This window comes from Paramisgurnus dabryanus, chromosome 8, assembly GCF_030506205.2.
Source record: "Paramisgurnus dabryanus chromosome 8, PD_genome_1.1, whole genome shotgun sequence".
NCBI lineage: Eukaryota > Metazoa > Chordata > Actinopteri > Cypriniformes > Cobitidae > Paramisgurnus > Paramisgurnus dabryanus.
Window position 1 is genome coordinate 16966662 of NC_133344.1, and position 144179 is coordinate 17110840.

Genomic DNA, 144179 nt, shown 5'->3' on the forward strand with positions numbered 1-144179 from the left:
GGATTTGTTTTGGCCTTGTTTTATATTTCACTCTGGTTCGTTTCCCAAACCTGTTTCATATCCAGATAAAAGCTTTCATCAAAATTAAAAGTTAGGCTTTATCTGATTTCACACAAAATAGCCTGTTTTACAGTGGTCATTTTCATGCACAGAATGCAAAATAATCAATGATACAAATAGTAAAAAAAGAGTCACCAAAATAATTACAGATTAATACATGTAATAAAATATATGATTGTTTTTCTTGGAAAACATCTTGTGACGCTATACTCTTTTCCCAGATTAAGAGTCTGATCCTTAACCAGTACCGTAGAAATGAAGCTGACAGCAGCTTGATGATCCTACATGCTGTTTCTAATTGGCTTGTCTGGCCTGAACCTGCCAGTGACGTCGGTCTGCATGTTCCATATACAGTAGAACCGCCATTTTAGTGTTTGGTTTACGGTGGGCCGTAAATCCTGTCGAGGGTTTGTGACTTCACAGAGTTCGTTTTGTCAACGCGCTATTGGCCATAACAGAATCCTATCTGACAGCCATATAAGTCATTTCCTCTAATATTGCAGCTCTGTCTTGAGCGGAGCCTGACGAAATTGGCAGCGTTGGGTAATTACAGTATAGGGCAGGATGGAGCCCCATGGGTTCACAGGCTGCGGTGAAGCATGGAAACGCTCGCCCCAAAAACTGCGCGCCGCGGGCTGCCCTGTGGTAATGTCTGAGAGGTTAATTCTTCCGCACGAGAAAAACAGTACTTTTTTGAGGGGTCATCCAGATCTCATGCTTTGATAACGTATTAAGGATGACCAACCCTTTTCTGTATTCCTCAGTCATTAAGACCTGCTGGAAAAAAGAAAAGATGCAGTAGTATAAAATTTGAAAATAATAGAAAAATATAGTAAAAGAGAGGTCATGTCAGGAGTGATTTATGTCCTGCTTTTAAGAAACAAAAATAAATCTAAACTCACGGACTGTAAAACATAACGCAGGCTCCGCCTCTTTTCCTGCCTCAACCTCAGAAGCTTGCATTCCCTCTCCGCAATGTCAAAGCCAATAATTTTGGTTTTCATCTTTTAGGGTTTTATCTAAACTGGAGAGGATGTTGTTTTCTTAAGCTTAAAGTTATTCTAGAGGGACTTGCGCATTGTGTTTTGGAGATGTTATTTTAAGTGGGCAGTAGTTAGGAGAACTAGTGCACATATGGGAGAAGCAGGTTCGAATTTGGTCTAGATCTTAATCCCATTCCTAAAGTCTTTGCCCCAGTATGCTCTTTAAATAAAGGTGCTTCACGGTGCCATAGAGCATGTTTTGCTCCAACCCTAATCAAAAACACCTAATCCAGCTAATCAAGGCAGACAAGAAACTTTCAGGCAGGTGCGTTGTGGAAAGTTTCAGCTAAACTCTGCAGGACACCGGCCCTCCAGGACCGAGTTTGGACATCGCTGCTATAGAGGAAAGAAATTTGTCTGAATGGTTCCATAAAAATGTTAATATCTGAAAATTAGCGTTGTGTATTGGCAACGATTTCCTAATACGATACATATCCCAGTACAAGGCCATGATACGATGCACATCAGGATAAGGGACCATTTTGAATATTTTGATGTTCCTCTGTTCTGTTGTGACAGTAAAAGAAACAAGTTTCTTTTAAAAATGCATTATCATATTATTTTAGTTAAAACTCATAAATACCTACAAATAACACATTTTAGGGAAATCTGTTAATGTTTTGTTGCGCGTTCCTGAAAAAAAAAATCGGCCGATATATGGGAATATCGGATTTTAAAAGCAACAAACATTTGTATCGGTATCGGCCTTCAAAATCCTTTATCGGTCGGGCTCTAATTTTGAAATAAATTTATGTACAGTGAATAATCATCCATTTATTAGCTTTTGGGGAAAATCGTAGAAAGACTTAAAATCTCTAATAAAGCCATGTGCGATTCATTGATTTTAAATCAGACTGATCTCACGGAAAGTCGTGTTATAGTCACGCAAATTTTATTCATTTATTCGTGTCCATGGCACTAAATTTACCTTTTTTTGTGCCTTAACCATAAAAGTCTTTTTCGTGAAACTCACACAAATTTCTATAAATAGTTTCTTGTTTCCGTGGCACTTTCTTTTTCGTGTCATGTTATGTATTGTTTTCTCATTGTTTTTTCCTATTTTCTTAGCATTGTCGCTTGGGGTTGGGGTTAGAATCACTTTCTGTTACATTTTTAGACATCCTAACCCAAACCCCAACTCCAGGTGAGAATAGTTTTAAAAGTGGAAGAAAAACATGTAGAAACCAATACATAAAAGTACAACAAAACCCCAACCCCAAATCTAACCCCAACCCTAAGCGACAATGATTTAAAATTAGGGAAAAAACAATGAGAAAACAATACATAAAATGACACAGAAATGAAAGTCGTGCCACGGACACGAAAAACTATTTATAGAAATTTGTGCGAGTGTCATGAAAAAGACATTCGTGCTCAGAAAAAATTAACAAAATTTTGTGCGAATATAACACGACTTTTCGTGAGATCATGTTAGTTTAAATGTGTGCAAAAGTTTTATTATTCTATAGCTTTATTTATTATCAGTCTTTTTTTGTGCTACTTAAATTTCCTGACTCGCCCTTTGCAGCAGTTAAGGGTCAAGATATCTGCGCTTTCATACTCAACTCGTCGTATTGATATTTTAAACACAGCATTAGTGAGAACTTTTCTGTTTCAAAGCAGATTTTATTAGTGAGAAATTGTCCTTTTAGATTATAAAAAGGAAAAAAGAAATGGTTCTTATAAGAACCTTTGACTGAATGGTACTTTGCTAAACCAAAAATGGTTCCAATATGGCATTGAAGAACCCCTTTGTGAAGAACCTTTGTAGCACCTTTAACCTCCTAAGCTTTGGTTTTGTCTTCTTTTTTTCAGATATTGGGGTTAGGAAGAACCAATAAATATAATAACCAAATATTTTTCTTTGAACATGAAGCTGTGAAATTGTCCACATTTGTGTACAACAACAGGTTCCTGTTACACAGAATTAAGTATTGGTGCAAACAACAAAAAATGTGCACCAGGTTTTAGGAGGTTAAAGTCAAAATAAAAAAGGAAATTTAATACATAATATCTAAAAAGTCTTATTTTTCCCATCATGACGTATGTCTGAGTGAAAGGGCTTCTCAAATAAGACAAAAGCTAGAGCGCAATTCGTCGATCGAATTGATTTGATCGTTACAAGTTGGATCATTTTGCTAATTGCTAATCGCTAATCGCTGCCCTCCCACCATTTCTCGTGTCCGGAAGTAAAGAGAAATCGTTTCGAGGAGGGGATGAGGTTTGCGTTTTTGATTAAAGAGCACCTATTTTATTGCTAAAAAACAACATTATTTTGTGTATTTGGTATAATACAATGTGTTTGCGTGGTTTATGGTTTATTATTTTGCAAAACTCATTGATTTGAAAAGCGCTGTGTCCTTGATTGGCCAGCTAATCTGTACGTTGTGATTGGTCTGAATACCTCTGACATCAGCCAGAAATGTGACGCTCCTTACCATGTTTGAAAGATTCGCTCACAATGCAATGCTACTGTAACAGAAGTTAACTTACAGGCTGTGAGTCTGAAGCGGGAGGAATTATGATAATGTCGGTATTGTCTACATCAACAATTCCAGGAATAAACTGTTGCCTACAATCCGTGTGTTTGTTGTAGTCCTAGAAAAGAGATTTACGTTGGAGATGATAAATCGCATCATCGTTTACTTTGGGTTTACCTTTTGCATATTGTTAACATGTACTAACACACCAAAGGAAATGTAAAATCGTGAATCGGACAATAGGTGCTCTTTAAAGATTATGAGGATATGAGGGAAAATGTACGTTTTTAATTTCAGTTTCATTGTGACTTTACAGTTTATTTATAATATTGTTTTGTAGTTTCCTGAATCTCCTACAGTATGTTTTAGCTGGAAAGCATTCTTGTGGGTTGATCAGTGCTAAACCATAGCTTACTCTGTGATAAGCGCATTTCATCTCGAGTAATCAAAAAGAAGTTCTGTCTGCGAAAAGATAAACACACAGGAAAAATCTGATACACCCCATTTGGTGAGAAATAGCTCACAGTGGGGCGTTTGATCAACGTTATTTACACAATTGGCCACAAGTGTGTGAGGAGCATCGTGTGCTTCAGAGGTTTCATGTCTTGGCAGTCTTTAATACACACACGCTCAGAGACACATCCATTACCTGCTTCTGCGTGTCTTTATAGAGAGTGTTTATTTATGGAGATGGAAGGATAATGATGTCTTGATTATATAGCAACAGGATTTGACGTCGTCTTTGTGTGTTCTGATGGATGTGAAAGTGTGAGAGTAAATGTTACAGTAAATCATTCAACCGCTTCATTCGTGACACTCGCAGTTGTGTTTGTTTTCTCTCAGGAACAGAACATCAGATTTGGGTGACAGAATCTAAAAAAAAAATAATCATGGGTGGTATACTTAGAGGAAAGAGACTTAAAGCAGGCTAGACTTGAACCTACAACGGTAGCGTGGCTTTAACTTTACACTTGACGGCCTCCCAGCCGTATCTTTATAGATTTTACTCACTTCTGGGTGAGCGTTTTAATTCACCCCTCATGATCTGCAGCATTTCCACCCCATGCATGCATTGTTAAGTCCATTTCCTACAATATGTCGTGGATTGCAGATTTTTATAGCTTGGAGGAAAAAGGACTAACACATGCTTTGCAAATGTCTGTACAAATGTCCAAACTCCAGTCAAAGAGGGAAATGTTGTTTCATTGTTTCATAATGCCGTTGTAGCAAAGCACTTTGACGTCCCTTTGAGATCACCCTACGCTTTAGTTTCCGACTCTGCATGTCTGTCTGACAAAACTTTCTGTTGTTCCTTAAACTAAAATAAGGCTTATAAATGTATTGTTAAAATGTCTTTGTCCTCTCAAATATTCCACAATATCTCAGTTTCTCTCTCATCGGCCAGACAGATGTTGGTTTATACTGGTTTCTTTCTCTTGCTATGTCCGTAACAAATCTCTTGAGAAGGTCTGGATGAGGGCTGGACCTGGATCTGTCTCATCCGTTTAAACCTTACGCTCTATTCTTTAGCACTGCTTACGTAAGTCTCATATGCTCAGAATGAAACTCATCTGAGAGTCTTCATGTGCAAATACTTAAAGCAAGCAATGATGTGATTAAAGTTTGTTATATTGTAACAGTTATCTTCATTGGTTCTGGTGCTAACTAATCCCTATGTCTTTAAAATCTAAATTGAGTTCATTATTAAAATACTGTAAAATCGTTTACTGAATCATTTAGTGTGGGAGGTAAACTGAAGAATCAATTTAATGTTTTAGTAACTGGACCTACTGTTTTGTTGTAAAGATTCAAATCAAACAGTTTGATCGTTTACAAATCAGACATGAACAACTTTTTTTATATATTGAAATAAAGCCTGAATGTTTATAAAAAAAATTCACTGAAGAAAGTCTTTTTTCTAAATATGTGTGAGAATTGCAATAATGCACAGATGCAGGTTAGCACATTCAGATGCACATCATAGTTAAGACTCCAGTCGAGTGTACGCTATTCTACTCTTTACTGCTCTAGTCTAGTCCGGTCCAGAGCGGTACAGTCCAGTCTAGTGTTCTATTCTATTCTATACTATTCTAGTCTAGTCTAGTATGCATGCTACTCTACTCTACTCTACTCTACTCTACTCTACTCTACTCTACTCTACTCTACTCTACTCTACTCTACTCTACTCTAGTCTTGTGCAGTGTACGCTATTCTACTCTTCACAAGTCTAGTCTAGTCTAGTATAGTTTAGTATACTGTACGCTATTCTACTCTTCACAAGTCTAGTCTAGTCTAGTATACTGTACGCTATTCTACTCTTCACAAGTCTAGTCTAGTCTAGTATAGTCTAGTATACTGTACGCTATTCTACTCTTCACTAGTCTAGTCTAGTCTAGTCCAGCTAGTGTACTATTTTATTTTATTCTATACTAGTCTAGTCTACACTACTGTACTATTAACTGCTCTTTTCTAGTCTACTCTAGTCTTTTGTAGTCTATTCTAGTCTGGTCTAGACCAGTCCAGTCTAGTGTTCTATTCTATACTATTCTATGCTACTCTACTCTACACTATTCTAGTCTAGTCTAGTCTAGTCTACTTTACGCTATTCTACTCTTCACTAGTCTAGTGTACTATTCTATTTTATTCTGTTCCAGTCTAGTCTACACTACTGTACTATTAAATGCTCTTTTCTAGTCTTTTGTGATCTCTTCTAGGCTGGTCTAGACCAGTCCAGTCTAGTGTTCTCTTCTATTCTATACTATTCTATGCTACTCTACTCTACTCTACTCTACTCTACTCTACTCTACTCTACTCTACTCTACTCTACTCTTCACTATTCTAGTCTAGTCTAGTCTAGTCTAGTCTAGTATACTGTACGCTATTCTACTCTTCACTAGTCTAGTCTTGTCTAGTGTACTATTCTATTTTATTCTGTTCCAGTCTAGTCTACACTACTGTACTATTAAATGCTCTTTTCTAGTCTTTTGTGATCTCTTCTAGGCTGGTCTAGACCAGTCCAGTCTAGTGTTCTCTTCTATTCTATACTATTCTATGCTACTCTACTCTACTCTACTCTACTCTACTCTACTCTACTCTACTCTACTCTACTCTACTCTACTCTACTCTACTCTTCACTATTCTAGTCTAGTCTAGTCTAGTCTAGTCTAGTATACTGTACGCTATTCTACTCTTTACTAGTCTAGTCTAGTCTACTCTAGTCTAGAGTACTGTTCTATATTATTCTATACAGTACTAGTCTAGTTTACACTGCTGTACTATTAACTGCTCTATTCTAGTCTACTCTAGTCTTTTGTAGTCTATTCTAGTCTAGTCTAGACCAGTCCAGGACAGTCTAGTGTTCTATTCTATTCTATACTAGTCTAGTCTAGTCTTCACTATTCTTTTCTATTCTAGTCTACTCTAGTCTAGTGCACTGTACGCTATTCTGCTCTTCACTGCTCTTGTCTAGTCTAGTCCAGTCCAGTCCAGTCTAGTGTACTATTCTATTCTACACTAGTATAGTCGAGCCTGTAGTATACTGTACGCTACTCTACTCTACTTTCTTGTACTCTACTCTTCACTATTGTAGTCTAGTCTAGTCTAGTATACTGTACGCTATTCTGCTGTTCATTGCTCTAGTCCAGTCTAATCTAGTCTAGTCTAGCCTAGTATACTGTACACTATTCTACTCTCTTCTACTCTACTCTTCACTATTCTAGTCTACTCTAGTCTAGTATACTGTACGCTATTCTGCTCTTCACTGCTCTTGTCTAGTCCAGTCCAGTCCAGTCTAGTGTACTATTCTATTCTACCCTAGTAGAGTCGAGCCTAGGGTAGTATACTGTACACTACTCTGCTCTACTTCCTTGTACTCTACTCTTCACTATTGTAGTCTAGTCTAGTCTAGTCTAGTATACTGTACGCTATTCTGCTGTTCTTTGCTCTGGTCTAGTCCAGTCCAGTCTAATCTAGTCTAGTCTAGCCTAGTATACTGTACACTATTCTACTCTCTTCTACTCTACTCTTCACTATTCTAGTCCAGTCCAGTCTAGTTTACTATTCTATTTTATTTTATTCTATACTAGTTTAGTCTAGTCTACTTTACTATACTATTCTAGTCTAGTCTAGTCTAGTCCATTCTAGTGTCCTATTCCATTTTATTCCATACTAGTCTAGTCTAGTCTAATCTAGTCTTCTCTCCTCTCGCTTCTCTCCTACTCTAAGAGGCGGTTTTTCAGATATGGGCGGTTTCCCGGACAGGGTTTATCCTAGTCCCAGACTAAAATGCATGTCTGAGCTGTCTTAATTAAAAAAAACATCTTGTCCTGACTAATTTTAATATATATCGGCGCCATTGTTTTATCTCAAGATACACACCAGTATTGTTTTTTGTGAGGTTTGTTTCCAAAAACTTCTTTAATTACCTAATATAAATAAGGCCTAGTCCTGGATTGACCTAAACAGACAGGGATTATCTTAAACAAGGACTAGGCCTCAGTTTAATTAGGAAATATGACAAACATGCCTTACTAAAAACATTACTTGTGTGCATTTTGAGGCAAAACAAAGGGCACTGGTGTATTTAAGATATGTCAGTGCAGGTTGTTTTTTTCTTTGAACAGCTCTTACATTTATTTTAGTCTAGGACTAGTCCAATCCCTGTTTCGGGAAACCGCCCCATAGGGTTTAGATTAAACCAGGACTAGGTCTCAGGTATATAAGGACATTTAAGTAGTTTATATAAACATCCACAAAAACACTCCTGGTGTATATCTTGAGAGACAAAATATCCCACTGGCATATGTTAAGATATGTCAGAACAAGGTGTTTTTAAATTAAGGCAGCTCAAACATGCATTTTAGTCTGGGACTAGGATAAGCCCTAGGAAACCGCCCCAAAGGGTTAGGAATGTTATGCAGGTCAACACACACCAATGCACTTTCTTACAAAACGTACCTCAAGGTGACCCAACTCAGCTCTTTAAATGATCTGGCAGATAGGGTCGGGACTTCAAGTGAATGCCGAAGCATTTCAATATCCTTCTATTGTCCTGGGTCTGCGTCATGACTCCTGCATGAGGATGAAGATGCGTTAGAGATGGAGCTCGCTACCACACCAGAGTCTTGATTAGGGACTGGTGGGATTGTCCCACAGTAAAACGGGGAAATGCTCCACTTCCCACTCTCAGGCAAGTAAGGCCAAAATAATGCAGTAACAGCTCCCTTGAGATCGCAATCGTGTATGCGTGTGGGTTTGTGTGCGTGTGTGTGTTTGACCCCAGTGAGTAAAAAATATGCTGGGGTCACTGAGTTCTGTTGGGCTGGATTAAAATATGACTGACAGCATAAAAAGGTAAAACCAGCCATTTTAGCTTGGCTCTCGTCTCACGGGTGATTGCATGTCTGTTTAATGGAAATTATATTTGCCAGTCCAAAGAGGCATTTCGTGCAACTATAGTCACTGCTTTAGACAAGCATAATTATGTTGTCAATATAGATCATAGGATATTTCATATTGCTTTCTTTTTCTCTTTTTACGGCTTAAAGCCCCAAACCATTGCTGATAAAAATAGAAATTTGCAAATGAAGTCATATGATATGTATAAAATTAAACAATTTACATTTTTAAATTCCATACGTTGGGGATCAAATATAGCCGTATAGTAAAATTTTATCATTTGCCTACTGCTTTTTATTATTTTCATTCAAATGTTTCTTTTTGACATAACAATTTAAATTATTAATATTAATTAGTGCTGGGCAAAGATTAATCACGATTAATTTTATTACCATACAAAATGAAAGTGATTTTTTGCACTGTAAAACCTAAAAGTTAACTCAACTCAAACCATTAGTAAAACGGTTGCATTAGTTTTAAAACACATACATTTGAGTACTGTGAACTTAAATATATTAATAAATATAAGTGCATAATGCACATGACTCAAGTTCACAGTACTTAAATGTATGTGTTTTAAAACTTAAATGGTCTAATGCAAACGGTTTACTTAAATTATTTGAGTTAAGTTAACTGTTAGGTTTTACAGTGTAATTATAATATCTATATAAATACACACACATTCATGTTTGTATTTAAGAAACATTTACATGTGTGTGTATATATATATATTTTATTTATTTATATTTTTATATATTCTATATTATATATTAACAATAAAAATGGATATATAAATAAAAATGTTCTGAAATGTATATATGTATGTGTGTGTATAATAATTACACACAGTACAGACACATATATTAAATGTATGAAATGCACTTTTATTTTGTATGCGATTAATCACGATTAATCTTTGCCCAGCACTAAATTAATATAAATTTCAGAATGTCTTATTCTATATTTTGTGTTTCTCCAACATCATGGACTAAAGGGCGATTTATAGTCGTGCGTAGGTCCTACGGCGTAGCAGCGACGGCGTAGGTTCCGCGTCGGTTTTCATTTATACTTGTGCGTCGCCGTCCGCGTCGAGGTGCAAACACACGCGAAACCGCTGGTTGGCAGTAATCACGCGTGTAACCACAGTAGCAGCAGAAGTCTTCAGAGAAGAAGAAGCTAAGCAAGTTAACCCACAAACGAAGAAGAAATAGCAACTTGTTGTGTATAATTTGAGAAGACCAGCAATGATGGAAGTAAATAAACAGCGACTTATGTTGCGGTTTGAGTTAAATCACTCCTCAACTTGGCTCATCTTTGTTTTCACCGTCTCAACCGGAAATACCTATGACGCAGTTTTTTTACCTGACGGGAGGGGTTCTGGTGGACCAATCACAGAGCTTGCGGTCCGCGTAGATCCGACGCGCTGTTAGGAATTTTGTGAGGTGCGCGTCAGGCTACGCAGAGCTACGCACAGGCTACGGATAGCCTACGCCGTAGCTACGGCGTAGCACCTACGCACGACTATAAATCGCACTTTAAGGTGGTACCGTCAAAACCCGTTCATCCCTTTAATCCCAGCATGATCTATGAATCATCTAAAAAGTGAAGCTTGGAAGGAAGAAAATCTGACCTATTTTTAGTGCCGCCTCACGATTAGTCGCGACTAATTGTTTGCAGAATAAAAGTTTTTCTTTACTTAGTATATGTGTTTGTACTGTGTATAATAATTATGTTTATATAAATACACATACATGTATAATTTTATGAGAAAAATATTTATATAATAAATATATATATTTATATATATAAATTATATATAAATATTAACATGTATATACACATGCAAATGTTTTTTTAATTATATACATGCATGTGTGTGTGTTTTTATTAGAGCTGGGCATAGATTAATCTAGATTAATCTCATACAAAATAAAAGTAATTTTGCATAGCAGTTTGAGTTTGTGCTGTGTGTAATTATAATGTATATATAAATACACACACAATCATGTATGTATAAACGAAACATTTACATGTGTATATATATTTATTTATTTATATTTTTATATATTTTAAATTATATATAAATAAAAAACGATATTTAAATAAAACATTTCTTAAATGTATATATAGGTATGTGTGTGTGTTTAAATATACATAATATTTACACCTATTACAAACTCATTTATTATGCAAAAAATTACTTTTATTTTGTATGAGATTAATCTAGATTAATCTATGCCCAGCCCTAGTTTTTATACATAATTATTATACGCAGTACACCCACATTTATTATATAAACAAAAATTTTTATTCTGCAAACGATTAGTCGCGACTAATCGTGAGGCAGCACTACCTATTTTACACAAATAAAGCGTCAACATCCTGAATGTACTTGCATTCATTAATATTTTGTTTGAATTGTACAACATATATTTTCTCTGATATCTATTTTTTACCCCTAAACCTGTTTATTTTGCAGGTTTATGTCCTTCTGAAACAATTGCCATATTAGCATTCATCTGTGTAAACTGGCATTCACACCAGTATCATGCACCAGTAGAGGTCAGTAAATCATTTACACATTCAACACTCCTGATTTATTGATACTGTTACAAAAAACATATGACAACATTTAAGTTATTGTCCATCGCATTTAGACTTTAATGGCACGTAAACTCTTTCTGAAACATCGTATTTAGATTCCAGCATCACACATGGGTTTTTCTTAAGAAGTTTACCTCCACACATTGAGAATCCATTAGGTCGCTTTAGGACGAAATCTCCTAAGTATTAAACAGAGGGAGCCTACAGCATGCTGGGAATAGGCCTTCAGCACCAAGAGCGAGAAGGAAACCATTAGATCATAAAATGTTGACTTCAACTTTTGAAATGAAAGGATTTATTAAAACAATATGGTGTACAAAAGTGAGACTTTTAGTGAGACAGTTGGCTGCTACAGTACTTGTGGCCAGAATAGCATGCAGGCACAATGACACTAATTGGCCTACGTGACAAATGGCAGAAGGAGACGACCTCTACAGTCAAAAACATTTATGAGTTATTAGACATAAATTGTGCCAACAATGTAAAGATTAGTATGACTACATTAACCGCATTCATTCAGTGGAGGGAAACAGGATGGAGGAGTGTACTGTAAACCACACCTTCAAAAAAAGAGCGCTTGTATAATGCTACAGCAAAGGCGTGTGATCTGTCACGGCTGCTGGGCTTTGTTTTCGACCGTGCTTTTTTGCATCCTGTGTGCTGTTTAAATCTGTCATTAAATTAATTAATGATTTACTTCTCATAATGCTATATATATATATATATATATATATATATATATATATATATATATATATATATATATGACTAGTGTCATATTTTGTGATTCGTTTTCTAAAATCTGTCTACATAATGTAAAGAACATTCTGTGAAAATATATTGCTATCTTTTTTATTGATAGTGATGCACTGTGATGCCCCTAATCTCACTATTTTAATTGATGAGACTTTAGCCAGGATTTCACAATTTTGATCAATTTATATTGAATTCAGATTTGTTTGAATTAAATTTAAATAATATCCAATCCAAATGTATATGGTTGTTCAAGATGAGCTTATTTAAATGATAGTAAAATGTTCAAAAAATAAGGGTGCTTTTAAAAGCCTGAAAAAACATTTTTAGCATTGCATTGTCAGGTACTGTAGGCAATAGCATACAACATATAATAAACAACAGACAAAGATGCCAAACACTTGAGAAAGTACAGCCTTGTAGATTAAACTATATTGGACTGAATAATTCCCAATATGTTGCCCTGAGGAGGAAATGTTCAAAGTTAAGAGCTCAGTAGTACTTTCTTTGTAAGTCACTTCGGATAAAAGCATCTGCTAAATTAATCAATGTAAATGTGACACAAAACCAGTCATAAGTAGCATTAGTATATTTTTATGCCAAAATCATGTTCCATAAAGATATTTTTGTACATTTGTCCAAATATATAAAAAAAACTTTTATCATCATTTATATGTGTTGCAAGGGAATTAATTTGGACATCAATAAAAGCGATTTTCTCAACATTTAGATTTTTTTGCACCCTCAGATTCCAGATTTTCAAATAGTTTATTCAGAGTCGACGCCAGACCTTAACGCGGCTTCCAACGGGGGGCACGCAATCAGAAACAATAACGTGCAAAAATAAGGCATAAAAACATCAAATAACTGGTCAGAAACTGGTCTATTTTAAAACTATAAAAAAGCATATCAACTATATTTTCCTCATTGATTACATTAAAAGTCATGAAACGTAATTATGGGTGGTTTCCTGAGATAAGCTTAGACCAGGACTAGATCTTAGTTTAATTAGGAAATATAACTAGTTTTAACAAACATGCATTACTAAAAACATTAATTGTGTGCATTTTGAGGCAAAATTTCAGTGCAAGTTGTTTTCAGTTTGGACAGCTCGAACATTTATTTTAGTCTAGTCTAATAACCGTCCCATAATGTTTAATTTATTTTAATTAGTCTTGATATATATTAAATTAATAAAAAACTGTTTGGGGGCACAACAACCTCTTTGGGGTGGGGCACGGCCCACGAATGCCCCCCTTGACGCCGGCCCTGAGTTTATCTCAACCAAATATTGTTCTATCTTGACATCAATGGAAAGCGTATTTATTTATATGATGTATAAATCTCAATTTAAAAAAGTGGCTGTTTTTGTGGTCCAGGATCACACGCTGTAGTACCATTACTCTATTTAGGGAACTTAATCAGTCATGTGTGTATTTTCCTACAGTGTCTAAAGTGTTTACCTTGTGTTCTTGTTAGATATTATACACTGTAATTAAATCACCAAAAATCTTGTTCTGTGGTTTATACAGTTTGCCAGTGTTTATTAAATATTGATAAGTGAATTTTATTGAAATTATATGCTGTTTTCCATACACAGATTAATGTTGATATCAGCAATAAATGCACAAAGTCAAAACAACACTTATATAATAGCCAGATGTCATTCTTCTAACCGTTAGTTTCAAACAAACTTAAAATAAACATCAATAATTATGCAATGAATAGTTAATATTACAGTTGTGCTAATAAGTGAATTATTACTGTAAGGTGCCGATGGATGAGTGTGTGTAAAGTCCATAGCTCAGCTAAAGCATCAGAGCTTTCAAATGTTTTATGTGTTACAAGTAACAACATCTGATAATCAATAAATAAGTTTATTTAACTGCACAAAGCTTAGTACCGTTATATAAAACAACAATTTTTCTTTTATTATCAAACAGCTAATTACATCTACTTTAAATATTTACAGAGCAATCCTTATTCAACATAGATATGAATCCGATTAGTTTCAGGTCTTACAAACTGAATGGTTGATGCGCATTTATAAGAAACATCTCTTTCAAATCTGTTTTTAATTCCATTTATCTATTAGTCTGTGTTTGCAAAGGCATGGCAGATATAACAGTGTGACACTTGACAGATACACACCAATAAACAGCAAATATCATAATCCTATAAAAAAAGAAAATTCATATTTTAATTAAAAAAAAAAAAATCTCCAGTAGTTTGGCAAGCATTAGATAGTGTGCAACGCTTACTATGTACTGTGGAGTGCCATCAAAAGCATATACTGATGTGACTTACTGATAATATTTCAAATATGTTTTTTAATAATTTTAATTACCTGTAAATAAGACATAAATAATTTGAATTATTGTGTTGTTGTTGTTTTAGTTAGAGAACTATAATGTATTTATATCTGTTTATTAGGATATACAATATTATATTTTAAATAAAGTAATTTTATCATATCTTAGTCCACATAGATTATGTACAGTATCAATCACTGGACATTTTTTCATCCATCCATCCATCAAATTCAAAAACTTGGAAAATTCTTCAGTGTTTTCTTTGTCCCGTCTGTCTCTTTTAATTTTCCATTTCTACCTCAAGAATCAACAAACCCCCAAATCAGTCTTTCATCAAAATTCACTTTCAGAGATCCAGTCAGGTACCAGTGCCACAAACGTGCCACAAGGCACCTATGTGCCCGAGAGGGCGTGACTGATAGAGAAAGAGAGAAACCACAAAAATAACAGCATCCTTGCACCCCGACAATGCTATTAATAAGCAAGACAAACCGGGAATTTGGAGTACTCACCCGAGATGTCGTTCGTGTGACACTAATTTCTGATAGATGAGAATGATCGTCTCTCGTCGTCTCTCTCTCTCTAAATAAAGCCGGGACTCCAGACTCTTTCCCCCCATCTGTTTAAGCGATTTCCCCCTACAAGGCATCTGATTTCTTCTTTTATCCATGAGCAGAGAAAGGCCCTGCTCTCTCTGTTGCCATCATCATATTTGTCTGTTTGGGTGATACAGAATGATGAAGTTATTTAAGCGTAGGTCGCAATGAGTCTTTGTTACTCCTGTTAGATCAATAATACAATGTTTCTTTCATATCGAATCTTTTGTTCATTTTTATTTCAGTGGGAAGTCGTTGGATACTTATAATTCATTGCAAATATATTCTAAATGAATTTTAGTTAGTATTTAGCTATACTTTAAAACAGCTTTCAAACTATTCTGTACATGAAAAAAACCCTACTACATAAATAGAAAAATAACACGTTAATTTATAATTATTAAAAAATCTTCTAACATGTAGAATATTTTATGTGACTATATGGCGGTTTCCCGGACAGGGTTTACCCTAGTCCCAGACTAAAATGCATATTTGAGCTGCTTTAATTTAAAAACACCTTGCACTGACATAATTTATCATAATATATCAGTGCCATTGTTTTGTCTCAAGAATCACACCAGTATTGTTTTTTGTAAGATTTGTTTGTAAAAACTACATAATGTCCCAAAATAACTAAGTCCTAGTCCTGGATTAATTTAAACCCTGTCCAGGAAACCGCCCCATGTAATCTTCTATTAAAATGTTTGATGTTAATTGATACTGACAAAAAAATTACATGCAAGACCAGGAAAGAAATAAATAAAAAAGAAAGACAGAATAAAAAATGTTCCTTAGTTTATTAAATAATTTATAGCATCCTAATTAGCCTATTATACAGTACTATGCCCTAATAGTATGCACTGTTTTTATTAGGGAAAATACAGGTATACATTATAGTGCATATCAAAAGAGTGTGCAAGTTCTGAGACATATAGCATGTAAAGGAAGCAAACATTTTTGTTGTTAATAGTAACACACATCAAAATACAACTCTTTCTTGCATTTCAGCATTTCTTACAGTGATGTTTTCTTCATTGCTTAATTCAATAATTCAGTGATGCATCACTTATTTGATTTAAAAAATGGGACATTTCACAAAACTTAACATAAATCTTTAGTGTTCCCAGAGTACGTATGTGAAGTTCTAGCTCAAGAAATCTTATAGATAATTTATTATAGCATATTAAAATGTTAAGGTGTGAGCAAAAATTTGCCATTTTTGGGTGTGTCCTTTTGAGCTGATCTCTACTCCTAATGGCAGTACAGATAGTACAGATTAAGGGGTGGTATTATCCCTTTCTGACATCACAAGGGGAGCCAAATTTCAATGACCTATTTTTTTCACATGTTTGCAGAGAATGGTTTATCAAAACTAAGTTATTGGGTTGTTCTTTTTCACATTTTATAGGTTCATAGAAGCACTGGGTACCCAATTATAGCACTTAAGCCTGAAAAAAGTCACATTTAGGGCCCCTTTAATAATTCACTCCTCCCTCTCGTGGTGAGGTAGGCCCCGCCCCAAAACTTCCACTTGGTTTTGAGTGCCCTCAACAGTTAAGTCCCCTCAGCAAGGGAAGTGGGGGTTCAAATCTTTCCCTATGAAATGGGACACCACTACAGTATATGGAAAGAAGTGTAGCGAATGTGCTCACCTACGATTATTATTGAAATTATTGAACTCTCGATAAGCCCGGGTTATACGTGTTTATGTGAACGCCGGAACACACATCCTGAATATTGACAAAATTTCCCAGATCAGATGTATATGTGATGGACAGACTCTCTCGAAGCAGTCGGGAGACATCGTCAGATAGCTTCGTGAAATATTTTCTAACATTAGTGTTCAAAACTTCACAAACACAAAAGTCGTGTTCAAACTAAAATATTTCAACAATTTCCAGAATTTGAACATATTTATTTGCGAAAATGTAGTTGTTCTTTTCCAGCGTTGTCCGCCATCTTGGTTCAAAAAGTTTGTCCAGCAGGGCTCGCAAGGTATCCTGGGTAATTTCATCTCCAACTCCGTTTTAAGCCTGCATCGGTCCTGACTACATTTTGAGGGTTGATTCTAAGGGGAAAATAGCACTTCGTCTTGCACCCTAAAGTAATCGGACGCCCTACTGTACCCCTTCACGTGCATGCGCAAAAGTGAGTGTTAGGGTAAAAATGTAGAGGAAAGGGAGGTATTGGGATGGGCCCTTAATATCGACCAATAGAGGATCTGCACTTTGAATTTTCACCAGAAGCATGTCGACTATCCGGTTACTTTAAGAATACTCATTAAAGGATTTTACAATTTGGGACATACTAATTCTTATTTTGAATACTATTTAGAACAGATAGTAAGCCATTTGGGACGCAGGAATTGTATGGCACAGTAGCAGTCAGGTCAGTATACCCAACAACTAAACCCAATAATATATAAATATGAATAAAAAGTAAAGACTAAATAAAGATGATGATCTTTATAAAGTATAGTGAAATACACACAGGGTGCACAATGGACAAAACACACAACAGTCACAGTATGTACAGTTGTATATTGTACACTAGAGGTACCATGTGTATGTAATATAATTGTGTATTAATGTTTACATTTTACAGCTATTTTTATTACATAGATTAAAAGATAAAGTTGTGATGTGCCGTTTTGTAGAAGTGCCTCCGGATCGACTGTATATCAAGGTGGCTTCTTGTAATGGGCCCTAAATCATCTTTAAACAGTAGGGTGAAAATCGGTAATCCATTAACACTTGAAACACTTTAACCCCATAACCTTGTATAAACCTTTTTAACCCTTATGAGCCCAAACACAAAAACTAAAATTAAAACATAATGACAAATGACAAAAGAAGCAAAGTTAGTAAGATGTTCTGAAGGGTCAAAATAAATTGGCTATTATTTTTTTTAACATGGTTATTTAATGATTTACATTTATTAAACTGTACAGCTGGACTCACTAGATTCTGCATGCGCACAGTTGTGGCGGGGATCTGTAATCCAGCCTCCCCTCTCATATTACGCCCCTATTTATAACATCTCCCACCCCTCATTGCTCCACAGACTCCCCTCTACAGTCCCAGCCCATCGCCCCAAAATCCCTGCCGCTGTTAGGAAGCACCTTCCCTCTCAGCTGGGCCACAGTCTACGCCAGACTGTCAACTGAGACTCAGCGGCTGAGCTGTAAGGTTTCCTCTCTCTATCTGTGCGCTTGTGGGATTATCACACACAAACCATTTTCCTTTTACACGGCTGTTTTTAAGAGAAGACGTGAAGTGAGAAGACATTTTATGGAACTTGTTTTCAATTATAGATTGTTTCGTTTGGAAATTTCATTGCCGTTGTGGTTTTCGTTTCACCTCGCACTGGTTTCTCGCATGTGATGGATCACACTTTGTTCGGCTGCCTGCGCAGCCCTCACGCCCCTCCGCAGGCCCTGCACCCCGCGTTCGCTCTTCACGGACGCTCCGAGCACCATTCCACCTATCCTGACATCTCCAGCAACTCTTCCTGCATTGTGAGTGGTTACCCAGGTGAGGAAGGGGGACTTTTCGGGTCACACGGGCACCAGCGGGGGCCACCCATCTCTCAACAACACCATCATCTCACTCAGCCACAACAGACAGGCTGGCACATACATCAGACGCCCAATGCCTCACCAGCAGGCAGCCGCCTGGGACTGGGCATGTCGGCCCCCGATTCAGGCTCTTCGGACATGGGGCCCGGGGGACCGAGCCTCTGTGCCAGCACGCCGAGCCTTGGTGGAGGGGTGCCCTCAGGGGCCTCCTGCGGTCCGGGTGGGGATTTTGGACGTCATACGATGTCCCCGGCCGAGGCGGAGAAAAGAAGTAGTAAGCGAAGAAGCGACAGCTCTGGTAAGTGTTTACATTTGATGTCAACTGGTGTTGAAATTAATTTTTTATTAACCCTGCGATTTATTGTTTGTAAAAATTTTGTTTTTGGAAAATTATTCTCCCACCATTAGGAAACGTGGAGCTGTGTGTTGTGCGTGCAAGTTTTGTAGGTGTTGGCCAACACGCACCGAAACAATTATTTTAGTTATAAGGTCGGATTGTAACTGTTGTCTTTTATGTGGGTATTTAACTGCACTTCTTATTTAGCCAAACCGTATGCTTCATCTTCTCACTTTTTTGTCTAATAAAGGCTTGTGGTTTAAAAAAGGCCTGAAAATTGTGTTTGAATCTGTCATTAGTGCATTAGTTATCATGAAAATAGGTTAACTGAGATAAATTTACTAAATCTAGCATTTACTCAACACAGATGTTTAATGGCAATGAAAATCACCCAAATATTTTAGTTTTTCTGCGAATACTGTCAAGAATGAATTTAACACTGCATTAAATGGATCATAAAATACATTTTTATGATGTTATTACTTCTAAGGAAATTTTAACTACATTTTGCCCTTTAAAATAAAAGTCTGAGTCCACACAAGAGCCACAGCTTTGGTTAAACGCATATGATTTATCCTCATTTGTGCCAATACTTAAAACAAAATACTGAAATCCTACTAAACTAATAAATACAAACATCTATTTAAAATGTCTTATCTGTCTGTCTTTGGGTCATCAAAAATGCTTGTCTTTAAAACAATCTCTTAAATATTTCTATTAAAAATAAAATTAACAGAAGCATTTATCAATAAAAACAATTGTCAATAATAATGTTGTTCATGAATTCGTCTTAGTACATTTACAGAACAGCAACTGTGTATTTCTTTGTTATAATGCTGTCAGTAAAAATGCAAAATGTAAAACTCTGTCTAATTTTTTGGCATATGCGATCAAACATTTAAATGTGCACAAAAGTAAATTCATATGTGAACCTACACACAAATCTGTCAGATGCAGTACTTAAATATGATGCATTACAATGCATGATGACAGTGCAATTTATATAATACTCTTGCACTGTGTGTGTGTGTGTGTGTGTGTGTGTGTGTGTGTGTGTGTGTGTGTGTGTGTGTGTGTGTGTGTGTGTGTGTGTGTGCGTGCATGCATATTTTTTTTCAATATTTATTTTATCAGCTTTGTGTGCAAGCTTAAAATGTTATGATAAAGAATTAAAGAAATGACATTTTCTGCCTGTATTTGGTGCATTTAAACTGTTTTTAAGTATTTTAAGCATTAAATCATATTTTTATAATAACATATAAATAAGCTTTCTGTAGAATTTTGGGTATGTACGATAAAGCATGTAGATGTTTTTATAATTCAAATGGACATCAATCATTGCAATAAGGAATGATTAAGATGTCAACAGATTTTTGACCTATTTGATTTATTTAAAACATGTGCACACTTGAATACATTAGTGATTTCCACTTGTGGGAATAAAACAACACATGCCTTGTTATGATGCAAGACAACAGCCTAGCTTATTTTTTCTTACTGTGGGCGTAAATAATATTCATGTTGGGTTTTCTTTTTTGTTTCACCAATAAATCACAACCGCATTGTGTGTGTTATATGCTTAAATAGATGTGTGAATTTTCATTGTAACTGTAAGCCGAGGCCTTTCCACTGCTTTTTCCAGTACTTCGCTTTTTTAAAGAGAGATAAAAAAGTTAAGGCGCAGGCCTAATTTCTGCGGTGTAACCACCATGCCGAGAAGTCGGGAAAAAGTTGACTTAACTCATAACAGCTCTGTTCTCAAAAAGCCGCTCGTGTTGGTTTTTCTCACTCCGCAATGGCTGTGTTCAGCCCACAATAAACGTGCCTTTCTGAATTTGTTTTAATCAGACGCACGTTCAGCCAGACATTTTACAGCTATGCTACATCTGGGAACTTACTGAAATGGCAAAAGGGGACACCGTTTGACGGCCTGCTTGTATCAATGCGATATAAAATGGTTCAAAACATGCTTTTTAATTTAGCATAACCTTTAAAGTCAAACGTTGAATAGAAAATAAAAAAAATTAAAAATATTTGCTTATGACATCATACACTGGAGCTGGCCAAGACTTCAAACGTTTCAAGATCCATGTTGTCCCAGCATGATATGATTTAATGGATATGCTCAGTTTCATAGATTTACATGTTTCCTCCTTTAAAGTTGTAAATATTCCTTGTTCATTTTTATGTCATAAATTTTTATTTTGTTTAATATCGCACCATCACCAGCCATGTGCAACCAGGCATATTGAAACCTGTAAATGATACTATTTAATACAGTCCGGCATGTGATTATAGCCATCAGCGATTTGACACTTCATTTGAACACCCACTAATAAGACTTGCACATGGTTTAAACTTTTTTCAATATTTTATTTAAGTTTTCACATTATACAAAAGAACCCCCCCAAGCCAGCATAAAAAAGGATTTAAATAAAATAATAAATACATGTATACACCAGAAAATATACCGTTTGAGACCCACATTATATATATACATATATACATTGTTGTTAGACATACATATATATATATATATATATATATATATATATATATATATATATATATATATATATATATATATATATATATATATGTATATATATGTATGTATATATGTATATATATATATATATATATATATATATATATATATATATATATATATATATATATATATATATATATATATGTATATATATGTATATATATGTATATATATGTATATATAATATATATACATATATATACATATATATACATATATATATATACATATACATATATGTATATATATGTATATATATGTATATATATATATGTATATATATGTATATATATGTATATATGTATATATATATATATATATATATATATATATATATATATATATATATATATATATATATATATGTATATGTATATGTATATATATATATATATGTATATGTATATATATGTATATATATATATATATATGTATATATATATATATATATGTATATGTATATATATATATATATATATATATATATATATATATATATATATATATATATATATATATATATATATGTCTAACAACAAGTATGCATACATGGTTTAAACTTTTTAAAAACTTTTATTAATTTTTCAGTTATTGCTCTGTTCTTAAATGGCAGAGTCTGTATGTTTAATATTGGAAATGACGAAATCGAAGAGCTTACTACACCTACATGTACATGTAAATTATCCCAAAAGTTTGTAGGTCCCATGTGTCCAAGTCAGGGACAGTCTTGAATAATGTGAATTTTTTTTCCTTTTTTAAAAACAAAACAACTTCTTTCCAGACGTGTCAAAACAACAGAAGCAAATGTGTCGCCCATCTAATCTTACATTTCCTCATTGACCTTTAATGCTTCCTATTCAAGATTTGACTAGTAACCAGCTGTTACAGCAAGTTAACCAAATGTAATTGTGTATATTCTTATATGTATTCACGTTCTGTCATACAAAAATTAAAAACGTGTAAGGAAAGTAATTTAGTGTAATTGATGGAGATACACTCCTCTGAAAATTACTGTGAGCTTGCAGACGCTTGTAAAATTTTAAGGTTAAAAAACTAATGAAATATATTTTTACACATTCTCCAGCACTATTTTGTTCCATATTAAAACTATTATAGCAAATTTAAGTGAAAATTAACTCTTTGGAGAGTGCTGTTTAAGAGCCAGCTCACTGTGGCAACATGGACGACAAAAATGAGTGCTGTATCGTAAAATACTGTATTGTTGGAAGTGTTCCTATTCTCCACAATAATTTTTTATTGAAGACATTGATTTGAGTACACTTTCAAAGTGTAAATTTGCTGTGAAATGTTACGTGCTTTAAAAAGCTTTACCATGTTTGTTTGGAAATGTTTCTTTCATTCTGTGTCTTTTCAGAGTCCCAAGATGGGAATTACAAATCGGACGTGAGCAACAAGCCAAGGAAGGAGCGGACGGCGTTCACCAAAGAACAGATTCGAGAACTGGAGGCCGAGTTCGCCCATCACAACTATTTGACGAGACTGAGGCGATATGAAATCGCTGTGAACCTGGATCTCACGGAAAGGCAGGTGAGGCGATGACCACAACCTCGTCCTATACCTGTTCATCAATCATTCGCTCCGAAGGTTTTTATTCGGCCTCAGTGCATTTCTATCCAGCTGCGGCCCTGGAGTATGACTATTGTATTCCAGATGTTTCTATGAGCTCTCTCTTTTTGGCTGGGGAGAGGCAGGGGAAGTTTGGTCCGCTAAGGCGCTTCCCACTCCGTCTTACAAATTGGTCTGTGCGTGGGAAGGCACTTCCTACAGACATATGTGAATAGCACAGGCCGCAGAAGAAATATGGGACGGTGTACGCTCACTGTTTGGTGTTTTAATGAGCGACTATGTAATCTTATTCAATGTTTGAAGTATATTGACTGCTAAAAACATAAATGGTTTGCTCTGTTTGAAATGATGTCATCGTCAGGTGATTCAAGACTTCCCCAAAGCATCATTTATATAAGCTCTCGGCACTATTCAGTGAGTTCTTGAATTGGTAGGACGTCTAACGAAGCATAGAAATTTTTCTCAACAAATTTCCTCAGGCTTAGTTTGCCCAGTATCACTCAATACAGTGCCATCTGTGGTCTTAAATTATATTCTGTTCTCGTGGGATGCATTCCCAAGGCTTAGAATTAAAAACCATGCCACACGACAAGTAAGCCAATCCTTCTCTAGCAATGCGATCCGTGTGTGAACCTGCTGGGGAGATCTGGACTTGCGTGAAGGCTGTTACTCGTGATAATTTGACTTGGCCACCTACATTGTGCACACTAGTACGAGTCATTGTAAAGGCACACAATCTTATCGGATGAGTTTGTTTGAATTTATGATTTGGTATTTGGTAACCCTAATTTTGATAGTCCACTTTAGACGGTTTACAATTAGTAATTTTGCATCTTCTTGTCAATGGCCCAAGTATTAGATTGTCTGCTTACCAGGCCCGGATTGGCTAATCGGGAACACCGGGAGAATTTCTGACTGTTTTTTTTACCTCGAGGGTCGCTGTTGTCATACTTCTGGGTTGAAGGTTGCATCCCTAGGCAAAACGTCCTTACGTTATCTGGCAATATACACGATTTAAGTAATTAAATTAAGATAATCATTTTTTCCATCTGTTTCCTCCTCGATTTAAAACTTTTTTAAACTCAACAGGTAATCTTAAAAACCCACCATTTAGGCTACTATTTGAACTGAATGGGAAATTATATCCTTAAAAAATTAGGGCTGTCAAATGATTAATTGCGATTAATCGCATACAAAATAAAAGTTTTTTGCATATTTTATGTGTGTGCACTGTGTGTAATAATTTTATATATAAAAATACACACACATTAATGTTTGTACAGTGCTATGAGCACTGTACAAACATTAATGTGTGTGTATTTTTATATATAAAATTATTATATATAATATATATAATTTTTTAACATTTATTTTATACTATAAATATAAATACAAATATACCTAAATAAAAATTTTTTAATTCATATATGTGTGTATTTATATATACATAATATATACACACAGGACAAACACACACACACATATTATGTAAACACAAACTTTTATTTTGTATGTGATTAATCGGGATTAATCTTTTGACAGCCCTATCAAAAATACAACAAATTTGCAAGGAACAGTGCACTATTGCAGAATTATATACTGAGGATTTAATTATATTATTAAAATATAGTCAGTCAGTCAGTCGTGAACTAAAGTGGGCCGGTCTAAGTCATGAAACTCCAGGGCTAAATATGAGTCCCACACGGCTCTAATATCTACTAACACTTTATTGTGATGATCCCTGAACCGACATTTATCTGACTTTAAATAACTACATGTCAACTAATTCTGCCCTAACCCTACACCATCAGAAAAATAAAATAAAAATATATGGCCCTAGCTGTCACTGGAACAGTACCCTTTAAAAATGTCCAAACATGTACCATTTAGGTACAGATATGTATACATTTGGTACCAATACAGTTTATGTACTAATACGGTGTGCTTTTTAAAAGGTCTAAGGAAAGCACTGGTATTTTTCAGCAAATTATTTTTTAAATATGTTTTATGTATTTTGACTTTCCAATCCATTGATAGGATTCCCTTTAACTTGTGAGCTAACACGTAGGTTGCATGCTCATCTGCATGCTGAGATGAGAACTGCAGACATTGCAGATATATTTTGGGGATGGCAGTCTAACAGTGCTGACAGTTATGAATAAGTGGCAAATTGAGTAACAGTGCTTAACCATGAAACAGATCTTACCATTAAACACCAACGTCCTAATATTATTTTTTAAGAGTGCCTGAAATGTAAACAGAACAAATTGTTGTACACTGTCAGAAATAAACATACAAGCTGTCACTGGGACCGTATCTTTAAACCCTTAAAGGGATAGTTCACCCAAAAATGAAAATCTGTCATCATTTTCTCATCCTCGTGTTGTTCTAAACCTGTATGAATTTCTTTTTTCTAAGGAACACAAAAGAAGATATTTTGATAAGTGATGGTAAGCACACAGCTGATTGTAAACATTGACTTCCACAGTAGGAAAAACAAATGCAATGGAATTCAGTGGGTACAGTCAACTGTGTGCTTACCATCATTTATCAAAATATCTTATTTTGTGTTCATCAAAAAAAAAGAAACTCATACAGGTTTAGAACAACATTAGGATGAGAAAATGACAGAATTTTCATTTTTGGGTAAACTATCCCTTTAAGATCCTAATATGTACCATTTAGGTACAGATGTGTGCCTTTGAGGTACCGATACGTACCTTCGAAGTACCAAGTAATATGCACTCTTTAGGTACAAAGGTGGGACAGTTTTTGTACCTTTTATTTCTGAGAGTGTAGCCTATATGCAGTGTCCATCATTTAAACAAAAACGTACCTTTGATCAAACACCGCAAGAAACAAGTATTACCATTTAAGATGATACCATATAAAGGAACACACCAACTTTTTGGGATTTTAGCTTATTCACACCGTATCCCCCAGAGTAAGATAAGTGCATACATACCCTTTTCATCTCCATGCGTCCCGTGACTCTGTCTGACTAGCCTAGCTTAGCACAAAGACTGGAAGTAAATGGCTCCAGCTAGCAAACTGCTGTGTCTCATATGACCTTGTTATTTGTACACGCTGTGACTATACAAATCACAACATATAAATAGGAAAATGTTAGCGTTATTTTGTCACTTATTGGGAGCAGTATGCTAGCTGGAGCTATTAACTTCCAGTCTTTGTGCTAAGCTAGGCTAGGGGTGGGTGCGTCAGACAGAGTTACAGCATGCACGAAGATGAAAAAGGTATGGACTTATGTAACTCTGAGGGATATGGTGAATAAGCTAAAATAGTTGGTGTGTTCCTTTAAATTACATTATTTTTACTAATTCAAGTAAAATTGCTTCAATTAAACCTGGTGTTTTACAAGTCTGACTGTGTTCAAATTATTTCGGTTTGTGCTGTAAGCTTTCTTTATGTGACCCTCATCTACAACATTATACCCAGCCAGAAATAAATTGTATGATGGCCTGGTACCCCAACCTTACTTGCACTGCAGCGACCATTTAAGAAAAAGCCATGTCATCATTCTGGGAAGTGTAAAAACAGGCTCCGACTGAACTCGTAAGGAAATATTTGATGCCACAGAACAGTTGGGGCCGGTTTGTCAGCCCGTTATCGCTGATTTGGAAACAGATGCTAAATATGAACTATTGGAAGCCCTTCATTTCCCAAAGTTCTTACAGAGAAACATAACTCCAAACCGTGGATCATGCCTTAGAATAGCAGAACGGATATGTGATCATATGGGCCATTTGCACCTGATAGAGGCATATTGGCTTACTGGAGTTTGGTGAGTCATGGCTCGCTCGCCGACCCTGCCAACAACCACAGTAAACAGATCATGTGATCCAGCTCACATACAAACCCGTTTGCTCTTTTACTGCATTCATAACTCATGTCTTTCTTTTCCGCTAGGTGAAAGTGTGGTTCCAGAACAGACGAATGAAGTGGAAGCGTGTGAAAGGAGGCAAACAGGGGGCGGTAGCGAGAGAAAAAGAGCTCGTGAACGTTAAAAAGGGAACGTTGCTGCCTTCGGAGTTTTCGAGCATTACTGGACTACACCATACACCGGACTCACTTATCAATGATGATAGCCACGACAGCGACCAGAGCTCTGAAAACGCTCACTTATGATACATAGAGATTTGATTTGACGTATGATGCAGTTCTGGAGTCAGACTTAGTTAGGGATTATGTTTATTGTCCTTTATTGAACCAGGAGAAAAACTTTGGAGTGCACAGTACAACATGGTGATTTGGTGGCGTCGGACCACATTCCCTTCAGGACGGGTCCTATGAGTGACATTGAGTGACAGTGCTCAAAAAAATAAAAAAAAAACTGTACAAATGTACACAGGACTCATGCATGTGTGTTTGGATGATACGGAAAATTTGTGATACTTCACCTTGAACATTCACCATAAGAGATGGTTGCTAGTATTTTAATTGATTGCAAAAATGTTTACACGAATTCTCAAAAATGTTCAAATATAGCTGCAATGAAGGCGCTGTAAGTATTTTTTCAAATCAGACTTGGATTTCTCAGAATAAAACAGCTTTTTCAAAGAGGTGTATGGATATGTTTTGCATTATTTTAATTTTTTCCATTAAATTTAGAGCAAGAAGAGCTTACACCTTTAAAAACCCCTCCCACTGCTCTTTTACTTCAAAGGTGGACTATACTGAATATAGCATTGGTCAGATCTAAACACATTCCATTTTGATCTTGAATTGGATAAAACAAAGCTGTTTGCTTTAGTTTGCACTGTGCCTTTATTGATTTCTACTGTATGTATCATTTTTGTATATTTTTTTGTATATATTTATCAAATATGCAGAAGAGTCAAAGACATTGCAGCTATATGCAGAAAATATCAGTATGTATTTGTTCAAAAGACGACTGTTACATACACACAATACCACATGCTTTAACAATAAACCTTTCTTATTTTGCTTGGTATAATTTACAATAGATGATTTTATGGGCTGAATGGAGGATTATTTCAAAATCTGTACTTCCCCTAGCTGATAGATGCAAGATTTCACATTTTAAGATTTTAGTTCTTTATAAAAAATCTTTGATGATTGTATTAATCCTGTTGGATAATTGCTCCTGAATATAGTTCAGCGGTAAAGCAAAAGTCATTGGTTCAAACCCAGGGAACACACATACTGATAAAAAATGTATACTTGTGCACTGTACAGTATGTTGCTTTGGATAGTGTCTGCCAAATGCATAAATGTAATCAAAAGTTTGAATTATCTGGAAAGACCTGTTGAGCTGGCTACTGTCTACGCAAGGCAGCTACATCCTCGTCATTATCCTAACCTGCTCTACAAGCATGTGACTTTGGGGACATATCATGAAAATCTGACTTTTTCGATGTTTAGGTGCAATAATTGGGTCCACGCGGTGCTTAAATGTGAAAAAGAACAATCCAATTACTTAGTTTTGGTAAACCATTCTCTGCAATCATGTGAAAAAATAAGTAATTGAAATTTGGCTCCCCTTGTGATGTCAGAAGGGGATTTTATTATAATAATTCCGCCCCTTAATCTGCACTATCCAACCACACCACTGCCATTTTGTGCAGAGAAAGAGAGAAAGAGAGAGAAAAATAATTGACAGCACAATTGAGTTACAATTTCAACAAACCACCATCATTATGATCAGTGTTTGCATTTCATCAGCTCATTTGCATTTTAAAGGACACCAAAAAAAGGGCACATTTTTGCTCACACCTACAAAGTGGCAATTTTAACATGCTATAATAAGTGATCTACATGATATTTTGAGCTAAATCTTCACATGTGTACTCTTGGGACACCTTCGATTTAATTGACATCTTTATAAAGTCTTGTGAAATGTCCCCTTTAAATGAAGCGCCCAAGCTGATGGTCATACTCAAAGGAGAAAAATCTAAAGTACACAGGTTAGATAAAGGTCTTTACACAAGCTTTACATTATGGGCCTATACATAAATTTGACCTTTTTCACTCATGCACAAATGCTATTGTGCTGTCCGTCTAATTTGTCAAGCACATCTCAACCTTAAAATGAATGTTCCTAAAAGGAAATTCAGCTAAGGTCTGCGTCTCATCACCTTGATGATGAGGCTAAAATATGCCAAAGCTCGAAGAGGAGTTTACATGAATAAGTCATTAAGTGAGGAGAAGGGTGTTGAATATGCTAAATTCGGCTTCTCCCTTAGGCGGGGTCAGGACTTCTGCCTTATGTCTGAGAGGTAAAGGAATGAACAGATCATATTGGATTACAGAATCACGTCTGTAATATTGTTATGGCCCGTTCTTGCTGTGGCTCCGGAGTGAGCGTGCATTCTAATTCACAATGAAAGCTAAGAGGATCAAAACACATGTGCCCACTACCAATGACTTTGAGGGTTATGCCAAAACAATCACTTGTAGCTTAACTCGTTTTGATTGAACAAACCACAAAAATATGTTGTTGAAATGTTTTTGTGTCACCAAGGAGAATAATGGAAAAGAGAGGTGATATTTTGAGTTGTTTAGGGTCACTTCACTAAAATAAAAAAACTTCTCAAAAAACGTTTGCTCTTAAGGTGCACATTTGAATTAATTGTGCCAACATATTTATTAAAAATAAAATATTTTATTTAAGAATTGTTTTGATGAAGAAAAACAGCCAGTAAATATGAATACCTCATAATGCAGTTGAGTGATAAAATAAATCCCAGGAAGAATAGGGACTAAACAATTACAATTTAAGTATCTGTGTTCATCAAAATATATCAAAAATATTAAAAAACACGAAACAATATTACTGCTTTTTATCATATTGTGGCAGATTTATAAAAGTAGTAAAGAAAATCTATCTCTAAATAACTAAACAAACTAATCAATAACAGATTAAAGCCGCGCGCGCTTATCATGGATGTCATGTGTCACGTGACCGCCATCCATCTTCACCGCGGCGTTGTGATCAGAAGTTCAAGGTCCAAGCGGCTTTAGTTGTAAAAGTCCAGCAGAAAAAAAACAGCATCAGTTTTGTCAGACAGTGAGAGTGATCTGTCAGTGATCTATAGCTTCCGTCTTGCCAGCTTCACAAACACAATGGCGCAAGTGGAAGTAAACAATGTTACTGTTTCTCAGGGGTTTCGTATGATGTTCAGTCTGATTACGCCAAATGAATCGTCATTCGCGACTCTAGAAGAAGTGCCCAAATACGTCGACCAGGTGAGTGTGACGTCACATGCATCGCCGCGGCCACAGTTTTGTTGTGGAATATGAAATAACCCTGACGAGAGAGAGACAAAAAGTAAAAGAGAAAGAAAGAGTTTCTGCATTTGTCCACAAATGTCATTGTTTCTCTCTGTTTTCTTCGTTCTTATCCACTTTCTGTCGAGTGTAGCAAACTATTTAAAATATCATTAAACGCAGTAGTGCCAGTATTCATTAGGAACTTACTCTTTTTAAATTCAGTAGCTTACGTGCTGTATTACATATAAAGTATGGAAGTAGATATACCATCTTAAAAAGAAATGGGCTAGGTGGGTTGCAGACTATGAAAACATAAGAAATGCTTCTTATTAGGAACCTTTGACTATATAGGGTTCCTAGAGGAACCAACAATTGTTCTATATCTTTTTTAAATCACGTTTGTGACAAAAAAAAAATCATTGATATAGTCAGTACATTACACTGTCCAAGACATTTGTAATTCTGGCATTGTGAGGGTTAATATTGCTCTACCAAACACTTTAAACATTTTTTATTGGAAACCCCACCTATGTTTTTTAAAACGTAGGGATTTTTTGGATTTAAGTGATGCTGTAATTGCAATTTTAGTCATTGTGCACAAACTGTAAACATCATTTGTGCACCAAAAGAGAAAAAAACTCCACCACCTGTTCAGGTTTTAAGCCTTATAGAGGGTTGCTATAGCTCCTCCTTGGGTTTTATCAGACCCATATGTGTGTTTTTGGTTTGTCTGCGTGCGCTCAAATCAACACATGTTTGTTATTTGAGGTAAAATTCTCAGATTTTAACAGGCCTCCATAAACACATGAATAGAGAAATTGCAATTAACCACACAGCAGGAATCCTAATTGTTGTAAGTCTGTCACAAACACACACTTGTTAAACTGCCTCCCTCACTATTCCTACAAAACTTCATTTGAAGTTTCATTCTCTTCGTGTGTGTGGGTGAGACAATAGACATTTGATGCATGAGTCTATCCTTTAACATTTTATAATTTTTTTCCCATCAGTATAAAGTAATATAATTTAATATCATTTTGTTACCATATTCTCATGTCATGTTAAAAGATCTGAGTCACCAAGTGTTTGCCAAATCATTTTTTGTATTGCTATTTTCTATGAGAAAAAGGCCGAGCTTGGAACGTTGTCATTCACTTAAAATAAAATGAATGGATAAGTAGTGTGTAACCATTTACACAAAATAAGTTTACTATATTTGTATTGTTAACAGTATAACAGTGAAGTATCTAGAGACTGACCAATAAGGCAAGAATAAAAACTAACATCTGTTTCACAAATGTCTCTTTTTCCCCTCAGTGAGATCTAAGTGCACAATACAGCTTTATATACAACTATTAAGAGTCCCTTGTCAATTTTTACACGCCCAAAATATTTTACTGTCTGCCTAGTGGCTATGGTTGTTTTTTGGTTTTGTTTAGAATATTAAAAAAACTTACCAGTTTACAAACCTAAAAATATATTTCCACCTAGTTGCTATCTTATTCTTTGCAGTAAAACAATAGTAAGATTAAAATCTGAATATGTTTCATTTACTGTACTGTAGATAAAAAGTCTTGGAAGTGGTTAGGTTAAACAAGCACTAACGGCTCGCAGTTAGCTACAGTCGGCAGCCAGATGTGACCAGGTTAGGGGTTCCCAAGTGGTCTGTTCGCATATACACACACACTTCTTGCTTCACCTGTAGATCTTTTAATGTTATGCTTTGCCCTCCACACAGTTCAGTGTGTCTGTGTGTGTGTGTTCGGATGTGAGAAAACGAGTCTCAAGTTTCAGCCTGTAAATAATGACCTATAAGTCTATTGTTGAGCAGCACGTTTTTGCTCGGTCTTTTGTTATTTTAAATCCTGAAACCTCCTTACAATCCAGAATCTCATAGCATGCCTTACAAAATAAGTGCCATAATGCATAACAGAATTACTCAAATGTCTTTGGCAGAAAGACTATTTCTGGTGCTTTGCAAAATATTTTGAGAGGTTATGAATATTTTATAGGCTACTACTACACCAATGCATTTGTTGCTTTCAGCGTTGAACTAAAAAATAAAATGATTCTAAGAAACAGTTTAATCTGTTGACAGTGGCCCAGTATGTTGAAATGTTTACACGTAGTTTCACATTCATTTCTGGGTTCTTTCAGGAACTCAGGAATAGGAACTCTTGCAGACATATTATTGCCATTACAATTATTTCGTCACATGAAAAGTACACATCAGTGTTTCTGCTGGTAGTATTCACTGCTAGTTTTATACTGTCTGTCTGTGCTAGGCCACACCGTATTTCGTTGGTTTGATGCTGGTGGAGCTGGTGTTGGGATGGTTGAAGGCGGATCACCCTAACATCAAGATCAATGACTTCATTACGTCTCTGCTTGCTGGGATGATGTCACGTCTCCCTCAGTGAGTCAATAAAATGTTCATTATCTAAACACTGATTTACCTTTCATACAGATAGTAAAATGGTTATTGTACTGTTTGTTGCGCAACCTTCTCTAGGAGAGTAATTTTTTTATTTATTGTATTTTATTGTATCTTTTAATTTTATTTAATTATTAATTCAATTCAATTTAATTCAATTCAATTCAATTCAATTCAAAAAAAATATTTTTATTTTATTGTATTGTATTTTTTATTTCATTTAATTTAAATAGGTAAAAATACTTCATTTCATCTATAAGTTAATTGGTCATGTTAGATGGCCAGAATTACAACACCCAACTGATTTTGGTTCATTGGAAATCAAATGTGACCCTGCCTGAAGTGATTTTTTTTACATAAAATAATTTTCCATAATAAAAATATAATCTTGATATTGTTAACATTGACTGAGTAAGGGCATGTCAAAGATTAAATTAAATTAAAATCAATTATTGACTTAATACTTTAATGTTTCTAATCTCATAATTACTGTAGATTATGAAACTTTAGCCTGGATATGACGACAGGGTCACAAATAATCTGAATGTTATCTGAATTATACAGAGCAAAATCAATGTTATTTGGTATGGCACTTATAAATTATCCAGGCAATAGGTTTTATTTATCTGCTGGTTACTTCACTGTTTATTAGAAAATTAATCCAACTTTGAATGATTTTTCCAGGCTTATAGTAAGAAGTCTGGAGCTGTCCGCTTATATCTATGTCTGGAGTAACTTCTGTTTATTGGAGCTTCCCTGGGATTCAGCTTGGACGTGGTGGCTTGCGTTTTTTGGTGTGGACATGGGATACTACTGGTTTCATCGGTTCGCCCATGGTATGTGTAAATTCTGCCAAACGCTCTGTTATAGTATCCGTTCGATTGTTTTAAAGTAGCCCACTCAATTTTAAAACACAGCGTTGTAACATTTCCAACTAAATGGGTTGTGCAGCTTTCGATTTTAAAATGTGCAGGAATCACGTATCCGGCTGCTTATTTCCATTAAATGGACTTCTATGATTCTGTCAATGATCCAGATGTGGAAAAAACGCTCTCTTATCATGCAGCATGCAACTAAAATATCAATCTGTCATGATGTAGGAAATTGCAAAAGACGCATATGTTTGTGTAGCATGTGGGTTCAGGCAGAGAGTTGTAAGACATGCGTCCAAACAGATGATAACACTGTCCCAGCTGTAATTTTGAGTGCTGTTTTTTTTTCTTTAATCACGTCGCAGAGCACCATGGCCAGTAAACATACTTTCTTACCATAGATTGTAAATCTACTTCACAACTCCATTCATATGATGTATTTTATGCTTGTTGGAAGCAGATCTCCAGGAAGCTGGAGAATAAACTTTTTTCAAACTTTATTCTTGCTGTCTTGATTTACCAAAACGTCCTTGGTTAAATCGGACACATCTACTGTAGAACATTTAAGATAACATGTTGTCTGAATTGCTCATTGCACAATACCGTGCCCCCTGTACCTTTCTGTTACACAAGTAAATAAGCACACTGTGTCATAGGCCAGGGTGTGGACTTTCAGTTCGATGGAGTAAAACCGTACAGGGTAAAAACCGGGTACTGGCCATTGCTGCTGAAATATGCTTACCATATGCTACTCCAATTCCCTCCATTTGAGATTTAATGTTGATACGATGACGGGCCGTTTTTTAAATTACGTCTCTACGGGCTTCACTTGGACCCCTAAAAAAGTGATGAGGTGCTTGTGGCTGTCATGTTATGTTTTCCATTGTCCAGAGATCTTGCTCTGAACATCTGAAATGTCATTTAAGTCCGAAGTATCCTGTGTCCAATTTGTTCTTTTTGAACTCAGAGGAAATTATTTGTCTAGTTTTCTGTTCCATCGTCATGCAGGATTATTTTTTGGGGTAACACAGGCTATATGTAATTCATCTCTAAAGGCAAAAAAGACAGACAAAGATCCTTATGAAGGTCCTAAAGAGTGAAAAAGAATAGACTAGCTGCTATACTTTGAAGCGAAAAAAAAAAAATCAGAAATGCCAACAAAGTATATATCTACAGTATATAGGCCAGGGATGGAGAACGTCTGACCTGGAGAGCAGCAGTCCTGCAGAGTTTAGCTCCTGCCCTATTCAAACACACCTGAACAGGTTAATCAAGTCAAGAGTTACTAGAAAGCTACAGACAGGTAAGGTTTAATCAGGGTTCAAGCTAAACTATATTATACGCGTCACTAAATATACGCCACGTCATTTTTGCTGATGTGTACCTAATGGCGCTTTTCTATTGCATAGTACCCCACAGTTTTGTTTAGTTTGGGTCGGGTCAACTCACCTCACTTTGGCGTGGTTAGCTTTTCCATCGAGTTTAGTATCACTTCGGAGTGGGAGGGATTATAGGTGTGTCGTTATATTTAAGCTGCCTACTGCTGTGACATCATACAAGTGAGAGCGTTGTTGTACATTCCCATACATTCATTTGTTTCTCAGTCTGCCACAAAATTGAAATTGGCCACCACAAATAGATGTTTGCACATCGCGTTTATAACTACCTCTGTCTCACATGACAGTTTCTGTACAAACACCCGACCCATGGCGTCAGTCGACGGCGCTCCGCTGAGCCTCATTCAAGTTGCATTTAAGCATATATAACGCGGACGTGTACGATGCAAATGTGCCGCCACAAACTGCAAGTCTGGAAAAAACTGTTATGGTGTCCCGGATTCTCAACCTGTGGATGTTTTTCATCGCTTAAAGGGTGTTTGGAAACTTATAGCAGAACACAGATAACAACATGTTTGCTTGAGACAGCGCAAGCTAGCAGTAAGCTAAAGCTAATATTTACATTATAGCGATGACGCTTCTCTCAGACCAATCAGTGATCTACAGTGTTTTCGCGTCATGTTTGGTATCAGCTCGGGTCGCTTGGAACCCCAACCAAGGTGGTACGAAAAAAGTATCGGGTACTACGTACTGCACCCAATGGAAAAGCTCCCAAAAGTAAGCTGACCCGACCCAAACTAAACCAAACCGTGGGGTACTATGCAATGGAAAAGCGCCATAAGGGGACTATTTTCGGCTGCTGCGTAATATCATTGCGCCTCCTGCAGCCATGTTACAACGTCCTTGATTATTGCGCCGGAATGAGAGTATAGTTCCTAGCCATATCTGCAAAAAAAAAATCGCAACTTAAAATTTTCTGCCGGTCTTAGTGCACGATGTAACTACAGAAGAGTCAAGTTTTAAATAGGAAAAATATTAAAACTCTTTGGTTATTTTTTAAGCGTGATGCTAATGGTCTAATCAGATTCAATGGATTATGCTAAGCTACGCTAAAAGTGGTACCACCAGACCCAGAGATCAGCTGAATGGATTCCAAAAAGGTGATAATCAAATGTTTAACTCTGGGGGAGCTGGAAAATGAGCCTATGTTCAAAAAAAGTGGAGTGTCCATTTAAATAGGGAAAACATGGAAGTTTTTGGTGGCTTCTACATTAATCCCTTTTTGGATCCTAAGGAATGAATGGGGCTAGGCTAAATGCTAATAGATTCACAATGCGCTGTAAAAAGATTAAGTGCACGCATTGAATAAAGATGGGTATATATTCATTCATCTAAGTTGAGGTAAGAACATAGTAAAATATTGAAAAACGGTAGTGTTCTCCTTTAACCTGCAAATGACAAGTGTGACAGTTTTGAACTGCGATTTAACCCTTGTTAACCTAAATACTATCTAAATGTGTGACGTGACAACACAGGTTAGTAACTTCAATGGCAGGGGACTATTTTCGGGCACTGCATAATACACTACTCATGTTGCAGTTTTTAAATAGGGAAAACATGGAAGTGTTTGGTGGCTTCTAAATTCATTCCTGTTTGGATCCTAAGGAATGAATGGGGCTAGGCTAAATGCTAACAAACTCATGACGCGCTGTGCAAAGATTAAGTGCACGCATTGAAAAAAGATAAGTATGTATTCATAAGTCTAAGTTGAGGTAAAAACAGCATATTGGCTGCGTCCTGGCTGGAATTCGGCTTGAAATATAAACAGAGACACCTTTATGATAACTAATCCCATATTTGAAAACTATAATACCAATTTCTTGCTAAATATGTAATTCAAAGGTGTAAAAAGTACAAATAAAACTTTATTTACACTTAATTTGTGCTCAAGCCGCTTCCTTGGTCGCCATTTTATTTTTTCAGACTCGACCAGGCTCAACCAATCACTTTCTCTGTGCAAGCCAACACAGAATTGCGGGACAGGACATGAAGGTATCTCAGGAGACAGGAAGTAAACCAAACATTGAATTCGGACATGACTTGATGCCTTCCTGACTTGGAATGTTGCCTCAGAAGGTAGCATTTTTGAGCTTTTGGACGCAGCTATTATTTTCTCGCTCACTCCTGTAAATCGAGTCTTTGTATCCATGTACCTGTCACAAAAATGAATTTATTTACAAAGTGTGACAGATATTATACCTTCATATTATGGATGGTTTAATGACATAAATCAATGAATGCACCAGCATTGATCTAATGATCTGTTATCTAAATCTAACAATTTTCGTTAATTCGAAGCAGAAAAGCTTTGAAGCTCTATTCTTTTGGGGCTTATAACCTATAAATCTTTATTTTAACATGAAAAACTATTTTCAGGGTATAACAACAGAAATAAAACCACCATAAAAGTATACTGACCCTAATTAGTGCCATTGTAAAATGTTTTGATCATTTTTATGGATTTCGTTTTTTTTCATTACAAAAGAAAACTCTTGACCCTACACTCTCATAAGAAAGGTACAAAAGTTGTACCTTTTTGTCACTAGGACAGTATCTTTGAAAAAGGTCCTAATAGATATACCTTAGAGGTACCAATACGCACCTTTTAGGCATAAAACTGTACTTTTTGAAAAGGTACTGCCTAAGTGACAACTTTTGTACCTTCATGTACCTTTTTTCTGAGAGTGTTTGATCGTGACTAACTATTGTAGTGTATGCAGCACAGTTCTTAAACAATTTACCTCAGCTGTCCTAAATGATTCAATCAAATATTCATTTAAGAGCTGTCTGTAAAGTAAGTGTTTTCACTGTCTGATCTGATGCAGCCATTTAATATTGTTAGAATTTCATATCCGCATAAATCAAAGTCAGTGTTCGGCTTTGGTAGCTTTTAATGTTGCCCAGGCGTCTGCTTCTGCATGAACTTTTTGCATGCGTCCAGTCAGCCCTCTTCTGTCATTCCCTGTCGCATTTTTTCCACATGTAGCCTTATTTTCCAGTTGCCTGCGACTCTCGATGGTGATTGGCTTTTCCATGTCTTCCTCTATAGCGATGCCACACTCCGATGCAGCGAGGCTGGCTTTCCGACCGCACGCTCGGTTTTGGCAACGTCGACCAGACGAGCTTTATGGTTTAGCCTGGACTAGGTTAATGGCCTTCTGGATCCTTTTACGCATCAAGATTTTTTTTATCCGTTGTCAGAGAAGTGTATTAAAATAGCTGCGGTCCCCAATGTGCAATGTAGGGAGTGTAGCACTGTCTGCAAGATGTGCTTGTGCATTAGATTGAATAGAAAGGCATTTTGGTTATACGGCTGATATTTCGAGTTTCTTGATTTAGAACTCATTGCTGTACGGTCATGGTCAGATTTCAATGAGATTTGTTTGCTTTGTTTAATTTTACTAAGTAAACAGAATCGAAGGGAACCACACGCACTGGCGTTGTTTGTGGAGTCGGTAACAGAAAGATCAGATGTGGCCGAGTCGTTGACAGCGGTGGTAGATCTGTTTGCTTTCTCTCCTTGCAAGACAAACAGTGACTCTGGTCCCCATATGCTGCTATTTCCAAAAAGCTTCGCCAAAACCTCAACTCAGCCCTCCATTCATGAACTCTGAAGCCAGGCCATGGTGGTGCTGCATATAGGTCTTTATCAAATTTTTCTTATAATATATGATTCATATACAGTAGTTTTACAGTTTCAAAGTCAAGGAATACATCTAAACATTACATGAATAAATAAGAAATATTAACAATAATGTTTTTTTATTGAATTAAAGACATTGGTTGGGTTTTACACAAACGTGTGAATTTTATGCCAGCTTGAGTTCATGCTGACATGAGGGATATTTTCCCATGCATAAATACTTTGAAAGCTCATGCAAAAAAAAAAAAAAAAAAAAAATGGTACACACTGCAAAAATGACTTTCTTACTTTGTATTTTTGTCTTGTTTTCAGTAAAACTATATCAAAATTCTTAAATTAAGATGTATTGTCTTGATGACTAAGAAAATAAGTCTAGTTTTTAGTATAAAATTTAAGCGAATTAGTGCTTAAAACAAGCAAAAAAAATCTGCCAATGGAATAAGAAAAATTGAAAAAAAAAAGTGTAGGAAAGTGTTTATGAAAAAAGTTAACTTATTTCAAGAAAATGTTTCTTATTCCATTGGCAGATTTTTTTGCTATCTTGTACACTGCAAAAAATTCTTTTCAAGAAATAAAATTCTTAGAATTTTTGTCTTATTTTCAGTGGAAATATCAAAAAATTCTTAAATTAAGATGCTTTTTCTTGATGAGCAAATCGTCCCAAGAAAATAAGTCTAGTTTTTAGACAAAAAATTTACAATTTAAGCGATTTTGTGCATAAACAAGCAAAAAAAATCTGCCAATGGGGTAAGCAAAAAAAAAAAAAAAAAAACGTGTACATTTTTCTTAACCACTAAATTTAAGAAAAATTTGCTTACCCCATTGGCAGATTTTTTTTGCTTGTTTTATGCACAAAATCACTTAAATTTGATTTTTTCCCCCAAAAAATTAGACTTATTCTCTTGGGTCATTTTGCTCATCAAGAAAAAGCATCTTAATTCTTTCACCGCCAGCGTTTTTAAAAAAAGTTGCCAGCCAGCGCCAGCGTTTTTCATGATTTTCACCAAAGTTTAATGCCTTCCAGAAAATGTTCTTCTTTATATATAAAAACATACAATATACCAAATGAAAGAACAGACCCTCTGCTTTCAAAAAAAAAAAAAAAAACGTTTCATCCTACCTTCAGTGGTTCTTTTGTAATCAGCTTTTGAATATGGGTAGGTTTCTGCAAAAACACCACATTTTGAGCAAAAAGCTGAGATAATTCCATTTTTGTGACGAACTTTTCATAGAGATCCCATTCAGAGCGATCTTTAAAACAGACACGGACATGCAGCCGCTTGTTGCGGAAGCGCGCCACCTGGTGGATAATAGCGGTATTGCGGAAAGACGGAAAATCTCGTCAATGGCGGTGAAAGAGTTAATTTAAGATTTTTAGAAATTTTTACTGAAAACAAGACAAAATACTATGTAAGAAAGTCATTTTTTTGCAGTGCCGTGATTGGATTGAACAATAATGTGGTAATGCTCAGGAAATAATACTCAAAAGCTAATGACGTCATTACTAAAAACTAATGATGCATAATCTGCAGCCAATGAAAACTCCAAATAATCGTACATACGCCACATTTCATGGCGGAAGAACAAAATTGTCTAAAAAAAGCCATACAATTTATGACAACTGTTTTAAGAGATGTGCAACTGGTAAATATCTATTAACATTTCAAAAAATGTGTCGCTGACTTTCATGACACTTGTTGAACATACCAAATACAAAAAACTTTTTATTTAAAGTAAATAGTAAAATAATAATCAAATAATTCTGTTAGGTAACACTTTATTACGACAGCCCCTTTCTATTAACTATAAGTAACTTTGCAACTACAATACTGTACATGTTAACTAACTCTCATTAATTTGTCACTACATGTCAACTATGCGTGAGGTCCCACTGCACTTTTCATTCCATAGACTTTCATTCATACGAATACAAATGCATCAGACCAGAAATGCAAGCACGTTTGATTATTTGATTGATTTAATGAAACTAAAAGATCTAATAGAATTATACAAAAACTTTTTTTGTCATTTTTGGTTAAGGGTTTTCATTAATTTTCGGTTGCATCACTAATAAAAATATTTTCTCAAGTGTTCCCTTTTGAAATCCACTGTACAGTATATCTATCTGTAAATACAACTTTTTCTTAGCTCTGGTGATTAGTTTGGCTTAGGATTGAATCCTGTTACTCATGAGAAATATGGCATCGGTAGATTAATTGCATGTCCTGAAGGTCTTTGGAATAGACAAACTACTTGTAATCCCAGTGTTTGTAGAGCAACAGCAAGTCCCCAATTCCCTCTTCTACACATACATGTAAACGTTGGGAAAAATTGGTTGGTTAGTCCAATGAGAATGTTATTTGGGTTTCTAATTTAAATTCAACCTGCATTTGATTACCTGGCGAGAGCCCATTTTGTATCCGCACGGTAAGTGGACTGAGAGAGGTTATGATGAAAAATAGGATAGAGGCTTTACCCAGTAGCAATATTTCGCACTTTCGCACGCGCATTTATGTATGGAACCTCTCAATGTCATCCGCTCCGGATGCGATGGTGGCATGCACTTAGCATTTACACAGACAGCGGCAGTCGTCAAGACAAACGGATCGCGTCAACACCGCTACAGGCCGTCCCAAAGGAGCCCTGGTACTGGATGTTATTGTTTTGAAAAGGAATCCTCTTGGTGGAGAGCGGCGGGGGTTAACCCCAGGCCACGGGGGCTTCATAAATCTTCCCTGCCTCTGGAAGTCCCCGACCGTGCAGGTTGGAGGGCGTACAAAAGAATCAAGCCGGTCAGGATGTGGGGCCCGAGCTCGACACGAGCGCCCCTGGGACCCTGCAATAATATCAACAATGTCCAGCAAATCAGCCACTTGTGTCTGTAGGCGTGCGTGTTTGTAAGTGTTGGACGAGGCTAGACCGAGCCAGTCTGTGTCTTGCTGTGTTGAACATTTTACTGTTTCTGAGACCTTTCTTGCTTTAACACTGAAGATCTAGAGATCTTTATTGACTTCACACGTACCCTCCAAACTCATGAACATGATGTGCATGATGTGTGCCGCCCCTTTAAAAAAGTTTTCACCAGGAGTTTTAGGTTGTGAGTGAAGACATTGCGAAGTATTGTGATGACAGGTTTGGGTTTGGTTGCCTCAGCTTACTGTTTGTATTGGCATATCTTGTGAGCTGACAGCTTGTCCACTCGGCCTAGCCATTCACAGTTCAATGATAAACTGAGTGACATGGCACGCAGTCTCTCGCCACGCTGTGGCTCAATGGCTCATTGAGATCTATGCCACCGTGTGGGATCGGATCTGAGGGCGGCACTCGAATTGGCTTTCTGGGCCTCTGTGTCAAAATATTTACATGTTAGAAGAAAAGAAAAAAATATTTAGTCCAATGCATGTGATGAAAATAACATTTTAACATCCATCGTTCTTGGCTTTTTGTTGATTCAGGTTACTGTATTTACAGTACCATTACAGCACATAAAAATACATTAGATTGTATTTTGGTCTATATATATTTTTTTGCATCTGTGTTTTGATCTAAATAAAATAACATGTGCACTGCAAAAAATTATTTACAAGAAAAAAATATTAATACATAATAATACATTAATAATATATATAATATATATAATATATATACACAACCCCAAAACAGAAAAAGTTGGGACACTGTAAAAATTGTGAGTAAAAAAGGAATGGAATAATTTACAAATCTCATAAACTTATATTTTATTCACAATAGAATATAGATAACAAATCAAATGTTGAAAGTGATACATTTTGAAATGTCATGCCAAATATTGGCTCATTTTGGATTTCATGAGAGCTACACATTCCAAAAAAAGTTGGGACAGGTAGCAATAAGAGGCCAGAAAAGTTAAATGTACATATAAGGAACAGCTGGAGGAGGACCAATGTTAAGGAATAGGAATGTTGTCCCATTCTTGTCTAATACAGACTTCTAGTTGCTCAACTGTCTTAGGTCTTCTTTGTTGCATCTTCCTCTTTATGATGTGCTGAATGTTTTCTTTGGGTGAAAGATCTGGACTGCAGGGCTGGCCATTTCAGTACTCAGATCCTTCTTCTACGCAGCCATGATGTTGTAATTGATTCAGTATGTGGTCTGGCATTGTCGTGTTGGAAAATGCAAGGTCTTCTCTGAAAGAGACGATGTCTGAATGGGATCATATGGATCTAGAACTTGTATAAACCTTTCAGCATTGATGACACCTTTCCAGATGTGCAAGCTGCCCATGCCACACGCACTCATGCAACCCCAAACCATCAGAGATGCAGGCTTCTGAAATGAGCGCTAATAACAACTTGGGTTGTCATTGTCCTCTTTAGTCCGGATGAAATGGCATACCAGTTTTCCAAAAAGAACTTCAAATTTTGATTCGTTGGACCACAGAACAGTTTTTCACTTTGCTAAAGTCCATTTTAAATGAGCCTTGGCCCAGAGAAAACGCCTGCGCTTCTGGGTCATGTTTAGATATGGCTTCTTTTTTGACCTACAGAGTTTTAGCTGGCAACAGCGAATGACACGGTGGATTGTGGTCACTGACAATGTTTTCTGGAAGTATTCCTGAGCCCATGTTATGATTTCCATTACCGTAGCATTCCTGTATGTGATGCAGTGCCGTCTAAGGGCCCGAAGATCACGGGCATCCAGTATGGTTTTCCAGCCTTGACCCTTACGCACAGAGATTGTTCCAGATTCTCTGAATCTTTGAATGATATTATGCACTGTAGATGATGATAACTTCAATCTCATTGCAATTTTTCTCTGAGAAACTCAGAAAACTATTTTTCGCTGCAGCATTGGGGGAATTGGTGATTCTCTGCCCATCTTGACCTCTGAGAGACACTGCCACTCTGAGAGGCTCTTTTTATACCCAATCATGTTGACAATTGACCTAATAAGTTGCAAATTGGTCCTTCAACTGTTCCTTATATGTACATTTAAATTTTCCAGCCTCTTATTGCTACCTGTCCCAACTTTTTTTGGAATGTGTAGCTCTCATGAAATCCAAAATGAGCCAATATTTGGCATGACATTTCAAAATGTCTCACTTTCAACATTTGATTTGTTATCTATATTCTACTGTGAATAAAATATAAGTTTATGAGATTTGTAAATTATTCCATTACTTTTTTACTCACAATTTCTACAGTGTCCCAACTTTTTCTGTTTTGGGGTTGTATATATATATATATATATATATCATTCTTAGTATTTTTGTCTTGTTTTCAGTAAAAATATCTAAAAATTCTTAAATTTAAGATGTATTTTCTTGATGAACAAAACAACCCAAGAAAATAAGTCTAGTTTTTAGACAAAAAATATCAAATTTAATGATGTTTTATTAACAAGGTTCGGGAGGAGCACGATCAGATAATTAACTAATCAAGCACAGGTGCATCTAATTTGGTAATCAGCCAAACACTACATATACAGACATCCTACCTACCTCAGTCTATTGTGATTGTTTTCGGATATCCCTCCACCACCCCAACTCGCCACTCTAATCTGTTCTATCCCAGTTTGGGATGGGGGAGTTCTCCGGGTTCGGGCCATACCCTGGATTCGGAGTTCGAGCTTCACTCCAGATCCTGAGCCCTCCCCCAGGACAGCACGCCAAAATATGCTTACTTTCGCAATCAGATTAGATGTAAGGGCGAACTCGTGAAAGTTATTTTGTGCATAAAACAAGCAAATCTGCCAATGGTTAAGCAAAAAAATCTTAAACATTTTTCTTAAACACTAAATTCAAGAAAAAATCAAGAAAAAATTGCTTACCCTATTGGCAGATTTTTTTGCTTGTTTTATGCACAAAATCACTTAAATTTGATATTTTTGGTCTAAAAACTAGACAATTTTTTGGGGTCGTGTTGCTCATCAAGATAAAGCATCTTAATTTAAGAATTTTTATTTTTACTGAAAACAAGACAAAAATACTAAGAATTGTTTTTCGTGAAAATCTTTTTTTGCAGTGTGCTGTATTGTTAATAATTATTTTTAAAAATGTGTTTAAAAAAATTGTTAGTTAAAATAGTTTTTTTTTTTTTTTGGAATGTTAGACTTTATTTGCTCAATATGAGCGTAATAGTGTGGAAAATGTGTTTCTTCTAGCTATTTCATGCATTATGACTTATTAAAGGTCCCATTTTTTCTGTGTTTTTGAAGCTTTGATTGTGTTTACAGTGTGCAATATAACATGTGTTCATGTTTCACGTGTAAAAAAACGCGGTATTTTTCCATACAATTTACTTATCTGTATAGCGCTGTGTTCACTGTCCTCAAAACAGGCTTATGTCTTCCTTGTTCTGTGAAGTCCCTCCTTCAGAAATACGTATCGAGTTCTGATTGTGTAGTTTGTTTAGTGTGTTGTGATTCGATAGCAGCTTAGCTTGCCGTTAGCTTAGCTTGCGACTGACGTATTCCTGTGGGAGGAGTTTAGTCAAAAAACTGTTCTAGTGACATCATTTAAGCAGGAAGTAGAGGGCTGTAGTCCAAACCGACCATTCACTGTAGGCTTTGAAAGGGGAATTCTGTTAAAGAAAAAAAATCGCCTGGCAGTGAACTTTGAGCTTTATTATTTTACAGGTAATATTTATGCTATTATAGCAACATTACACACTAACAAGGGTTTCAAAAATGGGATCAGAAAGGATGTGACATTTAACCCTGTTGGATTCCTCATACTAAACATAGACAAAGTGTCAAAAAGCATATGGTGGAGTATTTCAGTGCCGAGGTCCGTACAAGTTTTGGAAGTTTTTTTTGTCAAAACAAGTGCCTGCTGCACACGCGTCTAAAGGGTTTATGATAAAAGAGACACTCACGTTTGTCAGATACTCGCTTAATCTCATGTTTAATCAGAGTTTAGTGTTAAGTTGGTGTCTTGCGAGTATTCGAAAATTAACCATGGTTTTATTGTGGTAAAAGTTTAGTAACCATGGTTTTTTGGTCAATTGATTACTGTGAGCAACTATGGTTTAACTATGGTTTTTGAAAACCATGGTTGTCAAAACCATAGTTATTTTGTGGTAACCATGGTTTTACTACAGTAACCATGGTTTTTTGGTCTTAACTGTAGTAAAACCATGGTTAATTTTCGTAAGGTTAGCGTTTCTTTTATCATAAATCCTTTTAACGTGTATGCAGCAGGCATTTGGACATGACGCATGATGCACATGGTTTACATGACTCAGCAAACATATTTTGTAATGACAGGCGACACAAATTACACTCCAAACACATATTTTCAATTGGCGCTCCTCGGAAGAGAAGTCACCAGCTGGCACTGCTCAAGATTAAAATGAGATTAGAAGAAACACTGTGACCTTTAACACTTCACACTTCAGCCCTCTCACCCAGTTCATATCTATACTTAGAGATGTAACCTATTTGTATGCAAGTCGCTTCTGTTTTTGTACTTTGTGACTAAATCAGAGTTTAAAGATAAGCACTTTGTGAAGCACATCCGACAGATGACCCTGAACCTTGAGAATTGTTTTTTTATTATTGTAATTGCGATTATATTAATGAAATGTTAAGGTAACTTCATGTCGTTATTTCAATACCATAAGAAATCTATATTTAGTCAGGACAACTTTTGTCAAATGCATTGCATACATTTTTATTGAATACAGCATTTAGTTGGTTTTGGCGGTATGGTTCTGTTCTGGGCAAACTCCATGCTCTCGCAAGCGTCACTTTTATCATAAACCCTTTAGACGTGTGTGCAGCAGGTCAAAACCCCCCTTGGGGTAATCGAACAGAACCATTAATCTACATAAAATCACCAAAAAATTACATAAAAATGTTCCCAGATAAAAATTTTATTGCTTTTTATTTGTTGTTCTTTCATAGCTCAGTTAGGACATTTAATGGAGTTATTGGTTGTGTTTTATTTAAGTATTAACTTGGTCTCAGATGTTTCAGATGTTTATATAATATTACAGTATATATATATTATATATATATTTCAGAGCAAATCAGAGCTTTATATCTTTTTCTCAAGACAAATATCTGAGACCCTCAAGCAAAAGTTTCCATTTGCTCTCCATTTAATCTAACTAATGTCTAGGAAAAATAATCGAGATATTAAATAAATCTCATCTGTGATTGTTGTTTCTTATGGGTTGAAGAGAAAGGTTTGTCAGGTAATACATGAGAAATAAAATTAGGGCCACTATGTAGGACACGGGTTGACAATCATTAAAGAGTAACTAAACCCTAAACCAACTTTTTTTAGTTAATGATCTGTAAGAATGATGCTTTATTAGTGCTGTTAATTGATTTTAGTAAGTTTTTTGACATTTGGATATAAAGTGTTTCAATAATACAATATATGGTGTAAAAACATCTGAGTGCTGCCCTCTTCAGGTTAAACGGTGGCTACTGCAGTTGAATTTTCCTATTGGATGTTGGGTCCAAAAAATGACTCGTGACGTAAGCAGGTTCAAGCTCACCACGCCCTTGTTACGATCTCACCACACACTTAGTTCGTCCCCTCTATCTCCGTTGGGGTCTGCCCACTTTTCTTGCATTTTTCAAATATTGCCAGTGGGCGGAGTCAGGCTCTGACCAGGGGTTTAGTTACTCTTTAAAGAGCCCCTATTGTCCGATTCACGATTTTACATTTCCTTTGGTGTGTAAGTGTGTGTTAGTACATGCTAATGATATGACAGGTACAAACCCCAAAGTAAATGATGATGCGGGTTATCATCTCCAACGTAAATCTCTTTTCTTGGACTACAACAAACGCATGGATTGTAGGCAACAGTTTACTTCCTGGGATTGGTGATGTAGACAAGACCGACATTATCATAATTCTTCCCGCTTCAGCCTGTAAGTTAACTCCTGTTAGCATTGCATTGTGAACGAATCTTTCAAACATGGTAAGGAGCGTCACATTTCCTGCTGAAGTCAAAGGTATTCAGGCCAATCACAACGTACAGATTAGCTGGCCAATCAGGGACACAGAGCTTTTCAAATCCGTGCCTTTCAGGAAGAGAGTGAAATCTGGAGCTACAAAAATGTGCAGTATGTGGAAAATAATGTGTTTTTTTAACCATAAACGACGCAAACACATTTTATTATACCAAATACAAAAAAATATAGTTGTTTTTAGCAATGAAATACAGTAATTTTACCACACACTGTAAAAGTGAAAGCTGCTCTCCTTAAAAAACTTACATCATGTGGTAGCACCTAAAATATTGAAACATTTTCAACTTAAAGTGAGAAATGGTTATTAAATATGGTGCATTATAGAATATCTATGCCTACGAAAAGATAAAGATAATTGTTATCACAAAACAACCACTTCTGTATAACTTATTTTGATCGCTCACTAAGCTCAGTCTGAGACTTAAGTTTTTCTCTTTCCATTTATAGTACACGCTGCTTTCCCTAAAAACCAAATGCTGTTTATCTCTGTATTCTTGAGAAAGAGCCTCCAGGTCTGAGCAGACCATGGTCTTCAGGCATGATGGGAAAGTCTTTTCTGTGGCATTGGTTCTCATCATTAATGTTCTTCCCATCTGAATACTGCCTGCCAAACTATGCGGCATCCAGCCGAGCCCGGCGCACGAGGACACGGATTGCAATGAGGCCTAGCTGTACATACTTCCTACTGGTGACACCTAACATCAATCTTACACCGCTCTGCCCTGGGAGGTGAAACTGTTGGCTTGCACACTCTCAGACAATGACTAGGATCACTGCGGGTGTGTTTGGTAACAAAACCTCTGAATTTATCTCGTGAAGATGATGTAGAAAACGGTTTGCAGTTTTGTAGTAATAGTAGCTCTTGCAAAAGCATGCTTAAAGTTTAAGGTTTTGAATTGGTGCGTATCATTTTATGAGGTTAGAATACTAAATAAGCCATTTGTAGAACTGTAAACACTATGCTCTGTTTAAGCGTCTGACACAACAATGTTGGCTCAACCAATAGCGCGAGTTTGGGATCTGCTTTCTAACCAATGGCAAACATGAACGTCTCTTCTTGGGCCTGTTATCCTGATTAAGTGGCTTGGTTGATGGTGTTTTCTCAATGGAGAACTCCAGGCTGGTGATTCTAAGATCTCAGCAGAGAGCCATTGGCCGAGAGGGAGGTTCTGTTCTTACGGTCTCAGCATGACGTGTTTGTTCAGCTGGATCACGGCATTTTACCTGGAACCTCACCAGCTCTCAGATTTGATGGACCTCACACTTGAACAAGGAGCAAAATTATTAAGAGATTTGTATTTTAGGCAACAACAAGGGTTACATTTGTAAATGAGGTTGAAAGCTAGTGTCTTAGGCTTTAAGGAGCACCAATGGTCCGATTCACGATTTTACATTTCCTTTGGTGTGTAAGTGTGTAGTAATACATGTTAAAGCGTAACTAAACCCCTGGTCAGAGCCTGACTCCACCCACTGCAATATTTGAAAAATGCAAGAAAAGTGGGCAGATCCCAACGGAGATAGAGGGGACGAACTAAGTGTGTGGTGAGCTCGTAACAAGGGCGTGGTGAGCTTGAACCTGCTTACGTCACGAGTCATTTCTTGGACCCAACATCCAATAGGAAAATTCAACTGCAGTAGCCACCGTTCAACCTCAAGAGGGCAGCACTCAGACGTTTTTACACCATATATTGGAGTATTGAAACACTTTATATCCAAATGTCAAAAAACTTACTAAAATCAATGAACAGCACTAATAAAGCATCATTCTTACAGATCATTAACTAAAAAAAGTTGGTTTGGGGTTTAGTTACTCTTTAAGGATATGCAAAAGGTATAAACCCCAAAGTAAACGATGACGCAAGTTATCATTTCAAACATAAATCTCTTTTCTTGGACTACAACAATCCATGTGTTTTCTGGGATTAGTGATGTAGTCAAGATCGACATTATCATGATTCCTTCGGTTCGGACTCACAGCCTGTAAGTTAACTCCTGTTAGCATTGCATTGTGATCGAATCTTTCAAACATGGTTAGGGGGTTCACGTTTCCGGCTGACGTCAGAGGTATTCAGGCCAATCACAACATACAGATTAGCTGGCCAATCAGGGACAGGGAGCTTTTCAAATCAGTGCCTTTTCAGGAAGATAGCGAAATCTGGAGCTTAAAAAATTTAAAGTATGTGGAAAATAATGTGTTTTTTAACCCTAAACCATGTGAACACATTGTTTTACACCAAATACACCAAATAATGTTGTTTTTAGCAATAAAATAGGTGCTCTTTAAGGTACTAAAGCGCACACTCTCAGAAAAAAAGGTACAAGAATGTATAAAAGTTGTCACTGGGGCAGTAACTTTATTGTAAAAATTACAAAACCTTAAAAGGTGCACATAAGCATTGGTACTTTAAAGGCACATATGTAGGTACAAATCTGTACCAAAATAGTACATATTAGGACCTTTATAAAAGGTACTGTCCCAGTGACAACCTTTGTACCCTTATTTCTGAGAGTGCAGATGCTATTGACATAAATGCTGGGTTATTTCAACCCATCGTTGGGTCAAAAAGGAACAAACCCCACTGTTGGGTTAAATTAACCCAGCATTTTTGCATCCCTTTGGGTTTGTCCCTGTTTGACCCAATGCTGGGTTGAAAATAATTTTTGATTTTTATTTTCACTTGATAGAATACAACATTTTTTGTTTGTTTTATTTTAATATTTACACATTTGTTCCTGTTTTTATTTGCAGATATGGCACAAGTTGGCCAACATATTGCACACCTTACAATGGAAATTTGTATTTCTATAACCCGTTTAACAATTCTGCAATGCATTACCATAAAAAATATGTTTTTTAGTACAAGTTGTAGAGACATGAGGACAAACAGAAACATATAAAAATGTATAGAACATGCATTGTATTATCACAATTTTCCCAATGATGTACAATACAGTACATTTAAAAATGCTAACTGTAAAAATAATTGTCTGTAGGTTTGGAATTGGACCGTTACAGTATATAAATATTGATATTAAACAAGTATGTGCATCAGATTGTTTATAAGATTAGTGAAACTAATTGAATATAAAAAATAATAATAAAAAAATTGTTTGCAGGTTTCATACGACAACAACATCATATCTATAAAGCCAAATTTACAATTTTTTAAGGAATAAACTTAAGCCAGTAGAATACCAAGATTAATGTAACAGGAACATCAATGTGAGGTAACATCTGGGCTAATAGTCCAAAAGATGCAAAGAATAAAACCTGCAAGGAATAAACCTGTGTCTTTTTTGCTTTTGTGTTTCAGAGTTAAACTTCTTGTGGGCCGCTCATCAGGTGCACCACAGCTCTGAATACTACAATCTGTCTACAGCACTACGCCAATCTGTCACCCAGCAGTTTGCTTCATGGGTAAGAGCTCCAATATTGAGATCACCCAACATCCCTTGAAATGTTAAACAGGAAATGAAAAATTGTATGGCCAAAGAAATATCTTCATACTGCATATGATCACTGCATTGTTAACCTCCAACCAGTTGGCAGAAAACCGTACATTATAGATTATGTAATGGATATCAGCTAATGAGTTTTAGTTGTGTATTTTAAAATTAAAGATCGATTATGTGATATTTTAATTTTTTTAAGCTGTTTTACCTTCCATTGGCGCTGGTCGTCCCTCCATCTGTGTTTGCTGTGCACATACAATTCAACCTTCTTTATCAGTTCTGGATCCATACCGAGGTATGACATCAGATCTATTTTATATTTCAGTGGAGTGCTTTTGTTTTCTCTAAAACTTGGTTAGTAATGTCCTAGTAGTACTGCTTCATCTGAATCCGAGACCTTTTAAAGGCACATACAAAATTGAAAACGTTCTTGATCTTGACTGTTGATCTTGAACAGTAAAGAGTTTGTTTCGGTCTGTCAAACAGGATCTTAAAACTTTAATTAGACATTTTTAAAACTCAGCTTTTCCAAAGGATTTTTTATTGCTTAGAGTTTGTTCTTTCATTGCTCAGGAGACCTAATGGATTTATCGTGCATGTTTCTTTAAAAATTGCTTAGGATGGAAAGTAGACAAACAAATAAATGTTTTAGAATTTGATGAGAAAAATGTTCATATTGATATCTCTAACCTGTGATATCTTGACAAATCTAAACACAGTCTTGCCTCTGAAACTCTCATAGGAGAAACTTATATATATATATATATATATATATATATACATATATACATATATATATATATATATATATATATATATATATATATATATATATATATATATATATATATATATATACACATATATATATATATATATATATATATATATATATATATATATATATATACATATATATATATACACATATATACATACATACATACATACATACATACTTACTTACTTACTTACTTACTTACTTACTTACTTACTTACTTACTTACTTACTTACTTACTTACTTACTTACTTACTTACTTACTTATTTTTTCAGTAGAAAATCTCTACTGTCTACAATAGATTGAGATATTTATGAGATCACATTGATGAATTTTCTTTCCTATAGGTTTGTAAGTTATGTGCTATATGTCTGCGAACTAACCACGAGTCAATAAACGGCGAGTCGCCTTCTTAATTTTTTATGAAAACCTAAAACGGTGACTCGATAATGCACTAGAGCCAATGCGCATGGCCATTGCCCTTAAAGGATCAGTCCATTTTCTTAAAAAAATCCAGATAATTTACTCACCACCATGTTATCCAAAATGTTGATGTCTTGCTTTGATCGGTCGAGAAGAAATTTTATTTTTTGAGGAAACATTCTACGATTTTTCTCATTTCAATGGACTTTATTAGACCCCAACACTTAATGCAGTTTTAATGCAGTTTAAAATTGCAGTTTCAAAGGACTCTAAACGATCCCAAACATGGCATAATAGTCTTATCTAGCGAAACGATTGTGGTTTAAAAGTGCATATTTTTATTTTTCTTGCCAAAAATGACAATCGTTTTGCTAGATAAAACCCTTATGCCTTGTTTTAAATCATTTAGAGTCCTTTGAAACTACAATTTTAAACTACATTAAAACTGTTAAGTGTTGGGGTCCATTGAAGTCCATTAAAATGAGAATAATCCTGGAATGTTTTCCTCAAAAAACATAATTTCTTTTCGACTTAACAAAGAAAGACATCCACATTTTGGATGACATGGTGGTGAGTAAATTATCTGGATTTTTTTTAAGAAAATGGACTAATACTTTAACACAATTGCGAGCATCCATTGAGGTTTAGCGGTATTTAAAAGTTGAGAGAGACAGCAGCTATTTTGCAAGTGGGCGTGGTTACAGTGCCAACAGTGGGCACACCCCCAATGCTTAAGGGTCGAAAACGCTGCCTATTTTTCCAAGATTTTGATAACTTGTTTTACGGAATTTACTTGCCGTTTTTTCCATTTCAAATTTAGTTAGGTGGTTAATAACACATTTTTCTGTGGTGTGACAAACTCACATTTAATATCTGACTTTATAGGGACTTTAAATGATTTTGGGGTTTTTATGAAATTTTTTAAACAGAAGCAACTTTACTTTTACTATGTAAGTGGTCTAAATTATCAACTCTACATATGGGGAAATGGCTTTGAATCATTTCCATCTTGTAGAGCTCTATTAGTGAAAACCGTCTACACGTCTCCAATTTTCTGAAGGGTATAATTTATGCTCCCTTTATGGGCTTTTTTGATGTCACGTAATTTATTGCCGTCAAATTCCCAGTCCTGATCCAACATCAGAACACAAGTCGAGTTGTAAGGGAGCTCCTTTCATTCAAGATAAAATTCAGCTGTTGCCAAACCTCTCATTACATGAAAATAATGGCCCGTTCAAATGTGGTGGTCACTTTCACGTTCCCGTTTGCTGATGTCAAGAATCAAACGCTCAAGTAAAAATCCTGATGGTTAGTCCCAGCACCTGTGCGATATATACCTCACATCTAAAACAGAAAAGGATGTTTATTCTAGGAAAATAGTGCATTTAACTGACCAAAAAGCATGCGTGATGAGGACCAAACATACAGTAGTTATGGGTGTGGGATTATCAGACTTGCTGGCTTCTTCGTGTTTTTTTTTCTGCTCGACTCCCGCTCCATGTTTGCATTGCTTCCAATCTATAAATATTGTTCTTTCTATTTGGAAATTTGGCCCCTTTCTTTTTCCGTAGTTAGCGGAGTTTCAACCAAGCTCATCACATAAGAAAACACCACGTATTAATGATGTCTCCGAATACATTTGCAAACATTTGAACCGTTCGAGGTTCCATCGTCCCTAAAGAGAACATTTCTAAGACACAATAGGCCAAGATAAAGACAAGGTACTCAATGGGGAAAATTAATCACGTACTGGATGCAAGACTAATATTACGATTCGGTCTGCCTGTCTGTATGAAAAATGTGACGGGCGGACAATGGGCTAACCCCTGTTCATTTGTCTTGTGTTGTGTTTTGCATGCGTTTTACATGCATAAGAATGGATCATTTTCCATTGACTTTTTTTAAATGGAAGGAAATGGTTATCAGCAGGGTTAATGTGATGATATGATATTAACTGTCCTTTTAAGATGATTATCTCTGACCCTGTTCAACTGCATGTTTACATTATTAGCTGGTCAAAGATCTCGGGCCTCTGGAGTGGATTTTAAATACTCCCAGCCACCACAGAGTTCACCATGGTAAGCAGTATTACCCTTTGACAGCACAGTTAGTTTTTTCCCACAATGCATTGGTGTTTTTTGCAGTTTATGATTGTGAGCCATATCAGACATGTACTTTGTCATGGAGATTATGTTGTTCAAGCATTGAGACTTTCTTTTGACACGACATTGTAAATGATACTGTTACTATACTCTTCAGTTACAGAAAGGCAATGTATGCATATTTATTGCATTGCTATTATGGCATACAGCAGATAAGAGTTGCTGAGAATTAGCGTAAATGCATGCAACAGGGTTAAAACGCTGTTTAAAGTGCATGCGTTCAATCAAAAACAGGCAGATCAGCAGAAATCAACCAATCCTTGCAGTACGACTGAAGTGTGTGACCATGCAAGTTAGTTTAAAGCTGCAGTCGCAACCTTTTTTGGTGAAAATAAAACAAAAATAAGTTATTGAGCAAGATCAAAAACAATGATGATTTGTAATCTGAGCTGTTTGGTCAGTTTTTACAAAGTTTTTGTAAATATAAGTACATACTGTATAGTTTCCTGCTATTTTATGTTTTTAACAGAGATGGCGATAGAGAGGCAAAATTCACAAACTTCAGCTTTAAAGGGACATTCCACTTTTATAAAAAAAATATACTCATTTTCCAGCTCTCCTAGAGTTAAACATTTGACTTTTACCGTTTTGGAATCCATTCAGCTGATCTCCGGGCCTGGGGGGACCACTTTTAGCACAGCTTAGCATAATCCATTGAATCTGATTAGACCATTAGCATCGCGCTCAAAAATAACTTTGCTCCTGTAACATGGCTGCAGAAGGCGCAATGATACTAGCAGGCAGCCGAAAATAGTCCCCTTAGTAACTTTCAATGGCGGGTAACTATTTTCGGGCAGTGCGTAATATCATTGCACCTGCTGCAGCCATGTTACAGCAGCAAAGACCTTGATTATTATGCCAGAATGAGAGTATAGTTCCTAGACATATCAGCCTAGAAAATTGCAACTTTTAATTTTCTGTCGGTCTTAGTACACGATGTAACTACAGAAGAGTCAAGTTTTAAATAGGAAAAATATCAAAACTCTTCGGTCATTTTTGATGCTAATGGTCTAATCAGATACAGTGGATTGTGCTAAGCTATGCTAAAAGTGTTAGTGCCAGACCCGGAGATCAGCTGAATGGATTCCAAAATGGTAAAAATCAAATGTTTAACTCTATGGGAGCTGGAAAATTTGTATTTATTTTTTAAAAGTGGAATGTCTCTTTAAATTTATTTCATTAAATACACTCGGTCGGCATTGATTTAGATTATGATATTGATTACATTATTTAATTGGTAATTTACATTAACATGTGAAAATCCATCTGCAGGGCGAAACCGATACTGTATTGATAAGAATTACGCGGGAATACTGATCATATGGGACAGGATGTTTGGTAAGTTCTGTGTGTTGTGTACAAACTGCTGTTGATAAAATTTTTGTCTGTCTGTTTTTACGAAATAGGTTAACATTAATATATGTAAATAATGATGTGTATAATCTGAGCTCCTTTTCTATCAAAGGTACATTTACTCCAGAAAGTGATAAAGTTATCTATGGACTCACACACCCAATCAACACGTTTGACATCTGGTCTGTTGAGGTTGGTACACCAGATGCAGATAAAGGTGGAACAAATCTGGACTATATTTATGAGATTCATTAAAATAATTAAATACTAAACTACTGATACTACTATACTGATACTGGGCCTACTACTGTAATTGTGATCAGTGTTGCCAGATTGGGTGGCAAATTTTCACCCATTTGGGTGGTTTTGAGTTTAATATGGGGGTAGAATTTGGATTGGGTAGGTGGGAAAAAATATCAGCTGGTTTGGGATCAGTTTGGCAGTTTTAACTTTAAACCAGGGCTGTCAAAAGAGTAATTGCGATTTATCGCATGCAAAATAAAAGTTTTTGCATAATTTATGTGTTCACTGTGTGTAATTATTTTATATATATTATTGCGATTAATCTTTTGACAGCCCTACTTTAAACATATAGTATTTTATAAGCTAACTGGTTAACAAAACCCAAGTGTGCGTGTACTCCATATAATCAGTCATTATGTCGTTATTAAACACACATGCCCACTGTAGTGTTTATGTCAATTGTAAAGTGGGTTTTTTTTTTCAATCAAGGCATGCAGAATAAAAAATATGCCAAAGTTAGGCAAAATAAAAAAAACACGGTGATGAATGGGAAAGTGATCCGTAGTATATAATATAAATATTGTATGAAAATATTTTTATTTTAAACATTGCATATTTATATAATTTTCTTAAGAAATTTCAAGCAACACTGTAAAATTGCGGTGTGTATAATATAACTTTGTATCTGCGAAGAAGATCATAGATGTGAACTGGTCATGCTGTACAAAGCAATGTTATGTTTTCGGATTTGACTGCTGCTGGTGTTGGTCACTATATTATGGTTTAGTTATTGTGGCAGTTTAAATACTAAGCTAAATATTGATCAAACATTTTCAGCGGTTTGTTTGCGTTTTGGCGTATTTTGGCTGGAACGCATCAGCTGTATCTGGCAACACTAATTTTGGTAACGCTTAAAATTTCCGATATGTATTATAAGTAAATTAAAGGTGGCTTTAGGAATTACTTAAAGTAAAAACTACTTTTTTAAGAATCTTAGTGACCACAGTCTATGCTTCAAAAACCAATTGCCATAAAGTAAGTGGATAAGACACGTGTGCTTCCTTTCAAGTCTTCTAAGGTTTAAAAAGCAAATTACAGACTTTGGATTTTTGAGTGAACTGTTTCTTTAAATGTCCCGGTTCATGAATAATATTTTCCTGGGGCTGTTCCGGGGATAGCCCTTCTTTACTATGGAGTTACTGTGACATACATGGGGTTAAAAGTCACTCCACACATTCTGTAAGCAAATTATTCATTGTACATAAACAAATGGTTGAGATTAATTTGCCCCCTTCATTCTATCAAGAGCTTTGACTGCAAAAATTATCATCACGAGCAGATGAATTGGGCTTCACGTAATGTCTTCAAGCGTTTTGGACCGGCCTAATTTTAGAGATGTAAATATCTTGCCAGGGTCAATGGGAGCCGGGCCTCTCCTTACATTACTGGGCTAGTGGAAAAACCATGCTGTAACCATAACATTATTACTGCACTTTAAACAACCGGCTCAAGGGAAGTGAAAGAGTCCAGCAAAACCAAATGGAAGTTGTGTTTGATTATTTTCTCTGTGCTATCCTATAGTAACCCTGAGTAGGAGCTATCTAATGCGTGTGACACAAGGACCGCATGACAAAATGAACAAGAATAATGTTAATGTTATTAAAATCGTGATTTCGTAATTGTTTTAAGGGCGAATTTACTGAAAATATAATATGAGTCTATAGGATAATATTTCATATGCAATTTAAGTGAACAGTAACACCGCATCAAAGAGTTGAGTTAGTAATGGGTGTATGGAGAGTGTCATGTGTCATTAATGCACTCATTTCTCTTTTTCCTCTGAAGTTTCTTTATTACCCGTACCTGTGGCAGAGGTTCTGGGAAGCTGATGGAATTTCAAACAAGCTGTCCGTCATTTTTAAAGGCCCAGGCTGGACTCCAGGAAAACCGAGACTGGGAGACATTGATGATATTCCCGAGGTGGGGACGTTTTTTATTTTAGGCAACGATATCAAGATGTTGCTTAGTCTGATAAAACGGGTACGCGACAGAAGTGTTAAGTGTGATATACAGAATTGACTTTGTCTTTTAAAATCAGACTAAATTCAGGAGGCAGGAGAATTTAAATTGAAAGAAATACATATAACTGCTTTAAAAAGGGTGCTCCGATAAATGCCGATATACACTAATAAAACGTGGCAGATAACTATTCTGAAAAAGTGAAAATATACATTTATTTACAAAACAGTTGCGCTCCGGCTGATCGATCAGAGCATCTCAAATTTTTTTAATGATACACTTAAATTTTTATCTAAAATATTTATAAATATGCACACAGCATATGGGGTATTTTAAAAATTATAAATTATATTAATAAATAATGTTTGAAATGCCATCAACAACTATTTTATTTTATTCTTAAATATTCAATTATATAAAACTTTTAATTTAAAAAATTATATTGATTTTATTGGTGTACCATGTAAGCATTGAAGCAATAGCAATATTTTCCTTCCATTATCTTTAAAGAAATTGACCTTAGCTCAGACTAGGGCTGGAGGATATGGAAATAATTTATAGCGCTGATATACTGCTAAATTTTGGTTGGTACTGTATAAATCTGATAGCAGTATGAATGTTAAAAAAGCCTTGGGATAAACTGCAAAGAAATGCCCACAATGAATGCCTGTACTTACAAACGTCTGAACAAATGAATTTGTCTTTAAAGCCTCCTCCTATAAAACAATATAATATAAAAAAATGGTATAAGTGAATTAATGTTCATCTTTAACTCTTTCCCCGCCATTAATGAGTAATCATCGTAAAGTAAGAGAAAACATTTGCATGAAAAAAACCTGTTACTGATGAGTTTTTATGTTAATGTGTAATACCGCGATTATCCACCAAATTTATAAAAAAACCGAAGCAAAAAAATTATTTACTAATTGTAAACTCTGTGTATGTTTTGATAATCATTCTGAATCTGGTCTCTAACAAAATTCCTTCACAAAAATGCAATTATTTCAGCTTTTTGCTAAAAAAATATTTTTTTAGGTAAAATACCCATATATAGGGTACATAGATAGGATAAAATTAGTTTTTCATGTTTTGTTTGTTTGTTTATTGTTTGTTTGAAAGCAGAGGGTCTGTTCTTTAATTTGATATATTTGTATGTTTATATATTTTTAGAAGAAAATGTTCCTGGAAGGCATTTTGTGAAACTTTTGTGAAAATCACAAAAAATGCTGGCGGGCAACTTAAAAACAAAATGTCTGGCTGGGAATGAGTTAATTTGTATTTAGCCTCCATACAAAATTAAATGTAAACTCACTGTCACATAAACATAAAGTCTTTAAGACAGTCAGTGATAAATGCTGTAATGCAGGGGTCTTAAACTAATGTATTTGTTTTGTCACAGTATTGGCTTTGATAGTTTCATAGGTTTGATCAATTAGCTATTAATATGTGGAAAATATTAATAAATAGCCTTAGTAAAAGTGACCCTAAAACTTTTGAATGGTAGTAGGCTATTTAATGTTGCAAAAATTATGGTAGCGCACTTTGGGGAAAAACAAGGTACAGTAAAAGCACATGGACTCGCGTTTAACACGTGTTTTAAGATGTGACATGTGAACGGCCACGGGACGCTGTAATGTATATCGAACTGTCGGAAATGTGTTTAGAAACCATATCACAGTTATTGAAAAAATGTACAGCGAAATATATTGATATTGAATTATAGTCCAGTCTGATCTCAGACTATTGATAACAACCATTTCAAGTCTCTGTATGATTGTGCACTGTAGTTTGTTCATAGTTTTTCAAATTGAGTTATCTCTACCTGTTTGTTTGGCCAGTGGCAGCAAGGGGATGATTTGGGAAAATGGTTATTACTTCTGAAATTCACAAATACTTTATACATCATCTTAAATTGGGAACTTACTTGTCAGAAGTCAACTTTCTGGTCATTTACTACCTGCAGCTTTTGAAGCATGAAAATAAAATTTCCCAAATGACTCACTGAGTTCTCATATAAAAACAGACTCACGTTTCAGACGGTCTTTACAAGTGTGCGCTGATGCCAAATTGGTCTTTACAACCTTTTGCGGACCAAAGAACAATAGTCTTATTTTCACTCGCAAGCTTTCTTTGGGCCGGATCAAACGGTCGGCCTGCAACAAGGTTTTGATGTCTTCTCATCAGGAGAACGGCGGTTTTCTTTGAAAATGTCTGACTGTGCCACATAACAGTTTCACACACTCTCTCTCTCTCTTTCCTTTCTCAGTCTCAGTCACAATATTACAATTAAAGCCACCTCAAAGTGGGCCTGGTGATCCTAAGCATGTGGAGAGTGTAGGAATTTGACAGAAATATCTTGAAAGGACCATGGTGATGAAGACTAGGGTGTGCCTGTTGTTTCTCCTGTGGAGAAGCGGGCGTGAGGGAGGCAGGCCGGGTTGGACGTGTTGATTTCTGAGGGAAAGCAGATCGGCGTGTTGGTGGAGCCACCAGAGTTTCTGGTGTGAGGAAAACCCACACATGACTGGAGCTAAAACTCAGGAATGCTTAGAAAATCAATGCTGGTCAAATTCTTAATGAATCATGGATGAAAATACTGTGATGTATGGATAAATGTTATGTTAGATCGCAATCCAAAGAGTGATGCAGTTGTCTAATGTACTGTGGTTTTAGGTTGAACTATTGTATAGTTCCCATATATATATGTATATATATATATATATTGTAGAGCTCATATATAATTGTTTCTCAGTCTCTTTAATAGAATACATCCAGAACTGTATAAAAATGTAAACTGATGTGTCAGGTTTTTAGGGTAAACTCCCGTTCCACTTGAGCAATAGCCGGAAACTACAGGATCTCTTAAAACTTAATAAAAAAAATCCTTATTTCTAATTTTAAAGAAATTTGTCTTTTTACTTCATTCTACTCAAAAACTTTTAAGATGTGTTTAGTGCCAAGAGAGGTCACACTAAACACAGACGATGCCTAAAGAAGAATTGAATTAAATGTAAATTTTAGGGCCGGGACTCGATTAAAAAAATTAATCTAATTAATTAGAGGCTTTGTAATTAATTAATCTAAATTAATCGCATTTTAATCACATATAAATATTTGACCTGAGAACATTAAGAAGTAATTTTTTTACATGGATTTTTAGTATACACTCTTAGAAATGATGTGTTAATTTTATACACATCATTGTGCGGTAAGCTTTTAACACATTATGTGTAATTTTAAGACATTATGTGTCATTTTGTGTTGATTTTGTGTTCAAGTATAAAACATGTTGTGTTAAAAGTAACACAAAATGTGTTGTTTCAATAATAACACAGAGATGGGTGGATTCCAGGATGACGCAGTTTGTTGTCCCAGAATCAACACTAATGTGTTGTTTTGACTGTCTGTGTTCCGGTACCTATTTGCGCGGATCCCCCACCTCATGTATAAAAACAACAAAACATAATATACTATATAGCCTATATTAAAATTAAAATATAAAAAATATATTATGCACATTTTTAAGTTGCACATCGTTTATAGTTTTCTTAAGTGGGATTCAGATGTGAAAAGCGCTGCGTAATGTACGCGCTTTTAGTCTTACCATTGAAACTTAACAAAATTAAAAAATAAGAGGTGATATATAGCTTTAGCCTACATAAATGCTTGTTTCTTTAATGTTGCAAGATCCTCTTCAGGTTTTCTTGCTGTTATGTTTATAATAGTTCATTGTTCAGAGTTCATATTGATGATCTTATAGTCCATTTAAAAATGTTCTTACAAACTGACTCTATTCGTCAGAAAAACACCATTTAACTTTTTTCCTTTACCTGCCGTCGCTATTCTCTGTGCGTGTCCTCCGTCAAAGTAGCCTATTAAAATTAATATGAAGTTGATTTTTGAAAGTCTTAAGCACACCGCAAATCAAACGTGCTGCTATATGCTCTAAATGCGCGTGTAAATGTAATTTCTGGGGCTGCCAAGCTGATTTTTAAGTGATATAGGCTACTCATTGCATGTTTTGGCATTCGGTAGCATATGCATCAATGAGATGCACGGTGTTGCTTTTAATGTTCTTTTTAATTTATATTCACAAAACCTAACAACAAAACATTGTTTATAATTAGTAGACAAATTATTTGAAACGAAATTCATTTTAAAGTAGCAAACAAAACTTAAATTAAACTCGCAATAAGCTAATTAAATTGAAACAAAACAACATTACAACAATATTTAAACCCAGCAATACTCAAACATTAACATATAACAGACATTAGGATACATGTTAAAATAATCTGTAGTTTGTTGGTAGATGTTTATTGGGCAAAACCTCCGTTGCAAACCTCCATTTACCAGAATAAATAATTTTTACTTTGAAACTGATGCGTTGTCCCGTTAAAATCAGCTGTTCGTTTAGGTTCCGTCTACTTTTATTTAAACTGCAGCACAACTCCGGAGTTCTCGAACTAAAACAGGGTCTGCAGCATTTACGAATGACTCCGTTAATAAGTGCGATTAAAATGCGTTAAAATGTTTAACGCGTTATTTTTTGTGTAATTAATTAATCTTAATTAACGCGTTAAAGTCCCGGCCCTAGTAAATTTTTATTTTTAGTACATATTTCCTGTATTCTCTGTTTTTATCTTAAAGCAACACTATGTAGTTTCCATGTAAAAATGACTTACAGCTCCCCCATGTGGTTAAAAAGCGCAACAGTGCCTGGTATCAGACACTCTTCTGCAGGCAGGGGGAGGGGCGGGGCTGTGTTTCCTACCCTCCACCGCCACTTTCAGAGTGTGCTTGTAGCAGCTAGGAGGCTGCTCAGGTTGCAGGAACAGTACAATTTGTCCAGTTAAAAGTTGTCCTATCACTGAAATAATTTTAGAGACATTATTTAAAGGTAAAAAAACTACATAGTGTTGCTTTAAAATAATAGATTGAAAAATAAATATGGTGGTGGCCTAACTGTGGGTTCACACCAGACGTGAGTTTAACGATTTGCGCAAGTAGATTACATACAAAGTCAATGCAAAGACGCAATCAGATGCATCCTCGTGTGGAGAAATGCAAATGACATGATATGGGCGGCGTGTTTGCCGCGACAACGCGCTATTCACCTCAAACACGTCTTCACCCAAGTTGAAAATATTCAACTCGAGCGAAAAATTTGCATGATACAAAGTTAATTCCCGCGAGTAATCTAGAGCGAGTAATGCGATGCCCCGTATTTGGTGTGTACTTAGCATTACTGTGGGTTCACACCAAACGCGTCTATCGCACGTAGGTGTACACTTGAAAAAATTTTGTGTACTTGCTTCATTTGTGCGTGAAAACTGACCGTGAAATTTTAGTCATCGAGACATTCACACGGAAATTTGCGTCGAGGGAGGGGCTTCTGCCACTCCGCTCGCTTCCTGTAATCTTGTCACTATAAGAGCAAGCTCCTAATTGGTTAATGCGGCATGCTTTTTTGCCAAAGTTCCGATTTTTCAACTCGCACGTTACCCGTGGCAACGCTCAATTCGCGTCATTCGCACAAAGTAGACAAGCGAATAAGGCGGAATCGCGTCTAATGTTGCACTAAACGCCTCATTCACGCCGCTAGCGTCAGCGCATCTTTACATTGACTTAACATTGAAATCACTCATGCTTGACGCCTCTACCGCGTCTGGTGTGAACGCAGCATTAAACCTAAATAAAATGAAATCCAAATTTCTAATTTTAAAGAAATTAGTCGTTTTACTTCATTCTGTTCAAAAACGCTCAAGATGTGTTTAGTGCCAAGAGAGGTCACAAAAACACATGACGATGCCCAAAGAAGACATTTAGTCTTGAAAATATATATTTTTTGTACATATTTCCTGTATTTTCTGTTTGTGTCTTAATAAAATAGATTGAAGAATAAATATTGATGGACATTAAAATTTCTAAAACAACAAGTCTGGTGGTGGTGGCCTAAGACTTTTGCACAGTACTGTATATGTATTTTATTACATAATAACCAATTAGATTTTATTCTGATATTATTCATGGATTACTATGTTGTTGAGTTATGCCACTCAATGTGTGATTACTATGCCATGGCGTCCTGAGTCTTGTGGTGTTTTTTTACATAAGACATTGGCCTAACATCTTTGTCTAAAAATAAAAAATGTACCTCATGTGCTTTTTTCCAAACAGATTACAGGAGAAGAAAAGCCCTATGATCCAGCATGGTCTCCTTTGTTGCAAGCCTACGTATTCCTACACTTCTTACTTCTGCTGGGTGTCTATGACAACTTGTTAACAGAACAAGCGGTGGGTAACTAAAATCCACATCAGATTTTCTCTGTAGCCTCCCAGAAGTGTGTATACACTGAAACACCAAGGCCATCATCTGTACCTCATCTTTCATTGTCATCTACGGCGTCTTTAATTTTGCGTATGGTTAATGCTACTATAAACCTCAGTCCCTCTTTCATTAACCTAAACGTTTCTCTAATAATAAGGCCTTGGGCTTGTTGAACACAGACAGGCTACTTTTAAGTAAACTTTGTCTATTATTTTTCATCTTTCCCTCTTTATGTTTTGTTACTCTTGTCCGTTGTCCTTGGAAGTCTACGTTCCCCAGGCATACTTTTGGTTAGCCGAAATGTGCCGCCCCACCCTGCCTCCCCAATGAAATGCAACGGTCTGTTTTCTCATGGTTTCTACCTCTGCGGTGCTCCCTTAGTTGTGGCTTTTAGAGAAGTGACCCCTGGATTTCTCTCCTTAGCTACGCGGGCCAATAAAACAACTATATACAACCAATACAAATCCTTAGAGAGACAAGCTGACCAATTTCTCAGCCCCTTTTGCATCCAAGAAAAATATCAAATCTCTGTGGGCTTGGCAATAAATAACTTACACATTGTTTGTATTTGCATCTTCTTCTACTAACAAGTTTAGCTGCTGTCCAGTCTAGCAAAAATGCTAATTGTTTCTCCTGCCCTCTTGCTCTGTTATTATTGAAACTGGATATGAAAAGGCTTTGAAAATTAACAAATCAAAACAGACTTTTCCCTCCTTTTTTAATTGTTGAAAAATGAGCCAGCCCTTTAGGGCTGAGGTCTGGGATCTGGATCCTGTCTGGTGTCACACAGGGAAAAGTTGGTAATTATTCGCCGGTGTCATATCAGAAAGTTATGAGGTCACTCGACTTGACTTGAACACTGCTCAGTAATGTGGGTTAGCAAGGGCAAATAAACCTCATTAACACCGTTCCATGTGTTAAGGTTTAAATTATGAACAGATTATGATTATATTTTGCTAAGTGTAAATCTGGCCATAGAGGTGTGAACACTGATGGTGATTTAACTATGTTAATGTTTTTATCGTCTGGATGTAATTTTACTGTCCTGCTGCTTACATTTGTTAGATTCATTTTTTTCAGAGATCATATTCAATTTATTAAAAATAATAATTTCTATATGATGTCACTACACAATCTATATACCGTTTATTTTTCTTGTAGATACTCTCTGAGATGGCTGTACTTCTGATGACCGTTTATGTATTACTTTCTCTGACATCCCTTGGGTTCATTATGGACCAGAGGTATGTCTCATCTATCCATTGTATGTCTATAGTAAATAGGGCTGCACAATTAATCAAAAAACTAATCGGGATTACAACTATTATCAATAATCGCTCAATTACAGTGGTAAATCAGATCAAAACGTCAATGTAAAAATCTATTAATCGTCATAAACAATCGCAATTACTATATCAAGGTGAATAATCGAAAGTTATGATTTTCGTCAAAATCGTGCAGCCCTGATGGTAAACATGCATGTCATCATTTATTTTCAGTTAGTAATGTGTCTCATATTTTGCAGGGCTGATGCTGCTGGGTGGGAGATGCTGAGATGTTTTCTTTTAATGGCACTTTATCGGTTTGGTTACATTAGGACTCTGGACGTCTTGGCTTTTGTAACTGAGGTATGATTGATTGATGGTTACACTACATTAACACATACTGTAATATTATAGGGCAGGGATGATTAATCATAATTCATACTAATAATGCCTGTCTGATGCGATTTTATGCTTGGCTCTTTCATGTATTATGGCTATTTATACCACGGGTCTGTTGAATGCTATAAGCATTTATTTCTGATAACCGCACACCTAACTTGTCTAATGTCTTAAAAATAGGCACCAGAGCAATGTTTGTGGTAACCGTGGTATAAGAGGAACAATTAACTCCCGTCCTTTGAATTATTTGAAAATAATGCACACCCGTGGTGTAATTGGCATTGCACCTTGGGTGTGCATTAATTTCTTATAATTCAATGGCCTGTCGTCAATTATTCCTTACTTGATCAGTAGGAAGTCCTTATCAATCTAAAATCACAGGGTCGTTTTTAATTTACATTTGGAAAAGCAACACTTGTCAAACATAATTATTATAAATATTCTTTATTATCATGTAAATACCTGAAAAGGTTTGATGAACAGCTATTTAAATATGCAGATGTACGTCTTCTGCGGCGCATATTGAGTGTCTGGACGAAAAGGCCCTTTGGCTTTTGGATGTAGCATTTCACCTTCATTCATTAAGGGGTGGTTTCCTGGACAGGGATTATTTTAAACCAGGACTAGGCCTTAGTTTAATTATGAAATATAACAAACATGCCTTAATTGTGTGCATTTTGAGCCAAAACAAAGGACACTGGTGTATTTTAAAATATGTCAATGCAAGTTGTTTTCAGTTTGGACAGCTCTTACATTTATTTTAGTCTAGGACTAGTCTAATCCCTGTTTGGGAAACCGCCCCTAAGAAGGATTGCAAGCAGAAAACAGCTCAGATGCTCGTAAATGCCACCTCTGTCAAAAATGAGATAATTATGTTAACCGAATGCTCTCAGCACGTGTTTTACGTTCACCAAATACTTTTGCTTTATACGCTGCTTAATCCCGGACTCAGGCCATTCGGAAAAACTGCTTTGTTTAAAAATACATTAAATACATGACACATTTTTAGCAAAGTCCACTAAGTGCACAGAGAAAAAGAATTGGATGAACGATGGTGCACGTATGTCACGGTGCAAAAGGTTTTTTTACTCGATTAAAGGAGGTAAGACCAAAGAGACATTTGTGAAAATAAAGCATTTCAATTACTGACTAATAAACTTTCATTGTTATTAAAGTGAAATGAAAATGCTCATTTACAAGAAAATATGTCAGACGCACTTAGAGGGTTTTGCATCTCAGCTCATATACAGTACTGTGCAAAAGTTTTAGGCCACCATGCTACAATTAGATTTGTTGGTTTTGCAATGTTATAGTGATCATATATAATTATTTCTCAGTCTCTTTAATAGAATACATCCAGAAAATACAGGAAATGTGTATATAGTATTAAAAACTGTATAAGAATGTAAACTGATGTGTCAAGTTTTTAGGTTAAACTCCCTTTCAGGAAACTGCAAGATCTCTTAAACCTAAAAAAAAAAATTAAATCCTAATTTATAATTTTAAAGAAATTAGTCTTTTTACTTCATTCTGCTCAAAAACACTCAAGATGTGTTTAGTGCCAAGAGAGGTCACACTAAACACCGACAATGCCTAAAAAAGACAAATTATTTTTTTTTATTTTGTTGTACATATTTCCTGTATTTTCTGCTTGTATCTTAATAAAATAGATTGAAAAATAAATATGGATGGACATTAAAACTTATGAAACAACAAGTCTGGTGGTGGTGGTATGCACATGGACTTATTTTACCTGGCTGTGTACATTTGCATACTGTACGTCCTGTTCTATCTGCAGGTGAATGTGGATACCTGTATGTTCTTGTTAACTCGATCCCGAAAATCTGTGTTGTTTAATAGTGTGTGTGTGTGTGTGTGTGTGTGTGTGTGTGTGTGTGTGTGTGTGTGTGTGTGTGTGTGTGTCGGATCTGGCACAAAGTACTGCTGTACGCCTCAGTGATGTATGAGTCCAGATGCATGGCCCAATTGACCATAAAATTGCTATGTGTGTGTTTCTGGCGCTGGCAGCGTGGTCGTGCATCTCAGGTGACCTTTCATTAGCGCGCCACCTCTCTCTTCAGTTCCCTCCAGCTCTCCATCTCTTCCCCACGTCCGAGCATTACGTGAAGGCAACAGTTCTGGAATGAATTAAGCTTGTCTACGGAAGTCTGATTAGATTTACACACGAGTGCCCAATTGTTTCTTTTACTATACGAGTGTGTGGCTCTGTAAAGTAAGGTGTTAAAAATGCCGAGCTATACAAAAGGATGAAATAACATTTTAGGAAACGTTCCCGACTTGAAATGTAAATCTGTCCATGTATACTGTAACTTTAGATTCCACCTGACCGGTTATGCCAACATATAAATATTTTATTTGCTCAGAATGAATCAATTATACGTTGGCTAGTGTTAACAAGATTATATTTACATGTATGCATTATGTGCTTCATGGGATTCGAACCCCTATAGCACCACTAATCCATGATAATAACAAACTGGAAAGGAAATTTACTTAAAGGAAGTGTTTAATTGGTTTACTTCTTAACTAGGTTTTCCTGCCCCAGTATAATGTGCAGAATCAACTATAAGTAAACCATTCGTAAGTCGATTACCTTAAGTGGAATAAACACTGGCTCTGTCAAAACCTCGCTTTGTTTGTTTAAGCATCCCGCACGCAGCTGTACAGTGAGTTTGTGGTGGGGCAAGTGGCAGAAGTGTTCGTAGTGTATGTGATTATATGCATTACATGAAGGTAAAGCTATGGGAGTCCAGGACTGGATGGTGGTCTTCATGCCCGATTGTGATTAGGAATCTTCTCTCCAGATGGCCGTTGGGTTTGAGACGTGATCAGAGACGTGATCAGAGACGTGATCTGTCTGCGTGAGCACACTTATGCTGCATGCACACCGCCAGCGAATAGCAACAGCGAAGCAGTGCAATCTCATTCATTTCAATGAAAGCTTGGCGACTTCCGTCCACACGTGTGACAGTGACAGGAAATGGCGTGACAAAGTTGAAAACAATTCAATTTCATGCTAATGATAAGCGAGTTTCGGGAGCGACTACCAATGGGAGTGAAGCAAAATTTACTGTGAGAACGGTTACTCATTGGTTCATATCATATGGTTTCTAGGACAACCAGAATTAGGAACGCCTCCTAACGACCTCACTGAAAGAGACGGGCGACACATAGCGACAAAGCTATAACTCTCATAGCTCACATCAGATGAAGAGTGATTTTAAAGGAATATGACACTTTTATAAAAAATCCCGATAATTTACTCACTCCCATGTCATCCAAGATGTCTTTCTTTGTTCAGTTGCGAAGAAATTAAGTTTTTTAAGGAAAACATTCCAGGATTTTTCTTCATATAGTAAACTTTAGTGGACCTTAACAGTTTATGGTGCATTCCGAAAAGCCGCGGTAGAGGCGGCAAAAACGCGCTATTTGAGCATAGTTGGACGCTTGAACATTTGAGTTCACTTGCTTCATTCACGCAGGAAATCCGCCTGTGAAATTCTAGTCATTCCAGACATTCACACGGAAATTCGCGTCATGGGAGGGGCTTCTGCGACTCCGCTGAGACTCCGCCACTCCGCTCGCTTCCTGTAATCACGTGACTACTTCAGTAAGGTTCTGACTGCTTAACGCAGCGCGGAATTCCGGCGAACTTCAGATTTTTAAACTGCCATCCGTGCAGTGTGTTTTGCGCCGCGCTTACCGCGCCGCAGAATGCCTAAACGCGGCTTTTCATTGACTTAACATGTAAATCACTCGCGCTTGCCACATCTACCGCGTCTGGTGTGAACCCTGCATTACAGTTTCAATGCAGTTTAAAATTAGTTTCAATGCAGCTTTAAAGGGCTTTAAACGATCCCAACCAAGGTATAAGGGTCTTGGGGGCGATTCACATTTCGCGTCTTTTGCGCGCTCAAGTTCGTTATTTCATATGTAGGCACGCGGTGTGTGCTTATGATGGAAGTGGTGCGGTCGCGACATGCACAGGGTGCGAAGCGCTTGTTTTTTTCAGGCACATCCGCACAGCATCGAGTTAAAAACATTTCAACTTTCAGAATGCCGCAAGCGCACATGTGACAAGAACCAACGGACGGTCACGTTTTCCACGTGGTTTTAGATGCGAAATGTGAACCGCCCCTTATCTAGCAAAAACTGTCTTCATTTTCACGAAAAAAAAAGTATTTATAAAACCACAACTTCTCATCTTGCAGTAGCCATGTGTTTGCGTGGTTTATAGTTAAAAAAAACACATTATTTTCCACATATCTTACTTTTTTGTAGCTCCAGATTTACTGCTTTCCTCAAACGCATTGATTTTGTACAAAACTCATTGATTTGAAAAGCTCTGTGTCCCTGATTGACCAGTACCTGTACATTGGGATTGGCATGACCACCTCTGACGTCAGCCGGAAATGTGACGCTCCTTACCATGTTTGAAAGATTCGCTTATAATGCAATGCTAACAGAGGTTAACTTACAGGCTGTGAGTCCAAACGGGAGGAATTATGATAATGTCGGTCTTGTCCATGTCAACAGGTCCAGAAAGTAAACTTTTGTTTTAAGTGATAAAATTATCAACTACAGGGGGACTTTAAAGATTGTAAGTTAAAGATGTTACACAAATTAAGTCAAAACTAAATTTTCTGTGATGATCAACAGCATGCCACAGTTGTTGCGGTTGAACCCTGAACATTCAAATTGGTGAATGTGCAGTAATGCCAATAAAAGCCTTCAGAGACAATATCAGTAGCTAAAAATGACTCTGTCGGTTTCACGCCCATCCAAGCTTTCAGGTTGCCAGTGATATTCCAGCGTTCCTCCCCATGTTCTTTCCATTCTCTGTTTTCCACCCATCAAAGCTAATATTTGGCCACCTCATTTCTCAAGGGCGAAACAAATATTATACTGTTACAAAGTCCTGGCCCACTTCTGGAAGGAAAAGGTTAAGATAATATTATCAAGATCAGCTTTAGTCAGCAACGTCGCTGGTTTATCTTTCCACAGCACCTGACAACCACCACCGTGCTGCAAGAGAGGAAGTTTGCCGTCTGAATTAGTCTGATAAGGCGATTATTAGCGACTAGTTCAGAGGATTGGAAACATTTGTTTTATATAGTCCTCAGGTGTCAGGGAATTTGGAGTGATAAAGAGATTTGGATGATTACGGATTCAGGAAAATAATACTGTAGATGTGTGATAGTAATTAGAAAGAGAATGGGATCAGAATGCATTGCAGGGACCACAACTCAGTATGTCAATCTGTTTTTGTATTTTGAGACATTTAAAACAATCCTGGCACCGTAACTCAGAATTATCCAGTTAAAGGATTACCGCTTATAATATGATACAGGAACATTTATGGTCATTATTATCACCTACATAATCAAAAAGAAAACACTTGTGCCTCTGCTCTTGATTGGTATTCTTGCAAGGTTTTATATTCTGGCTTGCTTAGCTGGTAACTATGGTGAATTGAACATTCCTTACAACCTCTGGGAGCCCAATCCATCTTCGCCCCGTCTCAGAAATCCCATTGAACTGATTTACAGAAAGTCCAGTGAGAGTCACACACAGCCCTTCACTCCTGCATCAAAGCGCTCGCGTCTGGACTGAACCACAGCTGTAGTTCACAGGACCGGTTGCCGTGTGGCTGCCAAAGCAGTAGGGGGTTTCAGTAATAGGGGGTCACCACTGCCACCCTGGCTCACACGCGATTGCTTTTACGTATTTTCATATTTTCGTATTTTCGACTGTCCTCCAAAAATAACGACCTCATAGGTCGTTTGTGCAAGCACCTAACCCTACTCACGACGTAAACTGAGATATTAAGGGACATATTTTAGTGTCCTCTAGTGGCAGTAGCTTATACCAGTGGTTCTCAAACTAGGGACCTGGGGGGCCCCAGTTTTATAAAACATTTTATAAAATACATTAATTTCACATAAATTCTGTGTAATTAAACCTAAAAAACAAGACTACTAACCAACAGCACTACTTTGTATAATTTAATATGTTTTGTTTAATTAAAATGTTACGTTTTAGAACAAATTTGTTATAAATTTTCTTTGGGGGGGCATGAAGGAATGCACTTTGTGAAACTTTAAACCAAACTTGTTTCACTTCTGTTTTGTTCAGCAGTTTCATGCCCACACACTTTTCTCTATTTTAACTACAATTTATTTTGCATGTTTTCCCAAAGGAAAACTGTTTTGCTCATTGGTTGTTGTTTCCTAAACTCATGAGACTCAGAAGTTTCTCAGCCATTGCCATTCAATGATCAGCTTCATCTCAGATGCTTCTGCCAGAATCAATTAGTTGAAATACAAAAAAATAACAAAAGTGTAAGACTGCACGACTCAGATCATTTGGTTATGGATATTAAATAACATTTCATACGAAGATTCCAGACTTGATTTCATTCCCAGTTTCAGAAATCCTCTCGGGAGAATAATCTAAGAATTAACCTCTATGCTCTCCATTTAACCTCTATGCTGTTGTTTATATGATGTTATTTGTTGGGCTGTATGCATAAAGAACCTTCAACATCCACAGAACCTGTTGAACAAAAGCTTTTTTTGAATTGTCTACAGACAATAAAACAAAATAAATGGTTCTTTAAAACCTTAAACTAAAAAGTTATTTGGGGAACCAAAAATGGTTCTTCTACAGAAAAAAACCTTTCAGAACCTTTCTTTTCAATAGTATTACTGTAACATCTGAGTGAGGATGAACAGCATGCATTAAAAACATTGCGCTTGCATTTCATCGAGATCAAGAGGATTTATTTGGCAGCTGAGGTTTGATGGCTGGAATCAGGTAGTTTAAGGTCAGGAAGCGCTGGGACATTCCTTTGCCTCCATCTCTCTGTCTTTCAGTGTCTCTCTGAGGGAAACAGCTGTGCTGCTCCTGAGGAAACTCTTGTTATTACTCATCAGAGAGGTAGTTCTGATAGATAGAATATGATTTTGGACTCAGTTTAGAGCTCGGATGCAGTTTATGGTCCAGAACGCAAGGAAGAAGGGGCGGTTACTGTTACAGTTTTTTGGAAGAATGTCACTTTTGGCCTGAGTCCACAATGACTTCTGTGAACCCTGTGATATTTTCCAAATGCATCAAGGGAGATTCTTTGGCCACATCCTTTGACTTTTTGGCTTTAATTATTTGTTGTTTTATTTAGTATCTTGTTCTGGTTTGACATTTAGGTCAAACACGCTATTTTAATTTCAGATAATGCTTTGATAATGTATTATTTTATAGATTTGTATCAAATATTATATTCAGATAATATACTGTATTATTATTGTGTTAAAATCCTAACAAAATGTTGTCTAGTGTTTTATATGCATTTGTAATAAATATTTTCACATCAAATCACATTATTGCACTGATTTATGATTTCCAAATGCACAGGATAAATAGTAATAATAAAATTTATATAATGCCTATTTTTTGGGTTTTTTCTATTTCATTAAACTTTACACAAGTGAACCAAGGTATATAAACTTGCAGTTGCCAAATAAAATTAACTCATTTTCTATTTTATTTATTTTTTGCAGGCTTTTGTCTTGGTCTCTGCAGTGTACTGGACTATACAGTGTGTGAACCAGCAAACTAACAAGGTGAAGAAACAAAACTAAAGAACAACAAAAAAATCCACACTTTCATACTCTAAAACAATTGGAAAATTTGCTACTATATATTAGCCTACTGTACTATACACCATATGCTATACGATGCTGTACTATGCTATGCTATAGTAATTGTTAATAGATATGCTGTCAGTAAGCAACATGGATAAGCTTAAATACAAAAGGTACCTAGTTATATCATGATTGAATAGCATCATTTGAACAATTCAAAGTTTCAACGTATACAGAAGCTACCTGACCAGGCCTATAACTATAAAATTGAGGACCAACATGTTCTTATGTTAATGAGATTTTATAATTAATATATAATCTTTTATAGATCTTATATATATATATATTCTTTATTAAAATTATACTTTACACTTATTTTTTAACAACTTGTAATAAATCTATACCTCATAATAAAGATCTGCTCACTGTGGTCTGATTTACTGTAATTTTACAAATAACCACTAGGAGGTGATAGCACTATTTCTCAAATCAAATTACTTTCAGCAGAATACATACACTGTATGGGTAGAGGCCAGTACCCATACAGTACTCATCATATACTGTATACATTATAATAGTTAATAATTAAAATAAATTGAATGTTGGAACCCAAAGCAATAACAACATGTATCCATGTAAATGTTAAATGTATGAAGAAAATATGTTTAAAATACTTTATTAAAATTTCCCTGGCATAAAACGTACCCTCAAATAAAAGGTACAAGAAGGTACAAAAGTTTTCACTGGGGCGGTACCTAAAAGGTGCATATTGGTACCTCAAAGGTAGCCTACACATTGGTATAGGTACATACTGGTTCCTCAAATGTCCACACTGTACCAAAATGGTACATATAAGGACTTTTCAAAAAGGTACCGTCCCCATGACAGGATTTGTACCTTTTTTCGGAGTGTAGCTTGTTTTACATGCCTTAATTAAAAGTCGCTTTCCAACATGATGTGTGTTGTTGCTGTAATTAAATGAGGCGTTATGTAGTGAAAATGGTTTATGACCATTGAATTTGGAGGTCTGGACCAACAGACCACTCTAGGTGTGTCTGAATTTGCAGTGTTACTCACCCGTTATTATTATTTCCCTTATTTAACCAGATTAAAATCTCTTTTACAGAAGTGACCTGGCCAAGATGAGCAACACAGTATTTAAAAAAATAAAAAACACATCAGACACAACATAAACACATCATTAATATAGATAAAAAACATTTACAAATTGTTTCTTCCTTTAACGGCTCAATAATAAAAGATTTAAAAATATTTATCGACACTAGGGTAGCTAATTTAAAGTTGTTCTGTAAAAAGTTCCAATCACTGGGTGCCACAAACCAAAATGCTTGTTTCCAAATTCAGTTTACAGATCAGTGGTGCTCAAACTTTTTCAGCATGCGGCCCGCTTGTGTATGGTGCATTCCTTAGCGCCCCCTTCCCCCAAAGAAAGATGGTTTATGACAAGATATTGAGGCAACTGTCCCAAGATAGATTTATAAATAAGTTATTGCTTATTAAAGATAACTGCAGTCCAGCAACAATAAAGTTGTTGTCCTAAAATATTTCAGAATCTTAAAACTAAAAATCTGCAAAAAAGTACAACGTTATAAACAGTTAGGGATTATAAACACCATAATCAAAGTATATTTAAGTAAAATATTTGCAGTAGGCTTTATGCCCAGCTGCACTACTTCCTGAACTTCAGCCAGCTCCTTCTTTACTGTCTGCCATTATTGGACAAACTGATAAATCCGGGTGCGCCTGACCTCAGTAGTCACAACAACAATAATCTGACACACCTGGATTAATCAGTTTGTCCAATAATGGAAGACAGTAAACAAGGAGCTGGCTGAAGTTCAGGAAGTAGTGCAGCTGGGCATAAAGCCTATTTGTTTGGGCAGTTCAGTCATACAAGACCTAGTCCTATCTACTTAAATGATTAAAAGACAAGGTCACAATAAAACAACATATTTTCACTATAACCCAGTCCAGTGCACTTTCCCCCATTCATACAGTAGTAATACTACTGCACCATCTTGTTAATATCTATAGTCTTCAGTTTAATACACCATTAGATAACAGAACTAACCATAAAAGTGCTAACCATCAGATCGGCACAAATAAATGATGCGTTGCACTGGAAACAATATTCAATTATGTCAAATGTTTAATGTGGTAAAAATAACAGGCTTGTTCCACACACAGCATTCATGAAAATGACAGATGGGTCCGGTTATGCTTACAAATGTTGTGTTCTGCTGCCAGAAAAGACCCAAATGACTCATGTTCAGATTATAGCATTGCACCAACTGGCAGCCCTTTAAAGGAATCGGGTCTCCTTCCCTGGATAAAACTCGGCTACGGGATGTCGACCACGGCAAAATATACAGGTATTAAGGGATTTGCGGCCTCATTTAGCCTTGTTACAAGATTGTTTGTCAAATTGTGTGTTGTTTATGTTAAATGTTCCAGCTTTGCTATCTTTTAAGCTTCTAAACAGCTGGTTATTTAAAGGGACAGTTCATTCAAATTTTTTTACTTTCAGAAAAACTTTTGTAGTGCTTTTGCATCATCTTTATAAACACGGTGATTTCCAGACACTGCACTGCACTTAAAGCAGCTTTCTCAAACAGTGGGGCGTGCCCCACTGGTGGGGATAGGAAGGAACATTTCAAGTGGTGAGTGACAAACGAGAGGAAATTTGGTCATTTTTGTGCCCATCTCTATTAATTCCTTTATTTATTGGCCATACACTCAAAATGACACATTTAAATGAACATCAGACTGTGAAAAAAATGGCATAGCCTACGAGAATGAATTAACGGCGGAATGTTAATTAAAGTGGAACAAAAACCTTATAGGTGGTAGCAGGTATTAAAGTTAACAATGGATACATTTGTGACATAGAATGAAAAGAAAACTGGAGATTCGGCACCAAGAAAGAAAACCAAGATAGACAATGGCCCTAATCAACCAAATAGCCGTCTGAAAAGAAAGTATGATGACTTTTGTCTGAGGAAAAATGCAGACACAGTTTGCTTATTATTATTTACTTTTAAACAAAGTCTTATTTCATGCAAAGTGACAAACATTGCATGTTTATTTGTTTCTTTTTAAAATATTTAATGCTGTTATGTTTTGAAATATGATTAAATCAATTTCAGAAGTTAACTTTAAAGCCATTTAAATACCATTTTGTTGGGGCGTTTGGGGACAGGTGGGGCTCAAAACCCTTCCCTACCTCCGAAGTGGGGAATGGCAGAAAAAGTTGAGAAACACTTCCTTAAAGCATCACAAATTTAACATATCATATATAGTTAACTACAATAAATAGGTTATGACAGAGTCCCAGTCAGGTGACTGGAAAGGATGCAGAAGACATGTAAGATCTGTCAGTCATTTCACAGCTCATAAATTCTCGTTCTGCTCATGGACGTAAACAAAACAGATGGACCAGCTGTCTGATGTCGAGCATTCGGCAGGGATAAGATGGAGAAAAACTCAATTTATAAGGAAACCAAACTGTGTTTTTACGTTAGACATACTGTACACTGTAAAAAATTATTGTTGCACTTAAATGTTTACGTTTAAAAACTTTTTTTGACTAGTAAGAAGTTAAAGCTTAAGCCCATAACAGAAAAGTTTAGTCCTTTAATTCAAGTTGTTTAAACTTGACAAATTGTAGTTAAAGGGGACATTTCACAAGACTTTTTTAAAATGTGAAATAAATCTTTGGTGTCCCCAGAGTACGTATGTGAAGTTTTAGCACAAAATACCATATAGATAATTTATTATAACATTGACATAAAATTGACACTGTATGGGTGTGTCCTTTAAAATGGAAATGAGCTGATCTCTGCACTAAATGACAGTGATGTGGTTGAATAGTGCAGATTAAGGGGCGGTATTATCCCCTTCTGACATCACAAGGGGAGCCAAATTTCAATTACCTATTTTTTTACATGCTTGCAGAGAATGGTTTACCAAAACTAAGTTATTGGGTTGATCTTTTTAATATTTTCTAGGTTGATAGAAGCACTGGGGACACAATTATGGCACTTAAACATGGAAAAGGTCATATTTTCATGATATGTCCCCTTTAAGGATTACAATTTGAAAACTAGAAACTTCTGAACTCAAAATAATTTGAAATGAAGAAAGGAAGTGTGTGTAATGCCTGAAGAAGTATAATAACTAATCAATGCTGCACAGTGGATCACACACCCTTTCCAATGTCTCAGAGTCTCCAGCTCATTTACTGATACACTGTAGAAACAAACACAGAGGATCTCTTGCCCGGCAGAGAGAAGGATGCTAGCATGTGATGTTTCTTGGAGGCTAAACTGTGCTGGGAAATTTGAGAAGCATCAGGTGAGTGAGAATCTGGTTTATGCTTATGTGTATGAAAGGAAAAGATATGATATTAAACCCTGTACTGTACAACATGACAGCACATGTTCATTGATTCAGATATGTTAATTGATGAGTGCATAAACCCAGTTGCATTTGATTTGTTATACTTAGAGTATAGGCACTGTAAAACGATATAATATAGCCTGCTTATAATGTTTTGGTAATTTTATGCGGATTTAAAGAGGTTTTGGCCACTAGCATATCATCTTAAGAGCAAGCCAACTTAATCTGGTTTAGGATTTTTTTCCAATTCATTAAAATTGAATGGTGAGCCAGGTGGATAGTTTATTTCTACCATAAGCTGTGAGTATAAAAGCCCATTTATCATGTAGGTTTCGGGTCAAGATGAAGCCAAGACCATTCATTTTTTCTACCCTGAGGCAACACTTTGAGGAGTTTGTTTTGAGTTCACAACCGTTCACTTGGCGAGCGATTTCATTCATAAATATAGATGATCTTTTCGACAAAGACACTTGCCTCGGGCACCGCTTCCTGTTCGTGTCGTAGAGCCCGAGAAGAAATTCAAAGATGTGACGGGTTGACGTTTTCCTAAAGCAAACTTTAACTATGTAACTATTAAGAAAAACAAAAGCGCCTATCATTCCCCAAATACAGAATAGTGTTGAGTAACAACCAACGATAGGGTTTACACATACAAATATTAATTATACAAAATATTAATATATAAAAATAAGAAGTTTAGAAACAATATTTTTAATATCATACACTGTTGTGTTTGTTTTGTAAAACTTTTTAGGTTTTTGGCAAGAGCTACAGTATAGTGGATGTGCTGCTAAAGTAGGCGGCATATACAATGATTGACAGATCGCATTCTCTCAACAGTGTAGAGCTGATTGGTCTAATGAAGAAGAGTGGGTCACTTTGAATCCAAAGAAATCCTCTAGAATTTCAAGATGCAATGTAAGGCTTTTATTTTGAAATCTGTTCAATATCTTCTATCAAATGTTAAAAACATGTCAACAGGCAGTGGGTAAATTCAAATATGTGTTTCTTAAAGGGACACTCTTTTTATTTAAATATGCTCATTTTCCAGCTCCCCTAGAGTTAAACATTTGATTTTTACTGTTTTGGAATCCATTCAGCGGATCTCCGGGTCTGGCGGTACCACTTTTAGCATAGCTTAGCATAATCCATTGAATCTGATTAGACTATTAGCATCGCGCTCAAAAAATGACCAAAGAGTTTTTATATTTTTCCTATTTAAAACTTGACTCTTCTGTAGTTACATCGTGTAGCCTACTAAGACCGACAGAAAATTAAAAGTTGCGATGGTCTAGGCCAATATGGCTAGGAACTATACTCTCATTCCGGCGTGATAATCAAGGAACTTTGCTGCCGTGCCGTACCATGGGTGCAGAGACTATCCTCCAAAAATAATGACCTCATAGGTTTGTGCAAGCACGTTATTACGACCTAAAGTTACGTATTAAGGGAATAGTGCCCTCTTGCGCCAATATGGTATACAACCTGGGGTTACGTTTTAAGTTTTTTTTTTTTGCCTTTTATGTCAGACTTAGTGCTGGTCACATTCGGGCACTGCCTAACATTATTGCGCCTGCTGCAGCCATGATATGGCACTAAAGCTCATGTTGACCCTGATAGACTGCCAGTTCCTGTAATGAAAATTGAACCATTAAACACCATTTGATTTGTTCATGTGTCATGGAGCACTGTATCGTTTAAGGAAATGTAATTTCCTGGAGCTTAAATTTAAGACTTTAATCTAATCCAATTGGTACCAGACTATAAGAAGGAAAAGAAATTGACTGACAGTTATTAATTTCCCTAAATACATAATCCATCCATATTCACATCAGAATCCTTTGAGAGGTAACATGGCTGTCGGTTTGACTAAGATTTCACCACTTTTAGTAAGAAACACCCGTATATTTTCCATCAAACCATGCCAATGTAGACAGTTTGTCATCTAATATATATGGCGGTGGATATATCAATATAACCAATAAAAAATATTTGACTTTAAGCATTTATCTGCTTTAACCTAATTTAAATGTAATACATTTGTCAAATATTTGTCATTAGGAGCAAAGAAATCTGAAATGTAGGATTCACATGTTATGTTAAAAAGCAGTAACAATAAAGATCTAAATACAGATTTGTGAAAATCACACCCACGTACATAGATAACAAGTCAACGGACAGCCAGAGGATTGTTCATTACATTTGCCGAGATCAGAGATTGCATTAATTGAATAATCTGAATAATTGATGTCTTCATAGCTGCTGTTTCCTGTTCTAGATCAGCTCATCTCTCATTCTGATTGGCTAGCACACAATATGACAATTTGAATGAAGAGATTATATAAAATAGTACATCTGAAAGCCGTCTGCTTTTTTCAGTTTAAAAAGACAGCCCTTGAAAAATATTATTTATATAAAAATATTTACAAATGCTGTTATTTTATTTGGTACATCCAGGTAAATATACTGTACTGTAGCATTTAAATTCTCGTTAAATGTAAAACCTGCTGTTCTCTAAGTGTTTAATGGAGATGGGATTCTGGCCCAGTTATAACCTGAACCGGTATACCGTACTGCTCTTCAATGTGTCTGCATGTGGGCACCAGTCAGGTTTCCAGTTCAGCTGAAGGAAATCAAATAAAAGTTCACTAGTCAATGACCACGCTGAACTTTATAATGATGATCATTATTACTGTATATAATTTCAGCTAAAATTAGGGACATTATTACACTTGATGATATATTATTGCATTATAAAAGCATTTTGGTTCCTGTGATTGTTTAATATCCATTTACTGAAGGTGGTTTTACACTGGATACTGTAGAAGCCGGAAATCTTCAATCAGTGAAGATTGTATGACTGTCATTTTACAGTCATACAGCAGTATTTTGCTGTTATTAGCTCAATATAAGGATTAAGTAAAGAATTTCTTTTGCAGGAAGGGCTTTAAGTTTTTTCTAAAAACTTTCTGGAAGAATGAAAAAACAGTTTCATTCTTCGCTGAGAAGTTCTGTCAACATCCCAGAATTTCTCCAGCAAAAACCCCAAATGGGGCGTAAGATTCATGGGTAAATTTAGCTCTGTAAAACCTTTCACACAATTTAAACTATTTTAATAAAATATCTAATCAAAAATCCACCCCTGCATACTTTAGTTTGGAGAGAGAATTTAAGATGTTGTCTTCAGATAATGTTCATTGTTTCAACTGAATTTAATTCCCTTTAATTGTATACAGTGTCCCAACAACTGTTGTTTTCTCTAAACAGCAATAATTAATGTTAAATTATTTCTTAGAAATTTCTGGTTTCATTCCCAGTCCTACTGTACACTTTCGACATTTAATAATTTGTTACTTATCAGTACTTTCATACAAAAGCATTTAAAATAACACATGTCCAGCAGCACCCATATGAGTTACACCCCATTCAGACAGACGGCGACCAGCAGTAGCAGAGCGACATGATCGCATTCATTTCAATGAAAGTTTGGCGACTTCCAGCGACACGAGCGAAAGTGCCCAGCGACCGTATGGAGGGTATGCAACGATGTCACTTTTCAACGTGACCATGCCGGAGCTCGCCCTGTTGAGTGGAAAAACATTTAACAAAATGGCTGGTTTACATAGCGGCTGCTGCGAAAACGCCAGTAAAACTAACTATTATCAGCTTAAATTGAATTTAGTTGGACTTAAGTGACCCTAACAACTTGCCAAACAACCAGTTGACATTGGCATATGGCCAGAAATTGCTTTTCCCGACATAATGTTTGTGTTGCCTAACACTATTAAACTATCCCACCTTTGTAGAACACAAGGCTCATCATAATGGATGTTTTTTTTAATGAAGGCTCACTGACAAAACTTTGCAATTACACAGAATAAGAGTATTCATGGGAGTATTTTTCATAGGATTTTTTATCCCTGAATTTGCATACCTGATATACTGCTACTTATGTACTTCGCCATTTGAGTGTTTGCAGTCTGAAAAAAGACAGCTCCAAATTTTTGTTGAATCTGTTAGCACAGTCGATCACACTACTTTTCCTATTTTAGACGCGTTTTCCACGTTATGCTATTGATGTCCCTCAGACTTTTTGCCACTCAGTGGGGGCGTAAGGTGAAGGTGACATCACGTGCATACCCTCTATGGAAATTTAATTTATGCAAATGATGGGCGATTTTTGGAAGCGACTACCAATGCAAGCGAAGCAGTGGAGATCACGTCATCACCCTCTTGAAACTATTTTTTAATACATTTTTATTTTGTATACAAAATGTGTTGCAAAATGTCGGTTTTAAGGTCCATCCGAAACCTTGATTGAAACGTTTTTCGAAAAAACCCACAATGCACTGCAAATATCAAAAGACAACATTTTCGCTCCCATACTGTGATGTCAGATCTTCAGACGTACAGTATCTGTATCAATATCGGTGCAAAACACTAAGACAAACCTTTTTTGTCCTGGAATCTTGAACATAGAAACTCACTTATCGTCCAATAACGACCAATGAATGATTATGAGACTATGCTGCCATCTACTGACAGCTTTGGCGTGAGTTGTGATTCATGCTAGTGTTCTTCATTCATGCTAGTTGCTAGTTTAAATGCAGTTAAATTCTACTTATTGTTGATAACTCTGCATAAACTTCACTGCAAAGTTTGCCATGGTTTCAACAATGCTTGTTAAATGACAGTAGTTGTGTGGCAAAATATGCATAATAACCGTTTGGTAAAGGATTTTATGTTGTAAGCTCGATTAAAGAGCGCTGTCTTTGGTTGATTTTATAATGTCCCAAAAATAAAACTGAATTGAAAACTGTTATTTTCATAAACGTCAACACGCAGGCATATTTTTCAGAATGAATCAAGCATTACCTGACCACTAGATGGCGTCATATGCTCACTCAACCAGCTTTTATTATTTAATTGTCAGCTGCATAAACTTGCTGTTCGATAATATGCCTGGTAAAAAGATGGAGATTTGACACTTTTTTTAAAAAAAATATTGCTTTTCTCACATTGATCTGTCGTAGCTATAGAGTTAAGCTAAAGCATTCCTATTTTTGTGAATATTTACATTTTCATCATACTTAAAAAAAACGGTCTCTCTCTCTCTCTCTCTCTCTCTCTCTCTCTCTCTCTCTCTCTCTCTCTCTCTCTCTCTCTCTCTCTCTCTCTCTCTGTCTCTCTCTCTCTCTCTCTCTCTCTCTCTCTCAGACAGTCTGTGTGAAGGCTGAAGCACTTTAGTAAACCTGTAACCTCTTTCTCAACATAGGCTACTGGCATTTGGTCTATAAACTGCTAGACAGGTCTGTTTTGTCTTAAATAATATGTATAATAACTTTAAACAATGTGCACTTTATATTGAAAATTATGTACTTTAATTCTTTACTACAGTAGTCTGAATTATCTCTTTTTTTTTGTATTTTAAGGACAATTTTTATTAGAAAATCAAAAAGCTTTGTTTTCATATTTACTTCATTACTGACAACAATAACAATATAAGAAGCTTTGTGAATGATCTATTTCACAAACTATAAAATACAGACATCTCATGGTCGTTGTGTGGATTCCTAACCCAAACTTATGTGAAATCCAAGATAAACACAGAGGTGCATCGAATTGTAGTGTTTAAAAACCAGCACGCTTGGATCACCGATGTTTCACGGAGCTTAGAACAAGTGCTTCATTTCAGCTAATGAAATTTAAAAGAAATTCTTTATGCATTGTTCATTACAGACTTACCTGATATAAAAAGAGGTCCAAATACACCAATGATTTGTTTTAATATGTTGTGATATCTTTAACATTCAAGTTTTTGGTTTGTCATAACTACAGTACATTTCAACTTTGTTCTACACCTAAGTCTCCCAGCGAGAGATTTTGTAAATTGTATTTGTAAAGAAATGTGAATAAAAAAATAAATAAAAATAACTACAGTACAGTATATACGAATACTTTTAAATTTTTTACTTATATTTAATACTCAGCAAGTATTTATATAGCAGTGGCTGTATCTGTATCATCAGCCTGTATGTAAATGATGTTAATTAATGATCTGATTTGTTGTAAAGTTGTGATTGTTTCCTTCATCCTGAATTTCATGCAGCTACACAACAAGGGCACTTCACACGTCAAACCCGAATGTGACTGCGGCTCACTGAGAAACCACATACAGTACATCCTCCACGCACAATATTTCCTGTTGTGACGGTAATATTTCATATTTTCTTTTATGTGTTATAATTTGTACTTAAATAAAGCTTTGCTTTTTTGGCCCTTGCATGACCTAGAGGCGGCCCACTTTGAGGAACAACTCAGAAACATGGGAAAAAATACAAAGGACCAATTTAGTATGGATACAGGTGAGTGCCATACTGTACTCTTATAGTCAGATGTTACTACTAAGAAAGGGAAGCAATGAAGGGCTATTTTGAAGAAGTTGAAATATTAACCTTGTCTTTTTGGCCACGTCATAATCTTCAAATTTTCACCTGTGTTATTTTATAATCTTAATGACTGTACTATTTTTCCAAGACATGAACTTTTACGAAATTAAATTCGAAATACCCTTTATTTCAATCAATTCAAGTTGAAATTTTAGCACAAATCACATTTGTATGTGAAAATCACACTTTTGTGAAGCTAGTTAGCGTTCATAAATCACAACTTGGTTGGGGCAACTGTCTCCAATGAGCTGCCTTGTCTGCACGTTATCTCGGCATAGCAATGACAGGACGCGAAAGACAGATCATGTCCTGGGTCATCCATCATGACTGGCGGCGGCTAACCAGTGTAATAATCAGGATTATTATTTATAATTAGAGGAAGTAATTGATCACTCCTCGGCAGACGGGTGGCTCATTAATTCACCTGGGCCTGCTGGGATTGTTTCGATGGGTCCTGTTTCAAGCGCTTCATCTGTGTCACTGTCCACCGGAAGACAATTCAGGATTAGTCCGCGCATGTGTCGTTCACTTCAAAACCCAACGATAATCATACAACGATTGTACCAGTCCAGAAAAGTGACAAATCCAGCGTACTGCCTCATATGACCGCTTGTCCGACATTTAAATTACTCTTACTCTAAATGCCTATATACTGTATGATATAACCACAAGCAGTAACTTTCATGCATTTTAGCCAAAGCAAGTGCTTTCAATGTAAAATAAATATCACATGCATTTAAGTCAGTATGTGTGGGGACGGAACCCATGACCTTTGCGCTGATAACACAGCGTACTACCTGTTGAGCTACAAAATACTAGCGCTGGGTTTGTTGCTCAACTATGGTTGAAAGACACCATTTGTTTTCTCTTCTTATGTCCAGGATCTTCAGGAATTTGTGGTACCTTCTGGACCCTCCTCAGATCCAAAGCCTGGCCAAGAACGGCCCCCATGCCTGGGTGAGTGACGTTTCTCCATACTCACAGATCTTATAGGAGGATTACGACCCCGCTGTTTATCTTGGAAGATGCTAAAGTGCTGTTGCGCCCCACTCACAGTTAAGACAAAGTTTTCAACCAGTGCTAAAAATGTATTATACATTCAGACGCCGCTTGATATTAATGCGCACTAATTTATGCGAGAGAGGCTCTCTTTCTCTGTGTGTGCGAGCTGAGAGTGCAAACATTATTAAAGGGTTAGTTTCACCATCACAAACACTGCAGAGAACAAAGGCAGTGTGTTAATGTATCCAGTGCTCACAGTCAGCTGGTAATAATAGAGACATGTTACTGTTAGAGCGTTGCCTCTCTCAGGGCCTCGTGTGATCACGCATACTGACAGCGGTGTCAATCAAACGCCCTGCGATCAGCCACTGAATATGTTATTAGGATGCCAGATACGAGGTCACATTCCAGTTAAGTGCGCGCCTTTCAGAGTTGTGATTATATTTGGTGCTTGTGTATTTTCAAAATGGAGCAATAAATGAAAAGAAATCACCGCTGTGGGATATAACAATGGAAGTTGTGCAGAAGTTGAGCAGTAGAGCTTATAGAGATCGGGGCTAGTTGTCACATTGTTTATTCCAGGGATTTTTCTTTTTTTTAAAGTAATTTCTGTAAATTTATTAAACATTTAAACAAGCTTTGGCCAGGAATAAAGATATGCAGGTTATTGAACACAAGTTGACAACATGCCCCAATAGTGGCATAACATTATACAGTAGTTATTGAGTTACAGTTTTTCTCCATGTGACAACTAGACCCCATACAGTTCCCCTTTATATTTTACTTTTCTTCATTGAGCAGACGCTTTTATTTATATTGCAAAAAATACATTAGAGGCAAATGACGTGCATAGGAGGCAAAATACCAGGCTATATGATCTTCAAGATGGACTATAAGACAAAGATGTACGTTTTGAGTAACATTTGGAAATATTAAATTTGAAAGAAAGTTTCCAAGTGATGATCATCAGACATTATTGAATGGCCTTGTCTGCCAGTCTAACTTTTAAAACCATTGATTACGTCTGGATCAGGTGTAGCCTATGTACAGTATTGATGTATCTGTGCTTGTTGGAAAACATAGATTTTGATTTACTGCATGTATTTACCTTCACAACTGTTAAAATAACACATGGCCTTGGCATAGTGATGATAATGTGACATTGCTTTATCGCTGTGGTGACTTTGCTGTACTGTATTACAGCTCAGCTAACACCATTATAGCAAATTAGTTGTTTGTTTATTTAAACTCAATAGTTGCTTTTCATGTGACTGGTTCTTCGTTCTTTCTAGAGATCGACCGATATATCGGTTTTGTAATATTGGATTGGCCATCTTGTGGCCGTTTTGAGAATTGCGTGCTGGACGCCATTTTGCATTTTGGCAAATGCTGTGTTCACACTGGGGCTGTGTATCACCAACAATTCCCCGATACGATACGTATCCCGATACAAGGGTCCCGATAAGATGCGCATCACGATACAAGACTATTTTGAATTACATTTTTGTTCAGAATTTAGTAACATTATTATTATTATTATTTTTATTATTATTTGTTTATTGTACATTGAATAAGCAGTGTTGTAACAGTTGTGTTTTTGCCATTCATTTATTTGCTATTAGAAATATTTAAAATCCCAGAGTTAGTACTTATGTTTTTGTTTTTTTTAAATTGAATTTATTTTAGATATCACAGGTGTAGATGTGAAAGTAAAAAAGCCAAATACTCAAAATAATTTGTTACTGGTTTTTGTCACCAACTTAAGTGCATTACAGTGATTATTTGTTTATTTTTGGCTTTTTTGTGACCAATTCAACTCTTATTGCAATTAACAGCTAGTCATGCATCAGGCCTTTACACTGATGCAGCGTTGTGAATATACATTTACACATTTGGCAGACACTTATATCTAAAGCAACTTACTGTATAGTGCATTGCAAGGTATATAATTGATCACTCTGCGTGTTCCCTTGGGATTGAACCCATGACCTTTTGTGCTGCTAACACAGAATTAAATCCAGGAAGTCTTCATTATAGATTTAATTAAACTAAAGGAAAGTATAGAAACATAAAGACATTTGGAGCAAAACACATTCCTGTGTCTTTTTGCGTCATGTTTGGTTGTTTCAAAAGTACAAAGTGATTTTGTTGAATTCGGTGAAATAGTCAAATATTTATTTTTTGCAGAAGTCGAGCTATTACATTCGTGCCTGTGTTTTACGGGCAGCAAATAGGATGATTATCTTTCTTCAAGAAATGGAATATTACTTATATCATCTGAGGACCAGTCTCTATAGGTGATGTTTTTGGATGACCGTGCCTTCATTTAGTCTTTTATTTATGTCAAAAATTGCTTCCATCTTTTACCAATCAAAACAAAGGCAGAGTAATAGGCCGGAAAATACTGTGAATGATAAGACCAGCGATAAGGCAGAAGAAGGTTGTTGGATTTTCTTCGGATACTTTTATAGGAGTGGATTAAAAAATATTGTGACTTTTGAAGTTTGCCCATCGCACTTTAATTTCACTTGACACATACAGTACATATTTACATATACTGTACATATACATTATGTGCATCCTTTGTGTCCTATTACATGCGAAACAGACCATGTGTATAATAAAGTCCAAATCTACACCATAAACAATGTCAAGCAAGTCTGGCCAGTGAGCTAGTCTAGTCCATTAACCATGATACAGTGTGTGCTGACTGTGAGTGGAGTTTATGAATGAAGAAGCGTACGAGACCCCTAACTAATAAGACTAAATGAGCTAATCAAGAGGGCTGAGTGCTTTTTGAAATGCCACGAGCATTTATTACATTAACAAAGACGTCCTTCATCGCTGCAAAGCCAGCCAATTGACAATGAAATATGCCAGAGAAATATGTTCTCGTCCTGCCGAACGACAATCTTGCATGCCGTGTGTTGATGCATCTTGGGCCGTCTGAAAGCTAATGATGCTTATTACAGCGACCGCATGTCAGCCATTATCCAGAAATGTCAAGGGAAATATGGTAATTGACATTTACAGGTTTGACGGCTCGGTTTTATTTTAGATTTGTACACATCTTGGATTAAAAAAATGAAAATGTAATGGAGGCATGATTGGACAAATGTTAGTCAATGCCATGTTTTGATGGATTAAATCATCAGTAGTGTGTTCACCTTTACATAAAACATATCTGTGGACACTTAATAATAAGACATATATAAAGCTCTTTAGATAGCCTTTGAAAGGTCATAATATGTTTTATTTAGGTACAGATATGCGTACATCTGGTACCAGTATGTACGTCTGCGGTACTAATATTCACTCTTTAGGAACAAATGTGTACTTTCTGCATGCTACCCCAGTGAAATACGTACTGTACCAATTGGTGATAGTATGGATAGATAGAGAGACAGACGGACAGAGAGAGAGATAATTTCAGTATTGAATATAATTTTAGCATGTGGTCTAATGTAGTTGTTTGTTTGGATTAAGGAGAAGTGTGAATCTCGCTGGAATCATGTGTTATTTTTCTTATCACATTTTACATCAAAAAACAAATCATTTTGAAAACAACTGAAAGCCAATAAAGATTACAGAGCAAGTGATGCTCATAATTACTTTGGAGATTATGCAAATGGTAAACAATGTCTTTCATAATTATGTATATGAACTCTTGCTCTGAAGGAACAACAGCCAACAAATGCAACTGTTGCCAGACAAGGTGTATAAAAAACATTTTAACAAATTTAAGACTTTTAAATTGTATTTCCAAACAGTCGAAAGGATATTGAAATGTTTGTACAACATTAACAGGAATTGGAATACATGAACACAGATCAGTCTTATGTGTATTAATTACTAAATATCTAAATCATGATCAACCAATTTTAAATATTTAATATTATAGTAATACAACTGAAATTAAAAAAGTTTTAATAGTTTGCTTCAAAAAAATTATACAATTATATAAGCTGTTGCTGTAATCAAAAAAGGTATGATACTATAAAATACATGATTTAAATCGTATAATAATAATAATAAAAATAATAAATTTACATTTAGGCATTTGTAATAATAATAATAATACATTTACAAGTATGCATTTGTAGTAGTAGTAGTAATAATAATAATAATAATAATACATTTACAAGTATGCATTTGTAGTAGTAGTAGTAATAATAATAATAATAATAATAATAATAATAATGAAATATCATTTTTTTTATTAGCAGTAATAGTAGTAGTAGTAGTAGTAGTAGTAGTAGTAGTAGTAGTAGTAGTAGTAGTAGTGGTAGTAGAAGTGGTAGTGGTAGTAGTAGTAGTAGTAGTAGTAGTAGTAGTAGTAGTAGTAGTAGTAGTAGTAGTAGTAAGCTAGTAGTAGTAAGCTAGTAGTAGTAAGCTAGTTGTAGCAGTAGTAGTAATAGGCTAGTAGTAATAGTAGTAGGCTACTACTAGTAGTAGTATTAGTAGTAGTATTAGTAGGCTAGTAGTAGTAGAAGTAGTAGTAGGCGGCTAGTAGTAGTAGTATTCGTTGTAGTAGTAGGATTGGGCTAATAGTAGTAATAGTAGTAGTGGGCTAGCAGTAATAGTAGTAGGCTAGCAGTAGTAGTAGGCTAGTAGTAGTAGTAGTAGTAGTAGTAGTAGTAGTAGTAGTAGAAGTAGTAGAAGTAGTAGTAGTAGTGGGCTAGTAGAAATATAGTAGTGGGCTAGCAGTAGTAGTAGTAGCAGCAGCAGTAGTAGTAGTAGTAGTAGTTGTAGTAGTAGTACTAATATTAGTAGAAGGCTAGTAGTAGTAGTAGCAGTGGGCTTGCAGAAATAGTAACAGTGGGCTTGCAGTAATCGTAGTAGTCTAGCAGCAATAGTAGTAGGGGGCTAGTAGTAGTAGTAGGAGGAGGTTTGTAGTAGTAGTAGTAGTAGTAGTAGTAGTAGTAGTAGTAGTAGTAGTAGTAGTGGGCTAGTAGTAATAGTAGCAGTGGGCTTGCAGAAATAGTAACAGTGGGCTTGCAGTAATAGTAGTAGGCTAGCAGTAGTAGTAGGAGGCTAGTAGTAAAAGCAGAAGAAGATGTTATAGAAGTAGTAGTAGTAGTAGTAGTAGTAGTATTAGTAGTATTAGTATTAGTAGTAGTAGTAGTAGTAGTAGTAGTAGTAGTATTAGTAGTATTGCCTTTTTTGTGTTCTTTACAGTTTATAAAAGAAAAACTTGCAAGGTATTGCTCATTCAAAATGTTATGAGACAAAAAAAATGCAGACAAAGAACAAAATTGTTCTTAAAGCGATCGCAAACTTAGCAGAATGTAAGAGTTTGGTATTCAGAAAGCCTGCATCATCGAAAACTGTCTGAAGTCGAAGCTGTTCTTCATATTAAGACGTGTCTTGTTGACTGATCTCCCTGTCAAGTGATATTTTGGGTAATTAGGTACCATTTAAATAGCAAAGTTGAAATATCCCTCTCTGTTAGACAGAGGGTGCTATCATTTTGGTCAGAGCCAGAAGCTAGAGACAGTCCCTAATCACACAGGATCGCCTAAGATAATGTACTGTAGTCTGTTTCCTAATGACCCTGCGCTCATGTCAAAGTCATTACTCACCCAGTAAAGGCACATCATCTGCCTGGACAAGCCGTAATTGGACTAAATGGTGAACTATGAGAGAACATTACATATGTCCTCTTATTAATTCGGGCAAAGAGTTTTGCAGTGGTAATTATAGGGGAGGAGTGGACAGTGGCACATGACAGATCACCTGTGACTGACTGCTTCAACTTTGACTTCAGTCTGTCTATGAAAGGAAATCTGAGGTCCGCTCACTGACGTCTCTGGCATCAAACCAGACCCAGGCCGAGGGGGGATTGTGCGTTTGTTCTCGTGTTTTTATTTATTGTGCAGTTTGTAAGAAAAGAGAAATACAATCTTTTAGATACACCTGTCATTTTACCTTTCTTCTTGTTTAGGGTGGAAGATAACGGAGCCTTGTGGGACCCCGGGCCGCCCTTTGGTCTCTGTCTAACGGACTTTAAAAGATGTCAACTGTAGAGAAATTGATTTTGTTGGCTAGCATCAAAATATGTCAGCAGTGAACTAGCAGGGGGTCTTCTGTGTGGAGGTGGTTTGGTTTCATTGGAGGGGCTGAAGATGAAGTGGGCATAACTGTATGATTGGAGCCAAGGGGAAAAAAGAGGGAGGCCCTGTTAGAGTTAGAAAAAATAGGAAGGAAGTTTCTGGAAGTTTTAGTTTCTATTTTTAACGCCAAAGTACACGCACACTTTTTTCCCAAAATTTTGAGACGGGTGTGGAGGAGTGATGACTTTTTAGAAGTGGAGATTTCTGCATGTAGAGGATTTTGGTGTAAATTTGTTGAATATCAGTTTAATAACTTAAGTGAAATTAGTGAAAAAAAGGCATTTGTTCTGATTTTCATTACTATTAAAGTGAAACTAGTGAACCTAAACATAAGATCATAATATAAAATGCCCATTTGCAAGAAAACATGTTTGATTCACTGAGGGGCTGATCACACAGAATGCAGTATCACTGAATACTGTGAATACGTGTACATTTAATTTAAAACACACTGAAATTTATAAAATCGATGTTCACAGGACTAATACTTTCATTATTTACAGATTATACCTAAGTTATTCCTATTCATTAATATTAAAATAACAGCATTGGCATTTCTTACTCATGTTAATGACATGTTTATAGTCATATTTTCTGACTTATTTAAGACAGTTTACCCATTTACCTAATGAAATGATATTCAGCGAATTACACAATATTAAACAAGACTTAGAGTTACATTTTAAAACCTTAAAATGAATAACATTTCTAAAATCATTTAACTGTTTTGTAATATTTAGTTTGTTTGCCACGACACACAAAAACGTGTTTTCTATGATGCTGTCTTCTCCTATGCAACAATAATTACACCAAAACACAACAAAAATATACACAAGATGTTTATTTTATTCATTTGCTGTAATCCACATCTTTAAAATTCATACGATTGTGAGGAACAGATCCAAATTCAGCTCTTTCCCCATGATCTTGATCCGAGTTCTCATCAGCGACGGTAAAAGTCAAATCGCGCCTTCGCTATAAATTCAAATATCGCGCCTCAAGAAGCTTTACGACACATAGCTTTACGGCAGTGATATTAAATGATCATTACAGTAGCTCTTTGCGTGCTACGACACAGATTTGCATAATTTCCGTCTTTCGGTGTACATTTGAAATTTGAAATGCGCGCCGTGAGGGTTTGGGTTAAAGGGGTTTTGGGTTTAGGGTAAGCTTTGGGTTTAGGGTAAGGTTTGGGGAAGGGTTAGTTTTTCTTGATTTCTTGATTTTCAGGAATTTTTTTTTAGTATTTTTGTCTTGTTTTCAGTAAAAACATCTAAAAATTCTTAAATTAAGATACTTTTTCTTGATGAGCAAAACGACCCAAGAAAATAAGCCTAGTTTTTAGACGAAAAAGATCACATTTTTGTGATTTTATGCATAAAACAAGCAAACAAAATCCAATGGGATAAGAAAATTTTTCTTGAATTTAGTGTTTAAGAAAAATTTTCAATATTTTTTGCTTTCCCCATTGACAGATTTTTTTGCTTGTTTTATGCACAAAATCACTTAAATTTGATTTTTTTTTGTCTAAAACTAGACTTATTTTTTGGGTCATTTTGCTCATCAAAATAGGCATCTTAATTTAATAATTTTTAGATATTTTTACTGAAAACAAGACAAAAATACTAAGAATCTTTTTTCTTGAAAATAATTTTTTGCAGTGTAACATTATTGATAAAATGGTTATAAAAAAGTTATACAGCAAGGTATGAAAGATTTGTAATTGTTTTACGTTTTATAGCTATAAAAACGCAATAATGCTACGTTTAAATGTTGCAAACACATCTACATTGTACGTTTCAGCATCTATTTAAACGTACAAAAAAATTTGTTGTGTTTTTTTGAAAGTTACGTGTAAATACTACATATTAACAGTGAGACCAGGCTGAACAGGCTCATTTTTTGATAGATTTTCTATGGGCAGTGGGCGTTATGCGTGCTGTTTTACCAAAACACATTTGCAGCCAATTAGCAGTAAGGGGCGTGTCTACTAACCGACATTGTTGCCTGGGTTGCGTATGTGTGGGGCGGGTCTATCAAAAGAAGGTCCAGATTCTATTAGGGTAGGGACATGTTAAAAGTAAAAGAGCGGTCACGTTTCAATATTTGATTGACAGGACAGCTGCCTCTGTGGTTGCCTAGCAATATAAAAAAACACAACGCAGTGCTCTTTTTTTAAGTGACCAAAAAAGGCAGTGCGGCGCACCTTGCATTTTCCAAGCAAGATCTTCAATTGTAACTTACCTTATCGATTGCGGCCACTTTCTCTTTTCTTTGTCATCACATGGAAATCTGAAGAATTAAACGTATATTTTTGACTCCAGGCTTGGGCCTCGAAAAAAATTCCCCAGGTGGTTGTTATTGTACGTCACAAAAGTGGATAGCTTTGTATAGCTTTCTATAAACCCAAATACAAGAGCGGAAAGCTTTGTCAACAAGACATCATGTGCATCATGTAATGATTATGCCGGCTACCGGTGGTGAGGAAGAAAGAATTCTTATACCAAAGTTTTGTGCACAAAAAAATTGTATGACTTTGATTTAGGGATAGTGTTTTCTCCCAATGCATGACAATCCCAAATTAAGCAGATGAGTTGCAAATTTAAACAGTGTATGTCTGGACTTGTTTACAGTAGTGCACACTGAGCTGTCGTACAGTATGTAGTTAGCAAATATATTTTTTGTTTGTTGTTTCATTTAACTGACAAATTTCTACATAATCCCATGTGTGCTTTATGATGGCTATGATTTTTTCAGCACTTTTTTCTGGAGGAAATGTTTTGGTTCAGTTTTTAACTTGCCCTCACAGACTTTTCACTGGCATCACAAAAAAGTTAAAATTAAACAAACAATAATAAATAAATAAGACATATTGTATATTTGTTGTTGTTGACCTGTAACCTTAAAAAATAAGATTATGACAACAAAAATACTATTTTAAATATTGTTCAAGTAAACAGCAATCAATACACCTTTGTGACAATGCGACTCTGAAGATAATTTTTTTGTATGTCCCCACTAATGTCAAAAACAAACTTACGCCCCATATCATCCACACAGCAACAACAATTAAATTACACAATGTATATTCATTTGTATAGCGCGCACATATGCGTATGAACCTCCGACCTCCAAGTGTAACAGAGGAAGAGTATCAGCGACGGCTGCCAGCAGAGCCTCCAGCATCCTCTGTACATTTGTTGCTGTGATTATGTGAGACGCGAACGTGTTTGTTTAATTAAAAGGCCGCATGGAGAAGCCGCAGTCCTCTTGTCAATCTCGATCGTCGTTTGGCTGGAGCCCCAGCGAAGAATCGCAAGCGCCTTATCTGTTAACAAGCATACATATGCATGCAGCCGAAGTTGTCTGTAGTCATGTGGATGGGTGATCAGGCCTGTAATTGGAGCTTGGCGTGTGGGGGAAGAAGTTTGTGTTTCGTCTGGTTTTAAAACACACACGTCTCTGTCTGACGCGTCTCTGATGCCGTGCTTTTGTTTATGGCTAATGATCCGTGATAAAAGCATCATGAAACTATTCAGTACAATCCTCAATCTGGTGTTGTTTCATCTTCCCACAGCTGTTTTGACAAATTTAAGACTTTAAGGCCCAGATGCACAGAGCACGATGAGGGAATCTGACACACATTTGTGTTACGTCAAAGGCTCCTAATGAGCCATTGTCAAAACTTCATGTGCATACACGACAATGAGGACATTTTGGTACGTGGAGAAAACATCTGATTTCCCTTTTTCTCACTTTCCAGGCCTCCACTGCACCTCGATCCACATTATGAGAGTGAGACACCCAGAAAGGTACCAGCAGGTATCTCTCCCTCTCTCTCTCTTATTTCTCTCTGTTACTTTTAACACTTAACCAACACTGCATCTTAACTCCCACTGTTTCGGCTGTCAACTCAATCTGTGAGTCTGCTGGGTTTACAGTGAGTTTATGCCCCTCGCTCCCCCTCAAGTGTGTCTCTTAGACTTCTGTCATGAAGTCATACCTAAAATTAAGAAGAATGTGTGTGAGTGGATTTATGAATCCTAAATAGGATCCTGAACTGAATAATCTTACTAGACATAGGAATATGTGACACTGGACCAAAAAACAGTTATAAATTTTTACAGTTAGATTTTTATATCATTTCCAAGCTTCCCGTTCATTTACAGTTTGTTAGGACTGGATTTTTGGTCGAGAGACAACTATTAGAAAATCTGGAATAAAACAAAAATTTTTACCTAGAGTTGTGAGGAGGTGCAGGCGGGGCCTCAGAAATTTGTTTTGTAGTGCATTAAAGGTGCAGTGTGGAAAATTTTAGGGGCATCTAGTGGTGAAGTTGCAAATTTGCAACCAACGGCTCAGTCCACTGCTCACCCCTTGCTTTTGAAACACATAGAGAGGCTACAGTAGCCGCCACCGGACAAACATGTCATTGTAGAAGTCAACTTAATAAAAAAAATTGTTCGTTAAGGGCTTCTGTAGAAACATGGCGGCCCCAAAATGTCGACTTCCATGTAAGGGGACCTTCGGTGTATGTAGATAAAAACGTTATTCTAAGGTAATAAACACATAACCGTTCATTATGAAAGGTCTTTATACACCCCTGATAATATAGTTTTGAATATTATTTAGCATTTTTGTCAAGAGATCCTTTTAAAAACTATGCACTGCACCTTTAAAACGTTGTTTTCAAGCCGTATACGTCTAGAGTGCTGTATACAAACTACGTATAACAACCACGGACATAATTACAGCGCGCAGCCGTCTGTCCATGGTGTCTGCTGTATTTTCCTCCTTTTTGTTTACTTCCAGGGTTCCGTTGGAATTTCGCACACGATGATTCTGACCAATCGAGAAGCAGTTTAGGAAATACGTTTAAATACATTTGGCCAATGAGTGATGTGGATCTTATCACATGACTGAATTTTGGTTTGTTTCAACTGGTGCGGACCAGAACAATCACTGTGGTAAATTTATAAAAAAAATTATCATATTTTGCTTTTGGTCCAGACCAAATGCACCGAACTACAGATGTGAAAACGCATAAAAATCCATAATTTTGACCCATAAAATGCATTGCTGGCTATTGCTAGAAATTCAATTCAATTCAATTCAATTTTATTTATATAGCGCTTTTCACAATTGTTAATTGTTTCAAAGCAGCTTTACATGAATAGATGTAGGGAAAACACAGAATAATCTATAGATAATATAAAAAGAAGACAATAGCGGCTAAGAATAAATAGTACAAGCGAGCGTAGTAATAATGTAACGTATACAGTAAAGTGCTAAGTTAAGCCCATGTTGGCTGACTCTCCCGGGGATGAAAAAAACCCTAGGAGAAAAACCCTGTGGGAAAACTCATAGGAGGACAAAAACCCTTGAGAGAGATTAATATATATTTATATATATATATATAAACACGATAGGGATAGGAAACAGGTAAGCGGATTAAACTAACACAGTCTCACCCCATTTCGTCAATATTTGACGACACTTGACCATTCGTCATATGTTGACGTGAAGGGTATACCTTTCGCGTCATTTTTTGACGAACTGGGGACTTCAATACTATTACGTCCGTTGCATTCTCTTTCCTATTTTATTACCATTTGCGCGTCGGTTTAGGGTTAGATTACGCAAAATTAAACAGTATACGCGAAATTAAACAGTGTACGCGAAATTAAACAGTTGTCACCTGGCGTTGGGGTTAGAAACAGTTGTCACCTGGCGTTGGGGTTAGAGTTAGGTTTGGGTAGGGATGTCATTATGTAAATCTAACCCTAAACCGACGCGCAAATGGTAATAAAATAGGAAAGAGAATGCAACGGACGTAATAGTATTGAAGTCCCCAGTTCGTCAAAAAATGACGCGAAAGGTATACCCTTCACGTCAACATATGACGAATGGTCAAGTGTCGTCAAACATTGACGAAATGGGGTGAGACTGGGTTGATTAAACTGGTTCAGCCGGTGGTCATTGGTCGCATATTGGCTGGGCATCACGTTAAAGGACAGCCAGTAGATCAATGGTGTGATGAACTTAACAGCAGCAAGATCTGGGTCTGTTTGTCTCTTGTCCTCGGGTCGAGGATGAGACAGGGAGAGAAAAACAGAATCCTATTAGCGTAGGGGCCGTTCACATGTAATGCAAGTGTCATACAGTATTGTGGTTTAAATCCGCTCGGTTCCAGACAGGCTACCTATTGCAGCATAAGTATATTACCCAGATGAGTTATGTGAATGCTTTGTTCTGGACAAACTAGCTATTGTGGGGTAGGTACATTTACTTGACATTTTATGTAAATGCTTTGTTAAAGAAGAATGTCTTAAGCTTAGACTTAAAGTAATCAACTATGTCTGATTCTCGAACATTATTTGCTAAATTATTTCAGAGGGAAATATACCTTGCTACTTATTACTTCTTGTGGTCCACAAAGTGGACAAAGTGTCACTACTGCGATGCAGCGCGAGTTCCCTCGAAAGGAACCATTTAGTCAAAGGTTCTTTAGAGAACCATTTCTTTTTATGCATTTTTACAACCTTTTTTCACCTTAAAGAACCTTTTGTGAAACAGATTTACAATTTTTTACAATTTTTAAAGAACCATTTATACAGAAAAGGTTCTTCTGTGGCATCGTGATGCATCTTTATTTTTAAGAGTGATGGTTGTGCAACATTTCTAAGTGCTCCTTGTTTTTTTTTTTCTTGGTTAAGGATTGATGGATGTAAAATGTCTGTGATTAGCCCACAATATGTGCACCTTCTAATGATGAGCAAATTTGATATCCACGCTCCCATTAATATTTAATGTCCCAATAAGTCAGTATGAACACAGGCGAGTAATTGGTTGGGTAATTGAATTTGCTTGGGTAGTTTGACATCATTTTTCCATCACCGTGATGACACGAGACCTTCAGGAGAGTCTTTTAATAATCAAATGATAATTACACTTTCTACATGTGATTCTTTATTTCAGTCCTGGTGAGCGGATAACCTGGTAATTTCCAGAATTAAGAAATGGTCAGAACCCACGGGGAGAATGTTCTCGCTAAATGGCTTCTTTTTCATAACCCAAGAGGCTCTAAGTATTTAAGTATCGTTTTTGTCTCAAATGTTTGTCCTAAAGATTCATAGAAGGAATAAAAAAGGCTAATGAGACAAATGTTGCCATACATTATAAGTATAAAGAGATACAGTTATGTGGACAGCATGACTCAGATTATTTGGTAATGGGAAAGAAATTGAGGAGATTTGATGTTTGAATTCATGTTAAAATAGTAAATTTTATATGCAGCAAGGAATTTTAAATTTAAGAGATGTCTAATAGTCGTCCAAAAACAGCCCATGCGTCTAGGTTTAAAAATGGCCTGTCAGTAAATTTTAATAGACGTCTAACCAAAGACCAAAAGTAATTGATTTAAGATTAATAACAAAATAAAAACAAACACCTTGTAATGACGGTTGTATTTGCTTAAATTACAGAATATCCTACACCTCACAAAGTATTTTGGCAAGTTTTTGGTATTCAAGTTTATTTTTAATAGAAGTGGGTACTCTATAGCTGAACTATATCAGTTCTATGGTGAAATGACGGCTATTGCATGCTGACTTTTCATTGCAGACTTTGGTGTCTGGAAAAAATATCACTGGAAAAAAACATTAAACTATTTAATTAAATTAATTAAATATTTTGTTAGTTTTTCTTATATGTCAGAAAATTTCAGAACCCTCTGTGTGAGGAAGAACAAGTTCTGTTAGATGTCATTTTTTATGTATTGTGTACATAAATAAAGTTAAGTATAATCTTTTGGCGTGTCTGTTGCATTTTGTTAAGGTATTAAAATAATTTGACATAATATTAACACCTAATGACATTTAAATAACAGTTTAAAGTAATGTTAACCCATAAAGCTAGGTAGTTTCTTAGTTTGATAGTTTTCTGCCATGTTTATAACAGATTTATGAGTTAGTTATGATGTATTGATTTATGTCAAGTTGTCATAACAAAGACATTTCAAACAGTGTCATCTTTGCATTTAAAAAGACATAATTGAACAAATGACACTTAGGGCCCTATCTTGCACCCAGCGCAATTGACTTTGTCAGTGACGCATGTATCATTCGTATTTTGCACCGGCGCACAGTGGGTTTTTCCCTCCACAGACGCACGTCGGCAAACTCGGGAATGAACTTCACTCCCTGTGCGGTTCAGCGCAAAAAAGGAGCCGTGTTCCGTCGCAAACCATCCCTGATGCTATTTTGCAGCTTTAAAAAACAATTGCGCCACTGATAAAAAAAAATAGTCTAAAGTCAGTGGCGCGTTGCGCGTGGTTCATTATGCTATTTTAAGGGCGCATGCTTGACAATAATGTATAGCGTGCACAACGCGCATACACTTTGCTTATCTAATCTACACAGATGCAACAGTTATTTTTGCAAATCATAAATTGTTACAATAAAAAATATTAACACATGAGATAAGGGAAATCATTGTGGTGAGCATTGTGGTGATAGTTTTTATTTATTGTGTGTGGCTGCGTTAAAAAATTATCATGCAAATAACGATTAAAATATTTTCATAATTTTGTTGTGTGGCTGTATTATGTTTATTTTATGTAAATAATAATTAAAATGTTTTCATAAGAAACCTTAATGTATGTGAACTTGATTTGTAAGTGTACTTTGGGGTTGGACCTTGCTTACGTTTTTTGGGTCCGATTTCAAAGCCCCCAAACCCTTTCAGCGGTGAGGGTGGACGCAGCGATGTCCTCTGCTGGCGTAAGGTCATGTGTAGAGGCAGATCCACCTCCCGTTACACGGCGTGCCCGAGATTCCCCCGTCTCCTGACATCATTGTAGCACTTGGCGCAACGATGGGGATGCCAGCTGATGAGACAATTGTGGCTATTTCCTCTAACGCCTGTTTAACTAACGTGGAGGTAATCCTGGCATGCGCCTGGTAAATCCGTCATAATAATATCAACCCACCATGGAACTTGCGCCCTTGCATTTAAAGGGAATGTTGGATAGCGTTCTGATTGGTTTATTTGACGTTATCCCCCAAACCACACCTATGAATAATGAACCTACTTCAGACCAACCCCTTATTGATTTGCGCCTGGTGCAAGAGTTATTTCTCACGCCTGGAAAATAGCAACAGCGTCCAAGATCCACCCACAAACTCACTTCTCTTTCTGCTTCGCACTTGCGTTTCAGATTGTTAAAATAGGGCCCTTAATGACAGTTACCATAAACGTGCATAAAATCTCCTTCTTGTTCATAGCACGTGTCATGTCATGATTATAAAGGTGTCATGTCAGTGTTATGAACACCCCTTCATGTAAAATGTTACCATAAGCAATCTAAAAAGCTAAAAAAGCAGAAGACGAAACCATCTACTGTAAGCTTATTGCTGTCGTGAGGAGAAAACTGTCTGCTCGCCAGGACTGAACTGGCTTGTGATTTGTCTTTTGTAAAGAAAGCCATGAAGAAAAACTGACATAAATGCTTGTGTTTACAGTATGTAAATATTTTGCAATTGTTTTTGATCTGTGTTAGACATACAGTAAGGCAGACGTGTGTACAGGAACTAGAGAAACTGTTTTAACAGCACTGTGTCTTTTGAATAATTATTAAGATATTTAAAGAAAATTATACCATCTGTTATTTGAATTTGATAAATAATTCACATGAGAGAATGAGTTTGGATCTTTCTATTACATAGTATCTTTTCTCTCTTAATAATGCATGATCATAGTTAGGAAGGTATTGCAGGTTTTTTCAATTTTTTGATTTATCAAGGAACTTTTATCTTTTACAAATATATTGCTGTTTAATATATCATAATATTACAGGAGTGAAGGCCATGCATACGCATTGGAAGACTTTTACTGATGGTCACACCAATTCTTTCTAGGCCTATTTTAACCCAAATCTCTTTGTTCTGTTTTAATTCAATTCTTTATATACAGTACATTTATAGACCCCATTTGAAATGTTTCGGAGAAGCAAACAGAAGCCTCTGGTCCATGTGCATTTGCCTGGTTTAGTAAAGAAAAAATGTAAAGATTTTATTAAAGATTTAGGAAAAGCCACGTACTAAAATGCATGTTTGAATGCCATTGTTTTGTCTCAAAATGCACAACAGTAATGATTTTTGTAAGGTATTTTTGTAAAAACTACTTAAATGTATAAATATAAAAATATAACTAGGCTTAGTCCTGGATTAATCCAAACTTTGTCTGGGAAACTGCCCCTAAATGTTGAATCTAAATATTAATGTAAATCTTGGGCTTGTTCAGGGTCAGATAGACAGAGAAGCTTTATTATAATTTCATAGCTGGTATATAGTGAAACAAAACTATAGCCTCTTTCACACAGTAATTCTAGTAAATTACCATGAATTTACCAGAACGAATTTACCATTAAATACAAAAATGTGCTGTTCACACATGCAGTGACGTTTCGTCTTTTTACCAGTAAGACATCATTCACACATCAGTATCAAAATACCAGTAAACTCGGAGAGAAAGCGGAAGTTACATGTGGCGCGCGGCCGCAAGCTCCGTGTCATATTTGTACACAATTGCGGGTTGTGACTTAATATCGTCGGTCCGTATTTTGTTGTTTTCACATCTGTGGCAAACGGTCGCGAAGTTGCTCGTGACCAAACAACATTAGGTTAGGCGGCGTCAAACAGAACCTGTGTTTGCACATTAGGCTTCACCGAGGGTGTTCTAAGGACGTCGGCAATTTGGCAAATATATGGTAAGCTGTTTTAAACAACTTTGAAGAAATGTGGATGTTAACTTCAGTTGTGCTCGACTTTTAAGCAGCATGGGTGTGGAAACGAACGTAAAGTGCGGTGGTAAACGCTTCATCTGTTTAAAAACTTTCTGATTGGCCCGATCTGTCAGCGCGGTCTGACGTCGTTCGTTCTAAAATCCTATATTTTTCGTTCACACATAGCGCTTACCGGTAAATTACTGGTAATCTTACAACCTGTCTTACTGGTAAATTGGGAGCACAGATTTACCGGAAAGGTTCTGTTCACACATGACATGTTAACTGCAATTTACCAGTAAATTACCAGTAAAGACTGTATGTGTGAAAGGGACTAGTCTATGACCATGCACTGTAAAAAGTAAAAAAGTTGAATCAACTTTAAAAATTACTTCAGTTGGTAACACCTAATTTTTTTTACTTACATTTTTCATTTAAAGTATTTTTCACTTAGACATATGGAAAGTGGAAAAAAATATGTGTTATCAATAAAAGTAATTTTTAAAGTTAACTTTTTACAGTGTGGTGTTATTGTCACAAGGTGACGATCTTTTCGGGGCGGAACCAAAAGTTGGGAAAGTTTGGTTCCGCCCGGATGTTTCCGACCAGACCGGAGAAAAGAAACACCGGACATCCGGCAGTCTCACGAAGGCTGTAATCAGCCGATTAAGCACAGCTGTGTATAGTTAAGAAGATCGCCGGGTGATTGGACAACTGGAGTACACGGAGGAGTATTTAAAGAGCAGTTAAATCACAGTTCGGCAGTTCGGGCACGAGAGGGGGATTGACGCGGGGAAAGCTCCTCTGCTTAGTGCAGAAAAAGTAACGACGCACCTTTTGAAGAGCCGGCAGGCTCTGTTGATCCGGGCTGCGCTTGGAGCGCGCGGAGAGAAGACAGGAGCTGCCGGGGGCGAGAGAAAGGCGATACGTGGTGGAGAAAAGGAGCACCCCGAGGAGAGCATTGTGCTGTCAAGTTTAGTCGTAGTGTGTGCTGAGGAACGGAGCTGTGCTCGTTGATAGACGTGGTGACTGTCTATATTCTCTCTCTCTCGTTGTAGTCTGCGGTGAACCTGCTGGAGTGGAAGGAAAATCCTATGGGTAGAAGGAACCTTGGTCTAAACAGCACCTTTGAAGGAGTAAAGCAGGAAGAAAATCGACCTTGTTGTACAACGTAAACAAAGGCTATCCGCTGTGAGTATAAATTCTGGTGTGGAGCAACTAGCAGAAATTTACCTGTGTAATCGTTGGAAACCTCCAGGAGAAGGAGGGCGGCCCTACCCCTAGAACAGCGTGGTGGGCGAGCCGTTAGAAGCGTCAATCCAAGCAGCCACAGCAACGAAACATTATTCAGGTCGTATTTTCCATCGCCCTTACTTTCAGCCCAAGTGAAGTGGAGGACGCTGGGCGTTTTCCTTGTTGTGTACACGTATCGTGTGGTGAGTGAGACTTTGTAATTAATAAACTTTTCACGTTGGAGTGGTGCCGTGTATTTGCTGTGGGTTGCTGTGTGTCTTGTCAGACAAAGCCCCGCATCATCCATTCTTCTACTGGGCAGAGGACGGAGAGGCCAACGACCTCAGAATTTACAGCTATTATACGCAGTGTGCTATTTGGAGTTGAAGTGACGCGGATCAAGAGCTGTCAGCGACTGTGAGTACAATATTGGAATCATTCGTAGTGAACACTTACCTGTGTCTGTCCTTGTCGCAGAGTCAGAGGCGAAAGAGTTCCGCCGCCCCGTGGTCCCTACAAAGGGGCGCCCCTGTCCAGGATTCGATCGCCCTACAGGCAGTGGGGATAGGGCAGCGCTCGACCCGGTGAGGCGGTGTGTTATCTTCGCCCCTCTGCTGGACCTACAGAAAGAAAGCCATACCTACCCAGAGAGCTGTAAACAGCAGAGCCGGTGAGAAATACTCGAAGTCCAAGTAACAGTGCTTTTGTGTCCTAGTGGCCACCTGTGGAGAGAAAGGAGAACGAGAGTGAACATACGGAGAACAGACTGGTTAAAGTGATACCTACCCAGAGAGCTGTAAACAGCAGAGCCGGTGAGAAATACTCTAAGTCCAAGTAACAGTGCTTTTGTGTCCTAGCGGTCACCTGTGGAGAGAAAGGAGAACGAGAGTGAACATACGGAGAACAGACTGGTTAAAGTGATACCTACCCAGAGAGCTGTAAACAGCAGAGCCGGTGAGAAATACTCGAAGTCCAAGTAACAGTGCTTTTGTGTCCTAGTGGCCACCTGTGGAGAGAAAGGAGAACGAGAGTGAACATACGGAGAACAGACTGGTTGAAGTGATACCTACCCAGAGAGCTGTAAACAGCAGAGCCGGTGAGAAATACTCGAAGTCCAAGTAACAGTGCTTTTGTGTCCTAGCGGCCACCTGTGGAGAGAAAGGAGAACGAGAGTGAACATACGGGGGAGAAATACTCGAAGTCCAAGTAACAGTGCTTTTGTGTCCTAGCGGCCACCTGTGGAGAGAAAGGAGAACGAGAGTGAACATACGGGGAACAGACTGGTTAAAGTGATACCTACCCAGAGAGCTGTAAACAGCAGAGCCGGTGAGAAATACTCGAAGTCCAAGTAACAGTGCTTTTGTGTCCTAGCGGCCACCTGTGGAGAGAAAGGAGAACGAGAGTGAACATACGGAGAACAGACTGGTTAAAGTGATACCTACCCAGAGAGCTGTAAATAGCAGAGCCGGTGAGAAATACACTAAGTCCAAGTAACGGTGCCTTTGTGTCCTAGCGGCCACCTGTGGAGAGAAAGGAGAACGAGGGTGAACGCACGACGGAGAGACGTGAAGGCACGCGGGGCGAGGACCCCCTGTCGAATAGAAGAAGGTACGCAGACAGCGGAAAATCTCCTTACCAGCCACACTGATTTTGTTCTGCCTCCAGGAAGGAAGAAGGAGGGCGCCACGGATAGCAGGGACCAGGCCGGAGCCTGACGTTTCCCTTTTCCCCCGGATTACGGTGGTCTGCACCCCTGTTGCCCCTGTCTGCCCGTGGCTGCAGTCTCCCTGGAGGGAGGAGTTAGAGGCCCATTAGTTTTAATTTCCCCTTTCCCCAATTCCCCAGTTCTTTTAAATATTTAAATTCAATAAAGCTTGTTTTATATTTTACTTACCTGTTTCCGTGTTTGTCTGGTCATTGGGTTGGCTTTGGGGACCTCCTCGAGGTGGAAGTTGAGAAGGGGCGTGGCTTTAGTCTAATATAGCCAGCCCCTGGTGGTGACATTATATCAGACAACATGAAACATAAGACTGCCCTATACAAAATTCAATGAATAAATAGATTAAATAAAAATAAGGAAGATCTAAAAATTAATAACTACGAAACACCTGGTGATGCTGTGGTACACAACTGATGATGCATCCTGGTGATAAAGCCTGGTTTACCAAGAGTTTATTTTAAAAAGTTTATTTGTCAAGAACTTAGTCAGTGTTGGTGCAACATTAGGGACTGTAACATCTAGTCCTTTATTGAATCACAGACTACCCGAGACTATAAGGAAGTATCCGTTTTGAATAAAGACTTTTCGGCATTGTACTTGTCATTGCATTGACCTTAGCCGAAACACAAATATTTGATCGGCTTAATGAGCAACCCAACAACGGCCAATTGGTTTTTAATTATAACATGATATTGTCTTGTTGATAACGGACGAGGTTCTTGAGCGAACCCAGCTCCCTGGTTTTATTTGCACCTCGGGTGATTACCAGGAGGAAGGTGAGAAGATTTGACACTTTGCAGATAGATTAATTTACTGCTGGAGTAAGACCAAAGGGTGATAATGAGGTCGAGGATTAAAAGCAGACAATCAGTGTGGCGGTATTGTGCGGACTTGTTGAAGTACATTTTCCCCCACAGATCACAGATCATTCGTGCAATTCCAAGCTAATCTCAGTCTTCGGCATGTAAATGTAAAAGGAGAAAATATTCTCCCGGTTGTCTATTGTGGTTTCGTGAACTTCTTTTAATATGTGCCGTCTCTTTAGACATTATCTAGTTACTATTTTTTGGTTGCATTAAAACATCTAAATTTAGCACATCCATTGAATTGGATTAAATCATTAGCATTGCGCAAAAAATAACCAAAGAGTTTCGATATTTTTTCTATTTAAAACTTGACTCTTCTGTAGTTACATCGTGTACTAAGACCAACGGAAAATTAAAAGTTGCAATTTTCTGGACCGATAAGGTTAGGAACTATACTCGCATTCTGGCATAATAATCAAGGACTTTGCTGCCGTAACATGGCTGCAGCAGGTGTAATGATATTACGCAGTGCCCGAAAATAGTCCCCTGCCATTGAAAGTAACCAATGAGACAATGCACACAATGTAGCTACAGAAGAGTCAAGTTTTAAATAGGAAACATATCCAAACTCTTTGATTATTTTTGAGCGTGATGCTAATGGTCTAATCAGATTCAATGGATTATGCTAAACTATGCTAAAAGTGGTACCGCCAGACCAGGAGATCAGCTGAATGGATTCCAAAACGGTAAAAATCAAATGTTTAACTCTAGAGGAGCTGGAAAATGAGCATATTTTCAAAAATAGCGGAGTGTCCCTTTAATGCATCATAAACTAACAATGAACAATACTTCTACAACATTTATTAATTTTAGTTCATTTTATTTTTAAGCATTTAATGATACATTTTTTAAAATCAAAAGTTGTAACTGTTAACATTAGTTAATGCACATGAACCATTGTACTGGCATTAATAATTGTTGATAAACCATATTAATCATTGTTAGTTCAGGTTAGCTAATGCACTTACAAATACGAACTTATTGTAAAGTATTATCACATATTTTAATGATTGATGTATCACTTATATTACCAGTATGATAGTGACCAAAGAGGACCACTAAAGCTCTTCTGGGCTGTCTTTGAAATAGCCCACCGCTGACCAATCTTGCCTTAAGGTTGACACTCTCAGCCTGAAGCGTTTTTCTTTAATTATTCTCTGTTTAACCTTTCCTCCAGTCGGAGGGAGGTTGAGCCATAGAGGTGCGTTTAGCGTAATGAGGGTCCTCATCAAAAAGCTATCGCACAAGCTAAGGCTTTTTGACCCACCGCTCACACACACACACATAAGCCGTCCCACCAGAGCCCTTGGCAGCACGCTACGCACACTGCTCCTCATTTCAAATGAAATCGCTAGTCTGACTGGGATGTCATTTATAATTAATGGCCACTACAGAGTGTAATTTATTGAGATCTAACCTGTGGCCCTGCCTCGTGCTTGCCAGGCTTACAAACCGCTCCCTTACCTCAACTACTGTACTCACCTCCTCATGTTCACACCCTACATACTGTAAGCCAGAAAAAGCATAGTACTGCACCTGATGTTCACCACTTAACAGACTTAGATGTAACACCTTGCACATCCATGTCAAGTGTCAACACTTAAAAGGGTACTAGTTCACCCCCCCCCCCCCCAGAAAAAAAAATCTGTTCTCATTTACTCGTCGTCCTTATGTTCTTTCAAACCCATATGACTTTCTAAAGAGCTTTATTAAAAAAGTCTCTCTTAAATGCATTTGCAATGAATGGGGACTGGCCCATTCATTAAAGTATCACAGACAAGTACCACCGCCTCTAAAAACCCCAAAAATCTTTTCTACATAAAATCATTATGATCAATCAATGATTGAAATCCAAGTTTGATGCACTTAATAGTCAGATTATGAGACTAATGAACTATTCCTTTCAAAAAAATCTAACTAAATAATTTTTTTATACAAGAATGAACTCACATTCAGGATTGAATGGGATAAATCGTAAAATGTATTGTAAGAAGCTAGAACTGATAAACTAAAAATCAGCTTAAAACTTATATCAATGTGTTTGTAGCAACCGATCGCAAGTCTAGCATGGAAACTATGGCCCTTTTTTGCCCCTGAAATAGGGAACCAACCACAGAATGGGGAGGGGGCAGCAAGACGATGACGACGTCTATGCGACACACCGAAGCAGTGTTGTGATTTGTTATAACATGGCAACGATGCGAAGTTACTTTTTAATGCAGCCTAAGATAGTGTTATAAGTAGTTTTGAACGCAAGTTTATTTAAAAAAGAGCAACTTTTGGCGTTAAACAATTTCATATCCAAGAAGGATGTTTGGTTATGGCAAGACATGATAGGCACGGAGTTTTATAGGACCAACCTGCTAGACATCGCTGTTGAAGAAGTACAATTAACTTAGAAATAAGTGGTATTTATTAATATCATTGTCATTATGCCTCTACTGTTGTTGTCACAGTGCCACTAAAATGTGTTGCTTTTCAATATCAATATACAGCTACCAGTTTAGTTGCAAAGCTGTGTGCACACAAACCGATAAAAGTCGTTTACGTTTAAATTGATGTCGCTCTACATACGTCATCTGGTATAATTGAAACGATTGGCTATGAGCTACATACAGACGCATTTGATAGACATTCGTAGCGCCCAATAAACGGCTCTGGGCATTCGTAAACCACACCTCAAATACGAGAAAATTAGCATATGGTTCCCAGACCACGTCTCATTCTCTATGAGACTGGTCTGGTGTTAGTGAGGCTATATCTATATGGCATTTTGAGCTAAAACTTCACATACATACTCTGGAGACACCAAAGATTTTTCTTACATCTTAAAAAAGTGAAATGTGCCCTCTAATGCTTTTATTGTCTTACTTTAAATAATTTTAAGTCATTTTAAGGGCCCCATGTGGTTAAGAAACACTGTATTAGACAACCTCAATGTGATTGATGGCCAGCAGCCAGGTCCTCTATGGTTTAGTTTCAGTTTATTCACATAGTCATGCCAGGGCTTGCTGGTATCTGATTACCTGTGTTGCATCTCTTAGACTCTTAGAGTTGGCAGATGCTGGTCTCCATCTGCAGGGACATTTCCCAACCTGAAGCAGAATTCCACCGGGAAACCCTTACTGTACAACAGACAGCGTGTTTAACAACACTTACTGTAACATGTGCACCAGTAACAAAGACGTCAAGGTTTGTCCCTTGTCAATACAGGATACAGTTAGTTGTCCCTTTTCGTTTGGCCTTTACTGTTTTGGGGTTTCTAAGAGCCCAGTGATGCTTCTCCTGTCGAGCTCTCCCCCACCTTCAAGGCAACCTCTTCAGTACCCACAGCCCCATGTGAAGCCCATGACCCCCGCAGGGCTGCCAGCTGCCAAGAAACATCTCCTTCTCCACACTCTACAACCATAACCGTGAGTCTGCTGAGCCTACCGTACACCTTACACAAAATATTTATGCTTTATGTTTTAATATACAGTATCTATATCTATAGACCAGTCACAATACAGTATTGCAAAAACCAATGTTGGGCATTGTGCTAGCAAAGCAAAAGGTTGTGGGTTCGGATCCTTTCTCTCTTATTCCCGTCTCTCTCCGTCTATCTCCTTGTTGTAGTGTCATGTACAGTCCTGACAGAGGTAGTTAATATCAATGTGATATTTATCACCTCAGATAAAGAAGAAATTAGTGTGAGAATGAGGTCGTACATCACTGCAGGTTAGATTATGTGTCAAAGGAAAAATCAATGGTGAAGCCACATTTGCCGCCTTCAGATGCAGCAGAAAACAGCGAGGGGCAAAGTTGCCCGAGGTCGGCAACGCCACCGTGACACTTTGCCTAAAGTCCTTTATCGGGTACCACTTTTAGTACACCATCAAACATGATAGATGATAAAATAAACTTCCCAACACTTGCTATTTATATAATGTCGACTACTATATTGTTGTTTCTTGCTTAGTGTGTAACATGAGTGACACCAGTTTCAACTGAGCAGAACCCAGAATTTCTCTCGACCCTTATATTGTTTAAGAGGATCTTTCGTGCAGTAGTTTCAAGTGCAGCTGTGGCCCTGTCTATCAGCTCCGCTTGTGTGCATCGCTGAAAGGGAACTGAACAGATGGGAATCCGATTGAAGAGATGAGATGCTCCTAATTACCTAATGAGCAAAGGGATCGGCTTGATTTGTCGCTTTAGCACTCTTGTTAGGTTAAGTGGAGGGAATCGACTGAGGGAACCATCTAGTCTCAATTTTTCCTGATCTTGTGCCTGAATGTCTACAGTTCTCAAATTCAGAGCTGATGTTTAAGAAAAAGACACTTTGTAGGCCAAAGCAGATAATAAACATTATCTTATTAAATTTGTCATTTTTATATATGAAGAGTTTGGTTCCAAAACGCAATAAATCCATTTGGACAAATTTGAGTAAAATGTGTTTTCTATTTCAAGAAAGTGACAAGATGAAAACCACTATTTTCTGTTACAAACTTTCTCATAGCATCTTTAGGTTATAATTATATTCAAATCCATAATTTGATTTTCAAAGATTTATTATAAACTGATTTTTTTCCGCAAAATGCATTAAATTCATGACAATTAATATAAATATATAAATGTTCCTTCATCTTTGTCATGTTATATTCATTTAGTTGACTAGTGGTATACACCAATTAGAAAATATAAACATTAATGGCATTAATCAAAACACTTACTCTGTCATATTAAGTACACGGTCATTGCTGCTGTCATCTTTGGGACGTCATCGCTGAACTTTTTGACAGCGATCAGTTGAAAAATGTTTTGGTCCTGCTCGATTTTCATTGACTTCGGGTAAAATAATGGAAAGTTTTTCATAAGATCCCCTGGGGTCAATGTGTTAGCAAGACAGAAGCTTGATGCTGTCTGGAGAACAAGCAACAGCTGGCATTTTTACGTCTCCTGAGTGCCTTTCAAGTAAATTATTTGATTTTGATGGCTTAAGTTTCTTCCTCGCCACAGAAAACCACCACAGGTTTATTAATGCCATCAAAGTATTATTATTTTTTTGTTTGTTTGTTGATCACGATGGAGGAAAACTAGGATTGCGTGTGAATTCAACGTGCCACCATTGTTGTTTACAGTGCGTGGAATGGTGCGCTGTGATTTGTTGAGCGGATTTAATGCATTCTGCAGAAAAGGAGGACTGAAGTTTGTCGCGGTTTGGAAAAAAGGGAGAAAAGATGACAGAATATGTCAGCCATGCAAGTCGCCATCCAGCTCGTCGGGAGCAGCTGGGGTTAGGTGCCTTGCTCAAGGACACCTCGACACTTGGTCCAGTGGAGCCGGGGATCGAACCACCAACCTTCCGGTTTGTAGACAACCTACATGAACCACTGAGCCACTGCCGCCGCATATGATTTGCCTTGACCCCTGTGACAATGGGATTAGGGGTGAGGTTTCGCTATCGTTTTTTGCAACTACAGGCGAAAATCTTTGATGTTAGTTATTTGGCTTTGTCTATTTTTAAGAGAAAGGTCACGTTGTGACGTACCGATTTTGTACTGGTCGCATATTTCCACATGATACAAATTCGCAGGTCAGAGTACACCAGACTTTAACTTTAATTCACAGGGAAATATCTTCACACGAGCTTGCGTTCTTAGGCGATTGCATTCGCATGCATATAAATGAAAGTCAATGGAATGAAAAGTATAGTGTGACCACCCCTTTAGTGATACAAACTGTATAACTTGTAATGCACTGTATAGGTCGCTTTAGATCCAAACCAAACTGTTGGATTTAAATTACCCTACATCTCAGTTGTTTCAACCCATAGATGAGTCAAATATGGACAAACCCAAGTGTTGGATTGTTTTTGAAACAACCCAGAATTTGGGTTAAACTTTGGTTTGTCCATATTTGACCCAACCATGGGTTAAAACAACCCCAAAATTATAAAAGTGTATTCTGGGTTGTTTCAACCTAAAATGCTGAGCTATTTAATCCCTTGGTTGGGTCAAATATTAAAGAGGCCATGTCACAATAATTTTTTAAGAGGTAAAATAAATATTTGGTTTCCCCAGAGTACACATGTGAAGTTTTAGCTGAAAACACCATATAGATAATTTATTATGTTAAAATTGACACTTTGTAGGTGTGACATCATAAGGAGAGACAAATTTCAATGACCTAATTTTTCACATGCTTGCAGAGAATGGTTAACCAAAACTAAGTTACTGGGTTGATCTTTTTTACATTTTCTAGGTTGCGAGAAGCACTGGGAACCCATAGCACTTAAAAATGGAAAAAGTCAGATTTTCATGCCATGGCCCCTTTAACATTTCCTGATTGATATTTGTCAATATTTTACCCAACCGTGGCTTGAAACAAGTCCAGCTTTTTTAGTATATGCCAGTAACAATTTCTCACAAAAATATTATTATTGTATTATTATTTAATATATTATAGTTATTTTCAACCCAGCATTGTGTATATTGTAACTTCTGGTGGGTTGTTTCGACCCAAAATGCTGGGTTGTTTTAACTCATTGTTGTGTCAAATATAAACATTTTCTGGATTAATTTAACCCAACGGCTGGGTTCATTCCTTTTTAACCCAATGCTGTGTTGAAAATAACCCAGTTTTTACAATTCAGAAAATGAAATGCCTTTTTTTATTTAGGCTTATGCTAAAAAAACATCCCTCACCATATTGCTCTTGATTTTAATTTCATACCCAGCTTTTAATTATCAGTTTTTTTAATTAGAAGTCCTATAAAAACATATAGAAACCCATAATGAACGTAAAGGTCCATATGTTAAACCAGTATGTCTTAAATGTGTGCTGTATATGCCAGGAGGAGGATGTTCAACACATGTCGCCCGCTGCTTTGAGGTATGTGTGTGTATATGAAAGGTGTGTGCTATTACATATGGAGACCGCTGCATGCTGTTTTCCTCATCTGATCTCCTCCGCGTCTCTCCGTGACTATTGACCATGTTGCACGTTATAAATCAAAAGCAGCCGAGGTTCTCCTACAAGTGCCTAATGAAAGCTCATTTTTAACGTCACTAAATGGTCCTGACAAAAAGTCTAATGAGGAAATCAATAATTCAGCGATTGTTGTCCTGCTTATACTAATAGTTTCAGGTTGTCGGGGCTGGGATTCAGCAAAGAGGGGACCATTTTTTACTGCGTAGTTTCTGCGCATCAGCTTGTTTTAAAAGGTTTTTCCTCTATTGTGAAAGTCCTGATTGATATCCTGTTGTGGATTTGCAATGGGTGCTAAGAATTCGGTCCGATTCATAAATGCTTCGGCCTGGCACTTAAGGTTGTGCTACCATTAATATAAATTTAATCTATTGTGTGCGAAATTAGGTGAAAAATATCTGTCATCTCGCTTTTAATTACAGAGGCTTAGATTGATGTTGGGAAGATAACGTTCCGAAAAGCTTTTCTCGGGAACTTCAATACTATCAATCGCCAGAGCTTACATGCTTGTAAGGCAACTTCAGACGCTGTTTATTTACTTTTATTCATTTCTTAGCACCACATTCAACACTGCAAGATTGTTTAACTTTCAAAAAAAAAAATTGGTGTTTGGTCCCTGCGGCAGAAGGTTCAGGTGTGTGTGCTGGAACAGATGGCGGGTTGTATCGGTGAGGTCATTGATTATGATCCCGGTCCCAGAGAGACCTCGTGTGGGATGGGGGACAAGGGTCCGGCTCTACAGCCCGCTCTTAATTGAAGGGGCAGTTAAATTACCCTTGCCAGACCCTAGCTGAGATCTGTGATGGTAGAGGCTGTCATATGCTAAATCATACGGGATAAGTACTATAATTGTATCCGACAGGTTTTAAAAATCAAACCAGGATATGAATGTTGTTATTTGTGCATATAAACATAACTCTTGTTACATTTATGCTTGTGCCAGACACTTGTTTTATTAGTTTTGAGCGGTTAACAAATCTGCAAATGTCGCGACTGGCCAATCAGAATCAAGCATTCCAACGAGCCGTGTAATAAGACTTAATAATAATGTGTAGTGTTGTTTTCCGGATACATTTCGGAACTTTGTAGGTTCAGTAAGCCTCTCAGCCAGCTGTATGCAGCTGCAAGATTATCTTGAGGTGAAGGTAATGAGAATAAGTGAGAACACACATGTTTTATCACCTTTCTAACACCTAAACACCCCCTGCAGAACCACTGGGAAAAATATGTAGCGTGTTGTTTTTGATACAAAACATTTAATTGTTGTATTTGCAAAATACTGGATTTTGTTTTAGGAAAAAATGCTAATTAGTTTCAATCTGCTAATGGTAACAGATGTGGACTTACACAGGCAATCATTCAGTTTAACGTACTGATTTGAATTGATGTATGATTTCATGGCATGTCTCACACACAGTCTGGCAACTTTTGCCCATGTTTATAAAGTGTGATGACATTAGTCTAAACCTCACCAACAATGCCATCTTAAACATTTTTACAGTATTGCTTTCTGTAGCAGTCAACATTATGCCGGTTAAACAATAATATGTGACCCTGTAAATAAGTAATTTTTTTTTGTGATTTACTCTTACATAAAATCATCTTACATGTAAAGTGCATAAAGAGAGTTCTTGCATTTCTTGTGGCTAAGAACGCGGTTGAAAATGCCAACTGTGGGCACTTGCCAGCGTTTTTTCAGCTGGGCGCTTTTGATTTGGTTCTGTTTATCAGTTGTTGTACAATGTGGCGGTTAATTGTTGTAGTATTTGTCCCGCCCTTCCTTCACTGTGATTGGACAGTCGAGTAAAAAGTGACACTGACAAGCTGAGCGTTTCACCCAAAAAGAAAATATTTCTCTGGGCGCTCAACACTGAGTGTGGAAAACGGCAAGCATAATTTACCATGTTGAGAAGATATAGCACGACAGTATAAAATTGTTTGTGTTCAACTAAATAAATAAAATCGTATACATTTTGTATGGCATGAGAGGGAGCAAATTATGAAAGAACTTAACTTTTCCTTTGAATCTGATATGTTTTTTGGGTCACCTTAACATTACAGTTTTAACCAGTTTAAAAGAGTTGTAGACAAAGTCTCAAAGGCAACTTTGAGAAACTCTTTCATGATAAATATTTCACCAGTGACACATTAAATCATAGCACAAGGCTTTTGTTTGAGATGAAGGGCCGCAGTTTAGTGTCAGTGTTTGGGATTGTTAGTGGCATTGTAATGCTCTGTGCAAGCATTGGTGGACAGTCTTACTTGAGCACACTCATGAGTGAGAATATAAATGGTTAAACATTTCTGTAGTGCAAAGTTTTTTTTTTTTGTAGTGCAAAATAAGGCATCAGTATTTTAGGATTATATAGAGTATCACTGTATTACTGTATGTCTGGGGTTGCAGGGTTGTTTGCATTTTGTCAAAATAGGGACAAACCCAACACACTGGTTTCTAATTTAATATTCAACAATGGGTTGATGGGTCGTTTTAACCCATCGGTGAGTCAAAAGCAATAAGTAAAGCAATTTTCACAGCCGGTATTCATATCTGCTATGTCCTGTCACTCAAAAGAAAACAAGAGTGCAATGTATTTGAGCTCTGTGAGCTCTGTCACTAGTTTAATGCAAATTAATATAACCACCAAACTATCAGCATCAGTATTAGCAGATATCAGTCCAAATAATCGGCTATCAGCATCGGTGGAAAATGTTATATTAGTGCATCTCAGATCTAATAAAACCCCTAAACTCCAATTTTGTAGTTATTTAAATACAAATAAAGTCCCAAATATAGCTTCATCTTTCAATGCCATTGACGAGTTAACTCGTCAATTATGAGAAAATGCTTCTCTGCCAATAACCAGTTTTTCCGGCTTTTGGCAATACTGTTATTATCCACAAGGTGGTCTTCCACAACTTATGCAACCCAGAAGCAACGCCTCACATGAAAGAGGAACGGCGTATTCACACGATGCGAAAACGTTAACGCTTGACGGAAGGCTTGTCTGAAGCGTGGCCAACAGCCAATCACAGTGGCCGCAGCACATGCTCTGGTCTTCCATAAACGTAATTTGCTGGCTCTGCCAGGTAATCTGATTGGCGGAAGCTCGCGTTGCCGCTTGAAAAGTTGAGAAACGTTCAACTTCTGCCGCGAGCAACGGCAGTGACGCGGTGCCGACGGATCCACAATTCAGTTCGCCAACGCTTGACGTCACCTATTATAAGTGAATGTGAAGCGTCAACGCTTACCCCCCATGTGAATGCGCCGGAAGAACTCTGTGTATGTTTTGAGGATCGCTCTGAATCAAATCTCTATCAAAAGTCCTTCACAAAATTGAATATTTGGTGTTTTTGAAGAAACCTACCCATATTTGAGAGGTGATAAAAAGAGAACTAATGAAGGTAGGATGAAACAGGTTTTTTGTTTTAAAGCAGAGTGTCTGTTCTTTCATTTGTTTTATGTGGTTTATATATCTAAAGAAGAACATTTTCTGGAAGGCATTAAACTTTTGTGAAAAACTTTTCATGAAAAATGCTGCCACTGGCTGGCAACTTAAAAAAAACGCTGGCGGCGAAAGAGTTAAAGGGATAATTCACCCAAAAATTTTAATTCTCTCAACATTTTCTCGCTCTCAAACTGATCATGAGCCCCATTCACTTCCATAGTAGAAAAAAGAATACTATGGAAGTGAATGAGGCTTATAAACGGTTTGGTTACAAGCATTCCTCAAAATATCTTTCTTCGTGAATTTAATAAAGGTTTGTAACAACACGAGAGTGAGTAAATTTTCAGAATTTTCATTTTTGGGTGAACTATCCCTTTAACCAAAATTTTGCCAAATTTGTGCAAAGAACAATACAGTTCCTTGTTGTCTTACTAAACACTTAGATGTTTCCTCTCCAGAGGTTTACAAGGCAGAACCCTGTTCACTAATCGAAAAATGTGTACGTCGGTTGTCACCACAATAGGAAAGATCTGTGTTTTTCCTGCTTTGAGAGCATTGATTGTTGTTTCTTTGGGGCGTTATCATGGGAATGTTTTAGATTACAAAGAGCAGAATGAAGGGTGAAATGTCTGAGCCTGTTACAATCTTAAAATCACACTGCTTGAGGTTCCCCGATGAGAAATCACCCATTTGAAAGACTGTCAGTTAGACGTCGGCTTTCTTGTTTGTGCAGGTGAAAGAGTTTACTTGCCCTCCTTAAGATTTTCAGCATTGCCCCTTTGCTCATTTTTCAATGAGGGTTCAAATGAAATATGAGTATATTGCCGTTTGTACAGTACAGCATATCAATAGTACATTAGTATCTCAAGTCTTTAATCTGTCCTCCTCAGTTAAACCCAAAGTACCAATCCATTATTTTACAGCCCGTGTTGTTAGTCTGCCGCCGTACGGTTCAGCCGGCCCCCTTACGCTCTTTAATTTCAGTCAATACGAGTAAACTGCTGATAAATGCACCCATTTGTGTCATGCATGTTCACTCCTTCTGGATGTTTGCTTTGTCCCTAAAATGGGATTCACGATTCGTCCTCCAAAAAAATCAAACCATGGCTCAGCCTTCAACCCTTTATGCTCTGTTGTATTTCATTCACTTACAGTACAAAGATCAATTTATTGGCATGAAACGCCCCCTGTTTGGACCAGAGAAGGCACTTAGAAGCCTACGTTCACCTGAAGGTGTTTTGAAGGTGAGAGCCATGGGCTTGTCAGATTAGTCAAGGGAGCATTCGCTGGATGGTAAACAGGGAGTGCATTAGCCCCCAAGGCCCGGCTCTCAGATGGGGTAGAGTCTGACCTTTCGGGAGCAGTTGAGTGGCCCCACAGGTGACGCTAGGAGACAGACCTCCTCAGGTGGAAGGGAATGAAGGTGGGCTAAATTATTCAACATGGACGTGGGCTACTGATGTCCCCTGACACACTGCGTAAAAGCACAACACCCCCACACCTCAGCCCTCCCTATACGACTGTCACTCTGTGTGCGTCAGGAGCAAATCCTAGCTGTTCGATCACACCGAAAAAACAGGTGACAAGAAAACACCATTATCAGGTGCGCGCTGCTTGTGTTTGTGCGTGCATGTGCAAAGAATGAAGATTCGGAAGGTGATGCGTGTCATTTTTCTCGTATATCACATTAATATGCAGAGGCAATTATATAAAGTCATTGGTAGGTTGAAATGTAACCTAGAATTAGTTTACATTGATTCATCCATTTGGGCAGACATCTAAAGCAACTGACAGTGCATACAACGTATATTTGATCAGTATATGTGTTTGGACTACAGCATTTGTTTCTAGATGGGACGTTGTTATTTTCCCTTCTGAAGATGGCTCTCACCCTAAATATTCTGCCTTTTTTCTGATCTCATGGCGTCATCAGTACTGATGGATGTACCCATGTGAGCTCTCTGGAGTCAGGTTGACCGCTTTAAAGAGATCAACCACTAGTGGTCAAATGTGTACACAGACACACACAATCATTCTTTACTTACAATTTTTTGGAAACCCAGCAACCTCTGCCCAAGACAACAGGAACTCAGGATTGCTATTGTACAACAATAAAGGCATTTGGTTTGCTTGCATGCAATTGATATTAAATTTAAAGAGCACCTATTTCATTGCTAAAAACAGCGTTATTTTGTGTATTTGGTATAATACACAAAATATATATAATAATGTGTTTGTGTGGTTTATGGTTCAAAATGCACATTATTTTCCACATACCGTATATTTTTTGTAGCTCCAGATTTCCGTGTCTTCCTGAAACGCACAGATTTTGTACAAAACTGTCCCTGATTGGCCTAATCTGTATGTTGTAATTGGCCTGAATACCTCTGATGTCAGCCCGGAAATGTGACGCTCCTTACCAGGGCCGTGCACAGACCTTTTGAGGGGCATGTGCTGAAACTGAAAAAGGGCACCCCCTCCAAATAAATATCACTTAATAATCATCTTAATATCTTTATATTTATTCACTATTAATGATTGAAAAAAATCACTATTAATGAATGAAAAATGACATTTTATGATAGCTTGGCATTATACAGTGCAAAGGATATCTGCCCTTGTAAGTTGGCTTTAACAATTTACATCCTGGGTGTTTGTCTGTATTAGGCCTATTTGTAGTCATGTGTTTGTGAAGTGCTCGCTCTTATTTAATTGTAGAATATATTAATTTAAATTTTTTCCTCTGCTTACATACATAAAGTTACATAAAAATATGTTTGAAGAAAAAAAGGTATTCTGTTTGGTTTTATAAGCTAATTTTTATTATTTGGTTAACATGTTTATGTATGTGATTGAGAAGAGGGGGAAATAGGATATTGAAGATCAAAATAGGAGATTATACTATACTATAGCCATACCATAAGCATATTCAACATGTATCTGCCTACCTGGTGCTGAGGACCAGGAACCTTGGTCTTTTGAAGGTGCAAATAACTGCATTACTAAAAAAATATACTAAATACTAAATAGACTTAACTCTATGCAGTTAATTTCAGAATAAAAAGTTATGAACCAAATAATCATACAACTCCCTTGACTAATTCAAGGCATAAGATACATGCATATACAATAAATTATATCCAGATTGCATACTATAATGAGTGACAGGCAATATAATGTACATACTTGTATCCTTTACACGTTTTTCGTCTCTATCCAGTTTTCCCAACTGGGCATCTGATGTCTAAGACCTTTCTAATCTGATATGTTTTTGGTGTTAATGTATGCTAAACATTTACCCGCGCGGGCGCGTCTTCTCGCGTGAGATGTGTTGACTTTAGTTAAACGATTAATACGCGTCATGCAAAAAAAACGGTAAAAACCCGACCGTGCATTCCGTATTGTTGTCACGGGTGCCCTTCACATGGGTGAACACTTGTTTAAAAACTGCTCGCGCTTTGTCAAAAACTCAATTTGGTCGCATTTTGCGCCAGCCCTTGCTGCAGTTTGGAGCCCTTAATGCCCCCTGATTGCCCACTCGACCAATCCCGTCTATGGATAATTCGGCTCTGCTCAAATTTATAAAACATGCGCCGTTATATACATACTAGTGTTTCTTTCGTAATGACACAGCATTGTACTCAAACAACAAGATACTTATTTACCGTTGCAAGACGTTCAGCTGCCTCTGACTGCTGTGGAACTTCAGCTCGCTGCACTCAGGGGGCGGAGTTAAGAGGTTTGACAGACAGTTTGAGCGGATCCAAAAATATTTAGTTTTTTAATAATTTTATTTGATAAATATATTTGTAAAACACACAGACAGACGTAAATGTTTAACAATAGCATTAATTTATATATTTAAAAAAATAATAAAACACCTCCAAAAAAGGGCATGTGTTCTGCACAGGTTGAGCCCTATCTGTGCACGTGCCTGCTCCTTACCATGTTTGAAAGATTTGGTTGCTAACAGGAGTTAACTGAGTCCGAAGCATGAGGAATTATGATAATGTCGGTCTTGTCTACATCACCAATCCCATGAAGTAAACTGTTGCATACAATCCATGTGTTTTTTTGTAGTCCAAGAAAAGAGATTTACGTTGGAGACGATAACTCACTTCATCGTTTACTTTGGGGTTTGAACCTTTTGCATATCGTTAACATAATCGTAATCTCGATTCGACCCCCCAAACGATCTTAATCCAGCATTTTGACGATTCAGGTAATTATATTATCAAGGAGGAAAGATGCAGTCTCATCAGTTCTCTCGACAACACACAATCACAGCGGTTCGCTCCACTGGTACAGCGGATGCTTTTGCCGAGAAGTTAGACAGAAAGAAACAGAAACTAAAGAAAATGAGTGAGGCAGAGCAATGCACAGGTACGTCCGACAAGAACCTCTTATCCCTTCCAAAAGGGTGTTTAGCACAGAGGGAAACATTGGCTGCATCCAAATAACCACACTTGCCGTCTTTGCACTTGACCACTTGACTACTTACATTATATTTACCTGTATTTGGCCCAAGTGTTCTAGTGGGCGTGAAGATTAAGCGTGCATGTAGATTTATTCACCCGATGGACGTTAACGCCGTCAAAAAACGCTCTGACGCTCGAATGCATTCTCCTTCTGAGAGGTTTACACCTTGCGATTGGTTGCCGCTGAACTGCATCTTATCTCATTACCATAAAGTAATGTAAATCCATGTGGCAGCAATTTGCATCAAAACTTATTCGTTTTTTTTTTAGGCTACATAAAATGCATATTTAATTTTTTTCTGTAAATAAAATGAATAATAATCACTCTACAATTAACATTAACTGAATTTAAAGATTATATACACTTATCTGAAAATTTTAGAAGCATAATTCTTTGCACCTTTAAAAAGCTAATGTTAAGCTAATGTTCATGGGTTGTACGTTTTTAAAATTGACAAAGTTCTTGAGAATTGTGAGAGAATCGTGATCTTTATTTTAAGCAAAAGAATCTTCATTCTCATTTTATGCAGAATCGTGCAGCTCTATTACACACCAAAGGAATTGTAAAATCGTGAATCGGACATTGGTGCTCTTTTAGATATGAATATGAATTTATTCATTCAATTTACTAAATTTTTTAAGGTAAGTGGTTGAAATCAATTTATTTAAGCTACATTTAAACAAAAAAAGATTAGTAAAGTAAAATAAAATAATAAACTTTTGTTTAAATGTAGCTTAAATAAATTGATTGCAACCACTTACCTTAAAAAAATTTAGTAAATTGAATGAATAATTTTTTTCAGTGTGTGTTTTGGAATCGAACACTTGACCTTTGCGTTGCCAGCACAATGCCCTACCAATAGAGCTGCAGAAATGATGCATGTAAATCTTATATAGAAATTCAATTGTACTGTATTATTACATATATTTATGTTTGGATAACAGGTGTTAGTAAAAGTAATGTGTTCATAATGTCACTGCCATCACCTATATGATCATGTTTCTTGTTTCTTAAAGATTGTTAAAGATTGAAATCAAACTCTAATGCACCTAATCCCATACATTCATTCGATTATGAGATTTTAGCCTGGATTTCAGACACAGGGGCACAAATTATTATCAATGGCAAAAACTAATATCTAAATGAATGAAATTCAAATATGGAAAGATTGCGAAGGAACAAACTTGACTGGACCATGTGCCAGCACAGCTAACACTCGGCAATGTTTATTTATTTGCCTGACTGTTGCTTGTCTATGGACTGAATGACACCGAGTATGTTTGTGTTTGAGGAGGAGGAGAGGAAAGCTCATAGGAGCTGTTACTGAACAGATGGTCTCAGCACCGCTCTGGACCTCCGACCGAGGAAAAATCAATGCTCATAACTTCAAAACAAAAAAGAAATTAATAAATATGGAGAAACACAAGATTGCTTTGCATCAGTGTCGCATTCTAATTAATAGGTGTTTTGTTTGGGGGTTGTTGGTGTTTTTTCCCCTCCTTTTCTCCGACGGTGACAATTTATGCTTTTTTAGAGCGGAAGGCAGACTGTGAAGATTCCAAATCAAGCTTTTTTTCTCACACGCTTCCCCCCCTTCCGCCCAAACACACCTCCACTGTCTCTTCATCGTCTCTTGTGCTGTGTCTCCTCTTAATCTCTATCCTCAGACGTCCCCTCACGGGTCAGACTTTTGAGTTTGAGAGAAAGCGGCTGGTTTAATACATTTTGACAGGGTGCTATTTGTGTGTTTGGAGTCTATCATCTCATTGATGATAACACTAAAAAATTCACATCAGGTTTGAGGGCATATGGGTGACCCAGTCTGTGAAAACCCAACTAAAGTCATTTTTATTTATTTACTATGTTTTCATAATATCATCCTTAAGAACATTATGTGGAAATATAACCTTTATATATTTAATATTGACTAAGAGCATCAATGTGAAATCAATGATTGAAATCAAACTTTGATGCTCCTAATCTCCCAATAGTAGTATATTTTGTTTGCAATTGGCTTTTTCCTCTGTGCTGGTTTGGATAGGTCACTCTTAGTGATAGCTTGCGTAAAACTACGCCAGCATCTCGACAAGACAGCTGAAAATGTGCTCCAGCCCCAAACAACCACCTCATTTGCAAGATCGTGAAGCTTTGTTTGCTTTTAATTACAGTTTCGGTTCTCTAAAAGCATCTTTTCTGAAGTGTAGTGTGTTCATTTACATATGCTTCATTCTGTCGATGCCTGAAATCCAAAAAGCATGACAACACAATTAATTGGAAGACACACTTGTACCTGTAGATTAAAACTCTACCAGCAAAACTGTTATTGTCGCAGGTGATCTCCATGGCAACCTATGGCTTTGTCGACGCTTAATTAGTGTCAGTAAACATAATGAATGCTTTTGAAACACTACAGTCGATGTTCAGGTGTTCCAAGTTATCCTCGGCAAAAGCGATTATGCTAATTCGTTGAAGGTGGCATTGTGTTCGCGTTAGGTTGCGAGGTGTTTTCTTTATATATTTCTTAACACCATCCATGCATCTATAGTGAGAACAGGTTCATCTATACAAATTTACGCACAAGTTGGTGGGAGGACAATTTTGGCATAGCTTGCAAGATGTAAAGTTTGTGTACACCGTCAGAAAAAAAATGGTACAAACTGTACACTTTCTGACGCTGTGGTGGTACCATACACTGTTAAAAAATGCTGTAGTTATGCAGCTGTTTGCCTGTAACTTACTCTAGATTTAAATGTATGTTATTTACTGGTAACAGTTTGTTCAAAGTTTAATGAACATTAAACATTAACAAATCTTTGTCTTTATAGAATAAAACTAAGTATAAAATAACAGCCTCATGCAAAGCATTCTGGGAACCAAAAATCCTTTTTCAGTTTTTTCCTTCAGATTTTGGTTCCTAGAATTCTTTTGCATGAGGATGTTATTTTAGTTTTTTTTCTGTAAAGACAAAGACTTGTTATTGTTTAATGTTCATTTAACTTTAAACAAACTTTTTTTTATTTAAACATTTTTTAAATGTACAGTAAGTTACTGGCAAACAGTGTAGGTTACGTTTTGTACACTGTAAAAAGATTCCGAAGAATTTACAGTATTACTGGCAGCTGGATGCCAGTAACTTACTGTAGATTTGAATTTATGTTAATTACCTGCAACAGTTTGTTCAAAGTTAAATGAAAATTAAACATTAGCAAGTCTGTATTTTTACAGAATAAAACTAAAATAACAGCCTCAAGCAAAGCATTCTGGGAAACAAAATATGAAGGAAAAACCCAGAAAAAGGTTGATGAGGATTTTTGGTTCCCAGAATGCTTTGCATGAGGCTGTTATTTTATATTTTTATTCTGTAAGACAAAGACTTGTTAATGTTTAAGGTTCATTTAACTTTGAACAAACTGTTGTCAGTAAATAACATAAATTAAAATTTACAGTAAGTTACTGGCATCCAGCTGCCAGTAATACTGTAATTTCTACGGAATCTTTTTACAGTGTAACTTTACAGGTATTCTAAACATAATACAATGCTTTAACTTTTTGGGTACATTACTCAAAATAGGTCCTTAGGGTATAATATTGTACCCCAAAAGGTATAAAAATTCAAAGTGTTGTATACTCATAAAGGTACAAAAATGAACCTTTGAGGGTGCCGCCCCTTTTTTTTCTGAGAGTGTAAACCAGTGGTGGAGCCAATTTGGTTTGTGGGTGCACATGAGAAATGCTAACTTAGTTAAATTAGAAGTTTTAGAGATTGTATAAATGCATTTTTATATACAAGTAAAATTGCAAAAAATCCAAAATCTCATTATTATATGAGAATTTAGCCTAGATTTCACAGATAGCATCATAGCTAAAGCTAATTTATTTGCCAGCAATTAGATTTACATTTACACTGTGAACAAAACACAGCATTTTTGTCAAATCAACATATATTTTTGTTACTTTAACTTAACTTTAAAAAAGTAAGTTCAACATTTTCAACTTGATTTTATAAGGTATGTCAACTTATCACAAGCCAAGACAAAACATAGTAGGTTGAACTGACATGAACTTATTTTTTTATTAAAGTAACAAAAATATATGAAGAGTTTGGTTACAAAAAGCAAAAAATCCATTTTGACAAATTTCGGTAAAAACGTGTTTTCTATACCAAGAAAGTGACAAGATGAAAACCACTATTTTCTGTTACAAACTTTTACATAACATCTTTAGGTTATAAAAACATAAAAAATTCAAATCCATAACTTGATTTTCAAAGATTTATTATAAAAACGAATTATTTTTTTTATTCAATTCTATTCAATCAATATATAAATGTGCATTCATCTTTGCCATTTTATATTATTTAGTTGAACAGTTATACACACTGATTAAAAAAATAAACATTAATGGCATTAATCAAAACACTTACTTTGTCATATTAGGAACACTGTCATTGCTGCGGTTATACTTGACGTCGTCGCTTAACATTTTTCACAGCGATCAGCTGTGATTCTCGTTGACTTTGATTAAAATTATGGAAAGTTTTTCATAATGTGTTAGCACGAGAGAAGATGCTGTCGGGAGAACAAGCGATCATCTCCCGAGTGCCTCTCGTGTAAATCATTAGATGTTGATGGCTTTGGTTTCTTTTCCTTCACAGAAAACCACAGGTTTATCAATGCTATTAAAGTATTATTTCGTTTTTGTTTGTTTGTTGATCACGAAGTACAAAGTAGATGAGGAAAACTAGTACCCTGTGTACTCAACACGGCGCCATTGTTTGTTTACATTGCGTAGAATGGTGCGCTGTAATTTGTGGAGTGGATTTATTGCATTCTGTGGAAAAGGAAGAGTGGAGTTTATTGCGTTTTGGAACCAAACTCTTCATATGTTGATTTGACAAAAATGCTGTGTATTTTTCACAGTGTAAATGTAAATCTAATTACTGGCAGTATAGGTATTTATCCACATGATCTCATGGAAAGTCGTGTTATAGTCACGAAAATTTGGTTTAATTTTTTCGTGTCCATGGCACAACATTCAGCTTTTTTTATGCCTTGAGCATGAATGTCTTTTTCGTGTCACTTGCACAAAATTGTTTTTCGTGTCCGTGGCACGACTTTCTTTTTTGAGTCATTTTATAAATTGTTTTCTCATTTTCTTCTATTTTTTTATTTATTGTCACTTGGGGTTGGGGTTAGATTTGGGGTTTGGATGTACTTTTATGTATTGGTTTCTACATGTTTTTTTTCCCCGCTTTTAAAACTATTCTTGCCTGGTTGGGGTTAGAGTTGGGGTTTGGGTTAGTATGTCTAAAATTTATCAGAAATTGATTCTAACCGCAACCCCAAGTGAATAGGACAAAACAATGAGAAACAATAAATAAAATGAAACAAAAAAAGCTGTGCAACGGACACAAAAAACTATTTATAGAAATTTGTGCAAGTGACACGAAAAAGACATATGTGCTCAAGGCACGAAAAAAGGTGAATTTCGTGCCATGGACACAAATGAATTAATCAAGTTTTGCGTGACTATAACACGACTTTCCATGAGATCAGTCCTGTATTTATCCAAAGCGACCAACAAAAGTGCAAAAACTTATTCAAGAGTCATTTTATTAACCTTTATAAAACGGTTAGTTCCAATCCTTGATTCTGATTGGTCAATAGGTGTGCTTTATTCACGATAAAACACGGCTATGACCGCTTCACCCAACGGTTCTGTTTATCACTGCACCCTTAGCAACACCCTTAGCAACCACACGTATTGGTTTGTTGTTTTTATTTGAGCTTTCATGCATATTACACATTGGAACACATTTTTGTTCATGTTCAGGGACTATTTTTTCTAGCGGAAGGAATGCTTTTTATTGATTTAACTTCATGAAAGTTGCACTAATATATTTTTTACTTTAATATTGTGTGGTAACCATTTTATAAAAGCAATAAGGTACTTGAGGCAAGTGCTGTATCGTGAATAACTAAAGGCTGAAGGGCGTTGTTAGGCAAGACGCAAAGCGAAGAATACTTATTCACGATACAGCACAGCCTCTCGTACCTTATTGCTTACTTATGTTATTGTGTTTCTTTTATATTAACCAATCTAACCAAACTTTACAGCTAAGGTTACTGCAAAAAAATGAGATAATTTTATTCTTTAGAAAATCCTCAAATCTCATTTCAAAAACAAAGCTAATGTCACCAAATCTCTCTAAATAGCACCAGAGAGATACTGAAAAAGGGCACGGTCCCAATAAATGTACATTATATATCAACACTTCTAATTTCATCCCCACATATAAGAAAAACAAATGTCAAATATGATGTTTACTTTTAATTGAACTTAAATGCTCAAGGATTTTCTTTTAAAGGTTTCCACTACTATTTACCTTCTTACTGCCATTGCCGTGTTTAGATACTTTCATGAACAAAGCCCACTGGTGAATTCAAAGGGAAGAGCTGATATTTACCATTACCTTTGATCTGGAATTATAAATGACCCTTGAAAAGTGAATTCAGCCCTCAATTAAATATGAAAGGTCTAGAGTTCACTGTTTTAATGATAAACTAAAATGACATTTTCTTAGTTTAATCACATTTGAAGTTTATAAACTACTGTAGTGCACCACATTTATATTTTATGTTTGTGTACAGTATGTGCCATATTTGTTTGTGCATTAAAATCAAGTCTGTATGCTGATGTATACACCTCAACATTTCAACAGTTGTTTCTTTTTTCCAACAGAGAATCTGACTGTTCCCAGCACAGGCCCACAACCTCCAGAGAGTTCACATGAATGCTGGAAACGGACCATATAAGACACTTTATATAAGAAGGTACTGTTAAGAGTAAACAGCTCTCCAGATTTCTGGCTTCAGTTTGTGCCTCGGCTCCTATATAAAACTGCCATTGCGCAGAATGGAAAAAAGGACAATTTCAACCCTGGGGCATTTTTTTTTGTCTGCAAATCTTTCTGTTAATAGTAGATGAAAGGTGCCATCGCTCTGTAAATATACAGGAACAATAGTGTTTTGAATAGGAATCACAGAGATTTGGGGATGACGGAAACTACAAAAGCACTTTAGGTCACTTTTGTCTTTTAAAGGTAGCAGCACTTTCTAAAGCACACATTGAAAAACAGAAGCAAACTGGGTCAAGCTTTTACAACTATAGTCATAATTTCCAAAAGAAAAGATACATAGTGCAGGCAAACTATCTTCATTGTTTGAAACGTCACAGTATAATGATAAATGTGATGTATAGTAGCTTTAGGTTAAAAATGCAAAATCCTTGCCATGAGACCCTAAGAAATAGCCTACCCTACATGTATCTCACGGCAAGTCATGTTATAGTCACAAAATGTTAAATCAATTTAGTTGTGTTATTGACACGATTTCCCGCTGCTTTTCATGCCACTGGAGCACGAATGTCTTTTTCGTGTCACTCAGCATGAATTTCTATAAATAGTTTTTCGTGTCTGCGACTTTCTTTACTGTGTCATTTTATATTTTTTTCTTTTTTTTTATTCAGTGTCGCTTGGGATTAGGTTTAGATTCTGGGTTTGCATTAAGATGTAATTTTATGCATTGGTTTCAACATGTTTTTCTTCCGCTTTCTTTAACTATTCTCGCTTGGAGTTGGGGTTAAGGTTGGGATTTGGGTTCGGATGTCAGAGAAAGTGATCCTAACAACCCCAAGTGCAACCTGATCTCACACATTTAGTAGTCACGCATTATTTTGCTCAGTTTTTCGTGGCACTGTCACGTACTTCCACCATTTTATATGCCCGTGCCACGACTTTCTTTTCCGTGTCAGTTTCACGTATTGTTTACTCAACTGTTTTTCCTATTTTTAAACAATTGTCACTTTGGTTTGGGGTTAGATTTGCTGTTTGCGTTAGGATGTCACTTTAAGTATTGTTTTATACAATTTTTTCGTATTCTTAAAGGTGCAGCGTGTAGATTTTAGCTTCAACTAGTGGTGAGGTTGCAAAATTGCAACCAACTACTCAGTCCAGCGCTCACCCCTCACTTTCGAAACACATAGAAAAGCTACAGCAGCCGCAACAGGAAAAACGTGTCATCTTCTGAGACAACGTAGTTCGTCCGTTTAGGGCTACTCTAGAAACATGGTTGGGGCAAAATGGCGACTTCCATGTAAGAGGACATGCAGTGTATGTATATAAAAACGGCTCATTCTAAAATAATAAAAAATATAATAATTCATTATGTAAGGTCTTTATAAACCACTGATAATATAGTTATGTATACTATATTGCATTTCTGTCAAGAGATGTCCTTAAAATTTACACATTGCACCTTTAAACCATTGTCGCCTGACATTAGGGTTAGAGTTGGGTTTGGGTAAGGATGTAATTGTATGTAACAGAAAGTTGTTTTAACCCCAAACCGAAGTAAGAAAATAGGAAAAACAGTTGAGTAACCAATACGTGAAACTGACACTGAAAAGAAAGTCGTGGCACGGGCACGTAAAATGGTGGAAATACGTGACAATGCCACACGACTATTTCACATATTTTGTGAGATCAGGCTACCCAAGTGACAATGGTAAAAAAATAAGAAAAAACTAAGAAAACAAAATATAAAATGACACGATAAAGAAAGTTGTGCCACAGACACGAAAAACTATTTATAGAAATTGGTTCTGAGTGACACAAAAAGACAATCGTGTACCAGTGGCACGAAAAACACGAATACATTAATAAAAATATTTTGTGATTATAACACCAATATCCGTGCGATTGGGTTGGAAATAGCAGCATAGTGCACATGCACAAGTATATGAAGAGCTCAGATGCAAAACCCTCTAAAGTACGTCTGACATGTTTTCTTGTAAATGGTCATTTTTTATCAGACTTTATCAAATACTGCCAACGAAGCGGCATTTCTTAATGGCCTGAGGGTGGGATTAAGCTTATTTAAAGCAAAAGTATTGGTGAACGAGAGCATTCGGTGAATTTAATTATCTCATTTTTTGATGGAAGTGGCATTTAGCGGCTTTTGCATCTGAGCTCCTCACATGTAGGTGATTTTCTTAGCAAAGTGTAATTCAACTTATTGCATTTAATCCAAAAGTTGCTTTCTTCATAACCAATTAAATTGCAATTCTATTTGTTGTGTTCTTTGTTGGTTGTCATGGTCACGAGGTGATTTGTCTCATGAATATTCATGTGTTGTGATGCAATGCTGCTAAAGCGAATGTGTGACTGCACCTTTCCCTTTCTTGTGATAGCAGCATGCAACAACGTGAGACTCCAGCAAACATCCTATTAACCGAAGTCTTAAGTTCTGATTGGACCTGTTTTAATTTTCCTCAACCCCATTTACGGTTCATAATAGAAGCTTTGTGCTATGGACGTAGACATTGAACTAGTTTGCCTGATGCATTTGCATCTTGCATAGAGATTTTGACATGTGACATCTTCAGTGGTTAAAGGTACGTTCAGGTTCGTTGGAGCTTTAGATTGAGATTTTACTTTGATTGACCACAGCATTATTCCCATATCAACCGAAAATACATGCCTTTTGTTATCCAGATGTCATGCAACTCATCTCTTATTTGATACTGTACACAATGTCAGAAAAATGGTCAACATATGTTCCCCAGCTGTCACTAGGGCAGTACCCTTTTAAAAAGTACAGCTTTAAGAGTTCATATTAGTGTCTTAAAGGTACATACTGGTTCCAAATGTATAAATATCTGTACCTAAATGGTAGGACATTTTTAAAGGGTACTGCCCCAGTGACAGCTGGGGTACATATTTTCACAAATTTTCCTCTACAGTATGTATGTCTATGTATGCTATGCAAGATATATGTGTAACCTTTGGCAATAAAAAACTTGACAAATACAGACATTTTAAGAATTTGACTCCTGTTTATAAAAGTTAGACCGGGTGTGAAGAGCATTATTTAATTGTTTCCACCTTTAACAAGCATGCCTTTCTTCTCATTTCGAACCTTTTAGGTTATCACAATGACATCAAAATGCATCCCGGATGTGACTATACATTGTGTCGTAAGTGATTCAAAATTTCAGTTTATGTTTCCATCAGCTATCCATAATGGACGTTTATCTTTTTACATGGTGCTTTACTATACCTGCTTTGGCAAAGGTGACATGCTTGATGTTTCTTAATGAAGTGAACACCAGCAAAGTGACACAAAGGAACCAGCGGACTGACAGCATGTGTTAAATACCGTGCATGTAAATGGACATAATGAACTGTATCACAAAGGTCAAGGTGTGAAAACATGTATATATATAACCGTAGGTGTCATCGTGGAGAAAGGTTTCTCCTTGTTCTGAAAATAGCCCATGAAGCTTTCACAAATTTAGTAGGTGTGTGCTTTACAGCCAAAAACACTGCAGGTGTCTTTTCAAAGCAAAATTTCACTTACATTAAATTTGGTGTGATTAGTTTAGTCAATTTTTTTGGGTTTGGTTTTTACCATGTATATATACATGCATATTAAGGTTATGCATTAATCACCACCATTGATATTTCATTAAAGTTAAACTACGTTAAGTGTTGTTGAATCAGTAAGTCTAGTTCATTTCATCTAGTGACACGTACAATCTTAAATATAGGTGTTTCACGTGGCATAGCAGAAAATGGTTCCATAAAGAACCTTTAACATCTGAAGAACCTTTTGTGTCATAAAGGTTCTTCGTAGTAAAAGATTCTAAAGATATGAAAATTATTAAGCCATCACTGTGAATAACCTATATTTTGACACTTTTTTAAGTGTATCTAAACGGGTTGAAAGAGTTTCACTATAAAACATTTATTTAAAAAAATTGTAAATTGTGTTAAAAATCAATTATTCATTTTCTTCCCTATCTTATTGTATTTTATTTACTCATATTTCTTTGTTTGTTATAATTATCAAAACATACGGGCCTTGTAAACTTTGCTTAAAAGATGTAGATTATGTGTGCATAACGCATGTAATATCCAAAACAACTTTGCCACGAGAGAGATATTGCATGCTTTTCATATATGAACACTTTAAAATTGCGATATTAGGTCGCTGTTGATACAGACTGTTGATTGACGGGTGGAAATGTGATCTGGTGAGGACAGTGACAGCCAATGGGAAGCCGGTCGGCGGCGGTTTGTGATGGGAGGCCCGTGGAGCAGCAGCAGCACCAGCAGCAGCAGCGAGCGCAAGAGCTTCAGGCGCACGAGAGATCATTCAGTCCGGCGACACATCCGTGTATGAATGCCGTCCATCTTACCGTGGTGAGTCTTTGCGCTTTAACTTCCCCATCAGCTATCGTTTCGGTGAAATGTAACTAGTGTAACAGTTTCCAAAGTCGCGTCCCTTCGGAGGACCGGTGCGCGCGCGATGCGCACAGAATATTTTATACAGGAAAGTTTACGCGCAACTTTATTTGCGACCTGATAAATTTGATGGTTGCTTCGTAATAGCGCTCGGCTTGTAGTCAGTCAAACTGAATGTTTATGAATGAATGCGCTGCAGTGCGCGCAAACAGTTCATTCACGTGCCTCTCCATCTCCAATAAAGCGCTCAAAGTCTACTTTCCAAAGGGGTGCGCGTGTCGACTAAAAACAGCATCCAAATCCTGCAGAATGGATGGACTTCACGACCAACTAGTGCCTTTTATAAACCATCATGTAAGTTGGACACTGTGAATTGTCGTTATCTATTATCTTTTTAAACTGCAAGTGTTTATGTATACTGATAATGTGTAGAAGAAAGGTTGTGTGTTCTGTCACAATGACGTTTCTCGCAAAAGAGTGCACACTTCATCTTCATCTGAGCGATTGATCTGTTGCTGTCTGTTTAGAATCCTCAGGGAAAGACGCCCGACGCTGGACCAGCGAAAGACAGGAAAAGAAAATTCATTAACTCTGACCTGGTGTTGGACACCGAAGGTAAGCACTCAGGTGTGGGTGAAGAAGACAATGTTCATTTCACGCCTTCTTAACATTTCACCAAATACAATATGTTGCCACTTACACTCGAGGCTTTAAAATCTCAATCACCAGCGCTCTCCTCGGTTTTCAGAGGCTTTGACGCTCAAATCGAGATGCCTTGTTCAGCCCTAGAGTGAAAACTCGAGCCCGGCATGATTGTCTGCTCGTAGCGCTCGTAATTAAAGCTTTGTAGCTGTTGTTTCACCATCTCACCTCTGTTGTTTCTTTGTTGCAGAGCTTTTTCAAGATCTCAGTCAACTTCAGGAGACCTGGCTCGCAGAAGGTAAGCATACAGAGCCGAGGAAATGTTAGTGAATGATCAAGTTTTTGTTTAAAAGCCGAAGACGAGATAGTGTGAGTGCGTGGTGCCGGTAGTGGGGGGAGAAATTTGGGGGAGGGGAGCAAATATGCCTCAAGTTACAGACCTAATCTGCAGTCCAATTAATGCATCTGTTGCAAAGGCACTTGGTGTGTCATGCATACATTAGAGCTTAAGAAGAGCAGGAGTCTAGGGGGAGACCAAGGAGGTTCTTCACTGAGTGTCATCACAAATTACTGTACCAGAAGAACTTGCAGTCTCGCTCACTCTGCTCTCGTCCGCTTTTGGCACGAGCTAAGGCAGACCAGCTTCCAACGCGCCATCTCTCTCTCTTTCTCTCTTTCTCTCTCTCTCTCTCTCACACGCACACACCGGTTGTGTTCCTCGCTCATTTTCTTTCTTGGTTGATAATTCGCTATTAGTAACTTCTATAGCCATCTGATATATTTTCTTTTTTGTTAAAGAAATGGAGATTTTTTTCTGAGAGAGTTGCTTCCAGAACCTCAACTTTTGCCGCTTGATTTTTTTCCAAACTTTTTGTTTGTTTTGGAAATGTTTATTTTCTCATGGCAAGCTGACTGTGGTCTGAAACAAACGTGATGCTTCAGGAGTTAAACGCGAGTGTTTTCTTCCCACCTTGCTTACAGCACCGACCTTTAGGTTAGTAAACGGCACGCTTCGGTTGATAGTACTGTAGATGTGTGTTATGTGTTGGTTATAGCTGTTTGGAAGTAGTGTTATGTATTTGTTAAATATCTGACAAAATAATTAAAATGCTAAATGTTTTGGTCAGTTTTGATATTTGGATTTATGCTTAGCAAAAACTTGTTAGTCGATATAGTTTTATATAGTTTTATTTTTAAACTGTAATACTTCAGTTTGCAATTGCTGTAAATGTCATTTTTTTGCCAGTGTTTGGTTTTGCAGTTTTAATCTCAGGCTTTATTTAGAAAATAATTTTTCAAGACATTTCTAAATTAGTTGAATTTTTTTATTTTATATTTCCGCAATAATTTTTGTATTTAACTTAAAGTAGTTTTCTAAAGAAACATATATTTGGAAGCAATGCCATTGTGATATTTTTATGTTTTAAACACAATGCAAATAACTTCTTTGTGGTTTTCTCATTGTCACAAATTGGTTTAAGCGGCACAAAAGTTGTATTGCCAACCGATCAGCACAGATTTGGCAGCTTTTGTCTATTTATTGTCAAAGCAGTTTGGTTGCAAATGGGAAAAAACAAAGTAGTTGGACAGCCGAAAATCATGCAAAGCAGTTTGTAGAACCAGGGCCAGTGTTTTGCATTTATGAAATAATTGGATGCCTTTCAATCTACTGAATGCATTTGCCTTCATTTTGACAAAAAGGGGAAATGAAGATGATCGTGTGTCTGTTTTCAGTTAGTCATCACACTCCATCTGCTTTCTGTCTAACGGAAATTTCGAAACGAGACCTGTAATGAAAGGCTGCCTAATTCGACTTAATCAAGCGTCTTTTTATTTAGTAACATCCCAAATAACTCATGTCGAAATATGATTTCGCAAAGCTCCTCTATAGGATGATTTTATGTACTGTATATTCTTCAGCATTTAAAAAATATAAAGAAAACTATTTGTCCAATATGTAAAATGGGATTTAGCACTTGAATAGAAAAAAAAGAGAATCTGAATTTTTTATAGATTGCTTTCATGTATTCATTTAAAATGATATTTTAAATATTAGTGGATTTTAAAATTAAAAGTGCAATTTCGGACGTTACCTTGCCGTCCTTGTTGCAAGTTTGATTATGTTAAATCCACCCCAGGGCTTCTAAAAGAATAAGACATGACTTAAATATTTTAGTGTATCCGGCAGGGAAAAAGTGTGCGGGTAAAAAAAGATGTCGCTGCTGCAGATATTACAGTGAGAAATACAATTCAGCCTGTCTTACATCCATCAGCGCCCAAAGATTAAAGATAAATTGTGGATAGATTTAATATATGACTTCCTGTCCATTAAAACCCAAACGAAGACCTAGTGGTTTCATTCAGAGATTTATTAGCTCAGGTAATTGAAATAAAGGAAAAGACATATGAGCGACGGACAGAATTTCCGGCAATGTGGACTAAGACTTGATGGCTTGTCGTTTTACATGCATGTGTCATTTCGGCCAGAGACAGGTGGCAGTCACTTACGTCTAAGATAAGATGTCCAATAAGTGTCATCTCTTGACTTATAGTTTTGAATTCGCTGTTAGGAAGGATTATGAGTCTGTGGGTTGTGTCTCTGTTATTTCAGGCCTGCTCTGTGTCTGAAGGGCTTTAGTTTGTCTCCTTCTCTGTTTTTCTGGATTGGTGGACATGCTCCAACATCTTAGCAAGCCCCAGGAGAGGTGCGGCGATCAGCTGTCCCATTCACAGGTTCCCTCATTCATCCTGCTGTGAAAACTGGATGCCGCTCACCTCTTCTTGCTTATTTTCTCTTATTCTCAACTTTAGTTTTTTTTTTGCTGATGTTTTCGGCACAGTTCACCTGTTTCCGTTGTTAACCTTGTGCTCTGTTCTGATCTTTTTGTTCGGTTTTATAACTGAGAGAGACGCAGCTGTGCTGTTTCTTGCAGAGTAAAGGTTTCTGCCACTGTTGTAGAGGAGACCGGGGCAAGTTGTCACAATTTTACTCGTACCTCAAAGCTATCAACTATTAAACTTTTCTGTCAACCTATATGATGAGAGGTTGTCACAGTTTAACCTTAAATAGTACATAGAAATCTTAAAATATAGAATTTTTAGGAAAACTATATTTAATATTTAATTTTATGAAAAAGACGATGTAAAATATGTTCACATATATCAAACGATTGATCTATTGTTTGGCTAAACAAGTATTGTAATTAATAAATTGAATTAATTTTCCAAATTTACAGCATTGCCCCACTTGGCATAATAACAATGTGGCAATTTTTACAAAAAATATCATTTAAGCATTTTAGCATTTTAAGGATTAATTTTTGCACAATTCAGAACGTCTGAAACCAACATACCCCACTATATAATGATATTTACCATATAAAAACATTAATAAGCATTTATAAAAGCTTTTACAAAATTCTTCCAGATTGGCAATGGGTATGAATGTAATACTAACCCCATGCAAAGAAAATGCATGAAGCCAGACAGGATTTAGGACACAATTTGAACCTTTTCACTCCAGCAACTAGCCAACTTAAACTTGTTGCCTTTCATAAAGCAATTGTTAGTTTGTACGTGTTGCGACTTGCTACTGTTGTTGTGAAAATGAAAATCCAATTTTAGCGGCGCAGAATAAACGTGCTAATAGCCCCGTGCGGAGAGGTCTCGTGCACTTCTCTGTCTCCGTGCACCCTTGCGTCGAGTTGATAAACAACAGAAGTCGTGCAAGAGTGTAAATCTATGTGATATAAACATGAACGCGCTTAACTGAGCTCCGTATGACGGCTTCATTATTTTAGCATTAGTTAAGAGAGAGGGAAAGGTAGGGGAACGTCTTCTGTTTGGACGGCAGCCTACGCGGCAGGTACAGGTGCATTCACCAGTGGGGATGTGTCCCAATTAGACAGTGTGAACAATAGGTGTTTTCTCGCCGCATGGCTATCCTTCTGAAGACACTGTGTAGTGTTGAAAGCATCTGATTTTGTTTCTTGGTATTTATCACAAATGTAGATTCATGGTAATTTATATGTGACCCTGTTTGTAACATCTAGGCTCAAGATTATAGGAGATTTTACTAATTGATTTCACTTTAATATTTAAAATGACCTTACTCAGTCAATATTAAATATATCAAAGCTATTTTTCATCGAATGGTAATACTTTACATTATGTAGACAGATTTTATGTAAAAAGCAGTAAATCACCAAACAAAAATGACTTTAACTGGGTTTGCACATACTCAGTCACATATATTGATGTCAGGGCAAGCGGGTGAGAAAAGCAGATCTGAAATGTTTCACACGCATGAGCCTGCATCGTCCAACAAATGAAGTTCAAATTAAATCATGAACGTAATTGGAGGATATGATTTCTCTGTTTGAACTCAATAAATGTCCTGTATGGGTAGCTTTGAGAATTTTAAATCATTAGTGTTTCAATTATAGAGGATTATGAGAGGAAATGACTAGTTTAAGCGATTATATTGTGTTAGCTCTACTTGTAAACGTAATGTAGTAATAATAAAAGAGAAATTTGTCCTTATTTACCCTCTGCTCTTGTGTTTTCCTCCAGCTCAGGTTCCTGACAACGATGAGCAGTTTGTTCCAGACTTTCAGACTGAAAACTGTAAGTGTGACTTTATTTTTTACCTCTTTTTAACTTTATATTTCTCCGATTGGTGACGCTGTGGCTTCAGGTTTACAAAAAGGTGAAAATGTGTTGTGAATGATGTTAATCAAATTTAAAGAAATTGGTAACACTTTACAACAAGGTTGTATTTGTTAACATTAGTAAATGCATTAGTTAACAATTATCAATTTAATTTATCAACATTTATTAATGTTAGTTAATGCAAGAACAAATTCATTGTTCATCAACTAATGAAATACTTTCTGTTTATTTATAAAATGTATTAGTAATGTGAATGTTAAAATGACATTAACTAAGATTAATATATGTTGTAAAAGTATTATTTATTGCCAGTTTGTGTTCATATTAATGTATTTAACTAATGTTAACACATAAAACCTTATTGTAAAGTGTTACCAAGAATTAATAGTGAAATGTTACATGATTTGGTTACAAACCTGTATAAATGTTTTCCTTCTGCTGAAAACAAAGGAAGATATTTTAAGTTTTTGAACTTTTTTACGCGTTTTTTTTAAGCGTTTTTGAGCACCATTGACTTCCATACTATTTTTCTTTCCTACTATGGAAGTCAATGGTGCTTCTATTTCCTGCTTGATTACAAATATCTTCCTTTGTGTTCAGCAAAACAAATAAATTGATAAAGGTTTGTAACATCTTAAATGATGATAAAATTTTAATTTTGGGGTGAACTATCCCTTTACATTTCTTTACCTAATTGTGATTTATTTAATAGCCTCTATTTGTTTTCATTAAATTATCTCTTGTTATTAACATTTATTATGTGATGTTACGCTGTTGTTTAAGCAAATAAGCACAGAGAGATAAAGGTAGAGACATGATGGTGTGTGTTTGTTATACTGTACCACCTCACTAAGTGCAGCCAGAAGCAATAGGCCTTTAAATGGGCACAGGAAGTAAAGTTGGCGCGGAACGGTCGAGGTAGAGCCGGTGCCAGTGTCGGAAGTGGCATGGACTGAATGAAGCTCAGTGGGGAGTGAATCCAGCTTATGTCTTAAAGAGGAGCCAAAACAGACTCTGACATAGAGGATGTAAGAGAAAAGAATGGAGGGCTTTGTCTTTCGCAGAAGTCGAGCTCATTAAGGAAATTAAATATAGTACTGTTTGCTGATAATGGAGTATTGTATCGGTTTCAGTCTGTATAGCGTACACCAGACTTTATTCGTATAGCGTAGCGTAGACATCGGAAAGTGAATATATCACAATAGAAAGCCTTTGGGTATCACATATTGATGTGCAATCCAGAATTATGGAAGAAAGTTTTTGGTGTAAATAATTTGGAGTAAATGATCTTTAAAAATGTCTTCAGGTTCACAGCGTCATGTTTAAACAAAATGTTGAAAGCGTGCCGCAGTGTGTAAGCTGGCGTAGTGTTTAGGAGAGACAGGCAGATGGAGGGAGAGCGAGGGCAGGGCTCCTGAATGGGCATCCTGGCCCTCCCATATGGGTCTGAGTCCACACTGCCAATGGATCACTTCCGTTTCATGTGGTCCATTCCCACAAAACACACAGAAATGGGATATACAGGGATAACACGGCCGGTAAAAAAAACTCAGCTTTAAAACTTATGCATTTATAAATGCCCAACTGAATCTTTACTATTTCAAAGCATTCGTACGTTTTATTTTTGCTGTGAACAGAGCGATAATTTATTATACTCTGTGATTTGTTGGCAGAGGAAGTGTGATCAAACAATGATTATTTTTTTTAGTTCTTTGCCCTTTTGTAAAGGCCACAGTAATTTAAGCCGGGAGTGTTTAAGACAAAGGTGTGAGTGAATCTATTATCAGCAAGTAACAGTCAGCAAAGAGGTGAGAGTGAGAAACAGAGCATGGTGAGAAAACACGACCATCAGCACCGAAAAAAAGACACACAATACTTAGAAACACTTGTTTTTACAAAAAATCCCATTTAAAAACATTACACAAGGTGATGGAAAAAAGTGATGTGGATGTTTAGTAGCGTTGAATCTTGTCAAGACATATTTAATAAAATAGTATTTGAGATATTTAATATGTTTTAACATCATGATAATATTTTGCATACGAAATAGAAATACTTGCTATACTCAGGACTCTTTATTTTTAGGCAATGATAAGTGTTACTACAACAGCTGTACAGCTGTTTTTTAGAGGAGTCGCCGCCCACTTTAGCTGATGACTGACGTGCTTAGGGGATTTAAAACGCATCTTGGAAATGGGAATGACGCAAATAACGGCTGTAAATGTCATGAACGAGTTTTTCAAAATGTTGACCGTTAACATCGATCAATGCATGTGTAATTGTTGCAATCCCGGAATGACATTCTGCGATGAAAACAAGACGCTTCGAACCGATTTCGATTACTTTATTCTTATTCTTTGTGTAAAATCAATTATAGCCTTGTGTTTTTTAGTCTGGTCTGTCAAAAACTCAAATATTATTGATTAATTGATAGCGTTACTTTTAAAATCCACAACCTCGATCATCCTCAGACATCCTAACAAGACTATTTAACATTTCTGAACGCTGACAAATTACATTTTTTACTTTAGAGACAATAAATTTTTTTTTAATTATTGGCCTATGTAGTTTTTAATCAGTATGGTTTGCCTAAAGACGTCATGGGGCGGTTTTCCGGCCAAGGTTTTTATCTTAATGCAAGTTTAAGCTTCCTTAATTTAAAAACACCTTGACATATATCACTTATCAGTTTAATTGTTTTGTGCCAAGATGCAAACCTGTTTTGTTTTGTTTTTCATGTAAGGTTTGTTTGTTTGTTTAAACTACTTAAATATCCCAAAACAACTAAGGTACAGTCCAGAATTAATCTAATCCCTGTCCAGAAAACCGTTCCTAAAAGTAATGCATAAAAAAGACAGTTTTTCTGATAATCTACGATCATCGCTACCCTTTATACTTTGTAAATAGCGCAGTTGAGCCCCCTGTGATTCGCTGTTTGACATTATTAAAACCTTTACCTGGACTCTTAACCAATGACCCTGAAAGGTCGACTCTCTTAGGAGCTTCATGACTTTGTTACCACGGTAACATAGGCTGTCATTCGTCTTTTAAAAACAAGATATGTCATCTTACCCTATGCTCAGATGTTGTGATGTAGAGAAGAACAAGCACTAAAAAAAACTTTGAAAAATGTGTATATAAATGTTGTATTTATTCAGTAACTGTACTGCACTGCACTGTAAAGCCGGATAAGTTCTACTAACTCAAAAAAATTAATGCAACTGATTGCCGCCATTTTTCTAAGTTTGCCAACTTAAAAGTTTTGAGTACTGACAACTTCAATTCAAATCAAAAAATGTTATTTATCTAAACTTAGATAAAGTCTTATATAAATTAAATTAAATAATTTATGTAACTTAAATTGTAGTAGTAGTTTTACTTAAATATTTTGTGACAACTGATTGCCTTGTTTTTCTTAAGTTTTCTGTACTCAAATATCTACATTTTAAAACTTAACAGAACACTGTAAAACCTGACAAGTTCAAGTCATTTTTTGTAGGTTGAAGGAGGTGTATTTGACTGCTTTAATCTGTCCCAAAGACAGCAGTAGTAGAGTGTTTTGGGATTACTGCTGATTTTCATGTTTCTAACGTAATTTCTGCGGTCAAAAAAAGGAAATTAAGAAAATCTAATTTTGTAGAGATATATTACAGTTGTATCATGAACGTTTGTTGGGTGAAGTTCAACACAAGATTCTTCATTGGTCTTCATTATAGCGAGAAATGTTTATGCAATGGAAATGAAAATGTAATTTTTTTCCAGCACTGCTGGCTTGTAGACTTATATCATATGAATGGACATATGACTGATGGGTGGATGGATAGATAAGTAACCCTAACTCAAAATAATCACAGAAACAATATTCATTCTCCCAGTAGTTATTTTTCATGACTAATCTGCTTAGCTTTGATCTTCTCTAAATATGATCTTCATCAGCAGTTGTTCCATTAGAGATCTTTGAGGTCTGAGAAATGTTAGGAGGTTAATAGAGAGAGTTTAGCGATCAATGAATGTGTTTGTCTGAGAGGTATCAGTTCACAGCTGAAAAAACATTCAAATGCTTTAATGTTAAATATCTTGATACAAATTACATTATTGCTTCCTCATTAGACTGGCATACTTTAAATAAATGACAGCATGCGGGTCTCGCACTCCTATAAATAAAGATTTCTACTTTCACTTTGTAGTGCACTTTCAGAAAAAAATTGGTACAAACGCTGTCACTACAGATATGTAAACATTTGCAACCCAATCTCATGGAAATTTGTGTTATTGTCACAAAAATTTTTATTAATGTTTTTGAGTTATTGACACAATTTTCCACTGTTTTCATGCTTCTGGAGCACGAATGTCTTTTTCGTGCCACCCAGCATGAATTTCTATAAATGGTTTTTCGTGTCTGTGCCACAACTTTCTTTATCGTGTCATTTTCTTTTTTGTTTTCTCATTGGTTTTTTTTTTTCAATTTTTTTTACCATTGTGGCTTGGAGTTTGGGTTAGAATCACTTTCTGCCACCCCAATTCCAGGCGAGAATAGTTTTAAAATTAGACGAAAAACTTGTATAAACAAATGCATAAAATTACATCCTAACGCAAACCCCTAATCTAACCCTACCCCAAGCGACAATGATTTAAAAATATGAAAAAACCATAAGAAAAAAAATATAAAATGAGACGATAAAAAAAGTCATGGCACATACACGAAAAACAATTTATAGAAATTTGTGCTGGGTGGCACGAAAAAGACATTCGTGCCACAGCGGAAAATCAAAAACACGAAAACATTAATCAAATTTTTCGTGACAATAACACGACTTGCGGTGAGATATTTGGTACCAATTTATAACTTTGAGGTAACTATATGCACTCTTTAGGTAGATCTAAAGTTTTTGAAAGGTTACCACACTTTTTTGTAGTGTACCTTTATTTCTAAGAGTGGTTTTGCAAAAAACTTTAATGTAAAGGTTCTTTAAGGAACCCACAAAAAAATGGTTCTTCTATGACATTCCTGTGAAAAACCCTTTCTAGGCATGCAAAACACATAAAAAACAGAATTGGGTACATGTGCTGGGCATCAAATAATACATCACAGAAAAAACAACAAAAACGCCTGCACACATGTTAAAATTCTCCAAATATAATTTAATAGTGCAATGTTTCGACCTTGAGGTCTTCTTCAGGCACGATGCATCGGCACGATGAAGACTTAAAGGTCAAAATGTTGCACTATTAAATTATATTTGGAGCATTTTAACATGTGTGCAGGCTTCTTTGTTGTTTTTTCTAAGAACCCTCTCTAGCACATTTATTTTTAAGGGTGTACTCGCCCTCATGTTGTTCCAAACCTGTATGACATTCATCTATGGAACACAAGGAGATGTGTGGCAGATGGTTAGTGACTGACAGCCACAGTCCCCATTCACTTTACTGTATGAAAATAAGAGCAGAAATTCAAAATTCTCCTCTTGTGTTCCACAGAAGAAAGAAAGTCAAATGGGTTTGGAACAACATGAGGGTGAGTAAATTATGACAGAAATTTCATTTGTGTAAACTAATAAACGTTTTTCAAACTGTAATGTTGACCATTTTTCTCTCTTTCTCTCCCTCTCAGTGGCTTTTCATGGGTTGCAGTTGAGGATAAAGAGAGAGCCCCACAGTCCATGCACTGATCTGGGGACAGCCTGTAGTCAGGAGAGGCCCTTCAGACTCCATTATGGAGAGAAGTGCCTGTACAACATCAGGTAACACAAAAACTCATCTACGTTTTCGACAAAAACAATTAAACAGTATAAGCATGTTCCTGTATAGCTCAGAAGTAGAGCATTGCATTTGCAGCGCAAAAGGTCATGGTTCGAACCCAGGGAACTCAAGTACTTTAAAAAATTTAATCGCGATTAATCGTGATTAATCGTTAGCAGAATAAAAGTTTTTGTTTACATCATATATGTGTGTGAACTGTGTATAATAACTTTGTATAAATAAATGTACACACATGCATGTATATGTTTTAGAAATGTTTACATGTGTATATACATTTGTATATTTATGTATAATTTATATTATATATAAATACTTAATATATACTTTTTAATCTTAAAATTATACATGAATGTGTTCATATTTATATATATATAT

At 36.5% G+C, this 144179-nt stretch overlaps 3 protein-coding genes across 8 annotated transcripts in view; all 3 read left to right on the top strand.

Annotated features, from left to right (window-relative positions):
- Positions 1-18308: 18308 nt before the first annotated feature.
- On the top strand, positions 18309-27877 carry meox2a (mesenchyme homeobox 2a). Its single transcript, XM_065280743.2, has 3 exons — positions 18309-19120; positions 23086-23258; positions 27225-27877. Exons 1-3 carry the CDS (start codon positions 18628-18630, stop codon positions 27441-27443), a joined length of 885 nt encoding a protein of 294 aa, XP_065136815.1. The 5' UTR covers positions 18309-18627; the 3' UTR covers positions 27444-27877.
- Positions 27878-30241: 2364 nt separating this feature from the next.
- agmo (alkylglycerol monooxygenase) lies at positions 30242-74380 on the top strand. Its single transcript, XM_065280744.2, has 13 exons — positions 30242-30524; positions 32834-32964; positions 33667-33818; positions 51176-51279; positions 51514-51609; positions 54529-54595; positions 55952-56017; positions 56145-56224; positions 58121-58255; positions 64475-64591; positions 65787-65869; positions 66151-66253; positions 73867-74380. Exons 1-13 carry the CDS (start codon positions 30402-30404, stop codon positions 73945-73947), a joined length of 1338 nt encoding a protein of 445 aa, XP_065136816.1. The 5' UTR covers positions 30242-30401; the 3' UTR covers positions 73948-74380.
- Positions 74381-132500: 58120 nt separating this feature from the next.
- Positions 132501-144179, top strand: part of etv1 (ETS variant transcription factor 1) — a 22431-nt gene continuing 10752 nt past the window's right edge. The window contains exons 1-6 of one of the 6 annotated variants that reach the window (XM_065280746.2): positions 132501-132689; positions 132976-133085; positions 133259-133346; positions 133624-133671; positions 137946-137999; positions 143656-143785. In XM_065280746.2, coding sequence (XP_065136818.1) covers positions 133041-133085; positions 133259-133346; positions 133624-133671; positions 137946-137999; positions 143656-143785 — 365 coding nt within the window. In that variant the 5' untranslated portion in view covers positions 132501-132689; positions 132976-133040. Of the gene's footprint in view, positions 133086-133258; positions 133347-133623; positions 133672-133791; positions 134368-137945; positions 138000-143522; positions 143560-143655; positions 143786-144179 lie in introns of those variants that run through there. The other 5 variants (XM_065280750.2, XM_065280745.2, XM_065280748.2 and 2 more) reach the window with 5 other exon arrangements.

Bases quoted from the DNA above. Each gene is read 5' to 3' on its own strand.
- agmo (XM_065280744.2), top strand. From the start codon at position 30,402: ATGGCGCAAGTGGAAGTAAACAATGTTACTGTTTCTCAGGGGTTTCGT. The intron at 33,819-51,175 runs GTATGTGTAAAT...TTTGTGTTTCAG, and splicing joins GTTTCATCGGTTCGCCCATG to AGTTAAACTTCTTGTGGGCC. The intron at 56,018-56,144 runs GTAAGTTCTGTG...TTTCTATCAAAG, and splicing joins CATATGGGACAGGATGTTTG to GTACATTTACTCCAGAAAGT.
- meox2a (XM_065280743.2), top strand. From the start codon at position 18,628: ATGGATCACACTTTGTTCGGCTGCCTGCGCAGCCCTCACGCCCCTCCG. The intron at 19,121-23,085 runs GTAAGTGTTTAC...GTGTCTTTTCAG, and splicing joins GCGAAGAAGCGACAGCTCTG to AGTCCCAAGATGGGAATTAC. The intron at 23,259-27,224 runs GTGAGGCGATGA...CTTTTCCGCTAG, and splicing joins TGGATCTCACGGAAAGGCAG to GTGAAAGTGTGGTTCCAGAA.